Source organism: Trichoplusia ni, chromosome 14 (assembly GCF_003590095.1).
Source record: "Trichoplusia ni isolate ovarian cell line Hi5 chromosome 14, tn1, whole genome shotgun sequence".
NCBI lineage: Eukaryota > Metazoa > Arthropoda > Insecta > Lepidoptera > Noctuidae > Trichoplusia > Trichoplusia ni.
The window spans coordinates 9,132,476-9,254,705 of record NC_039491.1 but is presented as its reverse complement, the minus strand read 5'-3'; the positions used below and the strand labels follow the sequence as shown (position 1 = coordinate 9,254,705).

General features: G+C 34.0%; 3 protein-coding genes across 6 annotated transcripts; 1 reads left to right on the top strand and 2 right to left on the bottom strand.

Moving 5' to 3' along the window:
• Positions 1 to 15,267: 15,267 nt before the first annotated feature.
• LOC113500504 (acid sphingomyelinase-like phosphodiesterase 3a) lies at positions 15,268 to 84,770 on the bottom strand. 3 transcript variants are annotated; one of them, XM_026881328.1, is made up of 10 exons: positions 84,253 to 84,770; positions 51,154 to 51,280; positions 29,017 to 29,085; positions 26,850 to 27,009; positions 26,398 to 26,600; positions 25,305 to 25,462; positions 19,092 to 19,263; positions 16,261 to 16,373; positions 15,809 to 15,990; positions 15,268 to 15,519 (listed from the first exon to the last, which is right to left on the bottom strand). In XM_026881328.1, the coding sequence occupies exons 2-10, from the start codon at positions 51,221 to 51,223 to the stop codon at positions 15,291 to 15,293; spliced, it is 1,356 nt and encodes a 451-aa protein (XP_026737129.1). In that variant the 5' UTR covers positions 51,224 to 51,280; positions 84,253 to 84,770; the 3' UTR covers positions 15,268 to 15,290. The 3 variants fall into 3 exon arrangements, with proteins under 3 accessions (XP_026737129.1, XP_026737130.1, XP_026737131.1); XM_026881329.1 differs by lacking the exon at positions 84,253 to 84,770 and having other exon boundaries at positions 29,013 to 29,085; positions 51,154 to 51,224; XM_026881330.1 differs by lacking the exons at positions 51,154 to 51,280; positions 84,253 to 84,770 and having other exon boundaries at positions 29,013 to 29,109.
• On the bottom strand, positions 68,799 to 73,059 carry LOC113500823. The gene is made up of 2 exons (XM_026881718.1): positions 71,995 to 73,059; positions 68,799 to 68,813 (listed from the first exon to the last, which is right to left on the bottom strand). Exons 1-2 carry the CDS (start codon positions 73,057 to 73,059, stop codon positions 68,799 to 68,801), a joined length of 1,080 nt encoding a protein of 359 aa, XP_026737519.1.
• A 6,300-nt stretch (positions 84,771 to 91,070) lies between the features above and the next one.
• On the top strand, positions 91,071 to 93,916 carry LOC113500903 (lisH domain-containing protein FOPNL-like). Of its 2 annotated transcripts, none has more exons than XM_026881825.1 (3): positions 91,071 to 91,225; positions 93,195 to 93,388; positions 93,681 to 93,916. In XM_026881825.1, exons 1-3 carry the CDS (start codon positions 91,133 to 91,135, stop codon positions 93,814 to 93,816), a joined length of 423 nt encoding a protein of 140 aa, XP_026737626.1. In that variant the 5' UTR covers positions 91,071 to 91,132; the 3' UTR covers positions 93,817 to 93,916. The 2 variants fall into 2 exon arrangements, with proteins under 2 accessions (XP_026737626.1, XP_026737627.1); XM_026881826.1 differs by having other exon boundaries at positions 91,074 to 91,225; positions 93,198 to 93,388.
• The last annotated feature ends 28,314 nt before the right edge of the window (positions 93,917 to 122,230 follow it).

The following is a 122,230-nucleotide window of genomic DNA, read 5'->3' as shown; positions in this document are numbered from 1 at the left end:
ACTATCGTGAGAATGATTCTATATTAAAATAAATGATGTAACGGTTTACTCCCGCGTATTTATCGGGGTAGCCCGACTGGTTTCGGACCCAACCGAAGTTCTTAATCATGGATCGCGAGTCGAACTGAATCATTAATTTGATGAGTGACTATAAAAATTGTGTAGTTTTTGTGTCAAATCCATAACTATTCATTTCATCATTCATCCATAACGTTACTTGTGAGGGGTCTAGTGACTTATATTATTATCCCTGGTCAAAAAGTGGTAGTGGTAGAAAGTAGTTATTTCTTTCTCATTCGAAGTTGTGAGCATAATAACACGGTCTCATATTAATGCAGGCTGCAAACAAAAACATATTATTATTTAAAGTAATTTACTTCACCTCCGCCCGTATAATGAAAGCTGCATGAATAAATAAAACGTGGCGAGATAAATGTGTAAAGATTTTAATTATTTATTTAAACCTCGTTTGTTGTAAGTGGGCGATAACTTTATTTTATTTCGTGATATAAGTACTCCTTTAATAGAATATCAAATGTAAATGACTATTATTGTCTCATTGACTGCAAAGGAAATAATATTTTTTTTTAACAGAAAAACTACAGAGCCACGCTTGATGTAATTCTATAGGACAAATTGACATGTCATATATTTCACGTTAAATTAAAAATAATAATTAACAAAAGCGGTTCATCCAGTCCTAAGAAACAAACATAAAAAGTACAGTGACAACCTCAATCATTTTGGAGTCTTTAAAACATATATTATAAAATTAAAGATTAGATTTGTCAAAAACAAAAGCCATTTTCCAACACATACACTTTAACAATCGCAGTATATCTTTAAAAATAATTGCATAACTTTAACAAAAAAGTATTATGACGTAAAACAGAAAAAGTTTTGACAGTAAGTAGAAAAAATGTAAATAGATTCATAAATCGTCTTGTCAAACACAAACAGTGGATTGGGAAGCAGTCGAGCAGAAGTGCCAGAAAGTTTCGACTAAATATACTGAGAAACGGTAAGACGTCTTACGCACTAGGAATTAAACGCGCGGTGCGGTTGATCGCTCCCCCCTGAAATGTAATTTTAAAAGAGATATTCACTGCTTGGTGTGGAAGCTCGATCAGCTAGGCCATGCGGATAGCGATTTGGTACTTTCCTCAAAAGGCCAGTCCAAAGATATTCTCTGCATTAGTTTAATAATCGCCTTTTGAAATTATCTGGACCGCAAACCCTGAGTTTGTTTCGACATGGCTTATCAGGGTAGTCAGATAGGACATGTCGACTGCAGTGTTCTCAAAAATAAGTAAAGAGTTACGAAATATCCTAATTGCAGAATAAATGATTTAATTCCACTTTATTTGACATTGCACGGCTTAGAGCGGCATAACTCTTCCTCACTATAATATATGGCTTTGAGACAAGGCGTCAGGCCCCCTGTACCACATACGGTAGCGAATTACGCATATTTATAAAAAGCCGCTTGGCGCGTTTACTAACTAGTGCGTAGGAGGTCCAAGAGTTGGACTGGCGCTTTATTTCCTTTGTCCTTTTAAGAGTCTCAGAGTGAAAAAGTAGAACAAAGTTTTGATCTCGGATTAGAGATTGTTTTAATTTTTTCCAGTTAAATGCAAAACGTTTGCATGTCTAAAATGAAAATGTTTTAAGAATCACGTTTTTACGCTGGTTTTACGAAGAACCAATTAAAATTTTTAAATTATAAAATAAATATTAAATTACACCTATTGTTTCAAGTTGAAACACCAATTGACCTTATAAAGCTAGCATAGATTGGACATTTAAGCCAGAACAAACTTGCAAGACAAGCCAAAGCTAGTGATCGCAATCCAAATACAGTCATATTATAAGATCTAGTTTACAAGCTACAAAAAAAGCAAGCAAACATTATATAAAAATAATTACGAATATTTTTTTCTCTTTTCCCATCCACGTTTTGACAATCCTTGACAGCAAACAGTGAAGGGCCCTTGTAGAGTTTACGACAAGGGCTTTTATCTTTAAAAGTTTCAGTAATGATTGTAAATACACATTTTAGTGCAGTTTATACAACTTAAAAGTCTGAAATTAGGGAAATATATTTAATCGGTAATTACTCCCTTTTAGAAAGGCTACAACTGCAGTATTTGATCGATCACAGGTTAACCTACACTTGATACGATCGGTCGGTGATGGGATTTATGTCATAACCAGTTCCTCGGCTGTTATTTGCACATATTTGACAGTAGGGTAGTTAGGGGGTACAAAGTCTGACAACCAGTCTTGCAAAGGGGTATCGCCCAGGTCACTAACTAACAAGCTAACTGGGTTAGATATTCTCATTGTCAAACACAGGTACTAGTTGCATCCGCTTAGACTGGTTTGTCTAAGCTGATGATGACACGTACGTGTTTATTTCCTGAATAAGAAAATTTGGTTCTGATATTGTATTAAATTGTTATAATTGTTTCATAATTTTTCTTCCAAAATATTTATAAGAACTTCTGTCTAACCTTCACCTTGTTACTGTTAACGGTACTAAATACAGACACATCATCAATAATTATTCATTTATCAGCAATCCTAAATTATTTTTAGAAGAATTGGTGGTTGGAATAGATAAGGACAACAGTGAGTAGGTTAATAATAATCTTAGTGATTACGTTATCGTCTATAATCATTTTATTTGATGTTGACCTTGGAAAAAAAATGTTAGAATTAGTTTCTATCATTGTGTTTAGGTTATCATATTTATTGAACTTGAAAACGACTAGGTGTGATCATGATAATACTAAGTTATTTATGTGGTTATGGTGGCCTTGCTAAGGATATTTTATGCAAGAGATGCCAGTCCAATCCTAAAGCAGGCGAAGACCAATGTGACTTTTGCAAAGTTAATATGTATAATATGTACTTAAGTGTCTGAGGTACCACTCGCAAACAGTGAATAAAAACATCGTGAGAAACCTGGATTGCAAATGTAGGAATCTAAAATTGAAAACATGCAGTAAGATTGCGTAGTTAAGAATGCTGAAACTTTCGTTTAAGGTCTCGTATTATTGGATTATTATCTGTTATTATTTCTATTTAAAAAATTGAAATTTATTAGAGACGTTTTTTCTTACTAAATCTAGAGCAAGATAAATAATATAGCAGTAGCGGCAAAAACAAGTAACAGTTAGTTAACCGTTGACAAATATGTTAACGGGCAGTTCGTTATACGCAATAATTTTGTCCCTTGCGGTTTCATTAAAAATCTACACCAACAAATTATGAACTATAATTACTCAAACATTTAAGCCAACCGCGACTCGCATTAACCCCTAATCCACTAAGTCCCACTATCAGAGCGAGGTACTTCAGATAATTCAAACAAGAAACATTGGAACAACGGGATTGTTTGCACCGTTTTAATGGCCAAATATTGATGTTAAGCGCACTACGAACGTGACTGCGGGCGAAGCTTGGCGATACAACTGGGTTATTATAATGGCAGGATTATGGTCGTCCCTCAGTAATCGGATAAATGATTCGAATGCAACGCGTCAGCACATCACTGCTCGGGAGATAACACACAAACGCTGACAGCATGTCAATGCAAGTAGATGCGAGGACCTTAAATTTGTACGGGATTCCCAAGAACTATACTGACATGTAAGCTAATTTGTGTTTGCAGTACCATTATTTGGTATCTTATGAGTATCAAAGTAGAAAACATTTTGAAGGATAACAGAATTGTGCTGGTGTAAGAGAAATTGGATTTGGAAACTTGCAGACTCTACGAATATTCTCTTGAAGTAGACAATGCACTTGGATGCTCAACAAATCGTTCCGATTTATACATCACGCCCCAGTTCTTATTAGATACATTAAAATTTCTACCATAATAACATAAGCTGATGAATGTGCCACTCCTCAAAAAATATAACAAAGAGGCACAGAGAATATAACATGACAGATTTGTAATCGATTTTTCAGAGAATAACAGTCCTTTTAACAGCGAAGGACAGGGATAAGAATAATGAAATGTCCCTACAAGTCAACGTAAAAATATATTCTTTTGAGTCCACTGTCCCAACGAATTAAGATTGATTACCTTGCTTGCTACACTTCTTTTTAAGGCGTGAAATTATTCTATTTTAAGTGGAATAGGCTCTTTCCACGGTGACACTTTAGAACATTTTTAATGAGATTTTTTAACGGAGGATTTTGTCGTATCTTGTTTTTAATCGCCAAAAGGGTAACTGTCAGATTATTATGATAAAGAACCCAAATGTATTTTTTGTTAATTTTTTGCTGCGAAAGTAAATTTTGTTTTTGGTGTGTTCTTTTAACATTTTAAAAATAAACTTCGTTTTTAGTATTGGAGCTTAAAAGCCTATTAGTATACAAACAAAAATAAACCACCAAAAAATAGATGCAGAATATCGTGTACATACCAAAATGAAAATACGATACTAAAAAAAACATTTTTGCAGCGGCCTTTTTGCATAATCGAAAAATGTGTCGCAAAAAACAGCCGTACGTGATTTTAACGTGTCATCAAATACGGCTAAACGTGAATTACGAATGAAATCAGAAAAAAACCCGTACCGTTAACCCTGTGTGTGCTTCGCCGTCGCTAATTGCGTCCGCGCCCATTCGTTTTGTATTTCGCCGTGTTGAATTTAAATAAAATTCGTTATTCGGTGACCTGGCGAGGGTTATGCATGTGTTTATATGTACGTTTGTGGAAAATACATTGTGTTTCGGATGAGAAGTTTAAGCAAATGGACTTTTTTTATGGGATGTACTACTTATACCGATGCTATGTTCGGTTTTTCACTCATAAACAATGTTTTACGGTACCTAACTCTAAAACAGTTTTCAATTTATATTATGCGGTATAACATAACTTAAACCTATCGCTGTGTAACAAGAAAATAATTACATCAGGATACATTTCAGGAGAAAATCGTATATAAAATCAAGGTGCGGGAATTATTTCTTTGCCGGCGCTTAACTTGACCTTTGGGGCACTTTAAGACTCTGAATATTGAAGGTCCCATTTACGTACAGAAGCTTTTTAAATAATGATTTTGTGAGGTGACTGAGCGAGCAGAGTTCAGTAAATTGTATTCATAATAATATGTGAATATCAGAAGTGTGTACTACTGTATTAATGTTGATATAGTTGTAACCTTTTTCCTAAATGAAATACAATGTTAAATTTGTATCGCGGAACATAAAGTATTTACTGATTGTGTGATACATTAACGAGTGTGCCTGAGTTTTTTATAAGCGGCCGTGTTTTTTTAATGATAATAATTATAACGCAAGCTGAACCCTGCGGATTTGGATTGATTGTTATGACATAGAGCCTATAGTTTCTACGAGGATTTCAACGCAAATATGTGCAAATATATATATCCAGATAAGTGTCAGTCGGACATGCGACATGGAAGGTTGCTTACAAAATTAAATAGTCTTAAGAAAAACAAGTCAGGCACAAGTCAAGGCACAAAAAAACAAAGAGAGGGTTCAAACAAAATATCTCTCATCTAAAAAAAATATGACGTGTGATGTTAGACGACATTTATTTAGCTATCACGGATCATGAGATTCAGACTGGTAGTGTACGGACAAACAGACAGCGGTGCCCTAGTTATAAGGTTCCGTTTTTACCTTTGGTTACAAAATCCTAAAAATAGGCATACAAACAAACTCTCCAAACTTACCCTTTAGTATTAATACAAAAATAGCTCCACAAACATCATTGAAATTATTTTTTTCTCCCTCAAAACATCTTGAATTATTTGGAAAGGTACTTGAACTTATTTCGTCGTCACCCGCATCAGAGTTCTTGAGTTATTTGCAGAGAAGCAAACAAACTAACAGGCAGGTCAGTATTTGATATTCTCTGCTACTGAATAAATGAATGTGAAGTAAAAAAATGTGGGCATACTTGTTGTAAATACAGACTAGTTTTCAAATTTACTTACAATTGTTTTCATGAAGTTTGACTTTGGCGACCAAGCCGCTGCATCAGCTCATGATTAAGGTCTCAAGTTGGGTCCTAAACTAGTCGTTCAATCACGATAAACACACGTAAGTAAACCGTTAAAATAAAGAAATGAAGAATTTTAATTTATAAAAGTAGTTACTTCTACCTGAACTAAAACTTATAGTCGGGATCGTGTCAACCAATGTATTATATTATCAGTACAGTAGAACCGTTTCAGTGCGAGAGGCCGTTTATTATCTAACATGGAATTGCAATTTATTTTCTAATATTTCTAAAATTACTCGTTTTCACTCCTAAAATCAGATTATCTACCCATACATCCCATTGTTTATCCTTGGTATATTTGGTAAACAATATAAGCGTGTTAAGTCAATACAGTTTGCCTGGAGCGAGGCCACCAGCGCCTGTCACCCTGTATTCCGCCACACGCTTTATTTACGCTTAAAATAAACGCCAGACAGGGAAATGCAGTAATTTGTCGTAATTCCATTGCAGGGAAAAGGTGAAAGTTATTTTGTATTCAATTAATTTGGTTTGTTTTTAAAAGGTTCATTCATATCTATTTACTTAATATATAAAGCTGAAGAGTTTGTTTGTTTGTTTGTTTGAACGCGCTAATCTCGGGAACCACTGGTTCGATTTGAAAAAATTCTTTTTGTGTTGAATAGACCATTTATCGAGGAAGGCTATAGGCTATATAACATCACGCTGCGACTAATAGGAGCGAAGATACACTGGAAAATGGGGAAAATTCTAACCACGTGGACGAAGTCGCGGGCAACAGCTAGTTATAACATATGCTGCGCTAATTGTGTACAAGTTTATTAGTGAATTCTAATGAGAAAATATTTGGGATAAGCTAACATAAACTTTTCGTACGAAAAAACATTTTGTAAGAGTTTTCATCTTACCATCGCTACATACCTACCAGGACAATTTTTTTTTCAATAAAAACCTTGCCTTTCAAGTATAGTTCAATTTTGTTGTACCTAGGTGACGACATTTTTAATTAAAATATAACTAAGCTAGAGCAATCTTGATATTTCTGTATCTAGGGTGGGTTTGTAATTAGTGTAAGTGTTGCAAAGTTAAGAAATTATAATGCTGGCAACATTCAGAATATTCAAGGGTTGTAGAACTTAAGTTGAAATGAAACAGACAAGGTTGGATCTTTGTTGGAACAACATTAGACATGCATATTATCTAAGAGAATGCTTTCTTTCAGTATATTATTAAGTAAACTTCAAGAATAGTGGAAATAACTGTGTATAAAAGTATGTTTTTCAATCGTCAGATAGTTAGGTAATTAAAAAATACTTTATGAGTATTTTTTAAAGTTAAGGGAAGGGTGTGACGTAACGACTTCGCAAAATTTATACACAGAACTGACGCGTAAGTTCCGTACTTTATAATTTGATAAATTTATATTTGCGGGACAGAAGAGAATTTATGAATCATATTCAAATGAATATTCAAATCATATCAATATTAATATTTATTAAAATGTATGAGTGACATTCAAAACTTTTCATTTTCCTTAATTAGCTATTTCCTAAAGCAATTACTATAACACTTACTTTTTCTACTTTTTATTAAATGATGTTACGGTTTACTCACGCGTATTTATCGGGGGTGCCCGACTAGTTTCGGACCCGACCAAGTCCTTAATCATGAGCTGACGCGGCGGGATCGCGAGTTGAACTGTAAAAATATATAAAAAAAAACTACCAAGAACACTGAAGTCGTCTAAAAAGGCATTTGAGTGACCTCCCAAATCAAAGTTAAAGCACTTAACTATAACTAAATATTTGTTATCCATTTTCCCTTTATTTTTTGTATTTGATTTCGATATCAAGATACCTAAGACCAGGGCCCCGATTCTGCTATTTACAATGGCTGATGAATGAATGACAATTGAATTACATTCGCACTATTCGTATTATTCTAAGTATTTTTCCAACAAAGTAATTGGAAATTCAGTACAGGGCGGAACACTCACCGTCAATACGATGAATTTCCAAATATTGTGTTGGCGAATTGCTTAAAAAAATAGGAATAATTTCAAATTTAATCCATCGGCCGTTGTAAATAGCAGAATCGGGGCCCTGGTCCCAGACTTTCGTTTCGAGATTTGTCTTCAAGTATTTGTTTTATTCAAGTTGATTTTTATTTACTGTTCTAGTATTCAATCTTTATGAGAATCTGTTGATTTAGGACCGACGTACCCTTATCAGTTATCATTCGATTTATTTTCGAAGTTTGAATATCTATTTGGGTACGTTTTCGTTTTTTTTTTTTTTGGCACAAGTGTTTATTTATTTATGATTAAAGGTTCGAGATATTTTTGTCTGATTTTGTATTTAAATAATAGAATATATGAGATTAGATGACGAAGATGTATAGAAAAGGTATAATATAAAGATTACTCATCAATTGTTTTTATTTTGACTTTTTTGTTTTTATCAGTATTTTTATGAAGTTTAAAACTTCTACTACTTAGATTAGACGGCGATTTAAGGATTTTAATTTATGGGATACTTTTCCAGTCAATATAATATGTTTAATATGAAACATAGTTACATTGACTCGCTCTCAAAGCTCCTTAACTTTAATACATCTGCAAAATACCAAAACGTCTGTAGTCGACACAAATTCAGTCGTTACACTAGTTTATAAATACCCTTTATAGGCACTCCTTGGACGACGATATTAAACGAAAAGTCACCTTACCACAAATTAGTAAAGTTAAACTTACTTCGTAGCGCAAGTGAGATGCTTCTATGAGTAATGAAGTTTCCCGTCTCCCTTCCACAAGGACAGCAAGTCTTGTTTTAGAAGTTCATAGTACAGATACAGTTGAAATGTTTGCAGTGACCGCACGAACTTCGTTTGCGAAAATTTCTGTTGGATCTTTAACTTGTATTTAATTTGTGACCTCCAACTTTCTAGTTGTTTGCCGATACATCTTTGGTCCACTGGGCAAGTCCTATAGTCTGTCAATTGTTTTCTGTTTGTTTCGGATTTTATTAGTATGGAATTCGTAACATGTATTTTGGTAATTATTTCAACATATTCATGTTTTTTACAGTACTTAAAAAGGGGGACAATTTTCGTTCCTTATTTCACGCTATTTTATAACACCTATTCTGGCTAAGTTATTAAATATTCATTCAATACGAATTAATTTTCGCATTTTCGGTTTTTATTCCTTTTTCTTGAGTGACTAGCGAGATTTCGATATACAGGCGCGGATTGAAATTAAAAGCAAACAATCACACGAAAACTTTCAAGATATAAAATCTATTTAAAAAAAGCACTAATTTCACCTGAACCACACTTCATTCCTTCAAGGCAACCGCCTCGTCCTCGAACCCACAAGTGGGGCAATCACCGGCATACCGCATTTGTATAACGAAATAATAAATAAACAATGTACAAAATACTAAACATAATTGTGAGTTCGTGAACGCGTTTGTTCACGCGACGTTACCGGGCGACCTTTGATTCTTATCGATCGTAAATGTATAATAACATGGGGTTTCTTCTCTTCGTAATCTTCATCGGTTGGAAAAAAAATTGTTGACGTGAAAGAGAAATGAGGATATTTTAATATTTTTTTCTTTTTATTTTTAGATCATCGTTTGCTGTTTTTGTCTTTAGACTGCTCAATTATTTTTAAAGTCTCCGCAAAAATTTAATCCTTATTCATACATCATTCATAAATAATACGTTTTTCAAAATACTAGCTTGATTTTTTTAGCAACTAGGTATAGAAGATTTAGTTTTTGGTTTAATACAAAATGAGATCTGTTCTGACAAAGGCATGACAAATGAACTTTCCAAGAACATAATATTGTCCAAGTATGACTTTATGAGCAATAAAGTAAAAAATAGAAAACAATTAAAGGCAGTTTATTGGTCGAAAAATTATTAAAAGCATTACTGACCAATGAGTTTAAAATAGAAGCTGCTTTATGTCCTCAATAGTGCCAAATAATAAAACCGTAATGTAAAAATAAATATTACATCGTTAAATAAAACCTCATTTCAGATCCAATAAAATATATAACATCGAAACACGAATTAATCAATTCCGATTACATGTTCAAGCTTTAAAATTCTGTTTTATTTTAATCCCAGGGAATGAATACTTTAGTGCATAATTATCAACACGTTTTTTGGTTACTCAGCTAATAGCTGTCACATTAACTAAAGAGAAATACGGTTGTGATTTCATTATAATTATTCAATACTAATAACTCAATCTCGATCGCGATCTGCGATCGGCGATCACAATACATGTGCTCAAATGCTCTCGAAAAAGATTCACCGTCATCATTGAATTTATAATTCAAGCCTTTTATTATATGTTTGGATCATAAACATGATTTGAATTCTGATCGCGGATCGTGAGTGTGAGTACAGGGTAAGGCACACTGTGCAATTTTAGTATGTTGCAAATTGTCCAAAGAATATTGTCGTCTCATAAATACTGAACGAAGCACTTAACCAATTTAGAAGTTAAAAAATTTAAGGTTGTAAGTACTTGTGCTCGTCTTTATATTTTCTTAACTAAATTATTATACGAACACAAACTGTAAAGACGTCCCGAAAACAAACGTTCTTTAGTCTAATAAAAGACAGTTTACACGGCCTAAAAGTAAATTCATTCAAAACATAAATTACAATTACATTCATTACGTATTTCGAAAATAAACAGAAGGTCTTTCTGGCTGTTAATTAAGCTCTCGTCAGCTGTTACATGGAGGACTTAAAAGTGCTTACAACATTGTGTGAGCTTAAGTGTACATAGGTTATGCGGGAAATGTTTGGCAGATGTTCGCAGAAGGCTGTTGTGGTTACGTCTTGGAAAGTATGGGAAATAATGTTTTGTGAAATTAATTCAGAACTGAATGAAATATGGTGAATTTGATAATGTTAATTATGTCAAATGTCTGAGTAAACAATAAATTTAAAAATATAAATTTAAAATATTCATAAAAAAATATCTTTGACAAATCAAAACTCATAAAAAAAAATGATTTCATTTAAAAGTTTTCAAATAGCATTAGAGAAGACAATTTTATTAATTAATACATAACATCCTGTTGCGCCGACTGTTCACAATAATGCTCAATATGATTTTTTTACAACTGAAAGGACAGCCGAGACCATTGTTAATGCATTTGTAGAATAAAAGTTACAATTAATATTAATAACACCTTTTCCATACATTTTGTGACGTGTCGAAACGAATACATTTTAAAATTCATGCTACGGAGTCAATTGTGATCGAGCCGAATATGAACTTGGTGTTTTTATTAAAAATGCATCTGAAATTATACAATGTATATAGAAACCGCCAGCATGACGTACTGTTGTTTAAAGTACCGAACAATTGCATTCCTTTTTGTTTTAATTCTTTAATTATATACCTTCCTTGTAATCATCCTCTTAATTGACAAGGATTCCTGATTGGCGCAAACAAACTATCTCAAGAGTTTTGTTATTTTAAGTGACTAAATATTAAGTCATTTAAAAAAAAAATCTTCCAGAAATATTACTGCGTCTATCTGTCCATTGTATCTGATCTTATTATACATGGGTCGCAAGATGTGCCCATTTTATCAAGAGACCGCGTATCGACTTTTGCGCTTAGCATAAATTTGCATGTCAAGATACATACACACCACTTCATGGGAAACATGATACATTTTAATATTATGCGAAACGTTAAGTTTATCAGGTTTTCAAGGAGATTGATCTCCGTATTTATGGCTGGTTTTGGAGAAAAAATAAACAGTAAAAACCACCATAACAATGATATTATACCCAGTAAAATTTTTGATGGTTTAAATAAGGTGATAATGATGAACGATTGTCTTAACTCGATGAACTGGTAAATACACCTCTAAACACACCTATGGATATTTAAAAGCTCGGCGTATTTCATATTAGTGCGAGTTGGACTCGTAGTACGACTCTTAGTTCTTCCGTATAGTACCTCGATGTTTATTTTTAGTATTTGTTACTGAAATAGAATTAAATGCAAAAGAGCCTAGCTACCACTGCTCAGAAGAAGCGGCCTGGTGATGGGTAGGGGACGGAGAGAAAGACAGGGGAGATCCTATTTAACCCTGTTTGTAAGGAAACCTAAAAACAACTGCGAAAACCCCCTAAATTCAGCTCGTTGCTGCCGTGGAAACCCTCTTCCACAGCAGCAACAAGCTGAATTTAAGAGAGTGGTACCTACTTTACACGACGGCATTTTTCTCCAACACCTGTAGCCATCTCAAAAACTGTCGGAGCGCCTATAGCAACTCAAAACGATGTCGCAGCACGAACAACAAAAATAAAAAACAAATACCATTTCAACATGTTTTTCACAACATTCAGACAAACATTGCCACACGACTGCAGTTATATTTTTAAGTCTAATTTACTGCATGTATTAATCTGAGCTACGATCAGGCCATTTCAATGGATTTATATCCTTACTGTATTCAAAATATGACGTCAATCCCGCTTATATTACTGTTCCCACAATCCTACGGGTAGAGTTAATCCGAACAGATTTACTACAGTCACGTACCATATCAGGCGTATAAACCAAACATATTGGTACAGCTTCGTTTTACGTACCTTTTATAAATACCTTGATATCTACCATCTTTTGGATTTGAAAAGTCACCCTCACCGCGAAAGTAGTTGTTTGTGTAATTATTTTATGTTTGTTTCTTCTCTATATGAGCAGTCTCTACAGTTGGTAGCTTTGATAGGTAATGCTTTGATTTTTTTCAAGGGGTTAATTTTTCATTTAATAACGGAAAAATTTAATCGATTGATTCGGCTGTCACATTCAAATATTTGAGCTTTTGCATTTGTAAATTTTCTACGTTTATCAGCAAAGCATAGCATTTATTTATTTTTTGTTCAAAGACCATTAAAAGAGTCAAAATTCAAAAATGTCTTGCTGTTTTACCGTAATTTTGTCGTGTATTCTGCTTGTCAGAAAAACCACTGCCGGAATTCCTTCATAGAGCAATATTGACTGATTGAATTTAAAAAAAAAACATATAGATTTTCAATATATTTGGTAAATAAAATTCATAATTTGATTACAATTCTTTATTAAAAATTAATTGAAACATCCAGTCGATACAAATATTGGAACATTAATTATGATTTACAAAGACAACATAAATTTATTCTGCTACAAAAATTTTGCTACAAATCACAATTGAATTCATAAATTTCAACTTGTTAATTTTTTACACTTTCTTTTAATAATTAAATGAACCATACATTTTACATATATATTGGCGAAATTACATAGTTTTTAATGAAATATGTTCTTACTGAATTCAACTGCAATTTTATGATTTTTTAACACCATACACCGATTACAATTGGTCTCCGCAGTTAAACAAATGAATAAGCAATTCAATACTGACTTATTCCCTAGTTGTTCCTCATTTACAATTTGAAAATTAAATTACAATTGTAACTATTTACAGCGTTTTAATGTTAATATTACAATACATTAATGTAAAATCTAACGTTACGAATGTTACAGACGACTCCAGTTTTACATAAATGAATGTACAATCTAAACATACAAAATTACGTACATTAATTCAATTAAAATATCAGATTATGGTAATTGGAAACGACGTGATACCAGATTTTCACATTAATTGAATATTTTTACTGGACCGAATTGAATATGAAAAGCGAGTCACGAGGACTTTTCTCGTATGAATACTGAATTTGATACTTCCATCTCACGCATTCAATTAAACGTTTAGCCTAGCTTATTATAAAATCACATTTTCCTCAACAGAAGCGTCTTGTGAACTATTGAAATACAACTATTATTTTAATTAAAACACTGAAAATCTTTCGATCAAAGGTCGGTAAATATCAAACGAACTTCTAAATTGTATTTGCTTTGACATATAGGGCTAAGTTTCATACCAACTTCTAGGGCCCGAACTTTCGACTTCAATTTTGTTACTAATTAAACCTCCTTGGTTGATTGAACGTACCTTTTAACTTTGAACCGAATTGCTATCGATAATTTATTTACATTACAAGTTTATTATTACATAAAATTTTACATCAAAAGCAAGCGTATTAAAATCAAAAGATTAAATTAAATCAAGAAATTTTCATTTAAAAAATGAATATTCCCTTACCATTTTGATTTCTTTGAATGAAAATTTATTTAATGTTTTGTGACCTATTACAAACACGTGTTAAATTATATATTTTCCAAAAACTTAGTTAAAGTATTTTTGAAAACCAAAAACATTTTGAGAAAAACTAAATGAAACTCTTAAACCCGGTCTCAAGGCGTAACATTCACTTCATTCCTAATTCTATAAAACTTGAGTGTCTAAAGCATTTTTACAATTATTAATTAATAATAAAACTTTACTATTCTAGGTCACTTCACATTATCATCAAGCGATATCACAAATGCCGTCCGAGCTTCCTCGTTAAACTTTGCTCATTGTAAACCTACTTATATAATACCTATGTTAAACTTTTGAAGCACATTAATATTTACAAGTCAAAAGGTAATAAAACACTCAGATCCTGAGTTATTACGCTCTGTTAAATTACATTTGAATAAATAAACGACGGCCTTATTGCTAGATTTAAACAATGTTGAAACAGTTCCGTACAATGACAAAATAATTACATTTAAAATTTTAATTTATGTCAAAGAATGTTAAGAATATATGATGAACTTATATCTTCCACTATAAAATACAATCGATTAGAAAAATTAATTCATAAAGATCTACAACCCAATGAAACTCAGATTAAAGTAATATTTTTTTTAACATCAAGCTTACGAACAGTTTGTGTTTGACTCGCGATCTCCGTCACGTGTCGAACCCATTTTGAAGAAACCTAGTAAATTAGTTTCTACCGCTTGTACTAAAAGAACAATACATATTGTGGAGTGAAGTTGAACTTTAGATCATTAGATGGAACTTCAGCATTTTATAAATGAAACCAAAAAAATATTAAAAAAAATATATATACAACTGACTTCAAACAAAACTACTGAGCCAAACTTGATGAAAATTTAGACTTAATGAAAGCTATTGAACATTAAAACAATCAACAAAATCAGTTCAGCTAGTCCGTAGTTCTGGGGCAACAAACATGTAAAAATAATTGAGAACCTGCTCCTTTTGAAGTCGTTAAAAAAGTAAAAAAAAACATCTCAAAAAAATTTCATCAAGAAAGACATTCCTGTAAATAAATAAAACTAATTAATTACAACAATAATGAATGCAAATAATATTACGATTGTGTTCAGTAGCGGCGTGGTGAGAGGTGCAGAGTCGCCGGCGGCGGCGAGGGCACTGGCAGCCGCCTCCACACACTGCCGATACGCGACGTGCTCTAGACACGTGATCGCGCAGAAGTGCTGGTGTGCGCACGCGCCGTCACACGACTCGGAGCTTTCGTGACGCACGCGGTATGCGCGTAAGTACCTGTTAAGGAGAAATTTGAGTTTCAAAACTTGTGTGTTTTTAACCTAGGCATACCCAATGTATCCGATAAAAAGAAATTCTTAGAAAATTCTTTCAGAAGATCAAAAACCAAAATAAAATCACAAAACAGTGAAACACTACATACATTACTTTTCCAAAAGGATCGTAGGTCCAGTACTATAAAGGATTACAGTAGTTCGCCCCGTTCTACAATCAAGATGCATTGCAGCCTATCGCTTCCTCAATAAGGTAGAATCCGCCTTAACAAACTGTCAACATAGGAACTTACTTGTGGAATATATTGGTCTCATGCGGCGTGCCTATCTGCAGCTTGTCGGCGAGGTTGTGCAGGGAGATGGCGGACACCTCGTGCAGGCCGTAGTACTGCGTGAGGTTGTACTCCGCCGTCCACTCGGCCACGTTCCGGTTGGCGGCCGCCAGGTCTAGGTAGTACTGGGTGTAGTCCAACACCTAGGACATAGAGTTTTATTGAAGTGTTGTCTTGTTTTCATAAAACCTTTGGAAAAGAATCTCGTCGGGATATTCTGGATAAGCCTGTGATTACATAAATATTTCTGAAATCAAATACATAACTGGAGAAATCTTAAGGTTCTGTTTATGCAATAACAGTTACTGATTTTTAAGAAGTTAAAAGTATTTAAATCAATTTTCGAAATCAGTAATAGTGGGACACCGTGGGCTATATAAAAAATAAGCTGTCAAAAGAAGTTGCAAAATTACCTTTCCTGTGTTGGTATCAAACTTGTAAAGCCTGAGCCCGGGGTTGGAGGAGTCGGCGGGATCTCGGTGAGGGCTCACTGATGGAGCCATGAATGTCCACGACACTGGCCGATCTAAGTATAACAAGAAATGATTTTGGGTTAGAAAAGTTTGAGCGTCTGTTTACTCGTATCGATACTATACATACATACTACACACGACACACTTGCCTGTGTTTTTATGTCACAGAGAATAGTAATTTAGTAGACAAAAATAGAGTAAGGAAATTCGCGCTCCTGCTATTGCAGTTTTGGTCAAATCAAAACCTACGTTGGCTAGCTCTTCAAAGTTTTTATTCCTACCTTATTATGAGTATCGATACGAGTAAACATACACTCAAACTTTTCTTAATTACAAAAACCATACAAAAATTATTACGTTCTATACAAGTAGGTATTAGTACAGGTGCTATACATCATACACAGTTTCTTTACCCCCTATTTTTTATGCTAAAACCCTGCTCTATATTCCAACGTCACGATTTCCATACATTGTGCAGGAACGTGGATCTTGTATAATAATTATTAACATAAATGCTGACTACAGCACTTAGTATAGGATTCATCTTCCGTGTAGGCAAGATCCGAGGTCGGAAAATGTATGGCTCTTGAAAAAATGCAGATACTGCCTAAGCTGTTCTACCAATAATATATTAGCGTCATTAAATTAACAATGTATGAGAGAAAAATTCGCTTTGCGTCAAAAAAAAAATCAATTGGAGAATGAAACCTTCAACAACTGTTTTGCAAGTGTGTTTTTCTTTACATCGACATCCTTATCTAACAACTCGATGCGGGTTACAGCGTCCTTTCGCTCGTCATACGTTTTAAATAGCATCCTTCATTATACAAAGGTTAATGTCAGGGTAATAGTTTTCAATTACTTTCACGGAATAATCGCTATTTTAATGCGCGAATAAACGTAACAGCGTTAATTGGACCTGTTAAGTAATGAAACAATTTATACCCGTCCTTCACTAATTTCGCCGGTGAAATTTTCATGATAACTAGCAGACACCGTTCCACAATTTATTGGTACCAAAAAATGTCATCTCGCACCCGATAAACTGGTTTTACGGTAATTATTCGAGCGCCGAGCAAATAAAATGTCATGTCCAACTTGCTGAAATGCAGCGAGTGTTCGATGACAATATTTAATTAAAACCTCCAATATCTATACGTCTATAGTTATTACACTTTTATTAAAAGTGGTAAATGGAAGCGATGAAGTTATTTTTTCAGAGAGGATTTTCATTTTAAGAGGCTTTTATTATAGCTATGCTTTAATAGTGATCATGTTGGTTATATAGTTCTGAAACACTCCGGTAAAATATTATGGAAATTCTATTATTCGGTCTAGCAGTAGAAACGAGATAATCGTCTATAAAATGTTTAGATAATGGATTGGATGGATGGAATGGATTGGATAGATAATGGAACGTGTAGTTTTATGTATCGAATGAAAGTTGAGAGTAAAAAACGCTCAGCAGAATGGACATCATAAAACAAATACCCATTTACTTTAAATATTCAGTACATAAACGACTAACAAAAATAAAATGCACAATAAAACATTAAATACCTAACAGTACCAGTAAAAACCATATGAATTAAACTAATTCTGCATTCGTTTACCGCTGATGTTACTGACACGTGCAAAAATACATTTCCAGCCTTTAAAAATCAAATTTTCAGATTCAACTAAGGAAATTGGATTACGGAAAACTCATGAGAATAGGATCACTCAACTTACGTGGTTGACACAGCCTCTTTGCCTGTTTTCGTTTAATTTTCAACCAAGATATTTTTACATTTTTATATTGACAAGGGTGCTTCGTTTAATATTAATTTTTATCATCATACAGCTAGCCACTTGTTTCCTCTTAATAATAAAAGACTAACGAAAAATAAAATGATGGATCGGACAAGATTTATTAAAGTGGTTTAAGAAATAGCCCATGTTCATGAATGGATATGAATATTGGCTCGTAAACGGCGGACTGATAGACCGATAAAACTTTACTTTTATGTTTGCATTTTATTATACTGTAGTATAAATTTATGCTACATTTCGAAGGAACGGCAAACGACGAGAGATATTCGATCTGTTATTCAAAGTTCAGATTACCTTACAATCATTAAATGCTTTAAATTCGACGCCTTCCTGGAAGGCTTACGTGAAGAACAAACAAAGCCAGAAACTTCGTCGTATTGTTGAGGCATCGACACAAAAGGAGCTATTTATAGGGACCTTGATTAACATTTTGTTCAGATTAGTAGGTCACTGCCAGCAACCCTTCACTTTTGGACGAGATCCAGAGGCATGATGAAACCCTTTGTTGTTGTGACTGCTGAGACAAACAGGTTGCCTGCATAACGTGGCTAATCAAACCCGGTGCGGAATTTTAGAGTTGTTTTGTAATCAAAATCTCTAATTTATCATGGGGTATTTTCTTAAAGCCTGCAAAACATCAGTAACAATCTAAGCTTTGTGTCATTTAGTTTCGTAATATAGACTGTCATGCACGGAACCAAATATTATCCATAATTTTTAACACCTACAAATAGCTTTCTCATATGTTCTATCTTACTTTTTACAATGATAATGAAAAAAAAGAACGTTTACATCACGATACATAGGGCTTGGTAGAACAGTGTAAAAAAATATTTTACGTAAATTAACATAATATGCGCAAGTCAATAGGTGACGGGATTTAATCACGTTAAAAATCGATAATTATGAGAACATCACTTGTCTTCAGTGCGACATGAAAGCAATATAATTTGACTCACCATTATCGTAAATAACTCGGAACGTGTCAGCGTGAAGGTGCCCGAAGAACTGTCCCGCAATAATTTTTGCGTGACGTCGCACTGTGCGAAGGTATTTCGCATTGGAGTCAGATGACATGTCGTAGGGGTGCCGCGAGTCTGACCCGGGGGCCTCGTGCCCCACTATGTAAACCTGTTGAGTAAAATAAAATGTAAATACATTTGTGTAAATATTTTGTTGTGTTTGGCTACTGAGCCAACACAGAGTGATATTTTTTTGGGAGAGTTCTGCCAAAAGATGTTGTATCTGAATTAGAGAAAATTATTATCTTGATGGATTCCATACACCAACTAGCGATTTTATGACCAAATAATCTTAAGTTCTTAATGAATTCAAACAATAAGCAACTAACTGAAGCTATAATTAGCCGTCATAGATATTGAAGACCACATTTGTACTTTTTTTTTTTATACGTCACAACTCACCTATAGATGACACATACAATACATAAAAAATGCACATTTTTAAACTACCAGAATGTCCGATTTTGTAGAGCTATTCAACAGTAAAAACTTCTCGACAAGTCCGTGTCCATCGACACGAACCATCAGAATTGATATTTTGACGTTTGTTTTATGTAAGTAGGTCACTGGGCCAAGTTGAGGGTAGGTTAAGATATTGAAGACTTTGATGTGTCACTTATGTTTCGATCTGAAGTGTTTGTGGATTATGAATGTGTGTTTATTGATAGGAAATATGTTTTGTTTTTCTGTCACTGATGTTTAACTTAAGTTCATTTTTGTTAATATTATTCGAATTCTAAAAACTGATATCGATGAATATTAAGGTTGTATTTCTGTAATAGAGGCATATTAAATTCAGCAAATTCAAAGTAAATGTTTTAGTATCTATGTGCCACAAACATTTAATTTTTCATAGAAAATAATATCAGGCTGAAGTATCAAACAAGGCATGAATTTAAAAAAAAAAATCTTATTTTCGTAAAACACTTTTGTTAGTTTCTGGCAATAATACAACAAACATGTGATTCATTGAATTGAATTTAAGTATCCTTATATTTCTATAAGAATAAACACAGAAACACGTAAATTTATATTGAAACATTGTGCTAATACAAAATGTCGATGGCACAAACTGATGTTACGTAAATTCTTCTATTAGAAGTGAATTTATATGCGAACATAAAATGTTATCACTTACAGGAATCCTGTATAGCAACGGAAGAGCAAATCCGGGAAAATTCATCCCAAAAGAGTTTTTATAGTTTGAAATAGATTTTAGCTCTCTAAGTATTCTGGTACACATTGATTAAAATATAACGTCCTTTTGCGATGTTGTAGTGCAGCAAGTAATTTTGCTTTAATCAGCTGCCTCTTTGAAATTTAAAAGATAAAAAAAAATATTCTTGTCCGCGCTTCTTCAATTTTTTTATAGTTGTGGAAAATCTAGGCTGGTAGCTTTTTTACCTTGAAAAAGAAAATTACTCCCTCATTAAGGCCTTAAATCCTTGTGTCATTTGGATGTACTATGTTTATCAAAATATTCAAATCATATGCACAAATACATCAAGAGGCAGATCATGCTAGTTCTATATGGGGATCGAACCCCCAAAACGACGCGCAAAGCGGCTTTGTTGTGGCGATCGCCACTTGGCAAACTGTGCGGTCGGAAACCAAAATATCTATAAAGCTGTTAATGTTTACTTGATACCTCTTTAGTGGAATATCAAATTCATAAAATTATGTAATTAGATTCTGGTTATTAACAGAATGATAGGAAAAGCAACCACTAAAAGAAAACTACTTGAAATGTTGGAATACTCAAAGCTAATAATCTTAAGTACTGGGAATTTCAGAATCACTGAATGACATCTTGATTTAGAGTAATTCAACATGATCATATTTTTTCATTAAAATAAAAATGAATAACTAAACGCCTATCAATTCCCTAAGGAAAGGGACCAACGGTAACCTACACACAACAAAAATTATATCGTATCAGAAACAAGTAAATCATTTTGCAGCGGAATTTTTGTTCTGAAAATCTAGTGCCAGCCGAGCTATCCGTTAACGGAGTTTTTTTATTAATTGGGCCGAGCTGTAACCTAGTTATTCAATCTGATATCCGAAGTACCCAAAGGGAATCTGAAAGGTTCAACGTTCTAATTTCGACAAACAATTCAATTGGTATTGATTGAGATTATTTTAAACGAAGTTCAAGATTTAATAACAATGTCTAATTCTATTCTAATCTAAGTGATATTTATATAAAAAGTTTCGGTACCTGCCTCGAATAAAAAAAGACCTTCTCTTTTTCTCAAAGTAAAGATGTGACTTAATTATTTGATAAGGCAACAAAATATCCGGCTAAAAAGGAAAACCGAAAAAGAACAACACATTAACATAACACTAACCAAAAATTTTTGATTTCATTCACAGGATATCTTAAAACTCCAACCTCCAAAAACATTATTATTACTAAGCTAGATAACTCTGTAACGTATCTTTAAAATAATTACCGCAATTTATAATCAACCGAGAACGTAATCTATTCAAATCCCGGCGCTCTACCCCGAAGTACAACATGAGTTTCGTTTATTCAGTCCTTTGCCAAACTACCTTCACGAAGAGCCTTTCAAAAGGGTTATTTTACCATCGCATATCGAACAAAGGGAATATACATTTTTATATATAAAATTGACTTTAAATCCTCGGCTCAGTGTGTATTGACAGTATGGGTGGAATAAATTGAATTTGTCGGTACACTGCTGTTTCTGACCTCGGAATCCTTATCTTTGGAGCTACGATGTTTGGTAGAACTTTCTCTCTTTTATAACGTCATTTCAATGGGTGGTGATAAGGTAACGTGTGGAATTGATAGTGTATTGTTTGGTTTAAACAATTGTTATGTGCGAACATTTCATTGAGTTTGTATTATTTTGTATGAAACTGTCAAAAATGTTTTTATTTGTCTTGACTGTGATGCCAATTTATAAAAGTTAATGTTACGAGTGCTTTGTCAATTTTGTTTGGATAAAAAACTCTGTTGTAGAAACTTTCATTTCTGAATATTTGACTAAAACTGTAATCATTTAGTCGGATGAATTTCATAGTTTTAAAAATATCGAATACATATTTTCACTTTTACGTAAACGAATATGAATATGATGCGATGTCACTGTCAGTTTGCGTTTCATGTCCGTATTATTAAAAAAATAAAAAACAAAATATCCAATTTTTCCTAGAAATCTGCCCGACGGACTAATTAGATTTTTGCTGAAATATTCTATTAATATTAGTATAACATTTACAATGTGACCTCAATCAAGTTGTATGGGTAAATTTTTGTCGCGATAAATTGATTTATCAACCTTTTTCACGAGACTATATGCGAAATATTTTGTATTAATAGGTCAATTGTTCTAAGTACGTGGAATTTGCGATTGAGTTCTCACCGCTTTGGGAATACCCGAATGTCAATAAAATTTGTTTGAACTTCTAACATTCTGTGGTACATGCGTCAGGGCTTACTTAACATTGTTCAGCAGTTGTTTCGACGTCAGATTCTCGGTTTCATTTAAGTTTTAATAAGTTCAATGGCATCATTTACTTTGTGAGACATTTATATAAAAAATTGGTTAGTTCTCAGGACGCTCAACAAAAGTAAAAACTTTAGGTAACTTATGTGATTGAGAAGAATCCTGCCTACTACTACCGTAGAGATAGGGCAATCACATACAAGTAAGTGGCACCGGAACGGTCTTCCGTCTCATAGCATATTATCACTTCAAAAACCTTTATTGACTAACATCACTTTGTGTTTCAATAATTGTCGGGCGAATGAGAAAAAAATCATAAATTATATTAACATAAAATAAACTGTGATTTATCGATCACCGTATTTTATGCAACGGGTGACTTGAAATTCGTAGCTACACTGAAATTGACGGAACCGATTACAGCTTAAAGACCACTTACCAAAATATAAATTTATTACAGATTCTGAATATTTGAAAATTCCCGTTATTCACTTAAATTAATTACTGAAAATACAAAAAGCACTTTCATTAACAAAAATTACTTCAAATTGCCGTTATTAAAACTGCAAGAAACGTTTTACTATACAGTCTGTGATTCTTTGAATTAATTTCATAAAGTGATCAAAAGAAAAAGTTTGTTATGTGTTTTAATTACGCAGAAGTTACATAAATACTTAGTAATTACTGCATATAAGTATTACAATAAACTCGCCCCGCATTACTGAGGGTAATAAATAGAGGTATTTTCTCTTTAAAAAGACTTATACAAGTCTTATATTATCCTAGCAGTCTCCCGCGGTTACGTAACGCATATTCATGTTTTAAGTGAAAATAACTTATGGGAAATCTGAGGCTATTATCTATTTTTGCTCGAATTCCCACGTTCTGATTGGTTTTTTGGAATTCAATTTTAGACACTTATCGATCAACTAGCAGGCTGAATTTCAGGGTAGCTTAAAACCCGATGACAATGCAATTTACAACTATAAAAACGCAGTACATTTATGAAATAATTCCTTAAAAAAATTGGGATTTTAGAGTTTTTAATTTTTTTCATTGAAATTCGTTCAGCCGTTTTTGCGCAAAAAGTGATAGACATCTAGAGATCCTCAAAAACTTTCGTGTTTATAATATTAGTAGGATTATCATAATTTTGTCAGTCTGAAAAATAATTTGAATTCTAAAAAACTTTGTGTTCTTTGTGATCGCGTTCAATTTTCTTGGAACGAAGAACTGTTGATTTTTCAGCTTAACTGCGTTTGAAGTTCAGTTGAATGCGGTTTAATATTGATATTGATGTTGTTCGCGGTAACGTTTTTATAAAATTAGCCCTTGGTAATAATAAAAGACTGATATTGTATTCGTAAATATGTTTTAATTATGAAAAAGATTATCTACTATTGTTTTTAAAGTTAGACTTGTTATACATATCGTTCTATTAGTTTACAGCAAAATAGTTTGTTATTACTTGTTTCTAATATTTTTTACATCACTGCATTTTTGTTTTTATTTTAATAAAAGTCACATGCATAGATACAGCCAGACTTCTAATAAGTATTCATGGAACAAACAAACGTTTGTCCTAAACGGGATCAAACCCTCGAAAGTCATTATGCATTTCTACTTGAAAACAAAATTATTGTTTGCAAAAATTTTAATTATAAGACATTCGAAAGGTATAATATATTTTGGGGTAAACAAAGGCCATCTTTTACCCAGTAGTGTTACACATAAAACAAAACAACGACGACATTTCACTCTAAATCTAAAAATATTCAAACAGCAATTTCAAGAGGAGCGATTAGATTAACGATTTTCTAATCTGTAATTTATAACAGGGCAGCGGCCGAGCCGGACTTCCTTAAGTTCCGGTACCGTTCCGGTCGGTACCGGTTCGTACCGGTTCGTAGTTCGACCACTTCTTGTTAAAACACATTTTGGAACTCGCTTACTTTAAGTGCGCATATTTATGAAGCTGTTCGTTAGTGTGTGTTTAATGTAGGTGTAGGAGTAATGCAAGCTCTCTGTGTGCTTGGTAAACTCGTTTGTGACGGAAAGTTGATAGTTTTGTATATCATCAACTAAGTTGATAGGAAGTTGGTGAAATGTTAGGAAAAGGGGATGTCGTATTTCAATATTATTTGAAACTAAAACAAAATATTTTTTTGCAAAATTACTGGAAGTGCAGTTTACAGTCCTATGCTTTAAAATAAACTACCTGTCCTAAAAATCTGTAGAATACAATCAATTGTACTTTCATTCGAGTAATTTAGTTTAGTCGAAATCTGAATCCTGGAAAAGCAATAAAATTTGCTTTTTTTGGATTTTTTTTCTCCTTTTAGAGTCACATTCCATAATCGGCTGGTGGTTTAGAATATATCGCAACCGGCTTAACCTTCATTAATTGAAGTGGCACTTACAGAAGAAGAATAAACTTCATATCAAATTTTTTAAGCTTTAGTAAAAAGTTATCTCAAAATCGCAATCGATCTAAATTTAAATGAGCCTACTTCCACCCCTGAAACTAAAATTGTTGCAGTTATGCAAACATAGAGTTGTCTAAGATTTTCACCTGTATCAATCTTCAGTATTACCCTCAGTTTTTAGTGGCCACCTTTTTACATCAATTTTCTTAATTACTTGTTTAATATTTAGAAAATAAACAGATCCTTACCATCTCCTTGTTTCCCGTGGCCTTATCAAGCACAGCATCGAGCCACTCCCACTGGCGCCTCGCCTGCACGCTGTTCGATTCTCGGACGCTAAACAAGTTTGTGTTCAGCGCCACTATCCGGAGCTTGCTTTGTTTCTGCTCTATTGTGTAGTATCCTCCTGTTTAGATAATTCTCTGGTTAAAATTTTTATCTAGGATATTGAAATTCCTAAACAGTTTCGGGGTTTATGTTAATTCTACCGATTTTTTGTCAATCAAGATCATTGTATTGATGGACACAGATTGCAATTTGGTATAGAAAATAATTTAAATATCGAAACATCGAATTTAAAGTGGAAGAAAGATGAAAAAAAAAATAACAAAAGCCAAACAGAACAAATTCAAACACTTTGAAAATCGAATCACTTTTCTGTATTCGATTTCATCCGGCAGTCCGGAACACACTTCCAAACATGAACCAGAACCAATTTAGGCAAATCGCGAGCAAGAATAATACCCCAGGCGTATACGAGTTTAAGAACGCCGAATACGCAGTCTCGATTCACTGAAGTTCGTGTTTCTTATTTCCTTCAACCCCCGGAAAGTTTAAACTTTTATAAAGCGGACTCAGCACTAACTTAGAACTGATGGCAGGAAAGTTAGGCGTTCTAGTCTAAAGACATCAAAACAATCACCATATTTAAAAGTCTGCAGAGTTTGCGAAGACGGTGCATCTACTGCTGCATTATGCTCTCCGTAGAGTTGATTGCAGGGCGTATTGTTTCGAAGATTTATAATAGACTATTATTATGCATCTGGTTATTATTTTGGAGCTCCCAAATAGTTTCATCACTTTGATGAATAACAAAACTTTGAAACGGAAAATCAAAAAGCAGTATTTCTTATATACTAATTAAAAACTGATTAACAGATTAATGTTTCATGGAAACTATTCGTACTGAACAGTAATGAACATGCCTTATTCATTTTTCAATTAATCAAATGAAGACTTATTTACATAAGTGGATAATTTATGTTGAATGGGGATTATTACGACTGACAGTCATTATTCAATCTGAATAATTAATTCCTCTTATTAAGTGGTTGTGATTACCGTATTTGAAGGTTTGTAGGGCTTCGAGAGGAAGCCAATGCATCCAGAGATTTGTGAGGCTCTCAGATGGTGCGGGATCCAAATGACCCAGCACTGGGAACACGAAGTGTGAGCTGAACGTTCTGCTCAGTAGATCTGTCATGTTTCTGATGGCCTGGTACTTGTCATCTTCGTTGCCTGTGTAGCGAGCAGCTATGATGTCGCTGAAAAAGAAGAAAATGTTACAAAGGTCCAATAATGAAATGCACCGATTTTATTGATCAGGTTTGCAATTTTTTTTTTGCTTCTTCACATACATTGATCCGCACATATTCAAGGTATTTATTGGTTGGTTGACTAGACTTAATGAACGGCTAGATTTATGAATTTTTTAAACGGATATTTGTTATTAGCTAGGTACACGGCCTGAAATTATATTTCAATTGGATTTGGAATTATCTTTGTACACTTACCCGGTCCACAGCACGAACTCGACGTTTTCTGAGTGGCGAGTGCGCATGTACCGCGCTGCGGACTCGATCAGCTCGAGGGAGCTGTCGCAGGAGTAGTCTCCAAAGCGACCCAACGCTCGATGGTGACCCGAACTGCCTCGCTCGTCTGCCCGGCGACAATCTACGCCAAGATGTTTTTTAATTCATAGTTAAGAAAATTGTTGAAAGAAGAGACGGTGTGTGACGGTGTCAGGTTTCTGATGTAGGGAAATAAGATGGACTCTGCTGGTTCTAGTTAATGATGCGCTGAAAGGAGTTTTTGAAAGGAGTTCTTAAGCTTTTTTCATAAGTACTGACATTTTATTGCAAACAGGGGTTATCTTTGATATTTGGTGCATGGATAAAATGTTTAAGTACTAACAGTTTATCAGGACTTCAAACTTAGTTCATGATGGAGACTGCTTTTAAGCTTAACATTTCAGTCTCCACCCACGTTGTAATTCTGTTAACCACTCTTTGTTTTTGTCAACAGCGACCCTGCGATCACCGACATGAGGTATTCACCCTGGCATGTTGGTTTATTCAACGTCAAGTACGTGATGGATTGTTGGTCGTAACAATGCGGTCTGTGGTTTAAAAATATACACAATTCTTCCATAATAGATGCTGCGCTCACGGATGACCTAATTAAACCGACGTTTTGCATACAAATGACAGTTGCGCCAGTGACACAAAAACAAAATTGGGTTCCAACGTTGGAACAATCTGGTACACTTTGTTCGGACAATAGCGGCTATTGGCTCTCCCATCGCAGGGCAAGTGGAGCGAGCTTTAATTCCATTACGCACTGTCGACTGCGACATTCTATGTGTTAATGCATTTTACGATGCCGTTATCCTGTTTTGGGTTAAAGTCTGAATCATTGTGTCCATGATATATCTATTAAGTACGAATTCATATTTTATGGTTTTAGGTGGAAAATAACAGCTATGTTTTGGTAACTGGCTTTGTTTGACGTGTCTTTCCAATTAGTAATAAAAAAAAATACTTTGTTAAAACCTGTTGCAGTATTTAACAATATGAGGCAGCAAATAAATTTTTTTTGATACTCAGTTACCAAAGCCCATACAAAATGTATTCGACTACAAAAATTTAAACATGATTTTCCAGCACCACATTGAATAGACCGCAACAGGGTATTAACGACGCCTAACAAGTCCCAAAAGAATTCATTAATGTTCTTACAAGTTAATTACATTGTACTTCATTAATACAGGCAAACAAGCTTTAACAATATTTTCATTACCTTCGATACTTCTTGTTCATAATGAGAACGAAATTATTTTTTCTGTTGTTATAGCGAAATTGAGAGCTGAGATAATGAGATTTAGTTTTTTTACGAAGTTGATATTAAGGCTATATCTACAGACCGAATTTTGTTACTGAGAATGTAGGAACATGTTTAATTAGCTTTGATCTAGATAATTAATTTTCTTATTTTATTCGTCACCTGAATACATAAAACCTTTTTAGATGAGGTAGTCGACGGAGAAAGTAATACCATTGTTATCAAAATAAATATTTATGCGGTATTGTAATTAGGTACGAGATGACTTTTTTTTTCTTTTTTAATACTTGATTTTTGCACTAAGAGGTTTAATTTTTATATCGCAAGGGCTCTCTCAAACTAAAACAATCTGACTAGAACCAAACATTCATGGTTCTGACAAATTCTAGTCCTACGCAATGATCGAACCCTCACGTTGCGGTTGTCCTGGGGTAATTGACCTGCTGACTTAGGTATCCATGCCACCAACTATCTACAAAGTCTCTGCTTGACCTATAAACTCCAATGTTAAACTATAAAAAGTACTAGGGTTCTTCTCCGGAAAGTCCCAGCTTTCTTCCCGTAAATTCAAATCGGTCACACATCACGCTTCTACTGCTATACATTTCAAATGACGCAATTTAAAAAACCGTATTTTTACTTACATCTTAGCCAATGCTGTTCTCAAGTAAATACTCTCTATCATTATCAATACAAACTAACAGTAATTAAACAATTGAGTGACGTGTCACTAAATAATTCTAAGAAGGAAAACCGAATGTTTCCCCAAACATTCCTTGGTTTATCCCGGTGAATAACTTATGAGGCTGAACTTAGAAATAGTTAACATTTTGTACCTACGTCTTCTAGTGTCGCCTTGTGATGTGTAGAGCGGGTCATAATGGAAGTCCGTTATGTGCCAAAAGTATCCTGAAACAAAGAAAATATTCACGTTATAACAATGCAGGATAAAGAAAGGATTTATTAGCATAATCTATACTAATATATAAAGCTGAAGAGTTTGTTTGTTTGTTTGAACGCGCTAATCTCAGGAACTACTGGTCCAAATTGAAAAAATATTTTGTGTTGAATAGACCATGCATCGAGGAAGGCTATAGGCTATAAACCATCACGCTGCGACTAATAGGAGCGAAGATACAATGGAAAATGTGAAAAAAACAGGGCAGGTATAAATCATAACTTATATCTTCTACCCACGGGGACGAAGTCGCGGGCAACAGCTAGTATGTTATATTTAGAAGTATAAGTATCAATTGTCTAATACTTAAAGTACAAGCTTTGGTTAGTTTGAGGCTAGTTGACGCTGTGTGAAATCGTTGGTTATTTGTTATGCATTTTTTTTTATTGACAGACTTCTGTTTCGTACTCAAATACTAAGAAAGTCATATTGGTACACACAATGCTTGTCTGCGTTGGGATTGAACCTGCACTTCGTGTGTACAAATCTAAATATGGCAGTGTAATAAAATTCATCTATCAATTTAGGCTAATTGATCTAACTAATCATATTTCAATTAAACAGGGCCATCCTAGGTACTTCATTAAAAAATCACAATTAACTTAAGTAACGCACATATTAAAAAAGATTTTTAATTCAGATTTATTACCTAAGCCGGTTCGTTAGGGCTCATAAAATCTATTGTACCAACTAAAATAAATCTTGTCTGGGATAGCATAATAGCAATTATCTCATATTACAAAACCTTTTGATCTGAATAGTCTGGGCTACGCGTAAGAATTTAGGGCTAATAAAGCAAAATTACATTTACTCGCTAATTAATCGACAAAATTGTGTGTTAAATTTTGAATTGAAACTATTCAAAACCATTCAATAAAATAACAAAAAGTTAAAACTAATGTTACAACTGAACACAGGATAACAGTTTTAATTAAATAAATGCGGACAACATCACATACATTGTTCTGAACCCAAAGTAAGTTGCTAAAGCACTTCTGTTATGGAATTCAGATACAACGAAGGTACCACAAACACCCAGACCCGAGACAATGTAGAAATGTAAATTTTTACATTGACCCGACGGGGGATCGAACCCGGGACCTCAGAGCTAGCGACACCTTGAAACCGGAGCGTGCGCCACTCGACCACGGAGGTCGTCAATTGACTGAAATCTATGTCGCTATAATAAAATCATTTGAAAAAATATAAATAAATAATACAGGCTAGTAATTCCCCTCCTCATATAAAAAGAGGTATATATATCAATACGTTTGCTCACTCCATTATTCACTACATTTGATATGTATCTCAATACAAATCGATCACACGCATTGCAATAAGACCAGCGTAACCTAGGTCACCTAGAGGAGTGGATGAAGAATTACCAATCGTGGTACCGATTTGTCAGTTTGGTATTACCGCCTCTCTCCTTCAAGCAGGCAGATATCCAAGGAGACTTCACAACCAAACCAAATAAAAAATTCTAACCGAAAGAGCACTAACCAATTTTAATGCTGATCAATTAGACAAAAACATTCACCTTCAGAAATACTTACAGGATTGCGTAAAAGAAAATCATGTTTTGGTAATTCGTCTGAATTTATCCTACCCCGTAAGAGGGGTAAGACGAGGCAAAAACGTCTGATTAATGATGCCTCGAGTCAATTGATGAACATGTTGCGTATCTAAACATTCAGAACGGAGTTCATTTTACTAGATGTGAACAGTGTTGGTGTTTTGTATTGAATTTTTATTAATTCGTTGAATGAGAACAATAGCACCCTTGTACATCTTATTGTGTAGTGTTGTGTTTTTTACCATTGTGTGTGTTCTTCAATGAGAAAAAATCGATAGCTTTTTGTCCCTGTTTTTGTCTTGTTATAAATTGAGTGTCATTTTGCAAATTTTAGGTATCTCCCGCTTGTACTGTTTCAATAACTGTATTTAATCCTGGTGTTTTGGAACAGGTCACTTGATATTTGGCATTTCCTTTACCGATAGTAAAGATTTTGTCCGAAGACCTAAAATTTTTCACTTTTCTCTTCCTAGTAGCTAGCTAAATACTTAAATAACCCATACTTTTCTAATGAATAGATAAACTCCTGAAAGTGTAACATCAATTTACAATTAATAAATTAATATTCTCTACAATTACGATTTCTCATTGATCCTCGCCCACAAGTAGGCTTTGTTAAGTAGGAAACTTGTGAAGTGCCGATCATCGCTCTCAATGGCTTCGGTACTCCAGAAGTTCATTATAAAGTCTTCCGTGACGAAATTATGATTTACGGCCCGAAGTCGCTCGTAAAATATGAAATAACCGGCAGCGACATGTCTGAACATGTTTGATAGTAAAAGTAATAAAATTGTGTAAGTTTCGTATGTTGGTTATATGATGTGAAGGAAAATATCATAGCGGTAACCAGCTATAGACGGCTTCGTTGGATGCTGGATTAAATAAGAAAATAGTAATTGGTAATATAGTATATGAGGTTGTTTCTATATAGGGACTGGGTGGGAGGGGGGGGGGAAATGTGCTGGTTTACATTTTTTTTTATTTTGATCCAGTTTTGCCACAGGGACTTTAGGAAGCATAAAGACAAAGTTACAGTTGAATTACTTAACTTTCCTTCTTCGTTTTCCTATAACATCTCAATAGCAAAAATTGCTAAGTTTTAGTTTGTACACGAAATTAAAAATAGTCTTAACCACATTATTATAATTATGAATATAAGTATTTAGTATACTGTTTACAAAAATGACACGCAAATTGAAGCCTTCGATACTAAAGTTTATCTCTTTATAAAATTTTCCAAAGACCAAGAGCTTAATGGAAAAGTGGATTAAAATATTCAGTTTACTAGTTTCCACTACCTTACCGATTTTGCTAATTTCCGGCATATAATGATAAAGTTTAGACCCAGACAATAAGGATTAACTAAAAGTTTTTCCTAAACTATTTTTTTAAAGTATATTGTACTCAAAATTGGTTTTGAAATAAATAATAACAAAAATACTTCACCCAGACTATTATTACTTAGAACAATAATTCTTTTTATTTTGCTTAAAATGAATCCTGCATTAATACATTTAATCCTCCAAGACAACAAACAAAAACTGCACAAGTTGATTGACCACAGGTTAAGCTGCGCTTGATACGACCGTACCGTGGATAGATGATCATTTATGTCATAATGAGTTCCTCAATATTTCGAAAAGGCATGTTAAATTTTGGGCCCAATTGTTATTTATACATAAATCTTTGACAGTCGTTACAGGTATTTAGAAGTCTGACACCCGTGTATTGGAATCGTGTAGCCTAGGGAACTGACTGAATTGTGAAGGTAAGATAGGCAGTCGCTTCGTTTAAAGCAATGGTACTTGGTTTGTATTCGGTTATACTGAAAGCCGACCGATAGTTGGAAAAAGGCATGGCTGATAAAAAGGCTAAAACAAAAGATGTGCTACATTCACATGTACATCTATCTTACACATAGTTACGTTATACAATAGAACATGTATGTATATAATTTATATAATTGCCTCACGCACCAGCCCCATATAATTTTCTCTACATCCGTGAAACATCCCGTGAGACGAGAACCGGCAAATCTCGTTGAATTCAACTCGCGAAATAAATTAGACAAGCGATTTGTATTTCTAGCGGATTAAATTGTCTCCATTTATTAGGCGGCCCGGAGGGCTGTGGGTGTCGTTAATTCTTTATAATATAATGTATTTGGTTTCAAGTTTTCTTTCAGTGTAATTATGTTTTATAGTGGCGATAAATTGTTGTTTTTCTTCCGCTTGGTTTCTATGAAGATCTAGAAAGATTTTTTTGATTTTGTATAATCAAATTAGCTTTTTGAGTCTTCATATACGGCGGAATCAAAATGCTGTACTGTCATTAATACTGCGTAAGAGAAAGTTTATGGTTTATTGGTCATTGATGACCTCCGTGATACTCACAGACAAAAGTGTTTGGAGAAAGGATGTATCTATTAAAATTTTAAATATTTTGGAATCTGATATAGCCAGTCTGCGGTGAACTAGCGTGTTGATCGATGCTCTTGTCATAGTAAGTTTCAACCTTCGATCTCCATGAACCTGTATCAAACATTACTTAAGATTAGACCGTCTCTATGTCTACATGATCCCTTTAAATCCCGGCGGAACGAACTAAACTCCCTATCGAACTCGATTACAGAGGATCAAAATTATTTTCTAAGGACACGGATGTACTACGGTATTCAATATTAGTATTATATAGGTAGGTACAAGCAGTCAATCGCGGTTCCACCCGCCACAATGATTTTTATAGCTGTAAAGCTTAATGCAATTTTAAATCTAATTAAAAGTACGCTATATTATTCCAGGCATATAATCTACCTATGTTTCAAATTTCTTAAAACACATTAGTGGCATCTATAAGGTAGGTACTAAAATAATCTCTTTAAGAATTATAATTACAGAAGGTTTCCGAAAGTCGGCACTAAAAACCATACAAATTCTTAATTTTAAAACTTGCTTAATACAAAAACAAAAGATAAACAACATCTTCTAAAGTATTATGTCACTCTATCTCTTAAGATATTTTAGAGCAAAAATATGCTGTAAATAAGGTAAAATATCGCGTCTTCGTACTCGAAGTAATGGTGAGCTCACAAAAATCGTTAGGTTAATAAATCAGGGCTGTGATTAATGTGACTAGGATGTCCCTTCGGATACAAGAGTAATTGTGACGACAAGAAAAAACTGAATGCGGTTCTATGAAATCCGAGCTTACATGAAATATTTTCTTTAGTTTTTCGTGCAAGGGAAAGGAAAATATTTTGTGGAACTTGGATTTGTTGTTAAGGATAAATCGGAATGAGTACATCAATATTATTTTCTACATATCTTTAGAAGGCAATAAAGAACATACGTATGTTAGTGCTACGTGCATAAAAACGGCGATAAAAAACATTATGGCGCAAACAAAAGACACGATTTTATATTTGATACCGTTACTGAAGCCTTCTTAGTGCATAATTTAAAACTCTCCTAATTTAAATACTGACATCAGGTACATAAATCATGAAAAAAATAAATCAAGTGAAAACAAAAGATTTGACTATCTACATTGAACCACACATAAATTCCTTAGTAATGATGAGTTAACAAAAAGTATGGACGTGTAGTAATTAATGTTTATATTGCTTTGCTATACATTGTGTTCATATATACCGCTTAAAAGAAAACAGACTACACTAATTGGTTTAATTCAAAGCACATGAAACGTCCCCAGCCAGCAGAAATATACGTGAGGCGAATTTAGCGAGTTTTTTGTTCGGTGTAACAAAAACCTTTTGCTATCCAAGAAGCAAGGAATATCCTCTTTGAATAAAACTCTGTTTTTTAAGGTTTCCTTTATGTTATTTTCTTTGAGTCGAATTTCTTTTTTCACTAGGATTATGTTTTTCGGTTGTGATATCTTACGATTCTTTTGTTACAAGCAAGTACCTAACAATTCTAGGAAGACATCAGATCAAAAACTATTGCGAAATGACACTGCGGTAATAAGATTGGAGCATGAATAAAACAAGCATGTCCGATATCGTGATGTGGACTCGAGACGGAATCTTTTCAATTGCTTTTATACATTTTCAATCGGACAATAGAACGAAACATGAAGCAAGAAAATAACAAACTTTAGCGAATAATGAGAAAGTAGAGCTGAAAGTATCGTAGCAATAAATGCTCGTCCTATCTCTACATAAGACCATTTCCCAAAAGTAAAATAGTACATTATTGGAGTGAACAGACAGTTGATATTAATTTACTCCAGGGACCAGTTCTAATTAACTATTCAAACAATCTCGACTCTATCTTGCATAACGTGTCCCAGAGCTCATTTTTTAAATCCTTTGTACCAAGCAATCACAGTACAACGTGTGGTGAAAGAACACAAATTTCTTGGTAATTGGGAACTCAATAAATTCAAACATTAATAAATACTAGAATGTGGACTACGGAACACCGCTTTAGCCCTCTCTAGGGATGAAACCAAGCTTGTATCGTGGCCACGCTGAATACGAAAAGAGGAAAAAAACATAAAGGAGCTAGAAAACTTTGTGAATACTTAAAAATTTATGAAAAGTTTTTGTCGTCTTGCCGTTACAAAGGTTGCAGTAGCATAGCCAAAGGATAGTCAAGTTCAGTGCAGGGCGTCGTATTAAAGTGCATATTAGACACTAGCAAAACGAAATGTGAATTGTTATTTATAGACTACAAGTTGCTTCAATTCCAAATGAAGCTTTCAAATGAATAGCTCAATGCGTCCAGATCTGATTCGTAGCGTCAAAGTAATAATTCATTTTTAATGTTATTTTATATTCAGCAATAACATACATCAAATATATTTCGCATTACAATCATAAAATAATCACCGACAGAATTTCTTCATCCGCGAGCGTGCGAAACGTATCGAGAGAGGAAATAATCAACGAAAAAACCCATTCGTCATTGGGAATAAAGATTTAATACAATGCTGCGGGCGTGAGTTGCGTGATCAACCTATTCCGTACTCACCCATCTATGTATACATACAATATAATAACCCCATTTGATTGATGAACGCGTAAGGTAAGTTTTACGGGGAAGATTAGCGAAGCCTCTATTGTAAGTGCGAATTACATTTGGGTTTTACGACTTGCTTTGAATTATATTATTTATGTTATTATAGTTGGAATATTGTGGGAGGTGACGCTTTAGGAAAACATGTTCTCTGTTAGGCCGCGGTTTCAGAGGCATATAAAACAAAACGCCGTACGCGGCGTCACGATACCTTTTCTATAAAACGGCTTCCGCAGAAATGTAATGGTATAATAATATTATTATCCCCCGCCATTCAACGCCACCTAGTCTCAAATTAAGCAGAGCTTGTATTATGAGTAGGTACTACAAAAGTGAATACAGGCATATTTCAGATAAGTCCCACCAAGACAGAGAACTAATTCTACCAAGACAGAGATCATGCTCATAACACAAACATTTGTGCTGGGTAGCAATCGTACCAAACATACTATGCTATTTACAACGACCGATGAATGAATGAAATTTGGCTTAAAATGACAATTTACGTATCCTCTTAAGCATTTTTCTACACAAAAATTGGAAATTCAGCGCAGGACTGTATACTCAAGGTCAATACAATAAACTTTCAATTATTGTAGTGGCAAAATACTTTAGAGAATAGGAATAATTTCAAATTTAATCCAATTGCCATCCATTCATCGGCCATTGTTAAATAGCAGAATCGGGGCCCAAACACAGTGTCGTGCATGTTATTGTAGAATACTGTGACGCTGTTCACAGCGTGACGTTGTATGCGATCTGTGGCATTCACACACAGCCTCGCCTTATACCAGAAGGCATCGTTGACAACAAAACAAATGATATGCGAATAGGGTCGGGGCATGAATAACATTCCGAATCGTATTAGATTCGCGACGTACTGGGAATAAGTAGGGATATAATGTGGAGATTACTGAGAAATATTGTAGTAAATATGTTGGATATGGTACTGATCTCAATAGGGCTTGAGTAACCATAGTGACTCGGGATCAATATCGATCATTGATCCTGAATCACCATGGTTATTTTTACCTGTATCTATGAGATTATTTTATTTGGTATTTTTTTACATATACATAGGTTCCTTTTTTGATAGTAGGTTTAAGAAAATAATTCGATTTCCGCCGGAGACGTTTGAATGACGTTTTAATAAGAGTTCACGCATAAAAAAAGTTGACTTAATTTCAACACATTTCAATGCCTCGTTCACCGCTACGCTTATAATAGTACAAGGAATTTAATCGTCATGACCTAGTTATATAAAGACATGAATTGTGAAACTAATAATCGAATACCTACCAATAAACAAAATAAGTGGAGTAAGAAGGAAATACAAGTATGAAACAATACTTTGTACAAGTTTATTAGAAGTATAATTGTTTTTATGTAAGGGAAAGCAATAAATTAACGAAGTTGTCGGCACAAATAAATATTACGCTGGCGTTATTTATCGGTCTACGCCTGAAGCAAAAAATAACTATATTTTATTAAACAACATAACATTTATCGTGTGTCTGTATGAAATATTATAGGGAGACCTAATAAGGATGTTTTGTACTTTATTTCAACTCCTAGTATAGTTTAGGGGAAGAAGAAGGAGAATGTCTTAGAAAAATCTATCTAAATTGAAATTTTGTTTTAAACAATCATTTTAGCTAGCTTATTTTATTTGGGACAGTATTATATTCAATACGTCATGTCGAACAATTCCCAACTTAATGAGGTTTTGTCGCTTCGTAGTAGATTTTACAGTCATCTTCAAGCACCAGTATTAGATTTCTTTTATCTCATCATACTATCACATTATCAAGTAATAGACATAAAATGCAGGTCTGTGTTATAACCGATTTGCTTTAAATTAATCTCGCAAGATTTGCTTTCAAACAAAAAGACAGGTGATGCGAGGTAGTATTAGAAAACATTACTCTTAAACATTTGAAAAAAAAGCACATAATATATTTTGCACTGCCTATATTTATTTTTATTATGACTTATTTTTATTATTGACTTATTTGCCTATAGGAAAAAAAAATTGTTAAATTCCAGAAGCTTATCTAATAAATAAATACAGAACTCAAATTAACGACTTCAACCTTTATCAAAAACAAATTAGAATGGTTTATTATAGATTCTCATAAATTATAAATAATGTGGAGCAATTAGACATCAAAGCAACGCCGCGACGTCAATACTTTTGTCGAAAGAAGCCCGCTCTGGTCACGCAAACTTCTCACTAATGACTACGAAGCCCTTCGAATGAAAGACTTGATTACTAACGTTATTAAATTTAGTGTTAAATTAAATTAAATACAATAAGAAACAAAAACATTAGTACATAAGTTCGTCAGCCAATAGTTTGAATTCAAAAGACCTTCCAATTATAAAAATAATTCGTTAATATTTTTTTTGTTTTGTAAATTAGTTATGTTTGTATCACTGTATGGTTATAGATAAGAGTTATACACATACAATGAAAAAGTGTATGAAATAAAAACAAAGTATTAAATAAAATATCTAGTCAATGAGTTTTCCTCAAAGTATTTCTACAAAACGGGTTTTATTCTTATTTTGAAGACAATCTGCTTTAAAAGTATTAAACTGAGATCTAACTACCTCAAAACGTAATAAGATCAAATGTTTTTCACGAAAAAAAAAACTGTTACATGAATCCTCAAAATACACTTCACGAAAACTTTATAAAACCAACTCCAATCCCACCTAATTCGCAGGCTTGACCAACCGGCAATAAAACGAATACGACATTCAATAAAAAGGTTTTATATTTCCACAAGAGCTAACAAAAAGAGTCGTATATTTATTTCATTGTTGCGAGAAAGATTAGTATTCTGTAGCCATCAGTCACGGGGCTGGAATAAAAAAAAAAATAGGCGTACCGCGTACCTAATACTTTATCCTTAATACAATGTCGGCTGTCAGTGTTGTATGAGACGTGGTTCCTACGTCTTGTATTAAGCTGATAAGGCAAATACGAATGAATGTCGTTGTAGCGAGAAATGTATTTTTCATTGTTTTGTCACCTATGACGTAATGTCAAGGCGAATGTTGCTTACTATTTGGTTTAGAAACCTGGTAAATAAATTTTCTTTTTTCTTTTATTTCGAATGAAGGCTTTAATTTGAGCACAAAACAGTATTACTTTAACAATTACTAAAATAGGATTTGAACATGAAGTGTTTTAATTAATTTAAATAAATAATGTGTGTAATTCACGTGTTTTTGTGAGGCCTCGTTGCAGGCCGAGAAAAAGATAATATATAACAAGTATAATTATAACTATTTACCGAAAACAACATACTCATAAAACACAACATCCTTACAACACCAAAACCAAACTAACTAGATACAAATGCAATACATAAGCTCATCAACAAAATAAACCTTCACAAAAATTGATCGTGAAACTTCGATACATCCCTACCTCGTACGCTGGTGTGTTGTTCGAAGATTAACCCAACATCAGGGAAGTCAGATCATCAATCAAGCCAGACCCTCAACAAAGAGACCGGCACCCTGTGATTAGCGTGTCTAAATTATCTACCATCTGACCGTGTGTACCGTAAACTGGATAATACTTTTATATTAATTGATGTTGTTCTAGCTTTAGGGTTTTCGGTAAATATTGTTTAGGCTATATCATGTTCATTGCTCTAAGGTTTATTATTTTACTAAATATTAAAAAAAAAAAACATCTCATTATAAACAGATAGTCCAATAGTCTTTGCATTAAACATAAAATCCAACGCTTAGCTGTCATCCTACACGCTTAAAACAACAAATCCATTATTTATTTCAAGTGAAGTCTTTATTTAGAAAGGCAGTGCTCGACAAAAATCAAGGCTATTACTTAAGGCGCCACATTAATTTAACCGCAGTACCGCAGTTCTGACTAATTCAAACTACGATTTCATACAGATTTCTAATAAAACCTAAATTGACAGGCAGAATAGTCTTCGATTATCAGAACTGGGATTGGAACTCGGAAATAGGTTGTATAAGGCCCTTTGTTCAGGATCCCATTGTCCAAGCCCCAATCAACGCTCTGCCATAGATTTGATAGTGACGATCGGATTTGTTCTCTGGCAATCAAATTGGTATGATTTTTGTTTGTACCTCGAAAATACGAGTCGGAAATCACCTATTGTTAGATGACCTCTGAACAGTTCAACATATTTTCAGCATACAACCTTGACTCTACACGATGAAACACAAGTTTTTGATACACGACGACTTTTTGTCTACACAAAACCTTACAGACTCGCAGATTTTCGCACGCGTTGTGAGAAAATAGAGCGCAAGACTTTATTTGTCAGTCCGTCGTTACCACATGTACAAAAACCTTAAACCTTCGCATTAATATGTAAAAGTCATATTGAAACCGTGTTCCTTTCAACGTTTCGTTAAGGCGCTTACATTTTTCGTCCCACTAAGTCTTGGTAATACATAATATTCATTTCAACGCACTCGTTACACTGACCTACTTAAGGGGGAGCGTATTAAATTATTGTAATGATGAATTTACAAAAGGGGAACTTGGTAACGAATTGAACTGACGCGAGCTATATTTTATAACATTATTAACCTGACAGTCATAGATCTTATCTCTTGGTATGTAGGTTGTAAATTATGACCGAAAGAGATATGCAAAAACGGAATGGAATGGAATATTAACAAAAGATACTAGAAAGATATGTAATTTTAGATTTATCGTTCAGGTGTAGGTATAAAGAGTAGAGTGAAATATATGAGTTTCATGACCAGACTGCCTTCGTAACGAAGTGTTATGTATTATTCATAATATTAAATAAATATACGCTTTTATCTATAGTGCAGTGAGTACTGTTCTATTGGACCCTTGACTAGACTGTTTTATTCAAGGCAATAAACTCATGCTGTATAGCATGTTCTATTCAATTTAGTGATTGTGTTGTGTAATACTCTGTATGATACTTAATTTAAATTTTAGAAATTATAGATGAAAAATGGATATCCTGTACATTGGCATTGTAAACGCAGGAATGATAAATTCTAGGACTAACAGATTTAGTTTTCAATTTTTTTTCTGTAAATTGACAATTTCTGTTGTTCTTCGACTCTTAAGAACCAAAACATTTTACACTATAGTATTTGTTTAAAATATAAATGCTGATTGTTTAGTACAGATAGGTAAAAGACATTTAAGGGTTGACAAGAATATTTGTCGATGGGTACATTTTTTTTTGTCACCATGAGATATAGCCTGTTGACAGATGAACTGACAGACGGCAGTGCCTCATTTAGATTTTGCCGTTTTAATCCTTTTGGTGAGAAACCATAAAAATTGAGAATAATATACACACATAGTAAAAACAAAAAAGAAGTACTATAGAAAAGGTCAATTACATCATTATAATTAACAACGATGACATATCTACCTGAAGGTTATCTTACAAATAATCGAGTCGGAAAAAGCCTGAAAGAATTTCTACTGAAAACCAATGTTAATCTTTGACCTGCGTACCAATTTTCAGGTCACGCAAACCATCGATCATGTATTTAAATTAATTTTGGGATCCTACAACCAGCCTTAAAGGTATATTAGTCCGTGTGAAAGAGAGATGGCACTATACACCGTGTAGTGTTCTATCTCGCTTCCACAGCTAAAATATTATTACGTGACAAATTCAACCGACTGTTTAATTGTTTTATTCATTCTTCTATAGGAAGAGTTACTAGGTATAATCTAGAAACAGTCTAGATACAGATATTATGCTTTAAATGGCCTAAATTTAAAATTTAATTACAGTACTGTTGAACTTAATGTATTTTATCAATTGTTCCTAATCTGACTAAAACTTTAACAAGTAAAGTACTTTTCTATAGTCAGGACAAAATTTCATAGCTTTTTTTTGGATTTTAGCGTCTTGTATTTTTTGTTAGCTTATGATAAAGGACTCTGATTGGGTCCTATAGTCTACTAGTTCAGTGATCCCGATAAAAAATGAGTAAATCAATATCTGGGGCCAATTTCAACAAATCCTATATTAACAAGCGCATATTAGATTGAAATCCAGTACTGACTTGTAACTCAATAAGTAAGTAGCTTATAGCCTATATGATCATGAATCAACTATTAACAACATGTTACTAATATTTCAGTCATGACAAAAGGTTTCACTCCATTAGCCGGACGCTAAAAGCCTATTAGTGATAGCTCGAACTATAGTTAACATAAAACATCAATGTTTTTAAAGTTAATGCCTAGCTTTTGACGATTTATGACTGTAGTATTAAATTTTTGCTAACATGAAATAATAGGGGAATAACATGTTTGGTTTTTATTGTAGTTTATTGAATAAGTATTTTTTTATGTGTATGGATAGTTTATAAGATAAAAAATAGTATTATGTAGTCTAACGAAATTAAACTACTTTTACGGATTTTATCGCGGTTTAATTTTAGATTTTAGTTCCCGACGTTTCGAAACCTTTGCAGGTATCATGGTAACGGGCAGACATGGTGACCATGTCTGCCTAAAATTAAACCGCGATAAAATCCGTAAAAGTAGTTTCATTTCAATGACTAACATTCGCGTAAACCTAAGAAACCACTAGTGTAATGAATTCGTGTTTCCGTATGAGGCAGTATCCGAAATCTATATCTATTGCACCTATTTTGTTAATTTATTTCATAGTATAATATATTTAAACACAAAATACTAAAAAAAACAATCTTAGTCCAAATGAAATCTTCACCAACAGCCCCGCGAATAGGAGAAGAGAATGATATTAGCACTCAACACTTCAAGTGGCAAAATGCTTTATAATTTACCGCAACTCAAGATACATTTGATATACAGTTATTCAACAGCGTATATGCTTCCAAAACTGACTCTCACAAAAAACCAAACAAAAACGAATTTTCTCACAAAGAATCAAAGTCGTTTTTACAATAAACTATTTATATTCAAATCCTTCGTCAGTCGAAATTCCCTCCCAAACATGGGAATTTAGAAACATACAACGTACTAGCAGCAACACAAGTGGGTTAATACTTTCAAAAGTTGGAGGGATCTTGGGGGGCCTTTACCGAGCAGTGGGATCTGCCAAAGGCCTCTTTTAAAATACTATTCTGTAGGAAAACAACAAAAGACAAGTATTTTACTATTATTATTACTATCCTGGAATGTCCAGCTCTTATGAGCGGCGAATGACCAATTTTGTAATAACCCTTTGTAGGAACCCTGGTCATCTCGCCATCTCCGACTGGATATGCCTCGACGCGTCGGTATTGTGTCAGGGACTATTCAGTGGTAATTTTTGTCCCTTGTTTAGTTAGCATATGGCAAAAGTATTTTTAAATCAGACCCAACATGAATTCCTACAAGTAATTATTGAACAACAGATATTTACAAAAATACTGATAGATTGTAAAAACATGTGACCACTTTTGCTGTTGACTGTACTGCGTAGAGCGTCGAACGTAAGTCAATAGGGTTGGTTGTACTAAAAATTCACGGCCGAAACCGGCTTTGCATTTTAAGGGTCGGCAACCGCAGCTATCAAGGTGGATAGGTAAACCCATGCCCTTCGCACTCACAGTCCCGTGAAATTATACCAACACCCCAATATTGGATACTTGTATACCTACATTATTGGGAGATTGATCTGATGTTTCTATAAAGTGGGTTATGGTTGGTTATTTTTGAGCTGTGTCTTTTTTTAGACTTCAATTTAAAGTTTTTAATGTTGCCTTGAATTTATTATGTCTGTGGAAATTTATATGTTTTTTGTTTGCTATAAATAAAATCAATCATATTTTTTTGGTTCTTTGAGCCACATGGGGTCAGCTAGATATAAAAACTTATGTTCGTTTTAGGTCATGACTTAATCTTCAAGCTTAACATAGCTGCACCCAAAAACCGAAGTCTAAAATTATACAACAGTTCTAAAAATATGTTTATTTTTTTTTCAATTTAACTGTATTTTAGTGCTCTATTATCAATACATGAGCATCGCCGAAAGTCCCAAAAATACTCTAACATAGTTTCCCTGCCTGCATAAGTACATAATGTTGTGTTATCTCCAAACCAATAGACGCAGTTTTAAAACATCAATGTATAGTGCTATTTACGAACCCACTTGTGACAGGGATAGATAGATGTGCTAGACAAAGATGGATATAAAATAAGAAGGTTTGCGTTAGTATTTAGTTTTAGTCAGTGAGTTAATCATTGAAATCGCTGAAGTAATATATTTTTTATTGAAATTTACCACAGGACAATAATAACTCTTTAAAATCTAGAAAAACTATAACTAAATTTGTCCCTATTAACATTATTAATGTGAATGCAAGTTTGTTTCTTACGCTTTCACGCCAAAAATACTTATTTAGTAACATAAGTGTTAATTAACTTAAAAACAACAGGGTTATGCTCTACAGCTATATACAACGCGGGCAAAGCTGCGGGCAACCGCGAGTTTTCATATAATTTGCGTCAGTATTCATCCTAAGCTGTATACTATAAATAATAATACGAAAAAAAACCGCCACATTTATGACATTTTCAATAATATACAACGCACATAATTTTTATTTCTTTTTAGTTCATAAAACACAGCGTTTTACGATCAATGACGCACAGGGCATACAGTTACATTTATGATGTTTACTATCAGAATAATAAAAATATTGTGGAAAGTTATTTGGCATTTTAAAAAACTATAAATAAATAAACAGCTATTAAAAATACAAATGTGAAAATGCATAATAAATAAGTAACTGAAATGTAGTCTAGCGAAATATAAAATTCGTGAATGGCATGACTTTTAACTCATTTTGGTCGTATTGGTCATACTAGCCCACGAAAAACACATATCATAACAAAACAAAAGGCTGAAAGAATGAAATCAAGTGAAGCTGACTCTTGACTGAAAAAGACATGTTAAAAAAAAATGGCACCCCTTAAATTTACATTCACCCATCTTTTCTGTAAGCCCTATGTTTATTTTATTAATTGCTGTTAAGCAGCTACTTACTCTATATCTATCATAAGGTTCATACGACCCTGGTTTCAGTCAAACTGACATACAGCGGAACCTAAGTAATTGGTTTCCGTTTTTACCTTTTTTAGATAACGAACCCAAAAAAATTATAAAAGTATTTCAACATTCACATTTTCTCACTAAAATTAGCAACTACGGAAATCGTAAACAAGAATAACATCCCAATAAAAATAACGTAGCAAGCTACGAAGCCTACGAAAATAGTAGTTCCTTTAGAATAAAGTTATCGTAAATATTGAATATCCGACGATGAAAATAAAAGCCGAGCGATTATTGTAATGGTGGCCATAAAACAAGGTGTGTGTACGAAAGGGCCTGTGCGTATAAAAATACAAGCTTTTCTTCGTGGCTTCGCCTGCGTTCATGTCGATGTTTCTACTTCTTCTTGTTTTCAAATCAATGTCAATTTTTAGAGCGTATGACATTGGATGGTAGGTACTCTCATAGCCCGATGAACGGCAATCCGACATGACCAGAAGAAGATCAAGTTCAGGACAAACATTTCTATTTACCTATAGTATGTTCTACAGGTGCTAGAAAATTGTGTATGTGTGTGTGATTGTGTGTACCCACAGTTTTCTTTCTCTTTTCTCATAAAATATTGTATCAGGTATACAATATTTTATCAAAATTATAACTCTACTGTTTTACCTTAGGACCCTAGGTTCAAGTTATTAAAATGGTTGTCCAGTTTAGCCGTGAAACAGACAGACAGATAAACTGTCACATTTTTACATCAAATAGTTTCCCATTACTGTAAATTATCTTGACCTTAACTTGGTTCGCGTGAACTCTTACAATCTGTTTTTCAGTGTTCTAGTAGTATTCTATCTTAGCAGTTACCAGCTTGTAAATCTTGGAACTTTTACTGAAAAACTTTCCTCAGGGTTGAAAGTTATCGCGTACGTAAAAAATGTTGTACTCAGACGATACTAAATCTTAAGAATAAACTTCATTCAAAAAGAAGTAAGTATTTAAAGTAAAAAAAACTGTTTTATCTGTTTAGTGGTTCAGGTGACCGGATTCGATCGAACTAATTCCGGCTACCATAAACATGTAAGGTTATGAGACCCTCTTCTCCACTTTTAGGTACAAACGATATTAGGCCTGCAAGACAGACAAATACGTTGCACAATGACTATTTTTCAACGCCATTGGTAGAGTAGTACGTCACTCAATCATTGAAAAACTTAAGGTTTGAAATAGGATAAAAAAATCACGCTCAAAAAGGCAAGCTTATCGATCTATCTTATTTGTTCGTGTCTTTTGCTACGTGACAACAGTCCTTTTAGCCAAGTAACATTTCTGCAATGTTTAACGTCCATAGAAAACGGTCGAATGTATTAAGATGACAGGTCAAGGTCACGTGACTTATCGAATCGAAATGTCATCTCATTATATTTGAGAGTTATTTATTAGCATTAACGATTGTAAAAATGTTACTTGGCTACTGGGGCAAGTATTTTCCCACCTTTTGACTTTCTTGTTTGTTTGTCTTACCGATTGGATTATTTTTGCAACTCAATTTTGAGGCATCTCCCGATAAGCTATCAGGCTGAAGTTTTTAGGGTTGTGCTAATGTTTTAAATCTACTAATTTAGTACGTTCGGACTTTTGTATGCCAGAATTACATCCTAAATCGCAATTCTTTTTAAATATATTAAACGCCATCACCCAGCCATTAATCTAGCTTCTGAATTTATATGCCTATATCCGTCTAATATTATTCAATAGCCAAATTATTATGCAGTTCTAAGCCGGCTATATCGAGCGCCATGCATAAATAATAGCAGGCTTTGTGCATGAGTCCTGTCTACCAGAATCAATACGTTATTTAGTTAACCGTGCCTCAATTTGATAGTATACCGAAGTATGAAATAGTGTTTTGGCTCTTTGTGTGAAGGGGGTCTGTAGAAGCATTCAGAATTGAGATTCACAATCAATTTATACGATATACAATGTAGAGATAAAATTTGTTTATATTGAAATTGACAAACTCCTGTAGAAATTCATGTATTAAATCTATCTGTCATATTAAGAAAGTTAATCCCTTTGCCGCGGTGGATTTCAAAAACATTCAAACTACATGCACAAAGGACAAGAACAAGCGTTCGTGGAGCACACAAATGCTTGTTATACACCGTTTGGGCGAAGTGACGTTTAATGGTAACGTTCGAAATAATATGAGCTAAATCTTGGAGCTTCTTGTATGCCTAGGTTTGTGTAGTCTAAGTTTCCAGTATAATAACATGCTAGATCAATCCATTTACTGTATGAAACAAGCCGATGGCTCACTAAACTATGCCCTTTCCCGAAACTAAATTCAAATTCATATCAATCCACACATACTTCCTGTAACTGAGTAAAATCCTCTAAATCCACTTAAAATTAAGCTTTAACATAAATTAACCAAAAGCAAGAAATCATTTTGATTTAAGCTCTACTATCAAGTGAATTTGTAATGGTTTATTTGAATAGGTTCCACTATTTCGTTAACAAATTCTGTACGGGCTTGGATTTTCGTTGGTTGTGTCATTTACATAGAAACCCCAGATTACATTGTCGTGTTTATTCGCGTTTATAAAGGAAGTATAATGAGAATAGATAATTCTGGATTAGATTTCTACTAAACTGTTTGTAATGTTGCTTGGATTATCAGTGGCGGTCAAGTTGTGAAGTGGCTTTACTTTTTTGGGATGGGTTTGAATAATAGTTGCGTAAAGTATTTTTATTTATTTTACCTCACGACATATATTATGACAGGCAACACTAACAGTGGTCATTATTTCCATTCGAAATCTTTTCATTTCTGCTACTTCGATTAATAAAAAAATGTTTTGTTAAACTAGTACTGAATCACGTGGTAACTAAACTGAAAAAACCCAAGCCCAAAACACTACCACTTCCAAAAATCCCAGTGCTAATACACATTAAATGGGATGGAGCCGACATTCATCGGCCATCTTAACACATAATACCTCACTCAATAACCCAACACCATTCACTTAAATACAATTCAGGACAAAGGGATCCCTTGAACAAATTGCTCATAACTCAATAACCGATCCTAGTATCATACATCGTATCAATTCCATAACACAAGCAACATTAATTTAAACCTACCCAAAGGGAAATTGACAAACCCTTGCCTTCAACCCTTCTAACATGGTCACCAATGCATTTAACGCCGATTCCCATCACGTCAAATTCTCAATTAAAGTTGCCTTCTCGATTTCATATCGATACTCGATAATTGAATGTCTGATCTGAAAATGATAGGTGACAAATTGAGCCCTGTGATCTCCAAACTGATAAATATGTCTGTCAAACAAAATAAATTTCCTGAAAAATTAAAAGAGGCAATAATACGTCCTATTTTTAAAAAGGGTAAGCGTAATATATATTCTAATTACCGGCCAATAGCAATATTATCGAGTATGGATAAAATAATTGAAAAATGTATTATCAACCAACTATCAGATTACTTACAAATAAACAACATATTAAATAAATCACAACATGGCTTTCAGAAAGGGAAAAGTACGAACACACTATTGTCTAAATTTACGGATGAAATCAACAATTACTTGAATGATAAAAAATTTGTAGTCGCTGTATTTTTTGATTATAAAAAAGCTTTTGACACTTTAGAAACCAATACTTTGCTGAATGCAATAGAAGAGTGTGGAGTGGGGCATCCCTTGAATGGCTGGTTTCAAAGTTATCTCAATTCACGTTCTTACCGGGTGAGGGTTGGAGACACATATAGCCTTGAGAAATCAGTTAAGTGCGGAGTACCGCAGGGCTCAGGATGTGGTCCGGTTTGCTACCTGATGCATGTAAATAGTCTGTGTGGGGTGCTACAGCATTGCTCAGCATATATGTTCGCGGACGACTTATGCGCGCTACGCGCCGGTACCGACCTGCGCGACACGTGCCGCGCCGTGCAGGAGGACGTCGACGCCGTCGTCAGGTGGTCACATGTCACTAAAAAAACTAAAAGCAGCTGTAAAGGAGATTATAGAAAATTATTCAAAATATGCAAAATACTACCGATCACGTTCAAACATAAGTACCTGATTTTAGTTAACCACCATAGTAACCAAAAGCATAACTTAATTCATGTCTACAATAACCATAATACACGATCTATGGCTGCTGGTAGATTCAATGTACCAAGAGTTACCAACTACTTTGGTGACAGAACGCTAAATAAGAGAATACCGTATCTATTGAACAATCTGCCAGCAGACATAAGGAATGAAACAAATACAAATAGATTTAAACGTAAATTAAAGTTATATTATTTAGAAATATTATGAGTCGTACATATGTGTACTGTATGTTTATGTGTGTATATATATGCGTGTGCATATGCGTATGCGTGTATGTATGTGTATGTGTATGTACACGCATGTATTTATACGTATGTATGTATGTGTCTATATTTTGTGTGTATCTATGTGTATGTGGTGCACATGTGTGTGACTCATTTATGTTTTTATTATATATATTTAGTAATAAGTACATTTAAGTAAGATAGTAACTATGTCTAGAGACTCATCGACCCCACAGTCAAACCATTGCAACGGTTTTGTGGGGCTTAGTTAATAAGTTACCTACCTATTTGTTTAAAGATAAATAAATAAAATAATAAAATAATAACGGCATAGTTTTGAACGCAGACAAAACCAGATTATTAATAATACATTCTCCCTATTTACCCTTAAAACAAATACCCTGTCCAATAGTTACTCATAGTTTCGAATGTTTACACAATAACCTCGTTAATTGTCAATGCAAACCAATACAAAGAGAAAAAAGCGTCACCTACTTAGGTATGAAAGTGGATGAGCACCTCTGTTGGTCTGAACACATTAATCTCATAATTAATAGACTTAGAATAATACTAAGCAAGTTTTGTCAACTCAGCTACCGTGTCCCCAGGGGTACACTTAAAGTCCTATATAACGCATTAGTTGAACCCATCTTGGACTATGCTCTTGATTGCTATGGTCTTACATTTAAATCACATATAGGAAAACTAGAAAATATACAAATTAGATTTATTAAATTGATTGTAGACAAGAAAATAAGACATAAATACAGAGACGACTACTATAAACTATTTAAAATATGTAAATTATTACCAGTAAAACTAAAACACACTTATCTAATTGCAACAAACAACCATAGCAATCAAAAGCATACATCACTTCTGACGGTAAACAATAATTATAATACGAGAGCGATGACCTCGGGTAAATTTGTTGTCCCTAGAGTTACCAATGTCTATGGAGACAGGACGCTAAGGAAACGTATTCCATATATCCTCAACAGTTTACCTGCGGACATCAGAGATGAACAAAATAAAAATAAATTTAAGTCTAAATTAAAAAAATATTTAATAAATACTCTGCCATAATAACACTCCTTTATAAAATTAATATTAAGTAACACCTTGTTAAGTTTATATAATAATATGTATAATTTAAGTTTATTTATAAGTTTATATACTTTTGATCTCGCAGACAAACAGTGTGTACTGTTTTGTGAGACACTGTACTATGTCATAAGAATAACGTGTACCTGTAATAACTGAATAAATAAATAAATAAATTCTAATCGAGTACATCTTCTTTCTGATTATAATCGCTCAATTTAGATTGATGTTCATTTCTTTCAGTCATCGGTCGACATTGATTGGCACTATGAACGATTTATCAGAAGCCAGCTGTATGAGTGATGGTTTGATGTCTTTATCGAAGCTTGTTAACTTAATCACGCAGTGTATTAACAGAAAAATAAATGGATCTATAAATGTGTGTACTAAGTGATCTATTGTGCTTCGTTCAATGGTCAAGCGTTTATTGAGTTATTTATTTGGGTCGCTGTACTGGTCGGGATTCACTATGAAATTTGAGTAAGTACTGGCCTTAATTTTGACTGCTAGAAATAGTTCCGAAACTACAATGATTTAATACTGATAGCTTATCATATGACCGTTGGTTTGGATTACCATTGGCCGTCATTGCCGGATTGAAGCAAAAATTCGCAGGTTTGAATCGCAACAATGTATTTAAAAAGATATTGAGGAAACCATCTTACCAGTTTTTTTAGCAGTGTAGCAACAAAGCCATACCAGAGTCCTGCATATAAGTCAGAGGCTAACGGGCTTACGCCGACGGCTTTAAAACCAACACCAAGTTATTAATACATCAACCAATACGAAAATAAAGAAGATAATTAAATATCAACTGACTAAAAGGCAAGCTTCGTTCCCAAAGCACGTATTGATTGTATATTAATCATAATAAAAACTCCATATAAAGTTTTTCTTACCTGTCTTGGCGTGCGTGCAGGTTAGAGAAATGACACAAATGAGCGTCAACACCAAGTTGGAGGTCTTCATTTTGAACACTACACTTAAGTCACTCGCATTTTCACTGTTCACCACTGCTTTATTTATCTGAAAAGAAGATAACATCAATTTAATAAAAAAGTACCTGTTTTTGGGAAAAATACTATTGAAAAATTGTGTTGACTAAAAATAACATTTCAGATTTTATGGAATAAAGTGTCTGAGGATTGAGAATGAAAAATATTCCATCATTAGATACCTAATCTAAAAACGCTTTAGGCTAGATTTTATAAAGAATTCATTTCAAGCTAATTTGGCTTTCATTTACATATTAAATAAAACTAAAACGAAATGATATATTGCAGATGATAAAGGAGTGTTGACATGATGAGTAGCAGTCATAAATGTAAAAAAAATACGCATTGCGTCGACAGTGGACCCCAAGTCCCCAAATAACATGTTAAGCAGTTGTAAAAAAGTAAAAAACATCTTTACATATACTCGTACATCAAACAGTTTAACAGTACTAGTTAAATTCACTAACGTTGACGATTTAACAGGGTAGAGTCCGTCATTGCTCTGCCGCGGTAGGGGAGGACCGTCACTCAACTGTGAAGGGAATTAAATGTCTCCGTGTCGCATTTCATGTTGGAATTTATTGTGTAACAGTATATAAGACCCTCGGAAGCTCAAACGTAACTGAATATTATTTTATGCGAGGAAAAGTGAATATATGTACATATAAAATTATAGAGTTAAAGTTGCTCTGATGGAAAATATGAGCTCAATTGTCAATGTTTTGGGTCATTAAGTACATTAAAAATATAATATTATTATGTCTATTCCTAAGTGCTTTAATGGTGGAGTTTACGTTATATAAACATCATAACATTTTCCGCCTAATTGCCTGCAACCGCATTCTTTCATTAGACTCACGATTCTATGGTAACGTTCAACAAATAAAGTATATTAATAAATCCGGTCAAGTGCGAGTTGGATTCCAGATGCAAAGATAACTTAAAAAAAGTGATTGTAAAATTGGTCATCCATCACATTTATAACCGTATTAACGATTGCTTAGCCTTGATTTCTTATTCTTAATTGCTGTAGCGTCAGCAGAAATACATCATATTAGAGGATTTGTTTTCTGAGATACATCCTAGAGACAGACGCGCAGATATCAAAGCCTAAAAAAATGGGTTACGTATTAACCCTCTGGGTATGAAACCCTGAACAGGTATGCTTACTTTGAACCAACTCGAATGTTATCACAATCTTGCCTCACCGACAAAAAAAACACAAAAATATAGCCTTTGTCGGATTCGTATATAAACAGTACGAGTGCCAGCGACCAGTTATTACGTATTGCTCACGCATCCACCGCTACAGAGCTTTGTTAGACACGACCTCCTTTCATCATCCCCTTTTTGTATCGAACGGCTTTTGTTTGACATAGTGAACCACACAGCGATTTAGCAATTTTCTGGTGCCAAATATACGTGCTATTAGTTCTCCTATTATACCCAACACTTATTTTTACTAATGTCATATTATTACACCAAACCGTACGCTCAACAAATTGAATTTCGTGAATGTGAAAAAAGGGTTAAATTTATGTTGCGCTCTCGGATATTGGATGTTTTGTGTTTGTTGCGATTGGTTTCGTGATTTTTATTTGGCGTGGCGTGTTGGGAGTAGGGTAGGTGGACGCACCAGGAAAATACGTCCGATTGACCTTTTTTTATTTATTATTTATTTAGCACTTTATACCACACGTGTGTTTCGAAAGGACTAGGAACGTTAAATATATATTTCGCCTTTTACGGTCGCCCCTGTAAATGGAGCCGCCTTGAGCTTATTGCTATTAAAATTTGTCAGTCTCAATTTTCTACTCGCTGTTGCTAATGAGAATTTCCTTATTTAACACCCCAGAATTCATTAGCATACTTATATAATTAGCAGCAGAGACTTTTTATTCCGCAGAGACTCGACGCAAGACAAATGAAGACGTATTTAATATAGCATCTTTTTATTTTAGTTTCATAAACTAAATGATTCAATTCGAATAATCAAAGACTTTGTAGAAATTGAAAAGTGTTCAATAAGTAATAAGTGATTATTTTAATTCTTTTGAAATCTATCAGACATTGTAGACATTATACGATTAAAATAAATTGAAATTTTATCGAAGTCCTAATACAAAATGTTTCTGAAGAATTTCATTATAAGAGAAAGAAATTCTGTCTACATTACAATTAGTTTTTTTTTAACAATTAAATTTTATAACTAGATTCGAACAATCGTTCTAAGCTCTTTTATAATAGGGATTCGGTTAATTTCTTTTACTGAAACGTAGAATCACAATGCTCATTTTAAAATAGTATTATTCTTTTTAGAAAGCAGAAAAGTCACATTGAGTTATTGGCGAGGTGAATTTAAATTCTCTTTGTTATTTCTTCTTTATATGAAATGATACAAATTGATGAATTGAATCTTCACTGTAACTTGTATGGCTATTAGATTAGTAAGATTCAATTGAGTTTTAACTATCTATTCATACCATAACACAAATCAGAAGGTCAATTTCTGTTTGTCTGTAACACTTTTCCTTCTAAACCAATCAACCGATTTTAATAAGTAACGACACAGAGTAAGCGTGATTAGGAAAGGTTTATTTTTACTATAGAACCATTGTATGCTAAATAAGTTACAATTTATGCTATAAAAAGATTAAATACCAAAATCCAACCAAGTTTGAATAACATCGACACTGTGCACGCTCATTACTGAACCGGTAATGATGTGCCCAAAAACATTCCATTTCACACAAAATCGGGTGTGTCATTATTAATAAAGTTGCATAATGTGACAACCGAAGAATAGGGGAGCACCACGGAAATGAAGCGAGGTAATGATGACAGATACATGGCAATTGACAACAGACGGTAATGACGAGTTTAATAACATTCTTGATTCTTGAATTTAACGTTTTAATAATGCTTTCCTTTCATGGACTTTTTATAGTCGGAGCCGTTAGGTTGAGTTATTGAATATTGCATTTTATATGGCGTTTTTTTGTAATGATATAATTTTGTTTCGTTTAATGGGATTTACCGAAATGTATTAGTATTTATTGATGTATTTATGGAATAGTCATTATTTTTAAGACTTCGTTATCGGTTTAATACGTTTGACCTTAAAATATTGAAATAAAGCAATTCATAAAAAAATAATATGATTTAATAATAATACCTATATGCACACTTTGAAAACATCGGTAGTTAAACAAAAAGTTCAAAATCTGATTGCTTTCCTTACAAAACTTATCACAAACATTTTAAATCCGTATTTTAACTTAAATTTACGAGCTCGCAAGCGCAGAGATTACGTCAAAATTTCAACGGGAAAGTGTATTTGGGATTGTCGTTCGCGATACGCTAGCCCTTACCTCGGGCCGAGTTGGGTGCCACCTTGACATTCCGCTTAAGTTCCGCTTGAAATAAAACTACAAAAACCTGAGGTTACCCATTTGATGCGGGTGTAAGTGAGAAATTGTCAGCACGGTTTCTGAATGGCTTTTTTAATGTTTTTATTCCATTTTTTTTGTAGCTTTGTAACTGAGATGACTTTTGTTTTAGTGTAAGATAATTTTTTGAGATGGGTTAATCTTTTTTGTAGATTTTCTCTAAAAATCTAAGCTTAACATAAAATTATCACATTGATCAATCATCTGGCTTATGCGAAGAATAACCACGTTGCACTCGATGTAGTGAAAATTGTTCAATTTACCATGCAGTCAAAAGTCGATCCCAAATTCAAGCCTTCATAAACACAACGTTTCGTGTTTGAGCTTTCGTTAGTGCGGAGATATTTCTTCAATTCCACTTCAAAATGAATCAGTATTCCAAACAGGCAAAAAATGTATCGATTATTTTTATTACACAAAAGTATTTCCAACCAAAACTCAACCCCACAATCCCGCAAAAGCAGAACAAAAAATTATCTCCTAAAATGCCTATTTTAAACCGTAGGTGAAAAGAATAACAGCGTTGCAAACGAAACGGTTTTGAGCTTAAAATTGCTAGAAAACTGCGAACTATCCCGGCATTACGGTTGGAATCTCGCCATAATAGTCCGCAGGTTACCTTGCGGTCCTAGTGTTATTGTGGTATTATTACTAGACACTAGCATTTCAGGGTTACGTAATGGTAAGAAATATTTTTTTATTTTATTTTATCTGGCGTCGTGAGTGTGACTAGTAGAGTAAAAGTAAGTTTGCATAAACACGAGATTAAGATCGACAAGTCGAGGTATGTTTTTTAGACTCATAGTTTATTTATGTAACGTTATTTAAACATACTACGCCAGTGTTATGCTACACGCTGTTTCGCTACGCCGTGTCTACGCTGTGCTACGTAGTAAATCAGAATGTGCTACGAAGCCTACGCCGTCGCTGCTACTATTTCTTAGCTATTGTTTTTCTTACAACCTTTTATAATAATATACAGTTGTTACTTCAAAATTTTAACATTTTATTTATTTAACAAATATGTAATAAAAAATATTGCTCACACATTTTTATTTAATCTAAATGAATCAAAATCACTTACAATCAATTGTTACACCCATTTCATACGTCATAAAACATAATAGCACTATAATTTAGTGACTAATGTTACTCATTCTGTTTACCGCATACTTTCGTAACATCACTTTTATTACCATCTCCGAACATTAAGGGTTAGGGAATGCTAAGAAATATTTTTATAACGCGTCACGTGCGGCTTAAGGACGCGTGACGCACGTGTTACGGGATTTTGATCGGTAATGCGACTATGTATGTGTATATAAAGGATATATTGCTATGACGACAATGATCGTTTCGGAGGATATATTGACGTTTCTGTCAATATCTACAGATGTTTTAGTATGTTTGAACGTGATGACGTAAGTTTGCTGATGATTTTGCTGACACGTGTTTTCGAGAAGCAAGCTGAATCTTTTAGGTTTAGTTGCTTAGGAGCTAAATTTTTGCGTATTCGAGAGTCGTTTCACTTTTTTGTAGAGCAAGGAGAATATTACATATTTTTAAACGAATAAAGTCATCTTAATTCCTTTAAATTGGCTTACATTACTATATACTTACAACATTTTTCCATCTTATGCACAATGTAAATATTTTTTTTTTATTAACTCAATCCGTTCTTTATTGAAAACTTAAATCTACAGAAGTAACAAACGACAAATTGAATACAGTTGCAAAGCAATTTAAAATCACAACCGATGATTGAGGCAATTAAACACCAATAAAAACTATGACTGAAAAAACTGTAATAGGAAAGTTCTAGAAACAGCGTAATGACGTGTAAAGATCGGTTCGCATGTACGGAGCACAATTACATTTCTATTCATTAAGGCTTCCCTTGTGGTACATATTTCGTGCTGTAAATTAAATTTCCCAGATTCATCGCGCTATGTATGTTGTGTGAGGACCGGCGCATACACGGTAGCCGCAAAATAAGAGTGTTAATTTTTATAATTATTTATTAAATAATGGTTTTCTTACGTGCTTTTATCGGGATAGCCTTGTTTCGGGCCAGGTCGAACTCTCCGAGATCTGGATCTGTTTGGGTCCACAATTTATTGGGTTATCCCGAAAAATACGAGTGAGTAAACTGTCACTAAAGTATAAATGCGCTTTAAGAAATGTATTATAATATTGTTTTTTAAATATCACAATTACATTTGACAAACATAAGTACGTTCCTTCTCCATAACCAGAAATCTTAAGAATTGGTGTATAATATGGGTATGTGAAACAGGGCCTTGTCAGGGTTTATTTTGACGTTCATAATAAGCTACTTAGGCGTCTATTTAACTAATGGTTTTAATTGTGTTCGATTTCCAAAGTCTGATATATTTCGTTTTGCTATATGTGCGCCGACCTCAATGCCTAGGTTGGATTCAAGCACCGTGCGGCACCCACCGCCGCGGTGACACTCATTTGTTTTTAATTTGATTTGCTCCGCGATAAAACGACGTTTAAATTGAAAATTATTGCTTGAAGATGTATGAATGGTCGTAATGTAAGGAAAACTATATAAACAGTTGAACGCAAACACGTAGATTTTAATTAATTATTTGAAATGTTTGAGACAAACTGAAAAATACAACAAACACATTTTGTTGTATTTTGCTTTGTTAATAATTTTTAATATCCATATTTAGGTATAGTTATTTGATTCGAACGACGGGGTCGACGCAGAATGTTTTTTTATATATATTTTTTTCTATAGCGTTCATCGGTTCGAAAGAAAGAAAGAAAATACGTTTATTCACGCACGCGTGTGACACAGCCTTATAAACAATAAACATAAATAATAAAAAAAAAATATGCAATGTTTTCCTTTATTCGTCTTATGCCACAGTCAAATTAAATATTGTTTTTTAAATATAAAAGTGCAAAGAAATCCAAAACAAACTTGTAAATACTGTATGTTATTTACGTCACATCCACTTAACAGCTTCAGTAAATAGCAGCGATGACATGAAACGCTATTTTTAAAGCCCATGTTTCGTGTTATTACAAAAGCTAAAGCCTCTAATTGAACGCAATATCGCGTTGCACGTAAAACCTACGTATTTTACGGGAAGTAGGCTTTTTAATCACTTTTAAAACGATACCCACGTTAAAACGCAGTACTTATTTACGTGACGATAAAAGTTATCAAGATTACTTTTGAACATGACTTTATACTTATTGACCGTTATAATATACTAACTTTATTTTTTTTAATGTAGTTAAGTAGCTCTGTTTAAAATATTACCCGTCGTATCATGGTATGCAAGTTCACCATTCACAAGACTTTTTTTGTTTTGTTGCATATATATGTATATCTCAAATTATTATCCGAGCCCACTCTGATACATGTTATTAAACATTTTTCCTGTTTACATTTTTAGTCTTAAAACCTAAAAAACCTTAAAACCAAGTGAATCCCACCTCCTTTCTCCATTTACGCTGCAAAATTTTATGTTACTTGGTTTCTTAAAACAGTCGTTTTCTTTCGCTGCCTTTATTAAAAAAGGAACTTACACCGTTATGTATGCTAGCACTTAAGACGTTTACTTTAAGGCTGTCAATTCACGGTCATTTTAACATTTTACACCACAACAAGCTTTTAGCAAACCCAAGTTTATTACTTAAAAAAAAACTCTAAGACTCAACAAAGACGCACCACCCGCTACTTACCAAACTTACGTAAGGAAAAAAAACTCAACACTTTTATCTCATAAAAAACATTTCATAAAGGAGGAGAAAAAGTACAAAGGAAAAACAGATTTCCTTGTGAGCGTACCGTACGACGTAGAATTCAATTTCCTGTGAATAAAAAAACTAGAAACGACGGAAATAAATCGAGTAAGCCGCGTATTGACCAAGCGTTTTACATGAGATTAGTGGTTCGAGGGACAGGGACTGCATTAGAGTTTCGATTAAGCTGATTAATTTTGGCGTAAGATTTCTGTATTTTCAAGAGTGATCAGAGAATGATACACATATGTTTAGAACTATAGTTTGTAAAAAAGAAGTCTTGGTAGTAGGAAATTGTGTTAAATTTTTTCTTAATTATTTTATCTGGTCTATATGAGAGAGTGAAATCGTAGGAAGATTTTATCTCAGCAAAATTGTGTGATTTTCAACTGTAGCTGCAACGCTTTCTGAGATACGGAATGATGACAGACTTGCAATCGGCATAGCTATAGTAATGGGGTGCTCTTCTAACCCTTTAGGTACGTAAACTTAAAACCAACAAACATTCCCGATAATCTAACAGGAAAAATTCGCCGAAACAAAAGCCGATCATCGGCGAACACTAAGAAATCTCAGGAATCTATACAAAACCGGATTGGTTACCGTCACATAAGATTATTAGTAATCCCCAGGCTCTTGGAAGAGTCCTCTAAGGAGTATTCTTAGAAAAATATACCTTACTCCGACGAGATTAAGTGTATCGGATATCGATGATTTAACAAAATAGAAACGATACAATTTTATGTTCAGAAGTAGTATGATTTACAAATTTAGTTGTGTTGGTCTATCAAAAATGTTAAGGCTAAAGAGAAATATTGATCAAAGGAAATAAATAACATTCTTATACATAATAAAATCTTCCTTCAAAATAACTTACACTCATAGAGACGTCGCGACGACGTTAAAAAGTTTTTAGTTAGCTATCAGACATCAATGTTCTAAAAAAAAATTTGCTCAAAAATCAGAATTATTTATTTGTAGATACCTATATATGGATACAATGAAAAAAGTCTTTTACTTACCACAAGCCGAAAAAAAGCAAAAACGCAGCATTAACTTAAAAAAAACCAATCCTTCTGTTATTCAAGAACCTAATTCAATCTACAAAGTATACCACCTCCCTGATCACTCAATCTCATCACACGCTTTGAAACTCCAATCAATTTTAAGACAACATTATCTTTTGATCACGTGTATTAATCTTCACTCGATAATGCAAGCCACGGGTGTCACAATAACACGTTGGCAATGAGGCGTGAGGTAAGCACACCGATTTTATAAAAGACAATGTAATCTCGAGAATGTTTAAAGGTGTTGTCGGTAAAGTACAGACAGCAATAAAAGTCATTGAACGTTGACTGATTTAATATGCCTGAATTATGACGAAAACAATAACTTACATCGTTATAACAATAACAACATTTTTTGTAGTAACTATCGTGAGACTGATTCATTATTAAATGATACAATGGTTATTCACGCCTATTTATCGCGAGTCGAACTCGCGACCCCGCCGCGTCAGCTCATGATTAAGGACTCCGGTTAGGTCCGAAACTAGTCGGGCATTAAAAAATACGCGTGAGTTAACCGTTGCGTCATATAAACATATATTGCAAGCTCACCATATATAGTACAATAGATTAGGTTGTATAATCCTACGTCGGCTTGTATGCAAATTGTTATTTCATATTTACCAAATAATAAAAAAAATAAACATTGTTTTTACAGAATATAGTTGGAACAAAGAGAACCATAGTTTTAAAAACACAAATAAAACCAAATAATACCAATTCCTAGTATTTCATAAATTTGTTTCAACATGATCATTTAATAATATCTGAAACTGTAAAACTTTGTAGCTGTATTCATTCAGCGATGCAATTTAATACTTTATTTCAGGATTTTTTGTAAGTCGACATTACTATGATTACTGTCTTATGCTATGTTTCGAGGTATATAAGGTTCTTAACTGGTAGACAACTAATCACAATAGAACCTGATATCTCAAAAAAAATAATTGAACTATAAGTTTGTGTCTCACATCGGTATTCAGCTATAACCGGTTATATTAAAAAGCGGCTGAGAATAAGGAAAAAAACATTTTTTGTGTGACTATAAAATAAAAATTGCAGACGTTTATTTAAATGAGTCAAGAGTCACCATAGAACGGTCCTTAAAAGACACACGTCCTCATAAATGCTCAAAAATAGGGCCGGAAACCATAATTAAATTATTATCATCGTTTTGAATACTTTCTCCTTATTAAATGTATTGAAAAATGTTACATTTGACTATTCAATCTGACTTCAAAGTTAGTCGAGTTACCGACACCAATATCCATAATTTCAAACCAGACAAGAAACAATTCCCTTCACCTTTTACTGGTATTGCAAGTCCTACATACAAGTTTTAAAATCCTTCAGTTTGAGATTAACACAACACGGAATATTCCATCAAAAACTTTCCTGATTGAATTGCACGATGCGGGCGGATTTCATTACCGACCTGTATATAGGGGAAGGTGGGGTAAGACGGGGACCTTAAGGTATTTCATAAATAAAACCCATCTTTTTTAATTGCACAACGTAGGAACTTTTATTAATTAAATAATCAGTCTTTCTTCTTTTAATAACAATCAGTCAAAACAAAAAAAATAAGTTCTTCTCATAAAAATATAAACTTTTAAAAAATAACTGAATCACCCCATCTTACCCCACCTATAGGGTAAGATGGGGTATACCCCTGGGGTAAGATGGGGTATAGACTATTTAAGCGCCGTCATCTTCACAAACCGGGCAGATATGTTCAGCTTCGTCATCGCTGTCTTCCACTCCTGCACAGACACAATGCGCTCACTTGCCTCAAGTACGATAAGTGATACAAGTATGATAATCGGAATACAAGCCGCGACAGTATAGACATTCTGTATCTTCTTCTTCTGTGCCTTTTCGCTTTTTCGGTTTTTCAAGTTCTCTTTATTGTTATTTTTGTCATTTACTTTTTGTTTGTTACATGTGGTTTTAGTTTCTACCTATTTTAGTTTTCCTCTCATTCTTTTTTATATAGAAAAGCAGTAATAATAGCTGCTTTTCCCCTACTTGTCTTGGTCTTTTTTCGGCGAATCGCGAATAAGGCATTAACTTTTTCGGGCTAACCAGATGGAATGCATCATTATCTATATAATCATTTACTGTTGCCTGCTTGAGACATGAGGTTGAAGCAGTTGGTGGAGGTGGAGAGTTTGCTAAATGATTTACGGCGGTGTAGCCATTTAAGCATCAGGAAATGACAACATTACTGTTTTTGGATCTGTACTATAAAAAAATAGTTAATGTTGAATGCAATCTCAATACAAACTGAATAACAACTCAGCGGATAAGATCGGGTACCTACCCCGTCTTGCCCCACATAAGTGTCCCATCTTTCCCAAACTGGACTTAAAAGTTGTATTGAATTTTTAGAGGTTATAAATCAAAAGAAACCGGCATGAATTAATGAGTTTACAATAGTAAAATAAATACAAATTAACAAAAAAAATATGTCACACATTATGTTTATCATACATTATAACAGTCATGCACTTTATATGCTTCAATAATTAGATAAAACCACTTCAAATTTTAAAAATGTACTTACCATGAAGAATCGTGCGCTCCTTCGAACAAACTTTTTGCGACTCTAACAAGTACTGATAAATACGACTAGATGGCGTCAAAATAACTTTTCAATTAATACTGTATTATATATTTTTGGAGGGTCCCCATCTTACCTCGCTACCCCGTCTTACCCCACCTTCCCATACACACTATTAGATAATGCGTCGGTGTGGTGTCCTGATAAACGGCAGTGCATTACTCGAACATCAAAGTTTTACGAGCCCGCCATAATAAGGGTTATGGTAACGACCCGCCATTATACACCTTATTGCGTTGATGGATGTTGTCTTAAACTGTTCCGTAATATTCGTCAGTTTTTTTTTTGTTGGTTTTAGATGAGTTGTGTTATATGAATAGGGTTGAGGAAAAGATGAGTCGTTGTCTTTATAAAATTCTTTTACTATAAAATAGTAGAATATATCCCAGTTGTCGAAGAAAAATAAGAACAAGTGGATTACACAAATTCTTGTCCCAAAGTTGATCAATCCTGTCTCAGATAAGGCCTGTATAAACCAAAAGTGTGTAAATCCCTGTCCTTGCGATCCACTGGCGATCCTTTCACAAGATGTGAAAGGATCGCCAATTATCCAAAACCAGGTAAACATATTTTTATGTCACATCAAAAAATAAATAACAAGATTGTGTCTGACGACCTCCTATTAACTTATTATTGTATTTCAGTATCCCAGCCGGTCCAAGACGAGTTCAGGGATCCATGCCTACCATCACCGTGCGGTGCCTTTGCGATATGTCGTAATTTTAGAGACCGTAGATCCTTGACCTATTCCTTATTTTATTATGTTACATTTACTGTAACACTGACATTCATAGCGCAAAACAATTTTAAATAATGAACATTCGGTAAAGGAGAAACCCGATTCTGGGCCTAGCCGTTACACAAATGAAATATGTACCAAAAAATTCTACTATTTTTCTTTGTTTACCCATTTAAATATTAGCCTCAATTACAATGGCCAAGTCTAAAAAAAAGTACATTTCTATTTTTCTATTTAAAACAACCTTTGTAAACCGTTAAAGTATTTATTTTATTGTACATAACTTCATTTGCAAACACTAGCATTAAACAATAGAGTGTACCTAGGATATAATCGATTTAGCGGATATTATATTTTTAAAACTATATCAATATAAAATGAAAAATATACATTATTTACAAAGCGTCAAAAAAGACATCTTCATCATTTCTAAAATCGGGAAACTTACCCAGAAGAATAAGAATTAGTATTGCCAGTGTTGTATGGCAATACTAATTCTTTGGGCAAAATATAGATCAGCCTTAGCGTTTATTTTAGTGTAATTCCTTTTTTTTATATTCAAATAATTGTAAAATAAAAAATCTGGTGTCTAATAACTTGTTTATGTAAGCACGATTAAAAAATCATTAAAGGAAATAAATAATTGAAAAAATCGATTTTAACGCATCGATTCATTTATTTCACATGGATTACACTAGCAAATGTCAAATGCCAATGTCAACGTCTGATAATTGTCATCGTGCTTTCATAAGTGACATTCGCTTTTCGTATCTTCGAGCGCGTGAATATGTTTTTCAAATTCTCGAGATTTATTACAATATTAAACCTCTGCTCGAATACTGGACTCCGAAACTGATTGCCTTCTGACTGACCCTTGCTTGCATATTGGATGCCTGCATTCCTGCTGACCTTTGCTGGAAAACCGGATCTGGATATTGCTCTTCTGACGATTGGTGGATACTATTAATGGTGGAATAGCAACAGACCGCTGCAACACAATAGAAAGGCGAAGATTGGTTGGGTGCTGTGCCCACACCATGGACCAATTTTACTCCTGCACAATTCCTGTATTATTATATTACGATAATCCTAACGAAGGTGGTTAATAAAGAACGATCTTAATAATACAGTTTTTATTTTAATAAACCTATTGTTGCAATCTCAGTTTACTGTAATTTCAGATAGCATCAAAAAATCCCCTGATAGTAAATACAATGTTTAAATATGTCATTATTGATGTAAGTAGGCCTTATCTAGTAAACATAGTTTTCTGCTGAAGTTTTCACGAATATTAATCTGAATTAATCACTTTTTAAGTAAGTAGGTAGGTACCTAAACCTCATCATGGTAGATTGCAAGCGCTACAGTTGAATAAATACAACGCAGGAGACGGCCATATGTTCCAGCGATGCCACCTGACAGCAGAGAGTGTGAGAGAGAGACATGAGAGAGAGCGTTGCTAAGCGCGCTCCGTCCTTTATAGCGCACCGCTTGTCAGGTCCCAGGTTTTGAAGGAGGTTTCACTAAGGATCTTGAGAAGGAGGTTTCACTTTAAAAAGGAGGTTTCGCTAAGACTAACAATCAGTGTAAACATTGTCTGATTTTACCAATTTGGCCATTGTTGAGTGACGTGAAAATTGGACTCGTGAAATCTTTCTAAGTTCTCTAATTTATGGCAAAATTCCAGCTCTGTAACGCCAGGCCCAAGTTTCTATGGAGTTTGGTTTTCTCCTTTATAATAAACAACATTATCTCGTAAATATACATTGAGAAACAAAAATCATTTATTCATTAGCACATTCAGAACATTCGTGCACCCAAAAATATTATTCCTAGAGCAAACAAGGCTCAAAAACAAGCAAAACAGTTGATAATTTTACGAAACCACAAAAAACTACTGTCAACAGTGGTCTTAAAGTACCAGTACTTGTTACTTGCTACAAATGCAAAAAATCTGTTGACGTTAAAAAGGCTGCGTTATGTGCGGTTTGTAATAACAGATTTGAATTTGACTGCGATGGTTACCCAGAACCAACCTACCGAATGATGAGCCTAGAGTCAAAAAATAAGTGGCGTTGCAAGACATGCATTATAAAGAAAGCAACAAATTGCGCAGCTACATCTAATATTACCAGGAGAAATAAATGTTCAACCAAACTATCGCCCTCAGCGACTAAGATACAAAGGCAGCAGCGGTCTAAGCCAAAAGAAGACTCTCACATATTAAGCGATTGCGATACATCATACGAAAATGACACATCGCCGACTAAAATAACTGAAAACGTAGAAAATTCCACATGTGTCGTACTATCAATCTCAGAAATGCAAGATACTATAACTCACCTATCTAAAAGATTAGAAAATACAGAGAATGAGTTGAAGAATTCAGAACGAAATAATAAAGAGTTAAATACGCAAGTAAACAATATGCTTAAAGAAATTAATACGCTGAAGTCCCTACACTTGTCTTCTAAAATTAATGTCAATAGCCCTACAACAGATAACAACAAAAACGAAACTGGCTCCTGTTGGAAAATTAACACTAACGAGTCATATCTACAGCTGAAACAGAATATTACTTACCTACAAAATGAACTTCAAGACGCAAAAAGCCAAATAAAATCTCTAAATATACAAGTACAACTTCTCGAAAAATTACTGAAAAAAACTACAATAACAAATAACCTACTTTCAAACGATGGCTACAAAACAGAACCCAGCTTCGCAGATCTACGCAATCGAAAATTCAGAAAAAGAATAATGATCTTTGGCGCACAACAACTCGTTGGTTTGGCTGCTACCCTCATAAATTCAAGAAAGACTACGCAGTACGAAACATATGAGATCCAGGCCAAAACTATGCCAAACGCGTACAGCGACAGAATAGTTAGTAGCCTCACTAACACTAACATCGACATACAAGCAGATGACAAAATTGTAATATGTCTGGGTGAGAATGATCATAACATTCGACTTGTAATATCTCAACTAAAAAAATTACTTAATAGATTTACAGATAATACTTTTATCATATTAAATGTCTTGAACAATGACCGCTTAGATGTTGCTAAACTAAATAATAGCATCAAAAATACTTGTAAATACTATAAAAACTGTCATCTTGCTTATAATAGATACAACAGACTGTATGAATTTTGTAAAAAAATTAACTACATAATAGACTGTGAAGATTATAGTAAAAAATACTTAAACCCATCTGTAATAAAAAAATATATCGCGAATAACAAACCAAGCTCTTTAACAAAAGTTACGACTACTGAACCCAAAAAAGGCACCATCCCCTTCTATTTTAATAATAAGTACTCTGAAACCATGCGTGATAAAAATGCTAATAATAGAGTCATGCCCTCGGAAAAATATGTTAAGGGTACTATACCATACTATTTCCCAATTATAACAAAAAATAAAACGTTTTTTCGCGCCAAAAAATGTACAACCTAATCCACATAATTTTAGAATACTTCACCAAAACATCGCGAGTATTTTATCTAAAAAAGAAATTTTAGAATTAACATTACAGGAAATGAGCGATTTACACAATGATCCACATGTTATCTGTCTCTCAGAAACATTCATTAAAAAAGGACACGAAAACTATATTAAGTTATTCAATTATAAAATGGCTACCAATTTCTGTAGAGATACAAATCGAGGCGGTACTTGCATACTAGTAAAAAAAGGACTAAGTTTTAAAGAATTATCGTTTTTAAAAGCATATGCTTCAGTAAATACTTTTGAAGTGTGCGGGATTCAAGTTGCAAATAATAAACTTGTGATCATTTGTTTATATAGGACGCCTCAATCCGACCCCGTTCAATTTTTAACTAAATTAGATTGTATTTTAACTGACTTACAAAAAAAATACAATTCTAAAACACGCATCGTTTTAGCAGGTGATTTCAATATAAATACCTTAAAAAAAGGTAAAGTTACACAAGATTTGCAGGACCTAGCATATAACCATAATATTAATATCCACATCAACGTACCTACTCGGAAAACTTCGTGCATAGACCATATACTTAGTAATATTCCACAAGCGATCGCGACAGTTCTTCCACTTCATCTCTCTGATCATGAGACAGCACAAATGCTTTGTTTTCCTTTAAAATGTCCATCAGAGGACACAGGAATATATTATATTTATAAAAGAGATTACAATCTTTCAAATATACATAAATTTAAAGAATGCTTACAATGTTTGTCTTGGACGAACGTATATATGGAAAACGATGCAAATACAGCATTCATTAATTTCCATGAACTAATATGTCTATTTTATAATCTCTGTTTTCCGAAACTAAAAATTAAAATGAACTCAAAAAAAGGAATAGGCAAATATGGATAAGCAAGGGTCTTAAGCAGAGTTGTAAAACTAAGCGCCACTTACGATTTCAATATTATAAAAGTAAAAGTACATGCAACAAGTATAAATATATTGCATATTCTAATATTTTGCAAAAATGCATTTATAGCGCTAAACGTAATGCTAATATTAAATTTATAAATAATAATAATAACAAATGTAAGGCTACTTGGACAGTTATTAAAAATGAAGTAACTGAAAATCAAACCAAAAGCAATGTAGACTACATAAAAATCAACGACACCATTATATCAAAACCTGTAGAAATAGCCTCTAGCTTTAACGATTATTATATAGATTTACTGCCTACGCCAACTCACATAAAAACATATAAAAATAATAAGCAAATTGCAAACTCAATGTTTCTTATACCTATGTCCGAGAATGAAGTCAAACAGCAGATACTATCGTTAAATAATACCAACTCAGAAGGCTACGATGAACTTAACACAAAAATACTTAAGATATGTGTTGAAGAAATATATATGGTGTTGACATATTTAATAAATCAATCCTTCTCACAAGGAGTATTTCCTACAGCATTAAAAAAGTCCATTGTTATACCGCTACATAAAAAAGGTGAAAAAACTGAGATGAATAATTATCGCCCTATAACGTTAATACCCATATTGTCTAAAATATATGAAAAATGCATGTATGTAAGATTAACCAAATACTGTTCAAAATTTAATATAATAAATATAGAACAATTTGGATTTCAAAAACAAAAATCCACGACCTTAGCCATCTATTATCTTATGAAAGAAATACTTACCAAAATCAACAACAATCAGCTCACGACAGGGTTATTTTTTGATTTATCTAAAGCGTTCGATTTGGTTTCCCACGAAATACTACTTCACAAATTAGAATCTATCGGGATTAGAGGGCTGGCTCTCCAGTGGTTATTATCGTACCTAACTGAACGTCAACAAAGTGTTAATATCACCAAACTTGATAAAAATAAAAATATTACATCATACTCCTCAGAATATAAAATCATTAAACGCGGTGTGCCTCAGGGCAGCATATTAGGGCCCATCTTATTTCTTCTTTATATAAATGACGTAGTCAATGTGACCAATCATCAATGTTGTCTCTATGCTGATGACATTTCTATTATTGTAACTACTGATAAAAAAGGTAACTCTGTTATTGATCACGAAAAAGACATAAATAATACTATAGAGAATTTAATTACCTGGTTAAATAATAATAATTTATCTATCAATCTAAACAAGTCCGTATACATACAATTTAATAAATGCTACAATAATAATCACAATTTCAAATTAAATATACAGAAAATTACACAAGTGAAACAATGTAAATTTTTAGGAGTGACAATAGATGAATATTTGGATTGGAAAGCACATATTGATAATTTATGCACAAAAATAAACAAATTTGTATATGCTTTAAGGCAAATTAAAAACATTACTAACATAAAAACGGCTGTTATGACGTATCGCGCCTACGTTGAGTCATCACTGCGTTATGGTCTTATTGTCTGGGGAAATAGTACGAATAAACAAAAAGCATTCATAGCACAAAAAAAATGTATACGTGCCATATATGGTATTCCATCAGATGTATCTTGTGTACCCGTTTTTAAAGAACTTGGTCTGCTACCGCTACCCTCATTATACATTTATGAAGTGTGCATGTTTGTACAAAAACACAAGCACCTTTTCAATACGGTAGAGGAAATAAGTCTAAACACTCGCAGTCGGCGAGACAAAAACCAACTTGTCATAAGTGATTTCCCAAGGCTAACTAAATATAATAAAAGTTGTTTGGCTATGTGCATACGCCTCTATAACAAATTGCCTTATACGCTAAAATCCCTAAATTGTAAACTTTTTAAAGTAAAATTGTACCAATGGCTTATCAAAAACAACTTTTATTCCATTGAAGAATTCATGGAACGTAGTTTTAAATATTAACCGTGTTAGCGTAGTTAATTTTGCATGCTTTAGTGTTAAGCAAAACATGTATGATCTCAACCTATTGTAACATCTTTATATACCATGTTTTATGCAAATAAATATATTATTATTTCCTTTATTTCAAAATACATATAAATTACATTTTTAAATATATATAAAAACAACATACATTTAAAAATATAAAAAATAGTGTCCAACCGGCAACGGGAACAGGGCCCAAGCTGCCGGTGGTCAGGGCTCCAGAGAGAGGAACCTCCTCACGATGCGCGCCGTGTCCAGAAGTACCGCTTTCTGAATCAAACCCTTGACCCAGACGCCCAACGAGAGCCTCCGAAGATGTTGATCGAGGCTCTTGGCTATTAAGCCATTGGCACTTACGACTATCGGGACAATGATTGCCGAGTCCACCTCCCACAAGTCGACAACCTCGTGAGCTAAATCCAAATATTTCAATTGTTTTTCTTTTTCTGCTTTCACGAGGTTCTCGTCATGGGGGATGGTGATATCAACAATCATTGTCCGACGCTCTGATCGGTCGATCACCACTATATCAGGCTTATTGGCAACAATAGTCCTGTCAGTGATGATAGACCGATCCCAGTACAGTGTGATATGACCACTTTCGAGAACTGGGTCGGGCACATACTTATAGTACGGCACCTCAGATTCCACAAGTTTGTACTTCAGAGCAAGCTGCTGATGGATAATCCTGGCCACTTGGTTATGTCTGTGCAAGTATTCACCGTTAGCAAGACGAGAACATCCCGAAACTATATGTCTCAAGGATTCACCGGAGGAGTGACATGCCCGACAGATGTCAACTGTACCATCCTTAATTATATATTTTCGGTAGTTATTCGTCATGATAACTTCATCCATAATTGCACATACAAACCCTTCGGTTTCTCCAAAGAGATCTCCGAAGCGTAGCCAGGCCACGGACGCTAAGAAATCTACATCGGCCCCGTGAAGGGTCCGATAATAGCGTCCGTGTAGCTCCTTGCTTTGCCATACATCTTTGCGGTCTTTGACGCTCATTACGACAGGTTTGTGCCAGTTCTCTTTACCTAGAGAGAGCGGAGTGAAGGCCTTATCCACTGCCACCACATCTCGGTGCATCCGCACGTTCACTCGGAGGAAATACTCCCTGAGGTTACATACCTCGCGATTATGGAGGGTCTTGGCATTTAGGAAGCCACGACCCCCACACTTTCGCGGGATATATAACCTCATTACCGATGATCGCGGGTGGTGCATTCGATTTGCGGTGAGCAGTGTGCGGACTCTTCTATCCAAGGCGTCCAGTTCGGTCTGTGTCCACTTGAGTATGCCAAAGGAGTACATTATCACTGGCATGACCCAACCATTAAAGGCACGCACCTTGTTACCGCCCGACAATGAACTTTTTAGTACCTTATTCAGGCGGCCAAAGAAACGTGTCTGTAACGATTGTTTCATGTCAGCAACATTAATGCCTAACGCCTCTGACATACCCAAGTATTTGTAGGTTTCCGTTGAGGAGAGGGACCTCAGGTTTATAGAATCCGAGAGCTGTATGCCCTGGGATTCTACAATCCCACCTCGTTTTACATGCATGACTGCACATTTGTCAACACCAAATTCCATTCTGATGGAATTACTGAAGCTTTCAGTAATCTTCAGTAACTTCATCAGTTGCAACTTGTTGGAAGCAAACAATTTCAGGTCATCCATGTACAACAAGTGGGAGATTACCTGGCTTCCTCTCCGCAACGAGTAGCCCAGCCTTGAATTCTCAAGCAGAGTGCTAAGAGGATTCAAGGCTAAACAGAACCACAGGGGACTCAAACTGTCACCTTGAAATATTCCCCGCTCAATCCTAATAAGTTGACCGCTCTTTTGGATATCCCGACATCCTGGATAGTGAAGCACCGTAGTCCATTGCCCCATACATGACTTCAAAAAAGTGCGTAGAGTTGTATTGATTTTATACAACTCTAGCACCCTCATGAGCCATGCATGTGGCACCGAATCATAGGCCTTCTTATAATCTATCCAACATGTCGACACACCCTTTTTGGAGCGGCGAACTTGTTGGCAAATAGTCATATCAATAAGGAGTAGCTCCTTAGTACCACGTGACCCATTCCTACATCCATTCTGAGAGGCAGACATGATAGAAAACCGTTCAATATGGTCATTAATCTTTTCTCTCAGAATGGATGTAAGCAGTTTGTAGATGGTGGGTAAACATGTAATGGGTCTATAATTTTTGGGGTCCGTGGTACTACCTGTTTTGTGGAGCAGATGGGTGGAACCAGTAGTGAAGAACTGTGGGAGCACGCCCGAGTCTACGGCAGATTGGAATTGGGATGCTAAGCAACCATGTGAACTTGGTAGCCATTTCAACCAGAAGTTATGCAGTCCATCCGGGCCCGGGGCTTTCCAATTGGCCAACGGACGGACTGCATTGGCTACGTCTTGGGGACTAATATCAATAGCCCCCATTTCTTCTATTCGTTCACACGATTGCTCAACATCACGTATCCAATCCCCCTCAGAGTGGGTTACAGGCGCCGACCAGATGCTGCGCCAAAACAAATTTGTAGCGACATCATCCGGCAGGCGTCCGGCACCCTCCTCCGACGCAGGTTGCTCCCAAGATCTGTACACCCATCTTTGGTCTCTTTGGAACATACGGTTCTGGTGAAATCGGTCCACCCGAGTCTTGTACCGTCGAATACGGCTTGCCCAGGCACACACCTTTTGCTTAAAAAAGTCAATGCGTTCTGTAACTCGGGCGGTGTATTCGCTGGGGCTAATATTAGTCCCAGCAAACGCCCGCTTTACAAAACGCATGACCCTAGGGCGAGTGTTTCCGCCCCGAAACGCAACAAGTTTGGCTATGAGTGTCCTGGCCTCAGCAACACGCTTCTCAATCCTGCACTGCCAGGCTGGTGCCGCTTGCTTAGGCCGTGCAGCTGTGTTATCTCGAAAGGTAACACCAGCTACACGACACGCCGCAACAGCCGCACAGTACAGAAGCGAGTGCGTGTCACCGAGGTCTTCGCTGTTCCCAAAATAACTGGATAGCAGCGAATCCAGGACACCCATTAGCGCCTTGTTTCGGTTGTGCATGGGCAAGCGAGGTAGTCGCGGTCTCTGGTCCCGGGGTGTTGACCGATACTCCAGAACCGCCTGTTCCAATGTACTCCTTATATGATCACTGCACTGGGTACTTACAGTTATAGCACCGTCATCATCTCCCCCGTCAGCAGGGTTGGCAGGCAGCGCGCTTGCAGCTGGCGCTTCCGCTATTGACGGGGTAACGACGACAGGGCTAGTCTGCACTTCAGAGCGCAATCGATCAAGCGTCGCGTCATCCAACCTGTGATTACGTTGGATAACTCGCACTTGATCCGACAAACGTTGTGCCGATACGTCGACGTCCGGTTCAAGGGTCCGAAACAGAGAGAGCATTTTGGCACGGTACGCAGTGAGGTTAGTTCCTCCCCCTGTCGCCCCATAGTAGGCGCGCATGACATTCTCGTTCATGGGTCGAGTCCACTTCATGCGCTGCACTACACCACCGGGAGCGGGAGCCCTGTTCGAGGCCGGTTGGCCTGAGGGCGCCAAGCTACTCGGCGGCCGGCGCCTCCCCGGCCGACGTACAGGTGTTGGCGACGTCGGCGGGGAGTAGTACTCGTCGCTGGAGCTCGACGCGACTGCAACTGCCGGCGCTGGACCTCGGCCCGGCGGCAGCTGCGAGGCGGAGCTCGGCGACGAGCCCGGGGATGGAAGGCGTGCTGCTCTTCTTCGTGTCAACATTTATCTATTCTTGTTTTCTGAGTCGTAAATTACATATTTTATAGTGATGACATATGTCATCGTACATCGGATTTTCATTTTTATTTACTTTTTTATTTTAATATGGTTTCTTGAGTTTTATATGTGCACTTTTACTATATACTATTATAAAAATATTGTTTATTGTATAATTATCGTAAAGAAGTTCGAAAATAAAAATATTCAGAAAAAATAGATGATTGACGGTTGACACGAAGTTTTTTTTTTTATTATTATTATTTATCGGGAGTGTTTTCTTTTCTCAGCCCTTGGCTGGTTTAAACCACATTTACGGGTCAAGACCAAGTAAATGCGGCGTGTGGTGTTAAATGATAAGTTATTAACTATCGTCTAATGATAGGAACTTTCTCACTATGCGGCAGGTATTTAAAATAGCAGCTTTCTGTAGGGTAATATATAACGACTTTCTTAAATCTATTATTTTTAGGCTATTGTGGAGATGGTTTGGAATGACACCAGTACTGGAGAGCACTATAGGAACGACAAAGACTTTTTCTTGTCTCCATATTCGGGCGACCTCTTCTTTAAGCTCTGCGTACTTACTAATCTTTTCAGCTATTGTCTTCTGTAGGTTGTGAGTGTTGGGGACGGCTATATCTATAAGGTAGGTGGTTTTATTTACTTTATCCTGTAAAGTTATATCCGGTCTATTGTAGTGAATAGTTCTATCGGTAAGTATTGCTCTATCATAATAGAGCTTGTGTGTATTATTTTCCAGGACAGTTTGGGGTGTGTATTTATAATAAGGTAAGTTACTATTTTCTATTAATTTATATTTCAGAGCAAGTTATTATTATTATTATTATTATTATTATTAAAAAAACTTTCAAACCCACCGGATCATTTCGAAACATTCTATCAATGATAACATCAAAATTCTACGAACAAAAACCCCTGCTTTTGTTTGCCAAAGTATTTATATACCGAAATTAACATAATCGCAATATATGCGCAAAATAAGCTAATTAATTCCCCTGTACAGACTATTCATTAAAATATCTTAACTTTTGCGGACCCGTTCAGTGTTTATAATTAAAATTGTTTATTTTAAGCGTTTCAACTTGTGGTCAGGTCGTAACGAAGGGAAGGCTGTATGTAGGTTGTACTTGTTAGAAATATGACCGTTGACGTGATTGGAGTTACAGTTTTGTTTGAAGTATGTTATTAAAGTATTTCAAGGTGAAAAGTGGTCAAATTGTCGATGTTATACTCGTAATTACAAGGTTATTTTGGTGGTCAACTATGTACCAAACAGTAGACAATGTCTATTTATATCTGATCCAGTTTCGATATTAAATTTTATGTAGTGCCTTTATTCAGCCATTTTATTTTTGTAAATTATTACTTATACCGAGTATTTAATTACCCAAGCTGTTTCGTCTATAATGTAGTAACATATAACAAATGATCTATTAACAGTGACGGAAAAAATTAACACAACCTTAAACTCTACACAATCTTTTCGCCATATTCAAAAGCATAACCATCCAGACTACATCAATGTAACAAAACTTGAAACAGAAATCCTAAGAAATCCTTACTTCATTGTTGAAGCTTCATAAACTCGATTTTCATTTTTCTTGATATTCTCTTGTTTGCAGTAAAATACACTCAACTCAATCCGCCATAATTTTGAGCGAAACGGCTTAGATCCATTAGAAACGTTTCATAATTTCATCTGTCACGGCACTTTCCGTCATTTCTGCACCAACTTTGGACATTCCCTCGAAAAGTTTTGAACGAAAAAAGTAGGTATTTCGTAAAAAGTTCTTGATACGTCCCACGCGGTCCAATGAGGAAGTTTCAATCGATTTACATTCATCATAAAGTTGATTGTTGTCGGTTCCCTCAGCGCAACTTTTTGTGACTTGTAACGAGATGTACAATGTAGCTATGACGATCCGGAAAATATTTACGGTAAACGATTTGAGCGATGTAAGTTAACCTTTGAAAAATTGTCTATACTGTTGGATGAGAGAGGTTTAAATCGAAAAAGTACTTTTACGGCTTTCTATTATTTTATTACGTATATACATGGTTGTTTTATTGACCGCTGGGCAATGGACCACACAATAGGAGCCAGCGGATGGACGACGCCGGCTGCCGCCGTGAGGGGCCTAGATAGCGATGACGGGGCGATCTAAACGCATATCGCGTGGGCTGGTGATCAGAAGAAAGAAATGTGGGAAAATTGGGGGTGGCCTTTGCTTAGCAGTAGGACAAAGTGGGATAGATGCATTAAGCAACAACAGTTTACAGAAATCATTTTTAAAAATACTAAAGTATAAGGTGCTTTTGTAAAGTAGCCAAAATAAACCTTATTTCATTATTTTCTAATGAGGATTCCTCGTTTGAGTATAATAAATGCTATACAACACCTGTTCACATAAATATTTCTTTGTTCATACTTCAGAAAACATCAATCAATACGTATTGTGACATCGAATATAATTTGTGGAGCGGCATTGAGTGATGGCCTCCTTAAACAGTTGGGGGGAAAAGTAACATTCTACGTTCAAAATGAACATCATATTCTCATTGTTTCAATGTAAATCTATGTCAAGTCTTTTGACAACTTTTGACTTATATTTATTTTTATAATTTCTCTATTCATCCTTTCTTCACTGTGGAACTCTCATTTTAGTGTTCTTAATTTTTTTTCATGACCTTACAATGGTGACCATATTTGCGCCTTTTAAAGGCAAATTCTGGTGTAAAAGTATAATATGAATAATACAGCCTATCCAACTGCTTCCATGGTTTAGCATTGATGCTCACACTATCGCACTGTGGGTTGGCGATTTCAGATTCCAATATTTTTCGTCCAGGTTTCTACACGATATTTTCCTTTGCCGTTTGTCAGAGATGCCTTGGAATAATTAAGAAATTGCATATAACTTAAAAAAGTCATATTGGTTCTTTGTCTGAGTTGGGATCGAACCTACACAACGCAAATGTAAGCATAGAACCGCAAGTCCACTACTGCTGATCTGTTATACTTTTTCTATTCATCGCAAGCCTACTGTTCTAGAGGTTTGCCAACTAGACTTCAGGCTCTATTTAATTCGGGCATACTGCCCAGATTTTTCTGTTAAGAAACTCTTTGTAGGAAATACAAAACAATTTGTTCTCTCAAAATGTTTCCAAACGGCGAGTTTATATTTGTTGCTCTTCGTGACTTGCTGGTATTATTCCAATTATTGAAATTAATAGTAGATTGTAAAAAGAGTCATTGCACAACGTATTGCTACCTCAATGCAATGCATTAAAAATTAATTGAATGGTATTTAAAAACAAAACGTATATTTATTAACAAATTTTTATTTATCAAAAAAACTAGATTTTTATTTATGTATTATTATTTTTTAATTTTATTAAGGTATTTCATTTTATATTGATATAGTAATTTATGAATATTTTTGTATATAATACGTTTGTAAGTTGAAAAACTAGATTATTTATTTAACAGTCCACTTCAAATCATATTTAGTTCATAATTTAGAAATAATCGAAATAAAGTAATGCAACGCGATGCTTATTAAGAATGTAAAAGTAATGTTTTACCCACGTATAATATAGTTGCTATGAGAGTAAAAACAGAAAAAAAGGAATACTAATTAAAAAGCTCTTTAGCATCCTGCTCATTTTACCCTTTCTGTATCAACCAACTCATTGTAATTTATGTAGCGTCGGCAAGTTAAGTTCGCAAAGAAATTGTTTCCCACAAAAACATAGCTCTATAGAAAATTTCTTATTTTTACGAGAAAACTCTTCGCTTAAGATTTATCCCGGTTTGCCGACACTTTACTTGTATAAAACATTTTTAAAGGATAAATATAATCAGGCTAATCGGGCTTCGAACCGATGATAACTCGCCTTCAAGAAAGATTAAATGGTAAAAGAATAATAAAGGATGAAATCGGTTTTGAATACAGGGTGGGCGTTTTAAGCTAGGGTTTGAAAGATAACAGTTTTTGGGAAATAAGTTTTATTTATTATTAGTTAAGATAAAGTTGTTTTTTCTTGATGTTCAAACTGTTACCCTGAAAGAATATGAATAAATAAAACATATTACCACTAAATGTTTTGTTAAAAATTAAGGAAATTAATAATAATTAAGTCATCCAGTTTTGTTAATGAAATACAGAAGTTACATTTCTCGCACACTATAATTATGTATGCGGAAAATTAACAGCTTTTTCCAAGGATTGCGAGATGACTGCATGATTTGATACTAGACCGGTTTTATATAATAAATGCATAGGTAGGTGCATGTGTAGGTAGGAGCGCGGGGCTGGTTTTAACGGAGGTAGGTATTAACAAGCTTATTACCGCCAAACGCGTAGTGTCAAAAATATGAGACTCGGTTTAGAATACCCTTTATACACAGCCGAACGTGTCCTGACTTGTCAGTTTTCGACGGGTCGTCGCTAATGATAGTTGTGCACAGGACCCTCGTATTTACAGGTAAACGAACTTTTCGTACTTCGTAATAAATTGATTTAAGATTTATTTATTCGCTAAATTGAATCAAAATTTATCCTAAATGAATCTCTATTCTATTCACTTTAAAGCTATTATAATTGTTTTTAATTATTTCTACTAGATTATTTTCTGTAATTGATGAAGTATAAAAAGTGACCTCGGGGCTAAAATTAACAGATTGAGCGGGGTAAGTATTAACATGTTAATACTTACCCCATATGTAGACGGAGAAAAAAATATTCTCAGATTATTAAGCATATTCTTCAGGATGACAGTGAAGAAGATACCTGCTGTTTAGTTTGCGGCGAGTCTTATAATGACATTACATCTCGACTTGACTGGATACAATATATTTTATGCAAAGGATGGGCTCACATCACATGTATTAAGGGTGATATCAGAAAATACATATGCCTCAACTGTTTCTCAGATGATCAGTATTCTGATTAATTTTTGACAAAAACAAACTAGACAGGTACATATTTCCTGTCTACTTTTAAGTACAAATTAGATGAAGATCATTCAAACTAGTATAACTTAAAGACTGTCCGATAGTAAAAAATATTAATGAACGCTGTGAGAATTGTTGATAAATGTAGATTTAAATACTTTTTTGTATAAGGTAACTCATTGAGATTCTTTAAAGCTGTTGATACCAAAAACTTTATGTGACTGATTACGTAATACTTAATTGTTAAGTTTAAACTATTTTAACAAATGTTTGAAGGCTTAAAAGCTCTAATACTTAGTAGATATGGTGGTTAATTCGTATTGATTTATAAAAACTTTAAAGATTGTTGATTATGAAAAGTTTAGTAACTTTAAAACGTGCAGTTTAAATTGTGTGTTAACTTGTTTAGGATTAAAATACATATATGTATAACTATATATCTATAATTAAACATTTTTATTTGTGTAAATGATGTTTTATTAAAGAATTTCATAAAAATTTGGTCTCTGTTAATAATTGCCCCTTACGTTAATACGTACCCCAGCTCCGTTAATATTTGCCCCAAATGCGGGGCATGTATTAACAAATGACTTTTTTGGTTTTCACAGCTCTTTTTCTGAAAGCACTTACATACCGGATGTATTTTGGTACTAATATCATAGCTGAATAACCAAAGCATGTTTTCAATAAAAAATTAAAGTAAAAAGTTCATTATCAAAGAAAATATAAACTATAATACAAAATTTGTTAGTACCAGCCCCGCTCTCCCTACACATCAACTTTTTTTCCTAATTAATACATTACTGTGCATATAATATATAAAATAAGATTAATCTACATTTTATTTCGATTCAATAAGATGAAAACAGTAAGATTTTTGAAAAACAACATTTTTATTTCAATAATGAATAAACAGGTAATTAAGGTATATTATCGCGTGCACATTGACGGACATTGAAGTGAAGCATGTTGACTGCTGTTAACATTGTAATTTAAATGAGAATCTAGGCTTTATTTTTATACTTTACCAGTACATTGTCATGACGGCTATTATGTGTCGTAAATATAATGTATTTAGTACACACATCGTTGACTGGGTTGTTATAAAAAGGTTATTAACATTTCATTACCCAGTTTGTTTAATTCTATTGAGAGGAGCTCGTGGCTAAGCTATAACTGCATAAGTGAATCGATCGCAGGTTATCCTACGCTTGACGCGGTTGGTCCGTAGATGGGTGGCCATCTTTGTCATAACGAGTTGCTCCATGTTTCGGAAGGCACGTTAAATTGTGGGTCCCGGCTGTTATTCCTACATCTTTGACAGTCGTTACAGGTAGTCAGAAGCTTGAAAAGTCTGACAACCAGTCTAACCAAGGGGTATTGTGTTGCCCTGGTAACTGGGTTGAGGAGGTCAGATAGGCAGTCGCTCCTTGTAAAATACTGGTACTTAGCTGAAACCGGTTAGACTAGAAGCCGGCCCCAACATAGTTGGGCAAAGGCTAGGTCGATGATGATACCTAGTTTGTTTAACAGGACTTATAAATTCGTTTTTTAGTCTAACTATTAATGTATGTCGAATTCTCTATTGATGTCGTCTACAGTAAATCATACTCTATTCTGTACCTCAACTATATCAGAAAATAGGATTACTTACGAAAACAAGTCGTGTAAACGTATAATTACTTTCGCAAACAAATACAGATAGACACGATACATTGTTGAAATTCTATCAAAACTTCGAACAAAGGGATATCGATAATTGCCTGCTAAGTAATAACAGTACAATAATTGTCTCAACTTCCTCTCAGAATGACTAAAGTTATGAGCGATAGCTATTTTTGTATGTAAGAGAAAATGTTTGTCTATTTGCGTTGTTTTCTAGTTCCCTTTTTGTATTGTTAATTACAACTATAGCTGTTAGCAGCGTAAAAGTTTTTTTTCTTTGGCTTATAATTATAATAATGAACACTATTAGTTTTCGTATCATAATTATAATTTCGTTCGGACAGACTGATTGTGAATCTAAATTTGGCTACCAAAATGCACATAAAATCATTGAAATCAGCGTTAAAGAAGGGTTCATTGGCTACGCATTAAATAAAAATTCTCACTATTAAATACACAAAAGGTCCTCTCACTGACTTCTTAATCACATAAAAGCGGTTCATTCTAATTCGGGATAAGTTTTACATTTATATAAAACTTTGTCGAATTTTTAAATAAGTTGGATAATCTATAAAAATAAATGTTATTACACTTATATGAGGTAGCTTGTAGAAAACGCTTTCCAAGACATTCATTAAGGTATTCTCCATTATGTGGACACCACTGACGTCTGCTGAATTCAGTCTAGCAACTACACATGGGACTCAAGGCGGTCAAAGTTTTAGAATTAGCCACTTAGTTATAAATCCAAACTGTTGGAAGCTTCTCAGCAAACACGTCTAGCAAGTACAGGTAAAATTGTATAATGGGTATGACATAGGTGTAATCGTATAATTGTAGTTTGTTTTTTTTTTTCTAACAAATAATGTGAATTGAGATCCATTTGATCAGTGAACATTTTCTTCATAAATTTGTTTTTTTGTCTATTTGTAAAGAACCTTCGTCATTCAAATTCTAAGCGCTGGATCCAAATAATGGAGGCAGATCATACACGCCAAATGTTGCCCTGATGCTGACCACGATCCTTAGACATGAGGGACCGATATGAAGAGAGAGAGAAAAAACCCTAAGCTTCATGTCTGCGACTCATACATAACCGGCTTTTCGTTAAACATAACCGAGAACACTTATAATATGCGTAGCAGCTTACAAAACATACTATCTAGTGTTACTTTTATACAAGGGCTTATGTTCGTGGCTAACCGTTCCTAAGCCTTACCTACGCGGTTCCATATTCATTCTGTTAAAACCAAGACTACATAAAGCCAGATCTTCGCAAGAGGAAGAATATGATCAAACTAATTGCCCAAACTTCTCCATAATGATTCAACTTCGTAATTGATTGTAATTCTCGTGCGTGAGACTTGAGAAATATTCCCTTTTCTTGTTCCTTATGATTTACAACGAGCCGTTACCATTTTGTAAAATAGTCTGTAACTTTACTAAATGTTTTCTAACTCAGTTTTGGTTATTTTGTTTGTAACTTTGGTCTCTTGTGTCTTGTATTTTGTGTTTCGAAGTTATTAACATGAGATAGAAATGTCTAAGATTAGGCTTTTGAATCGTTCCCTAGAGTCGAGATTAGGACGGATCAATTGATGAATGTGTTTTGTGTGGGACAAAGCGATGTTTTTGGTTCATAGGAATGGTTTGGTCATAAGATATCAAGTGATCAAAAAAGTATAAAATTATTTTGTTATTTAAAATCTATCGCTTGACTACTATTAACTAGTACTTAAAAGTTCTCAATGTAAATATTCATTTAAATAAAATAAAAAAAATATTTTATTTTTCAATAGTAAGTCCTGAGACTTTTGACTTTGTGCATGAGTCTTGATTATTCAGGAGTCATTAAAAACGATGAAGTCCATGATGTCCACGATGAAAACCAAATTGAAATAATTATTCAGAAATTCAAAATTTCACTAAACAGAGTAACCTGCGATGATAAAATTCACAATAATTGCAAATTTTGAAAAATCGGGTCAACCCTTCAGAACAATCCAAGTACAAATTCAAATTATCCCTAATTATTGTCACTTAAACAACAGTTCCAATTCTAATCAAAAGTCGTCTTAAAAATGGTTTGATATTACCTTACTTGACGAATAATTAGAAATGTTTCGCTTTAAGTAACATTATACAGATTACTAATGAGATAAATGACTTCTCATTATTGTCCACGTTTTGTTTTCACTCCTCAGGTACTAATGTTAATTAAAACCTGTGATATGCGTAGGATTTTATCAATACGAGCAGGTTCATTCATCCGATAGCGTATTATTTTACTTATTTTTTATAAAGCCTGCTTTTGATCCCACAGCTGGGCAACGGCCTCGCCCTTTCTCTTCCACACCTCTCTATTTTGTGCAAGTTCGCCGTGGCCCGTATGACAATCGTACCACCTTCGTCGCGAGCGACCTCAAATTATTTTTATACTTGTGTATACCTTTTAATAATTTCCAATATATCTTACATCGGGTATTATACAAAATGTAATCAAATTAGTATTTATATAGTTTTTACGGTAAGTTGGAATCTCACATGACGTCACTTATCAGTATTTTTACCGACAACTAGCGATCCTAGCCCACACCTATCAAAGCCTTTGATGATTTTTTAATTGTATGAATGTTTTAAAAGAAAACAGTATTTTTTATATCAAATCTTTTTTAGTAGGATACCGTCTTATAATTATCGGATAATATTCACGTATAATATTCTTCATTTACGAGTAGTTTATCTACGAAGTTGATGAAATCTTAAACATTGTAAAAATAATTGCTCGCTCATTACATTACAGTACCGATATCTCAGCGGAAATTACTTTATTGCAAGAGCCAATCGCAAACTGCTCAGATAAAATCAAATCTCTCAAATTCAATCCAAATATTTTTCATCACTTTAAAACTCATTTCCTAACTTAGACAGGCGAACCCGCTCACAAGTATATCTTCCGTTTAACCGAAAGATATTTCACGATAAAGAACCGAAAAATTGTAACATTATTTCTTGAAAAAACTTTCGTGGACCGCAAAAACGCGAAGGGGTTTTCCAATAAAACGATATGGAATATCAAACGTCGATACAAACGTATTTTGTCGGATAGCCTGAATAAATAGGTATTTGTTCAATATTTTTGTAAGTTCGTATGTTTGGGCTTGGCGTTCTTCAGATTCTACAATGCAACGTGTTTAAAAAGTCCAGCCATATTAAAACCCATTCACATGTGTTAAACTGACAAATTTTAACAAAAAAGACGGTATTATATAATAATTAATGTTGGCACCATACATACATAGTGATACACACATATGGAATAATGTTTCTTTATGTTAGATAAATATTTCTGTATGATATATTTATCACAAAACTTTATTCAAAGAAATACGAGGAACTGCTTTATCAAATAAAATAACTGAAATAGGACAAAATATTTAATGTAACTAAAAAAAAATACTCGTGTAGATCTTTATAAGAGCAAATTACTTGAACGAGTTATTTCTTTTTATTTGTTTGACTGTAACATCCTTCTTTAGCTTTGCGTCTAATTCTGAGAAATACTTATAGATAAGCCAACCGGCAAGTTCCGTTTAGTACCGAACAGAAATATATTTTAATTCCATTTCTAGGAAAGAAACTCTGTTCTATTTGATCGCAGTTATCAAAAGGTAGAGAATGAGATACAAATTATTTATGTTTATTTATTTGGATTATAAGAAGGATAAAACTATTTTTATTAGAAATGACAAAAAAGGCTCTTTATATGTTTCCTTTTGCTTATGTCTTGAAACAAGACATTCGCAAGTAATCCATTATGATATAAAAAATCTATCGTAAGTATTAAAAAATAAACTTGTTTCATTCTTTGCTAATTGTTTCACAATTTACCCGAAACAACTTGGCTGTTGAGACTCTGAAATCTAACAGATATATCCCTTATAATTATACGTTCAAACTATCCAAGTTCATAATAAATCACTGCGATAGATTCCAATATACTAAAATTCAATATGACGAAGTAATACCTACTTCATGTATAATGTATTTTACATTCTGAAATTTAATTATAACAAAAGACCCCAAAGTCTACATTGAACTAAATTTCTCAAACTCACACTATGAATAAATAAACCCCACTATAACCGCTTGAGTCTCAATTAATTGTTAGTAATATCTTACTATTTGATGAAGATTCTCAATTCCCTGTAGAAAATAAAATTAAACTACAATTACATCGTAGCGCTCTCGTAGCGCCTCGTAGCACAACGTAGCGCGGTGGAGCTCCTACGAGATATTCTTCAAACATACATTTAATTGCTTTTGCGGAAACCACCAACTTAATTTAATTTGTGGAATGAGTTTTGAGATATTGTTCTTGATTAATGTATGGATGAAACCTGAATGTTTTAGGGTGAAATGTAGGTCGTCCAATAACCAGAAATAATATAAGACAAATTTCCGGTTTGATTTCATTTTTATCGTGCTTTAAATTTTTTACATTAATATCCTTGACAAAAAAGTAATAAAAAAATAACAAAAACAAAACTTACCTTACTACGTCCAAATATCTTCGAAACTACACACTCATGTCCACAAAATGTCAATCACAACAAAATTCAAACACTCGTTCATCACTACACCAAACGTATGACCGAAGAGATATTCAGCCGACAAACGCGTCCGCACAATACAAAGGTCGGCGGCAAACTGCGCTTCTACTTCGGTTAGCATTTCAAGTTTGGAAACCGCCGTTCGGAAACCTTCGGCTACCTTCGGCAACGTTCGGAACTGCAACATGATTATTCAGTATTTTCTGTACGGTCTCACCACATGCCATATTTGTTATCTATGCACTAAAGTCTGGAGTTATCGGGATATGTATCTGTCAAATAACATTACAGGTATATCTTAAAAGTTCTTTAAGACTTTACTGGTACCTCGTAATATAATGTTTCTCCAATTTTATTTGAAGTTTTTCTATTCTAAAGTGACTGGTTTTAAATCAGTTGCGTTACAATGTTACCAAAAAATAAAATGTATAAATTACCTTAAATGCAAGTGTTGTCATTTTAATGTTATAAAAATGTCTGCGCGTCAGCTCATGATTATGCTCCGGTTGAGTCCGAAACTAGTCGAGCGGTCCCGATAAATACGCGTTGGTAAACCTTTAACCGTTATTTAATAAATATTTGTGATTGAATAATAGATTATATTCTATTTTTTACAACACTTTAAAATTATTATTTTGTGATTTCTATACTTACCTCAAACAATAAAGTCTTGAATTTATGACTTCTATTAAGCAAGTCATGAATCAACCGCAGCTTAATAGACCATGAGTGTTTTGTTTATTTAAATAAAGCGTCAAACGCGTTGATTACTTCATTATAAAAATATTTATTCATTACTTGAAAACATATAGCAATTTCTGGTTCATAAAAATACATTTTTTCATCATGCGACATGTCGTTCATTCAAAATGATATTCATGACATTATTACAATCTTTTACATTTGCATTGTTAAATATAGATTGAGAAGTAGGTATAAATAATTTATCTTGAAGTTCAATAATTCACAATAAAATTTTATAATCATTTTGATGTCGTTCTTATGCATTTAAACTATAACTAAACTATAAGATAAAAATTCATATTATCCTTTCACAAAATACTAAATACAAATAAAAAAATATGAATGTAACAATAATATAAATATCTAAATATTAAAAAATATATTTCTTCAAAAAAAAAAAAAAGAATCTATGATACGTTTTATATCAACAATTCTAGTAGTAAAAATATTATGTACTGCGTATAATCGCCGGGTCTGTTCATCTTTTTTACACAAAGAGAAATGAGTTGAGCAACAAATGTGACGTGTGTTGAACTGAAAACAGGTAAGGCACAAAATGTTCTAAAATACAAAATATTAATTCCATTGTGCAAGCGCTAATGCCAATAATTCAATCAAACGTATTGAACTGACAAGTCAAACGAATGTCATTTTCATACACTTAAGCGGTACAACTCATTTATGTATAGGCATTGTGTCTGTAAGTTTTGTTTCCGAGTGGCCGTGGATAAAAACATTGTTCAACTTTTTTGTAAGGTCTGATGGCTAACAAACCAATTAAATTAAATGACTTACAGTGGAATGTCCAAAGTATCAGGCCAAAATTGCGGGCAGGCCACTAGTTAGATTATTATATTATGTAAGTGTTAATTTTTAAAATATCTGTATCATTCATCGGGATGACATCTTCTACTTAGGAAAAATCCCGTAAATAAAAAGAAAAAAAATGTATAGGCAGCCTTGTTTTTATCCAGACTTGTAAATAAGTATATCTATGAAGATCACACTACTATAGTATCTGACTTGTTACTGCGTCACCTTAATAATCGTAATCACTGTCATTTGAACTTCGTACCCCATTACTAGGCACGGTAGTGTGGGCGAGATTGATTACTATAAGAGCGTCAAACTATATACCGTGTCTATACAATTTGTTTAACTATAGTTAGTCATATTTCCAGTACTACTGCACTTTCCTGGTGAGGCTAATTATAAAGCTTAAGGATTAAGGCTTACAATTGATCGTTTGTACAATAAGTTTCTGATAGTTCACGCCTCTAAGATCAAACTCAACGCTTACTAAACTTGAGTGCTGTAAAACAAAGCCACGTTTCATTGCTTTCAAAGCACTTACTACAAACTTATCACGAAGGGTTGTTGTAGTTTTAGAAGTGAGATGCCGCTACACAGAAAAATAGTTCTATCTCTTTTTCACGAGACCAACAACGCCGCTTAATGAACGTAGTACACGCAGAGAAACAAAAAAGTATCTCAGCGGTTTAACAGACGGTGCAACGGACAAAAGCTAGTTTTTGATTAATGTTACAGTCCTGCAAAGAGAACAATCTTTTATATTCGAGTGGGTGCGTTCAAAGGTTTTCAGGTGAATGATGCTTTTATGAAAAAGACAGTTCTTTTGAATTTTTTTGTGAGGAATAAAGTTCGGTTACGTAGTCCGGTTTTTGTTCATCGTTTCGTTATTCGTACGAATGTTCCGTTTGGTATTGAGTGTTCGATGCTAGAGTAGGTGTTGGGTATAATTGAATTTCTGGAAAAAATCGATGTGTTTTATGAGTAGATGTCAAATTGTTTGATAATTAAGTGTATCTTACAAAGTTTGTTTAAGCCCCGTCGCAATAAGATCCGATACACTCTCTCTGTGTGTCAAAATATTTTAGTTGGTGGTTTTTACAAAAGTTTATTCTACAAAACTTATGCCAAAGTAAGTTTTGTAGAATAAACTTGAAATTATATAAACTAGACTAAAACCACTTAATTTGTAGGCATGGCATTGGCCACAATAGATATTTATTAAATACAATATGCATTGATGATCATGAGATCAGATTTCTGATCGCACATTGATTTAATGACCTCAAAATCGAGATTAGCAATTAAGTGGTTAATAGCAATTAGCTTATTAATAATGCGGTAAGGCGAATGTTATATTATCTGATCACTTTGACAAGACAACCGCATTTGTATTGGATATCAGTGCATTACTCAGATATATCATAACATAAAGGTTGTGAAGGGATCAATTGAATCTAATAGTTTCAGCTTGCCTTTTATTTTAAATCTTGTTTCGAGTACCTAGAAAAAAAGGCTATCTAGAAGATGATACTATCATACAGAACATAATTTCACTGGTACTACTGTCACTGTAGTGCAAGTTAAAATACCAAGACGTAGGGATGGTTATTGTTAAACACCAGCCGTTTATGCTTCTATAAATGTTATTTACCTTAATTTAGAATGTTTTACATAAGTTAAACATTATATTTTATCAATTATGCAAAATTATGGAATTTATGGCAAAATGGTATTAACTGCACATATTCTTGTGATTTTAACGAAGTTAATATGGTCAATTCTACTTGGTATAGTTGTTTTGAGCGGTTTTCAGAAAATAAATTGTTTTATATTCGAACAAGCACCGTTTAATTTCAAAGATAAAGCCTAGATCCTTTAGCACACGCTAAAGAATTTAAATATTCTATTTTACTCTAGAACAACTACATAATTATTCAGATGAAATCAGTTACATAACTTGCAATAAAATCACATCTCCCATTTAGTTCTAAGACAAGCAATTCTAAATTGGCGCACGAAAAATCCTTTGGAATTAAACTTTTTTCTACGAGTTAGGTAACCTTGGCATAAAATTCGAATAAGCGAGCTCTGGAGAGGCTTTAACTGATTCAATTCCAGTAATAGGAGGCTAAATTTAGGTACAGTTTTATATTTGAGACAAAAAGACGCGTGACGTGTCGCGTGTGAACATTCAGAATTTAAACGAGAAATAAAGAAACAAATTATTTTGTGTTATATATGACAGTTTTTTTATTGTGCAGTGAGTCTTTTCAAATAAATTAGACTTGAATATAGTAGGCATTTTAAACAGTACTATAATATTGTTCTAACAACAAAAATATACAAACAACTTCAAATAAAAAAACAACTCGGACAAACTTGATATTTTCTGTTGATCGAATCTGAATTTCCGAAGTAACAAAAAAAAACAGGCAAATTGAGAACCTCCTCGATTGAAAATCATATACATAAAATAATACAAGATCTTGTCAATCTATTCATTTAAGTTAAATTGTTTTGTTAGTTAAAAATACTAGAAGCCAGGAATTCAATTAAAATTTCCGGAATTTTATGTCTTTTTATGTCTTTGACTTTTTAAACCCATATTTAACTTTCTCAGTAAAACTAAAACATATATTCAGGGAACGAGGTTTATTTCCCGTCACAGATCACCAAACCTACATTTGTTCGGTAACTACCTAACATAAACAAACAAACTAGCATTCATCGTAAGCTCATGAACATCGAACTCGATATAAAAACACCATTAAAGTGATTCATTCAACACTACGTTTGGAAATGGTCGAAATGTTATGTTGCATTGTGTAACATGATACCAGTTGGTGTAGTTAGTGCTTTGTCACTAAAAACCTATTTGCCATAGAAACACGTGGAAATTTACATGCAACCAGTGATTTTTACTTCTCAAATTTTCATGGCCTTGTTAGATCTAGGAGACATTGGGGCTGAGGTTGACTCCGCAAGAGATGGAAGAATTACTTAGAAGTTTGCATGCGTGATAAACCTTCTTCGAAAGACGAATTTTGCTTAGTCATATAAAATTGTAATACAAAAACAAAACCGGTCAAATATGGATCGGAATGACGAAACTGAGTATTAGGTATGTTCAAATAAGCTAAGCGAAAACCATTTTTTATTAAAGAATGATTACGATTCAAATTCATGACTTTACACTCGATTTTGTTTAGATGAAGATTAGAAAGCAAATACGGCCATGTCACCTTCTATTATAGTTGTTTGAAAGCAAAAGCTAAAACATACTACGTCGCAAGCGTAACAAAAGACCTAAAAGATAGGTCAAACAGTAAAATAAAAACCAACTCCTTCGTATTTTTTCTTTAACAGACTTTGATAAACAGCATAACGACTTGTGGCCAACAGCAAGTGCATTCTTCTTGCAGTCGGAATAGCTGCAGCCCTAACAAATGCCCCTCGCATTAACTTGAAGTGAAACTGTTTCGGTACGTCGGTGGATAAATAACAGTTTGCGGACAGCCCTATATCTCATGTGCATCGATTGCCGGCTTGTGAAGAGGTGCTGCTTACTTACCGGTCTTATTTGACTCGTTCGGTAATGATTCCAGTGGATTGATTGGCGGTCATTTATACTTCTTATGCGTGAACGATTTACAATAGTGGAGTTAATTCCTTCGCCACTATCCATAGGATGATACAAACATAAAATGAAGTAGGTACGTAAATATAACGAGTGGTTGGCTAATAATATTATGTAAAAAAGACAGATTAAGGGAAAACGAATTGTTAGGAAGATCCAATATTAATAATAAATAATAAGTATATTTGGACGCATTGAAATTATAATACATTTTTTGTAAGAGCCAAATTACTGTTTAAGTCGTTTTTTTTTGCTGACTTAAAGCGCCACTATTTACACTAACATGACGCCATAAAACGAAGTCAAAAATCCAAGTTCTTAACTGAAATTAACTGGTTCGAAATCGCAGATTGAGACGAATATAAAGTGTTTATATTCTATAAATAACTTCCTTTTAACTTTCTCCAAACTGACAAAAGTTAACCCGCATTTCAGCAAATTAAGCAACTTCGATAAGTCAACAGGAAAAAAACCTTTCGAATTACAACGAATACGTTCGAAAAGTTCTATTTAATTCGCCGATAATGCCAAGTGGCATTTCAACAATCATTAACGTCACTAAATAAAACACAAATGAAAATGACACTTCGTTTTGAAAGGTCACGTGACTTTTCTTGAGATTCTCGATATACATTCGAGAGTTTTCTTCACTTGGCCAGAGAGACAGGTACACTTACAAGTTATCCCATAATTCTTTTTTATCACTTAGACATAAAACAAACACACACTTACTGGGGTATAAATAATTCAGTACACATTATAAATCAAGTGTTTTTTATTCAGTTGGGAAAGAAACAAGTGAAACGCGGTGAGACTATCAATCTTTTCTGGCGGTTATAATTGCCATCGCATGTGAAAGACCGTGGTGATGACAGATAGCGAATTCCAGTGGGAGTAGTCAGTGGTTCACATTTTACATATACATTTTTCTTTGCCGTAATTAAAAGCCAATAGCTCGGTATTTTCTTTAGGGTTTGCAAATAGTATGTTTTCTGTATTTGAAGATAATTCCTTATTTCCATGCAGTGTTTTAATTTTTTTTAATGATCTGTTCGTTTTCATTCTGAATGTTTTGGTTTCAATGTACTTTACCCATTCCAGTTGTGTCCAAACATACGTCCATATGTCCACAAGACTCCTTATGAAAATTGTAAAATACAGGGTGGAAGGGACGTCACAACGATCCCGTGGTCCACCCTGTATATTTAATGTCTACATTTATTATAAGCAGTTGAACTGTTTCAAAAGTTATCATTGACTGAAGACTAGTTGATTCAAAAGATTCCATTAGTCGCTTGTGCAGTCAATGCACCTAGACTGGTCTGATCCATATATTAACTTCAGCATCAGTAGTAACATAGGCTTTACCTATCACAGACGCAAAACTCTATCTGATACCTAACTAACTATTATATAATTGTGTGATGATGAGAAACTAAACAATGAAAACAAAATTATAGGAGTGAAGAAATAAATCAAAATAGGTTGGTAACCAAAACTTTACAAGGAACAAATTGAAACATGAAAGGAGGTTATAACTTAAAAAAAACTAGACGCCATTATGATAACGTCATTTTGACATTTAACATTGTCACGTTTTAAAGAAAACATTTTGTACAAAATAAAATGAACGAAAAACCAATTTCAGAGAAAGAATTGTTGGTTGCAATCAAGGATTTGCTTAAGAAAAATGGATATTTAAGCAAAATAAATGCTGAGGTAAGTTGATATCATTCCATAACTGAGTTCATACAACAAGTCTAAAAAGCCCGTGTAAGTAATGGACTAAGGCGGTGACAGAATGGTGGCCAAGACAAGGCAAAAGAAGCGTCGGTCGTCCGGGAGCAAGATGGGTCGATGACATTATAAAGGTCTCGGGTCGAGTCTGGATGAGGTTAGCACAGGACCGTAGAAATTGGCACGAAAAAGGGGAGGCCTATGCCCAGCAGTGGGAGGATAAAGGCTGTGGATGATGATGATGATGATGAAATAATGTTCTCTTTCATTATTTTTATTTGGCTACTCTGCGTGGATAGCCCAGTGGTAGCTGTAGTCTTTGCGCCAAACCCACTAGGCCTCCAACATGTTTGTGAGACCTCCCGCTACGCAACAATAATTGCGTAACTAGGGCCTATGGCCATGGCTAGGGGCCATTTTTAAAATATTCCTATTTTTTTGTCTTACCTTTAGAGACAAACCATAACATCCATTAAATAACTTAACCAAGTCACAATCCATAATAAGACACGGTCAGTACGTATACTAAATTCATAATCAAGTACGTAAATATTTTAACGTAAAGGATATGCTTCGCTATCACCATCATAGCCCCAAAAACAATGGGACAGAAAAAAATAAATTTAAAGGCGGTTTGTCCCTGCCTCACCACACTATTTGCAACCAACAGAGGTGGTTACAGCAATATGTGGTGCACAATACTACGCATCATTAATGTGCTGGACTGAATTAAAACCCGGCATTAAAATAAATGGAAACTACTGATCATTTTTATTTAATTTTAAAACGGTACGTGCGTTTTCTGACGAATGCAGCTCCAGAATTTCGGATTTATTGCACGTTGCCGTAATTAAGGGAATTTCATTGGTTTTAATGACAATACGGGTAGAATTTATCCCAGGGCATTCTATTAAAAGTGCTGTGGATGTAGATAGTTAAAAAGGCTTATTGGTTTAAAAAAAACGGGAAATGTCATCAAGCATATATTATTTTGTTAATTTTGAGACATCGATTACTCGAACTATTTCGTGACTCAGCTTCAAAGAAACATTTAAATTACAGTTTCATACAAATACAAGAAAATCGTGCCAAACGTGAAATTTCCTTTCTAGCATTATAACAATTGCCATTATTAAAATTCCTCGCGTAAATGTTCGTACCCAAAACTTGTTACTAATAGTTATAATTAAAACTAGACAATGAAGACGACCTTTTTACTTAGAAATAAAACAGAATTGAGTGGTTGCTTCGTTGCTTTGCGCGCTTACTATAATGAGCACTGCAAACATTACTGCTAGCTCTGTGCAAGCGGGATAGAGCACTACACTGGACGTAATTTCGTCTCGTTCCTACAACAGCACTAGTGTCGTAGTACAAGCCTTGAACCTAGCTAATGGCTACAATCATTTACAGCTCTTACGACATTTTAAGCTGCTTCTAGCTTTCTGCAATTTGATAGATATGGGTAATAAACTTTGTAGATACTGAGTGGTTTGTCTATAAATAACTCATTATCTTCCTGTTCAAGTAAAAATCTTCCTTTGGTTAGCTTTTTTCTTAAGTGTTTTGTTACCATGTCAACCAATAGTTTGTGCCGTTTCGTATGTAATTTGAGACGATAAACTCTAGATCAATAGCACTTGGGACTAACTCGACCTACAAAGAATAAGATATGAATACGGGGAAAAGCGGATTGATTCGTTACCAACAAAAATCGATGATATAGCAATAGGCGCTTTAGGTTTGATCGCAAAACTTATTTAATATTATATCGTGAATCATTACAGTTGTATTCTATTTATAGGACTACAATCATACTAATCTGATTGCTCAAAAATGTCTTCGAAATAGGTAACATAATATTTCATCCAATCACGTTCATTCATCGATACCTAAAGTCTAAAGATATACTTTATTTAGGTAAGCTTACAATTAAGACCTTTTTGCTTAGCAGGTGCGAGCTCAAGTGACGGAACTCCTCCAAGACCGGCAGACGGCTGGAGCCATTTCAACGCCACCAGCTCCTACTGAAGACGTGCTCCTGGTCAACGAGCTGGTGAGGGAGTACCTCGAGTGGAACGGATACTTGTATACCGCGTCAGTGATGATGTCTGAAGCTGCTATGCCGAAGGAAAAGAGATCCAGGTATTTAAGAGCTATTTAGGTTATTATAGAGCCTTTTACATTTTAGGACAATAGAAACATAGTCTTTGTGGACTTGTGACAATTCGAATAGCTGATTTGGGTCTTTGAGCAAATAGATTTTCTACAAGGTGTCGATTAAACAATCACCTTGACTATCTTAATTTAACTCTTTAAATGAAAAAGCAAAATATGTTCAAAATTACACAGCTTTTTTTCGAAAAAGGCTTTTTTCAGATACTTTTAATGAACTAAGTAAAATACAGAAAATATTAATAAAATTCTTGAATTCTAGGCCAGATTTGTGTGCAGAAGTGGGAGTAAGGGATGACGAGAAATCATCAGCTCTACCTCTGCTCTCCAACATAGTAGCGGCTTATACGGAAAGGATTAAGAGGAAGATCAATAAAAGCAAAAAAGATGTTTGTTAATAAATCATAATAAATGAACTGATCGAGTCTGAAGTGTTTGTTTTAGGGTTGGAAATGTTTGCTGAAAATTCTTGAAAAATTATATGCTTGAAAAATTATATTTCGATTACTTCTCATGATCTCATTTTTCAAGGCCCTGGATTACTCACTTTAGACAGAGACATATCCTTTAAGTAGGTTAAGGAAGTAGTAAGTAGTTAAGTAGATTGATTGGTAGTTAAAAGAGTTAATTGATATATGAGAGTTTAAAAATAAAGCCTAAAATATTAATGCATCTGTAGTCTCCTTACAACGTTGTTTTAACTAACTCGGAGGCTGAGAAAAACATGCTCCTACAAGGCAACGCAGTTTCAACCTGAAGTTAGACATCAGCTGTTACAACAAGCCTAATTTATTGCCTCGAGGCTACGCGGGTCTCGGGGAGTCTTTATTATGTGAAGAAGTCTGAGTTTTGAGGCACAGTGAAATATCCACTGACTGTATGTGTTGATTGCATCCAAAGTTACTGTCTCTATTTTGTTTGCGGTTTCCTAGACCATGTCGCAAGAAGTTTCTATTGTAAGAATATTGAAATTAGAATTGTAGTTTTTAGGAATCAATGTGTTCGGCTAGATTTTTTTCCTTGATACCTTGTAAGTTTGTTTGGCGTGGCTAAATAAAATTTATCGTTATTATTGAATAACCATATTTGAAACTGATTAATTTAATGATTCTGAGAATATCTGTAATTGCCTTTTATAGTATTTAATTACTCGTGTCAATTACAAGATACTCAAATAAGATATAAAGCTAATTTTACCCTCCATGTTTAATATTTGTTCCACGTTCGATAACCCATCTAAGACAGGACTAATTATGTATTGTGTGATTGGACATCGACCGCATTCGCCTGTAATTACTAGTCAGTGTTGCGGTTTAGGACTAACTTTGTTATCCGATAGGAGAGCAAGATGAGATAATATTACAAGATCAAATCATCAGAATATTCACGGAATGATACTGGTCAGTTTCGTGTTGAAATCAGATCCTGTACCGAGAGATGCACGTGGCACGTTGAATCACAGAAAAATACGAGTCGAAGTTCAATTTTTTCTTGGTTAATGTTTATTTTAATTTTGAATCAAATACTTGTCCTAATGTAGAGTCTCACTAATACTTTATAAGTAAAGTATGAAACGAAGGAAAATGATTGGTTTGGCTCTTAAAATAAGAACTTTCTATTAAAGGATTTTTTTGAGAAATATTGAAAGTTTTAATGATTTAAAAAGCCTCCATGGCAAGTGGTGACTATATCAATCAATCTATTCTAAGGGCAGAAATAGTATCACCATTATCATTGACTGGTGATGCTGTGTATAAACTCTACCAAAACGGTCATCGATTGCTCATATGAGGGGCAAACTCATCGTTGAATGAATAATAAGTTATAAGTAGAATAGTAGTACAGCTATGTTATTTTAATATTTGATAGCCTATTCATTAGGTATTCAATTTGATAATACGAAGATAATGTTTGACTGGATTAGTATATTGAACGGCTCTAATTTGAAGGATTGTGTTCAATGAATAAACTCGATATGCCTATTATAGCTAAATACACCTATATCTATTTTACATATATAATTCTAATTTAGCTGAATTGTGACTGTACTGTATTTAATCAAAAAAAATGGAGTAAAAAAAATCTATTACATACCTAAACCTCCTTATCATATTCCTAATTCGAAATTCGGATCAACTTTTTAAACAAAGGATTAATAAATTCAACCAACATTAAAATAATTATACCCTTCTACACGTGTATTTAAAGCCAAACAAAATTGCTCCTACATAATTGATTGATAAGCTATAAAATTAATGACTGACGTAGACTATGGAAGGTCAACAGAAACACTTGTAGTTCTCGTTACTAATACGGTTAATTCATCTTCGCAACTGTTGAAACTTCAACATGTATGTGGCCGATCAGTCTTGTGGAGTGCGTTACGTGTTTCCCGAAAATAATAATGTATTGGTTCGTACAGGATGTTGTTAATAAACAGTTGAATTAATTTTGGTTTTGTAAATAAATGTGCTCCGGTTTTTGTGCTTGAGATGAAATGATTTTAACACGAATGAAGTTATAAAACCGGTCTCGCGACAATACTGGTAAAATTGGTATAAAAAAAACAAATATTTTCAGTTTTCCCACATTGTTACTCACACAATTTATTAATTGAGAACGAATTTAGTTTCTTTTACATCGTTAACCATATTAATTTAAATGAAACAGTTTTGAAGCCTTTTAAAGATATTTTTCGGTCAGCTGTCATCCTCACCGGAATCGCAAGATTACTTACCATTCGAATCAATAAACAATTATAATTTATTCATTCAAAATACTTACAAACCCATATCAATTTTCTTTCTCCTGACAAATAAAATAAATTATTCCCATCTTCAATCATTAAGTCATCGTACTGTATACGAATGCCGATTGTAGCTATAATAAATGATCACTGCCTTTATGCCTCGTAATGGTGTGAGGTGAACGGAGTCGAGTGATTAAGGCGTTGTTTGACGCCTCTGATTGGTCCGTCAATTACCTGGACCCCATGAAGGCCCGATGTGGCCTTTCTGAGGTTACGGTTTTGGATGTCTAGTGCGAGAATTTTCGGAATTGTTTTGTTTATTCCTTTGTTTTGTTGGTAACCGTTTTGATTTTGATTCAATTTGAAATTGCTTAATAGAAGGTATTGTACTATAGAAATCAGAACACAGAATATTTTCCAAGAAATATTTCGGCCAGAAAGTAAAAAATAAAGACTATAAATGATACAGCCATATGTTATTAATACAGCCTAAAAAAAGTCAATCGGTTCATTGATTATTAATGATTGAGACAAAAAGCGAACTGATTGAACTTGAATCAAACCATGACTCAAATTCTGTATTTTATTATATTATAAAAAAAAAATATTTATAAAAAAATAAAAAAATAATTTTAGTGCGAGCATCCTTTATCACTTAGGGGTATGAAAAATAGATGTTAGCCTATTCTCAGACCTATTGAATACGCATATAAAATTGGTAAAAATCGGTTAAGCCGTTTCGGAGGAGTACGGTAACTAACATCGTGACACGGGAATTTTATATATTAGAAGATATGACTCGTACAATAATAAGTGTCACAAAAATACGTCACTTGTAACATAAATCCAGCCACCTACTTACGGTATATTTCTAGCACAGTAACCTCTCACGTAACCTGAACAATGTAACACCTACTTACAAAAGAATCTACGTATATTTGCCAAAGAAGGACGATTCGAGCCAAGTTTATACGTCATACGGTTTTAATGTCACCTAGATTAGACGATATACGAACATGTACCATCTCTCAGGGAAAATTGAATAGAGTAACCCTTGAATTGGGCGTCAGGATATTCAGAAATCGCTCTCACTCCGAGGTACCGGTGCTAGTGACATACGGGCCGGTTGAATGCTAACTAAATGTTTAAACTCATAGAACATGTTACCTTAAAGAACAGAAACTACGAAAGAAATGCTGCTCCTGTACATATATGTGAAGAAGTTTCTTTAGATGACTAGACAATTAATTCAAATCAAAAATGAGCTTTCCGTACAAAATTGTCGTCAACTGATTCTTGATTTATACTTTAATTCCAAACACATATTAAATCGTAGGAAAAAAGAAAAAAAAAACGCAAAGATAATTTACTTTTCTCTTTTCAACCTTAGACTTTGTCTAAAATTACATAATATTACAAGTAATTCTGGAGTTTTCTAGTTTACAAACATTAGTTTCAGTTTTCTTACGTACAAGATGTAGGATTTTCAGTCCAGTTCAACCCAAAGCAATCATCGACACAAAATTTAACACCCTCACTGTACATTCTAAGCACCCGTGTAGCACCCCTAGCCAAGCACGATGAACATCCCATTGTGTGATATTCTCACATCTATTACCTGTTGTAATCAGTTAAGGCACAATGCCTTGAAACTCAATGGGAGAGATTTCGCGAGATAAATTCGCCACCGTCGCCGTTCGTCTCATTGTAGGTGGACAATCGGCTATCGAGTGGCCATTTCAAAAATGGCTTCTTAGTACCATAGTACGGTATTAGCTGATTTGGCTTTTGCCATCTACGGAAATTGGCTGAAGCGTTCGGTGTAGGTGGGATAATGATTGGTGCTCGAACTGATGCTACCAATCAAAACTGGTTTAGTTATTGATTTCTGAAGTAGCTTTGGTCTCGTTTGGTTGGTGTTGAAATTGAATATTGAATTTGGAGTTCAGTTTATGTAATGGTTGCTATAAATATTTGTCTTGTTTTATTTTGATGGTTGTGGCTTCTATAATATAAAGGGATTCTGAAATATTATTATCAACTTTTAATGATGTAGGTTTGTTAGAAGAATATCTCAATAAGGCATATGGCATATTAATAAAATCTTGTATTCACACTATTCTATTTATTTAACATTCATTGATTCTAAATTGTGCCTTCAGGCAGGTAGCTTTCAAAGGTTACCAATCTAAAATATTGTAGAGTTAGCTACTTCAATACAGTCTTAGACAGAGCAAAAAAATGGTTCACAAATCAAAATTGTTAAAAGTCACCTAATATCATAGCTCGAAATTCAAAATTTTAATGTCAGAAACCGTTACAGAACACGAATGTCGGAACTCGGTTGAAAATGGAACGTCTCACGCCTAGCGACTGCTCGCTTAAAAATATTTTGACATGGCTTGCTTATGTGGACGTCATTTTATTTCGTGAATTTTTATCTGCAATTCGAAAATTTCATGTTTAATAAAATTTATTTTTAGGTGAAAACGTTCTTTACTTAATTAAATTAAAAACTAAATACTTTATTTTAATAATTCAGGTATAGTTAAATACGCAACTGTTAATCTTAGCGTCTATATCACAATCACCGATTAGCCGATATCTAGTAGATAAATTGAAAGAAATTACATTTTTTGTAAAAAATCGTTACCTGGTGTTGGTGAAACAGGCCCTTAGACTAATAAATATAATATCTGTTTATGACACTTTTATATGTAATGAACTATAACATATTTCATCTCTTAGAAATATAATACTTAAGACACTATAAACAAATAAACGACAATTTATTCGATCGATAACTTTCAATAAAACTTTCATACAAAATAAAACAAGGAAAGAATCATAGGGCAAAAGATCGTTTATCGAGAAAACAAGCACATTATAATTCTGCTCACACACGTTTCCCTGCCTACCCTCTGTCCTTCTATTAAGTGACCCATGTTAAGTGTCACTCACGAAATGACATCACATTATTTATAAATATTTAAAATGCCACTTTGTACAGCCGGTAATTGGGTCAACCTGTACTCATTTTATACTTGAACAACGTATCCATAGATAAAATATTTTTGGACTAAAAATAGGGTTTTTTTTGTAGAAGATTTTTCGTGGTACTAAAAAGGGATGTGTTTCTGACAGGAATAAAAACAATGAAATTTATGGAGTGTAAAGGGAATGCTTGTATAGAGATTGTTAATAAAAAACTTTTTTTAAATCTAATATACAAAAACAAACAGTATAGACATGTTTTGGAATGTTCGTTTGAAGTTCTGTTTATTTTTAGTTTTGTTTCCACTCTGTACTTTGTGTTTCCTGCCAATAAAGGTCATACACTTTTTGTTCTACCAAGGCATGACTACTTGATCGTCTAAATCGAACAAATCTTTACAGTACATTCTATGATTACACTCCGCCATGCACGTCCGAACACAGGGCGGTATTATTATTAATAATTAAAAGCAAAAGACACGGAAAACAAGCTTAACTAGAAGCCAACTTTCCATTTCCTCATTCACAACTGCAAACAGAACCACAGCTTCCTTGTATGTTAAATTATGAGTCAAAAGTCATACATGATGCTCTTAGCCGACGTCGTCGTTTTTGCCCATACTTGGCAAAAAGTTGCTTCACAGAGATTTTTGCGGACACAACCTTTAAGATGCAGACACGTGTTTCATAACTCAACCTGCAGATATTCGATTATAGACCTTATTGCTTTAACATTTTTATAGTTATGGACAAAGTAATGCAATAGGGATGATGACTGGCTATGAAAAGTAATTTGATTTATGTTGTTATGTACAATTATTTGATCATGGGACATAAGAAAAAGTACCTACGTATCCATTGCTATTTATATAAAAAAATATTAGGGACATTCAAAATATGTCGTGATCTCTAAAATGACAATAAGACTATTAGTTCATGATTTACTACTAGAACGCTCAAAGATAGTAAAAATTACATATGCAAGAAAAAAGTTTAAGCTCTCTATAAATATTTTGGACAGGTCTATATCCAGCGGTGGACAGCTATAGGCTGAGGTGGTGATGACGATGATGATAAATATTTTCACTTACACTATATTTTCAAGCGTATCCCTACTAAACATTCACAGCAAACTGACTTGTAACATTCTAAAAAAACAAAGGGTTAATAAGTCCCTACGGAGCGACAATTACGCTGACAATCAAAATTCCGTGTCCATATACTCGGTCAACTAAGTATAGTTGCTTTGTTCTTGGCGTGTAGGGGGTAATTAATAGAATTTCCTTCACGTGCGTTGGGTCACCAATTTTCTTATTTATCGGGAACAATTCCTACCCATTAGGCCGACGGCTAGCTTATTAAGCCTGTTCCCGACACAGACAAATGGATTGTATTTAAATCTTGCAATGTAGTTATTAGTGAGAATTATTGGTTCGTGCTAATTATTGTAGAGACTTTGTGCTGGATAAAAATGAGAGTAAGTAGATGCTTGTATATATGTACCTATGTGACTTAATTAATACGTTGTGATAGTTTAATTACTGTCAGTGCTAGATGAATAATGCCTTCTAAATTTTAAGAAGGACTATGTATAAAAGTGAATCGCTTCCAAAGTCGTTTTCAAGTAATAAATAGAAAGGCAAGGATACTCAAAAAGTAAAAACGAAGCCCTTCCAAGACTATGCTGTGTGTGTGTCTGTCTTTCGGTCAGTCACCAAGCTGTTTCTCATGAATGATGTATTTTTGCTGTTGTTTGAGCCTTTTTGTGCGCACCCTCAGTGACTCGCACTTGGCCGTTCAGAAAAGAAATTTTCGATTTAAGAAGAGCTTCAATAAAAAAAATATACATAAATCAATTCAGTACAAACAATAACATTTGTCATTACAAGCTCAACTCAAGCAATCTACACAAGACTTACCGGATTCGTATCCAATATTTGTCCAACGTATTCCAAAATCAAATGGCTGTCATCTGAAAACAGTAACACAATCGCTACACAATCCGTTCAACCGAACAGTACGTGCCAGTTGCCCACGCACCGAAAACCAATCACACAAATGCGTACAAGCCAAACATGGGCCAATAAACACACACTCAACAAAATGAACAAGCAAAAGTCGCCAATCAATACGAATAGTTAACATTCTGATGGTTGATTAAGTAATACGCAACGGATCGTACATGTGGATAATTAATTAGGGCCCGGGACATTGGGACGAAACACGCAGCCCGCCGGCCCGGCCGGTTACCGCAAATTGCCTAATTTATCGGCCCAGTTGCTCGACGTTTAACGTTGCTTGCGAAACTCTCGAGAATTTACGAAAAATATTTTGTGACGCGAATTACTAGTGTTTTGAGGTATTCAAGTATAATAAATAGATTTATTTTCACGACTGAAGGGTTTTTGCACTATATTTGTATCTGTCTGGTAATAGTAGTAAGGAGTTTAAACCGTTGCTTAAATGTGGCGACGATTCTTAGACATGTTTGTTCTAATTAGTAGTCAGATACAAGAAAGTTAAATTAAAGATAAAGACTGTAAACCGACCTAGAATTTTAAGGGTCTCGAATAATTTTTCGAATACATTAAGTACTTTCAGTACAGTGATCAGCTAGATACTCACCACTCACCTTTAAAAACTAACATAGCAAAATGAGTATTTATTTCTATCCCAAACATAATATAGGTATAAGAAACCTTGTACTAAAAATTATGTCTGAACATCAAAAAAAGTTCAATACAAAGAAATTACGAAAAAAAATCTAGTTCAATATCAAAATACTGGGTCTCACGCTACTCCTCAATATTTCTACTATATTTTTAAGCGAAAACCTTGGTACACGAATCAGATATAAAGAAAATAAATAACAGTAAAACAGATACAAACAAACTAATGGCTTTTACGGGTAATCGAATACGTTATTTTTATATTAAGACGTCGACAAATGTATTTGTTTATGTTTCTGTAACATACAATACGGACTAAAATCGAGAAACCATGCCAAGTACGTTTAGGTATCGATAGCTGATATTCTGTACCTACGCGATATAGATTATCACACAAAGTATGTATGAACTGCGGAAAAAGTCGGAAAGTTCTTAACGACGCCTAAAAACGAATATAAAAAACACTTGAAAACAAAACTGTATTTGTATGCGCTTGTCTGTCAACGTGTCTGTCTTCTTATTATGAAATATCTTATACCATAACTAATTATTTGTATATTATACTAGCTGTTGCCCGCGACTTTGTCCCCGTGGGTAGAAGATATAAGTTATGATTTATACCTGCCCTGTTTTTTTCGCGTTTTCCATTGTATCTTCGCTCTTATTAGTCGCAGCGTGATGGTTTATAGCCTAAAGCCTTCCTCGATAAATGGTATATTCAAAACAAAAATAATTTTTCAATTGGGACCAGTAGTTCCTGAGATTAGCGCGTTCAAACAAACAAACAAACTCTTCAGCTTTATATATTAGTATAGATTAAAATCTTTTTACAAACTACTTAGAACAATACCATAATAACTGTGTATTATCGCTTCATCGTTTTTGGTCTATCTTCAAATTCTCATTTCTAAACATAATAATTATAATTATTAATAATGCTTGCTTGTAATTTCATAGATGATTTTTTGATAATACAAAGATGTTTTTTTTTACAATTTATATAATTATATTTTTTGGCACTACATTTTATTGTAAATACATACATTTGATAAAAACAGGTGTTAAAATAAATTAACCTAAGCGAAAAAAGCCAATAAATTAAAACTGGGTCATCAGACTTATTTTCGGAGAGAGGATCATCGAGTTATATCTTCGACTCTTAAAGGTCAACGTCCTTTGACCTTTAGTAAAGGTCTATTAAAATTATATTTATACAGGGTTATCTTTTAATACACACATTGAGGCGTATTTATATAGGCTAAAATGTGGGAGGTAATGTCTAGATTTGAAGAGGTATAAATATAATAGTGATTAAAAATTATTATTTAATAAGTTTGATATCTTATCTTTTTTATGTAGAATTAAGTCATTTTATAATCTAGTAATTTACGATTGTGGTAACTATTATTTGATCGCTTATTGTATTGATTTTTTTGAAAGTAAGACACTGACAAAATTCAAAGAAGATTCTATCCAAACACCCAGCGAAACATAACATACTGTTTATTGCGATTTCCAGTTAATATGTTTATAACAACTTAGAGAGTCAATGAAATTGATTTTATAGTAAACTCTACAATCTATCAGATTTTTCGGGTGCTTCGTAGCCCAATTGATTTAGACTTGCTTGGTTCTACTGTTTTCCATTACACAGGTAGGCAGCTATATGTATGTTTAACGAGTATAATCAAGACTATCAACAAATGTCACCTTAACAGATTCCAAGTCAAAAGCCTTTACACAAGGTCGAGCAAATAATTAACTCTAACCACTAATAAAGTTAAGATCATCAATCTTCTGCTTTCGAAATCTTAATAAATGGTTGAGTAAAAGCCCCAATATTCGAAGTCATATCAACTGCGATGAATCAATCGTAAGAGAAAGCAGAAAGTAATGGATCACGTCTGTTGACAAATTATTTATTAACTCTCGGTACAGACGGAGAAGGAAAATGGCGTTAATAATCGCAAAAACTTACGGGAAAATATTTGTTACAAACATGCAGTCTCATCATAATTATGAGCTGTTATGTTCAGGATTTTCTATAAATCATGGTTTTCTTGTGTGTTTATTATGGGTGTACGGTTTTGTGTGGTCTCATCCACTAAAAAATGTCATGGAAACAATTATTGATAATATCTTTTTATGATCGTTGTATTAAAATCAAATCAAATATGTGAAATAAAAAAGCCTTGTCTTTCAGTTAGCGAAAAATTGGGTTATATATCGCAAGTTTACATAATTTGACAATGTACCGTACATAATTACAAGATCATTTATATTTCTGTAAGTTACATTAATCCTGTGAGGTATAAAAATCAATACTCATAAAGTCAAGTTAAAAACCCAACACATTTAACCGTATCTCTATTAAGTGAGCTAAATCCTTGAACCAACCTCGCTCCGGCATGTAATCGAGTCAATCCCAGTCGGCGCTATAACAAAAGTGCTGAAATTGGCCCGCACCGCAGCATAACAGGTTTGCCGTTGTCAAACATGGCTCATACAGCCACACGTAATATAGGCTCTACGGATTTACGACTATAATATCTCGTAGTTCTGTTTATATGTGTGTGAAATATGGTTCCTAAGGAGTTTGCTAATATCGTAGCTGCGTAGCATTTGAATCAGCTAGGTTTGGCTACGAATTTACTACGATCGTAGCAATGCGAATGGGTATTTTGTAAGTAGTTACGTATTCAAAATTGTCCGATAAATTAAGTCGATATTTTCTATAAATAAAGTAGTATTTTATTACATAAGTTTATTTATTTCTGCACGCAAAAATGGTACAATTTCTTTTAATTGTTTAAAAATACTAAAGTTAAAACAGACATCAAAAAATTATTTAAGCACAGAATTTCAATTCAATTGTTTCATGATATGGTTGTATTGAAAATACATTACATACGTGTTCCCTTTAAGATCGGGATATAAAACAAAAGGAAACTTTGAAATTCAGGTAGTATCCAGTTGGTTAAGTTTATTGTTTTGTTGGCAGTCCGCTCAAGTAACGCGGCGGCCACTTAGAACTGTGTTCCACCACAGATAGTTTCTTGCCACTACTCTTAGTATTGAGTATAGCCTTACTTTGTTGTCGATACTCACAACGAACATTTTACATAATGGCATTATTTGATGTCGTTTCTTCGTCTACATTCCACATTACTAGAAAAGAGACAGCATCATATTGACTGCACTAATAGCTGAGTGGCTGATTTTGTTAAAATTAACTAATGTGTGCGACGCGCCGCGGGTTTGATCCTCGCATAGGACAAGCGTTTGTGTGATCCACGAAGCCTATGACTGTGTCTACGAACATGTGACTTGAATTTTTGTAAAACTCTTCGACTTAAATGATTTAGAGAAGAAATATTTTTTATTAATATATAAGTATACACATTCGACGACCTCCGTGGTCGAGTGGCGTACGCACCGGTTTCAAGGTGTCGCTAGCTCTGAGGTCCCGGGTTCGATCCCCGGTCGGGTCAATGTAAAAATTCACATTTTCTGCATTGTATCGGGTCTGGGTGTTTGTGGTACCTTCGTTGTATCTGAACTCCATAACACAAGTGCTTCAGCAACTTACTTTGGGTTCAGAACAATGTATGTGATGTTGTCCGCATTTATTTATTTATTTATATTTGTTTCAGACATGACCACAAAAACCATTTTTCCTCGGTTTCCTTAACCCACTATAAATCCAAACATATATATAAGAGGAACTAGTCAAACAGACCATTGATCAAACTATCATTTTAAGTTTCAACTAGGACGTAGTAATAGCTTATGAATCTCATGAATTTCAATATCTTTGTAACTTGTGTAAGTATTCCTAAGACGGGCAGTAGTTTACTGAGTGATTAGGGTCTCTTATTGTTGCGATAGTTCTGCATTGATTTGGGCTTTGTGTTTGTACTAAATTATATTGTAAATGCGAGGCTAAGTTGATTTGTATATTAAGCCCTCACTGCTACGAAGCTAACTCGAAAATAACATAATTTGTTAAAAAAAAAGCTTAGGGACAATATCGATGCAAAAACTAGAACCTATATTTAAATTTTCTGAATATTGTTTAAAAACAATTTTACAAGAATAAAATTTCAGACTATCTCATAGTCACTACTAGGTCTTAAAGTATTTTTCTAGACTACGTTTGTCATTGAAGGCATCACTCACTGTCTTTTGTAACTAAATTAAATTGACGTAGATAATTTTAAACTATAATTTTAAATTATAATACTAAGCATATTTGATTGCCCGTCAAAGTAACAAGCTTTTAAGGTAATCACTCTCAGGCAAGTTTAAATTTAATTTTGTGCATGATTTATTAATCTAGCTTGACGTTTTAAAACAAGAATTTATTTTAATTATTTAATACTCTAAAAATATACGAGCTTTGATAGTAGAACTATACTATCAAAGCTCGTATATTTCTTGAGTTCATATCATCTTTAGTTCATTATTGTTGAGACTCACTGAAACCAAGAATCATTATCTAGATGATCATTTCAATCCAATGTTAGACCCTTTGGTAGAATAAGGTCTCAATACTTACAACTAAATACAGCAATTCACATAATATTTATTTAGCTAACCATCAAAAATGATTTACAGCTAGAAAAATAGCTAAAAGACAGTAAATTACACTAACAGCCAATAACAACGCCTTACTTATTAATTACAAAGTAAGAAACAATACTATGGACACTAAGTACGCAGATCAGAACAAACAAATTTCAAATAACTAGTAAACTACAGAAGCAATAATAACATAATAGATAGAAATAATTTGTTGATCACGGACAAAACACGATGTCTGCTTTATACTTTTTTGTTTAATTATTGGTTGTTTTATTCTGATTAAACGAATAATCTACTCAAACAAATTAATCTTCTATAAATTGCAAGGAATAAAAAAATCAAAGTACCATGTCTCATTCAATTCTTTCTGTAGAGCGAGTGGATTAGAATTATTCTGAGAAAAGCTCGACAATTGGACGCAAAGTAAAAATATATAATTCAACAACGTCTACAATTGTTCAGAAGAAACTTTATGTCAGACATACTGGGGACCTACCATTACCTCTTAAAGTGGGACCGATGCCGGTGTGGGAGTAAGACAGCACGTCACAAAGTGTAGAGCAATGTCTTGCTCTCACATTTGCAAGAGTCTCACTTGTGAAGTGGTGATAGTAGGTCCCTGTATGTAGCGTAATTTAATTGAGTTCAAACGAGAGATTCCGTTTTCTTTATCCGTTGGAGAGCTCTCGGGTTATTTATATAGAACTTTGTTTGTTGATTTGAAAATAAGAAAGTATCGAAAACTGTCCTGACTTAATTTATAGGAAATTAAGTCTTTAATTGATCGATTGCTTTAGATAAATTATAAATATTATGTACTAGCTTTTGCCCGCGACTTCGAACGCGTGGACTTCAGGACACATTAGAAACCTCAAAAATTGTAGCCTATGTGTTATTCTGATGTATAAGCTATATTGTGGTAAAGTTTCATTCAAATCCATTCTGTAGTTTTTACGTGAAAGAGTAACAAACATCCATACATCCATACTTACAAACTTTCGCCTTAATAGTAGTAGGATATAATATATTGCTATATTATTAAAAATAGCAATGCTTAAAGTTATTTTCTTTACATTGAATAAGTTTTTCTTGGTGTTCAGAGTTATTGATTTTCGACTTAAATTGAAGTATAACTCATATTTGATCATTACGAAGAAAGCTATTTTTTATGATATAGCAACATTCCACATTTTTTTCGATAATTTAATTAAACATCTTTACAGAAGACAAAGATACAGAAAATCTAATTCCTTAAACCAAGCTTCAAATTACGATCCATACAATGTTACTCAAAACATTTGTTAATGCCTCAGTAAACAAACAAGAGATCCAACAAAGAAAGTCACAACAAAATTAATTGTAAAACACTTTAAAGGAATTAACGAGGGTGGAGTAAAAAAAGAAAAACCGTCTTGAAGCTTTGATTCGTAGAACAATTTGATTGTGGCCTTGGACGTTTTTCTTAGGTATAAATAAAGGGAATTCCTATCTGGTATATTAGATTTTGTAGCAGTATCCACCTGTCGGGCTTATTTAATTAAGAAATGTTTTCGTAGGGAGGGCTTGGGACAATGTTGACGCTCAAATATTGCAATTGTGTATAATAACGTCGGCGCTAATCTTGCCTTTGTTCAGTGCAAATATTTTCCATCTGCATTCGTGAAATGTATTAGATTTTTGTAGCTGGGAATTAAAGAATGATATTATGATGGTTTTTCTGCATCTCGGTTGACCTTTACCGGATAATTATAATTCAAGATATCAATTCAATAATATGTCAATAATTATTTACTTACTGAATCAAGTAGGTACAGTAGAAATTTACTTGCTACCAGCCATCACATCACTTCCATTTAAAATCAAAATTTTACAGATCACAAGCAAACAAATTAAGTTCCAAGAAAACGTCTTTTTATTTTGATGTTCTATAATTCAATAATTATTTTCAAGTAGGCGTCAAAAAGCCGTAAAACGAAGACCTAAATTAAATAATAAATATTTCTATGAAATTCAGTTACAAAGGAATTACTTATTTATAATGAGTTGGAACAAATTAAGTGGACTAAGCCTGTTGGCTTATTAATCGGAGAGCTCGACATTAATTAATTTTGTATCTATTAATAATCTAGTTCCTTGAGTGAGGCTTTGAGACAATGTTTGTACTAAGAGGTATGCAGGACTGGCGCATTAGAAAGAGAAAGACGCAGCTATAGGCACTGTGGTTGGCGTTGTCTTGCTTCCACAATTCATACTTATACCTATAAATCTACAATTGTTGAATGATTTCTTCACTCAAGCATATTCTTGTAACTCATTTATCTCTTTCATTTACAAAAAATAAACATACTTCATCCACATTGTCCCTTTTTACGACAGCTACTAAAATTCATCACCAACGCTCCAACTATCTCAAATAAACAGAGGATGTATTTGTGACATGCACATATACTAGTATACATGTTACTGCATCACGTTCGAATATCTCCAAACTGTATCGTGAGTAGGACTCGTAACGAAATGCATGGGACATGTCTGAATATGTTGTATAATGTAAGAAGGATGCCTCCACGGTATGATCTGGGTTTAGTTTTGACTGAAGTTAATATTTTAGCACTGTCTTCATTTAAGTTACTTGAAGACTATCCATCAATTTTGGGACAGTTTGGTTATACTTTCGGGTAAAATACTGACGATTGATACTCTAAGGCAAGATTAACATAAGACTCGTTAATTTCTTAGGTAATGTCAAAGTAGAGGCAACTCTACATTTTAAATTTTTCGTTTAGGATGCTATGCCATACCAACACATCACGCTCTTATAAAGAGTTAAAAGAAAGATTTATAGTTTGTGGTATCGTCATCTTACAAATCACTTTAGTATACTGCTCTGGAATTCAATACTATAGTTGAATATTCCACTAAACAATTGCTACGGTTTATTTGACATACACAACAAGAGGACAGTGGCCGCTTCAAGCCTATAATCTAATGGATTACTTGTGTACCGACATCTGTCGAAGGGCCAAATGTCGTGTCTGCCCGTCATCGCAAACAAATGTCCTTACGTAGTAAGGTATTTATAGTATGTTACATCACAAAGTAAAGGTAAACATGAAGAATTGTTTCTTGTTTGTTTCTGGTGATGAAGTTTGTAATAAAGAGAGAAGCGTAAATACTTTCGAATGGAGAAACCTCCTTCGTTTGAAGTTTTTAAAAATAATGATAATTAAAATTTCAAATATAGGACTATCTAAATATTCTTAGAAACCAGAAGTGAGGACAGGTTTTTAAAAAGCAAGCACGGTTACGTCACAAACAATTAAACCCAATCATTACAAAGATAACTTAAAGTTAATACATCAAACTCTGATTACTGCAAAGGAATATGAATGAATGGCAATTATCAAAATAACAATATGGCTGCTATGCTGAATAAATACAACGAAGGTCACGGAGATGTTCCAGCGAAGCCCGCTGACACCGGAGAGAGAGCGTTGCTAAGCGCGCTCTGTCTTTTATAGCAGACTGCTTGTCAAATCCCAGGTTCGAAAGAGGTTTCACTAAGGATCTTGAAGGAGGTTTCACTTTGAAAAGGAAGTTTCGTTAACAATATATTATTAAAATTCTAATCGAATTTAGTCTAATTAATTTACCAAATAATAGTCTAGTCGTATAACCAATCTCGTAGGCCTATGCGAAAAAGACTCATTATACTGTATCAGATTACCTAATACACCATGGCTTGTAAAATATGTCTACGAGTATATATCATTATTTTAAGTTTTCGGGTATAACTACATATTTCATATTTAATAAACAACTTTGAATCAAAGTAAAGTTAAAACTGTTCGAACTTTTCCAATAAAATTTTCAAACTACAAACATTTGTTTACTATTGCTTTGATCTAAATTGTAACCAAATTTTGTTGAGCAACATGTTGTCTGAACTCTACCTTTACCTACCTTCCAAGAAGAGCCTTTGCTCAGTCAGCCATAATTGATATTAGGACATTAATTTGCTTTCTTCTCCATCATATTATTGTAAATCGACACAGGGAACAAGAACACATATCATAATCCCAATAAATTCGCACGATTTAATCCTTACTCAGCCAGCAAAAATGTTTTGTCGTTCGCAAGGAGGGGACTGCATAGAGATTTGTATCTCTGCCAATGAATTCACTAACTTCATAGACACACCGCCCCATTTACTTTGGCAGGGTTCCAACTCAAGACACTGATTGCATGTATTGACTCAAATATTGCAACTATATTTCTTATCATATTAAGTTTGGGTGACATAAATGAGACAGGTATAAGTATAACATATGTCGTATTTATTTGCTCTCTAGATATTTTTTTGCGAGATTAGTTTGACATTTTTAATAATATGATGAGATTGGATTTTTTTGGTTGAAATGAATACTTTAGCTCCAGATTTCGATTAAGTTTTGCTGAAAATGTATTAGGCGTTCAATTTCAATGAATTGCAGACGATATAAGGCTGAAGATGTTATATTGCTTATTAAAGAATGTTTCAATTTGGAAAAAGATATGGAAAATAAAGTGTGAACGTTGAGATGACGCATAGGTAGTAGAGTTGAATTGAAGTAGAATACGCATTGCGACGACCCAAAATAAAGAACAGGTCAAGATAATTAACGACTTTACGAGCGTACTGAGTTAAGAGCTCTTGTTTTCTAACTTAATGTTTAAACCAATTCATAAATCTTTTAAAGAAGACAATCTTAATAAAACCAGTTTCAATTTCTTTTCGAAATCAAAAACCTAGAGCATCAAACAAAACGAAAAGTACTAGAACATCGTTCAGAACGGTATCAATAATATCTAGGTTACTAGAAGCACGTATCTTTGCAGTAAAGAATAAAACGTGACTGAAACACAAACGCAAAGAATTAATAGACTCTCGTAACCTTAAGATCGGAGACTGTCGTACAAGTGGCAACCAACACATCTTAAAGTTTTATCTCCGCAGTTGTGCGAGGGTGACAGCGCTCTACAAAACGAATAGAGGCATCTCTCTTCCACACTGCTATAGTTTTATTTCTAGACCGTCTAGCCGTATCTGAAGACTGGCAATATTTATTTCGTTTCTTGTTTTTTCCTTTCATTAGTAAAGTAAATACGCTTAATCAATAAAAAATATAAATGACTTTCCTAATGTGTTTTGTTCGATGATCTCAAAGACACTTGTTCACAATTTAATATTTGTTTAGGTAGGCATATGAGACAAACACACTCCAATCGGGTAAGAAACTACAATTATAATAAATAGTATTTTTTTTAATGAAAATAATATATCTTCGTCAATAAATCTTAATTAAATATCTCATGAAACTCAATATGAAGTAACAGCGAGATCTAAATACCGACATCACAAGAGAATTGAATAATTGGTAAATGAAATGAAATAATGTAATTCCATTATAATTTCAGCTTAATTAGGAATACTTAACGATTGCTTAATTATTCCGATCACTAGCGCCAAGAACTAATCACTTTCTATAATTTCAACCTCGTAATACTGTAAAAGCACCTCTGAAAGTCAATTGCTCTTATTAAAGCGAGACAGCTCTATGTCGTGTTATGCTCCATCACGCTTCCACGCGGCAGACATAGTCTATTTAATCCTATCCAATTTAGAAATGAAATAGGAGGTATTATTACAATTACTCAGAAGTCGCGAATCATAAGTTCACTTAACAAAATGTTTACGAACTATCAATTACTAACATGCGACACGAACTTTGTCATCAATTTGGATTCAGTCCAAGGCAATAAAACACCTAGTTCATAAACAATTTTCGGATTATTTTGGAGTACCTTATTCATCAAAACAACTCTTCCTAATAAAAAAGAATGAAATAAAGTGATTTAAATTCTGCACCAGTAAGGCTAATTATAGTTGTTTGTCGACACCGATTAGTTAAGAATTTCCCTTTTCTAAATCAATACATGACTAAAATGTGCAACACATAAACGTATGAGCGTCCTCGTAAAAAAACAAAATTTATTCAATCAAGTATTATTATTCGATTCGTATCAACATAGTTTACAGCCTAACCAATAATCTCGCATAACAAACGATCGCTACACCATTTGGCATCAGAGGCCAAATATCCGAACCACCACAAACTGTTCAAGATAAAGACCTCTTACATTTTTCTTCATTTTATCCGTCTATCGTAATTACCTCTAAGAGGAATCCAAGATTTCGACTTCAGTTACGATAGGATAATAAAGTACGTATAGAAAGTAGCTGGGCCGATTGCCAAACGTAGGATATGAGACATACTTGGGAGATGTCCATCCCCTTATAACGCAATCGCCGTTTAGAAAGATACGACCTTTACGAGAAATTGGAAATGGAAAATAGTGCTCTTGGTGGGAAGTGGTTCGAGTCAATTATCTATCGTGTTATAGATATAAAATAACTGCGAATTTGGGTGTTAGATTTGATATTTTTGGGCCTTTGGGAATTTAAGATATTCTCTGATCCAGTAGAAACTAAAATCGTTTTACGTTAACTTGATGTGAATTATCGATTCACACCAAAATACTACATGATACTCTTCTCCATATAATTTCAGGTATATAATTAAGTTGTGAGAACATTTTTAACAACACATCACCTTAGTACTACATAAACTTAAAGTAAACCGGTACTACCGGTATACTTTTACCCTTAAAAGTATCCCACATTTCCTTCATTACCGCTAACCTACTCTACATACAATAAAAATAGAAAATATCAAATGGAAAAATTTTCAACTAACTCGAATGACAGCGTAGCGTTGGTACTAAAAAACTCAAATGAAAGCGCGTCAACTGTGAGCAGAGAGAGTGTGGAAGTTTTTAGAACAATGGTACTAGTCCCAGTTGTTAAAAATTTAAATACAACTAACGGTTCATTTACATAACTTTTTGACTGCATCTGACTGTATGACAGGAATGTTGCGAAACTGAATTATATTTGTAAAATGGCACTGACTTTTACTATCTACTTTTGGTGGAGTTTTACAATGTTTTATGTTACCTCTGCAGTATTTTTGCAAGAACTGTGAACTGTTTACTTACTCTTTGAAATTTTCTTAAACAAGAGAAACCAGGAGACCATTTTCATTTCTAAGGCCATGAAATCCCATATCAGGCGTAGTATTTACAAGGATGTATACTAGGTAAGGTATTACAGAACACGTATATTTGCAATACCTACTAATATATTTAGGTGTAACTTCAACACACTAACAAGAAACTAGCCTGTTCCTGCTTCCCATTGATTTAGTGTAGCATTTCTAACAGTCTTGCTACCAAAGGCTCCTAAGCCGATTTTCAAGCCCCACTATAGAGCGTGTTCAGTTTCTATTGCTTTGTTAACATAATTTCTATGTAGGGAGCCCCTTGGAAATACGCTCTTTAATAATCTTACCAGATTATTCTACAATACTGAGTAAACTGAACATACAGTCTTGAATAAACACATTTTCTGAATACAGAATCATATTGCATAAATTGGAACCTGAAATAATCAAACAACTTTGAGTCACGTGCAGTGCAATGTGACAGTTACTCCCATTTTTAGTATTGTCTTTCATCATAGCATTATCTTTCATCAACACTATTTGTGAACAAACTTGTTGATAATTCCAGTATACAATACAAACTTAGTTCTTAATAGCACCTAGATACCTAATTCGTTAATAAACAAAAGCAAAACGTGCTCACAAGAGGGATAGCTCGAAGCATCCTACTCCTTAACTTGAGAATTTATATTGCAACTTACCTCGAGTACGATACAAAACTTGGTATCGTTATAACCGGTTAAACAGCAATTCTTGAAAAGTAACATATGTAAAACCGTTAATCATAAACCAGTTAGCTTGTGTTCCGTTTGTGCATAAATCAAAACTTCACTAGATCGCTTTCTGAATTGTTTCTTGTGGAACGATGCTTTGGGTGCCTTAAATGAGGCAATATGGTATCAAACATTTTGTTTATCTTCCTACAATGCTTCTAATGGTCAGTGAGAGGGTCTACCACTACGTAATATTTTGTTTCTTGTGGAAAACGGCCAGCGCATTGCACCGCTTAGAGTGGCATCTCTTTTCCACACCCCAAATAATAAGAAATGGCAGTAGGAAGGTCAAGACAGATTTTTAAGTTTCAGGCCATTTTTTCATACCCACATTCATCAAAAAGATTTGAAACTTCGACAAAACGAATAAGATTCTATTAAAAGACGTGATTGTTTAGCTTTTTATTCGTTTTGTTATCGCGGGATATTTCTAAGGATTGAATCTCGATTCGATCGCCGAGACCGAAGCTTAACATTTCATCTGATCTCAGATCTACAACATTCGACGTGCCATCATCGTCGCTTTGAAGAAGCTTGTTATTTTTTATTTGTAGCTCAAGATTGCGTTTTGTTCGGAAATAGCTGAAAGAAAACACGATGAAGACATCAAATCAACTTTAATTGAACGAATGAAAAGATCTATGAATATTTTGTATTCAATGTAGGTTGAATTCAAAATGTTACCGGAAAAATGACGAAAACATTGAATATAAAAGTTCTTTACTAATAACTCTTGACGACGGTATGCAGGTGTGTAAGTTTAGTACAAATTTTCACTAACGTTCACTAGACTATAAAAAAAGATTGTGTTGTGTATTGGTTTTAAAAGCAGCGAAGCGTGGAGACGATAATATTTTAGGTAGTGGCTTGCGCGGGTAATATTGCCACACTACTAGATACTTTATATGGCTTATGTTACGTGTCACTGCACTCGATAACAATTATTTTGTTGTTGTATCAAATAAATGAGTTTAGGTATTTTGTGATGGAAAATACGTGTTACGTTTTAGGGAAAAATTCTTTCCGTTCACATTGTTGTCATTAGAAAAAGATTTTTGATAAATCCTGTAGATAGACTGTGATGTTGTAACCTAAAAAAATATCGGCTGACGATACTTCATTGGCTTTTTGCCGACTATGGCAACATGTGGAATAGTGCAACGTAAACACATTTGAAGCTCATACTCTACAACAAAACTATAAAGTTGTAACGACATTTACTGAATTCACTTCATCCACATGCCCAAAGAGTGACCCTTTTCATCCAACAAACCAAGTCTCGACAATGCCGACAAAAGTTACAAAAGTCATTGCAATCTGCAAGCGGACGGTTCATATTGCACCGCACACAACAATGGGAGAGCAAGTTTCACAATTTGTGGTTGGGACGTAAGAAAATCGATGAACGCCAACTTCCCAACTATTGGTCGGGGACAATTTATTGGCAAGAAGAACTTGGACAATGGCTTAGTTATACCGTGTCGATCTTGATTTGAGTGTTTCAAGGATATCGAGTTTTAACTTTAGATGCTCATTGCCCTCTCCGTAATATCTGTTTGGTGTTCAGCGTAAATGGAAACTGATGCTTTATTGAAAACTTTCGAGTTTGTTTCCGAAGTTCTCAATAGCGATTTGACGATTAATTTGATCAAGAACATTACCGAAATTTGTCTTCCAAGTATCTTTAGTTAATCGGCCTGATTTCAACATCAGATTGTTTCTTAATTCTTGCTCTTTATTTACCGATTGCACTGACGTAATTTTAATTCAAAATAACTTTGTTTTCCATTATTCACTTTATGACGACCTAACATCCGTTTTGGAGAAGATGTCCTTAAAATTAATACGGGCTGTCAGGCAATGTTTACCAAGCATTCAGACCAAACACAACAGGCTCCAGTCGTTATTGCATACTGGGATCAAACATGACTGAACTTCACTCAAACGTGGTTTATTGGGAAACTACTGAATGCCAATTTGCATTACTTTGTGTACTAAAAGTAAGTGATTGGTCGGGTTGTTAGCACATAAGTAGAGGGAAAACACTTTCGCATTACTTGCATAATTCATCAATTGGATTTTATGACTGGCTGAGAGCAATTGCACTTTATTCGAGAACGCAGAATAAATAAATTAGTAAATAGGGTGTGTAAACCTTTTACCACATAACTTTAACTTTTTAGAATTTGGGTACTTAATTTTTTCGAGATAAAATGCGAGATCTAAGAATAGACAGAAAAATACCACATTATGCAGTACTATTATAATTATCTTTGTACATAATACATTTTACTATCTACAGAACTGGGAAACATTTTTGAAAACAGGCTTCAAGCACAACAACCCAAAAAACTAACACTAAAAATGAAAATACCAACATCCCTTCGAACGAATAAACTCCACATATTATTCCCATAACCGCAGTCCAACTTTTTTTGTCCAGTAGTGACCGTGTCCAGTTTGAAGCAGTCTATTGTAGTTCTCGGGTGTGTAAAACATTTTACGATCTTCATATGTTTTTTTCCGATTTCGGTTATCGCAGAACTTGTTCCCTATTGTTTCGTACAGTGCAATATGAGACCGATTTCAAATAACACCAGCTTTTGTTAGTTTAATCTAAATCGACGATAGTCGCTGAATACAGGCACCACTTTTTGAATTTGGCCTTTAGATATCGAAATATTTTATGTATGGTATGTATAGTAGGTATATTAAGCTAAAGGTTCCCCTTGAGAGATTGAAAAAAGGAAGAAGTACGGATCCTTCGGGGTCACGAGGCTACTTGTACTTGACCGGTTTTATTTCATGAGTCAATCTAGTACGTTAGCTAGAAAGCCCTAATCACGTCTGAAAATAAGTAGTTCCAATAACTATCTACGGCCATATTTCATGGGTAACGCTCTTACAAAATATGAGTGCACACTTATGGCGCAAACGCTCCAAATTAATCCTTTAAACTGGCGTAATTTGAATTTTGCTTCGGAAGCGAGGATGTTTTATGTGCACATGTTCACTATAATGTGATGGTTTGTTCGAGATCGCTGATATTCCACTAAAAATAGGTTTTAATCAGTCCTTTCTCTACCACAGTATTGATTTATAGAATGCAATTATTTTTTAGTACCTATCAGTACCTATGAACAATTGAAACTGTTCAGGCACTGTTGAAATTGTGGTAGGAAGGCAAGGCGAAAAAAGTCTCGTTTTAACTATGACACCATTCAGACAAGAGCGCTAATTCAAATCCCAAATGTTTGCGAATTATTTAGAACAACAAAAGGCCGAATTTTTTGTTGGTTGCCTATCAGATTTCAGATCTATTTCGTTAACTCCACAATAAAAATATAAATGATTTACTTACTATCTCTTTGTGGAAGACAAACAATTTCATTGTCTTCGTTTGTACAATATAACGTCTATCAAAACATCAAAAAGCTTTCTACGAATGTTTCACTCCGATTCCCCAATATCAAGCGTTAACGAAACTCGGTCGTAGTGCATCAAAGTGCTATCTAACTAAGCTTAGACTTATTACAAAGTACTTCGTACTCCACATACCAGCTGACTCGGAAACTAAGTACAGATTGTATGGACCTTACGCTAAATAGACTAATGAAAGTTAGGTAAACTATTAAGTGGGTTTACGAAATGTATTTTGATGACAGATGCTGTTTTTGAAAGGGGTAATTATGAAATAAGTCGTTTGGACTCCTTGTACACGAATAAGTAAGACTTAAACATGATTTACTGTAATGTTGTAATAGTTATAGTGATGATTGATACTTGAGCATTTTTGTTGTAGCAAAACAAAAGCTGCCCACCTAAAGTTCTAGTATCACTTTTCACAAATCAAACGATTCGTCGAGCTAGCACACTAGCGCTTTAAGGGAAACGCTAAGATTGATATTTAAAAAAATGGAAAGGTACAGATTTTATTCGGTGTGAGAAGTTCGCCAAAACGAAGCGCCGAAAATTTACACAAAGTAATAAAATACAAATGTGGAAAAAAAACTTCTAATCTTGGATCTAAGTATGATGACGAATCTATAATATTGTCTTGAAACGCCTATCACTCGTCTGGATCAACTATTCAACACAAAACGCGTTATATAAGACAAATGAGAAAAACAATTTCATTTTCTTTAAAACCCGCATTCAAATTCTAACCCAAGAACTTGAATTCAACGTTAACCAAATTATGAATAAATAATTTCTTCAATCATAACGAAGACAAATCTCTCGAGTAAATATTAGTACGAATTTCTATCTTGCTAAGTAGGGATAGGTATTGAAGAGTGGAACAATGAGTATTCCGAAGACAATGTTCCTTTCTATCGATTCAGGTCAAAGAGCTTCGTCGGCTCGAACTGAAAGAGCATTTTAATTAACAGAACATGAGAAAAAGAATGTTTTATTGAAATTAGTTTCTGTACCTCGCGTAATGATGTAATGTTTCTTAATTAGGATTCGATTTTTAGCAGATTAATTAGGGAACTGTAGCTTTTGGGATATTTATTTTTGTACTTTTCAATATGCTCTATTATTTCTTGGGATGAAATGAGGTTTTAAAACTTGGTAGAATGGTAAGATAGGACACAAACACATCCAAATTAAACCAAACGTGAACGTGACTAATCGTTAACCCGCCCAGTTCTGGACGCGTCATTAAAATAATATTTCCATTACTCACATTATGCCACATAAAGGAAGATTTAAAGCGGTTCTATTATTTTAGAAATGAAACTAAAGAACTAGAGCTAGCTTTTAATAACCTCGTTTTTGTCATATATCCTAGGGAGTAGTGGTAACAATTTCTGCTGGTTTACGCGCTATAACTAATTCGCACGTCTCCACCACATATTACAGTTCGCAACTAAGGAGCAAGCGCCAAAGCCGGTCTCAATTTACTTAGCAAATACACCAAGCCAAGCCAACTGCGCCCGACGCTAGATAGCTCACAAAAGCGGACATTAGTTCCCAAACTATTGGCTAGAGACACAATTTATGCTTACTCTACAACTTCGTCAATAGTTCGTGAAGATTGCGGGGTCGCCTAAGACTGTAGGAAATTGGAACCTATTGTTTATGTGTTTCGGATATATTATAGCAGAGGATTTGATTGGTTATAAGGTGCAGAACTGACTGCGAATAAGATTGCAGTTCGATTTTCAATAAAGTGTGAATCGGAGCTCGATGAAGTTGTCGAGAAATGAAATGTGGTGTCGCTGGCTAGTAAGTTGTGTAGACCAGTGCGGACTAGTCGATTTAAAGTAACTTAGTTATATCCATAACTTTTTCTTGGAAAGTTTTCAAAAAGATTTTATTTTTGCATGCCTCTACCCAACTTCTCAACCAAAACTTGATGATTTTGCGCATGTAAGTAATTAATAAAAAAAAGAGTCACATTTTCAACAGCTCCAAAATTTCAAAAAAAAAATATATTTACAAAACACGAATAATCCAGCCTATTTCAAAACGATTGGTGACAGAGATATTATGGGAAACACTGTAACCAAGTTACGTCAGCGAAGCGCACGCGGCACAGAATAACTTGATCCCCGTCAAACCCCAACAAAATCAGTCGGACATTACCGAAAATGTAAACTGGAACAAAAGGAATAAATCAAAATTTGATTGGAGATCGTCCCGGAACGTAACAATCGCATCACGTCCGTGGCGCGCTTTGAATAAACAATCCCGGGACAACTTCAGTGATCTGAGCGCTACCACAAGCCATAGTCACTTTGAGATGGGAGAAAGAATGTCACTGAATTTTTAAGAATCCAACTAATATTATAAACGCGAAAGTTTGTATGTATGGATGTTTGTTCCTCTTTCACACAAAATCGGTCAAACTATCTCAGATAGAAGACGAAACATGGTATATAGGATAGTTCATATCCCGACTTTATATTCCCGTGGGATCACTTTCTGAAATAAAGCCATAATGTTTTTAAAAGTAATTATGCGGACTTAACTTATTCCTAACTGGGTAAGCATCAATTTATTCTCAAAACCAAGCTGCTCTTGGGGATCCTAATCTGAAAAATGAATCCCAAAAATAACGAACTCTCTCCAGCTAATGCAAGCCTAACCAACCTTGAATGTCACTTCAAAAACGACACAAAATTATATTCTAGTTTAGAACTCATAGTACCAGCGTCACTCGTTCTCAATTTACATCTAGCATGTCGACCAGTACTGAGCGCAGCGTGTAACGACACAACCGCCGGTGTTTGCCCGCTAAAGATTTGGGGTTCGATCCCCAGTCAAGTTTATTTGCATCGGTTTCCGATACACGGACTCCGTGGCTGAGATAAAGCATTTGGATTTGAGCTCAGGATTTGAACGCACTTTGATTGGTGTTGGGACTATGTTCTCGAAGTTTCGAATGTTGAAGTTTCAAAGTGATCAAACTGTAAATTCGTGATGGTAGGTATTGACCAAGAAAATTTGATTATTGTGGCAATTAAAGACAATTTAAATAAAGTAGCTACACCGTTGGAAAAGGTTCCCAGTCCTAAGTAACTCAGTGGTAGAGATAACTCGAAGTCTAATTCTTTATTGCACGCAAATCATACCTATTAATAATAAAATTACATAGAATCTATATATGAATCTATACAATATAGATACATTATATTTTGAAGTCTTAAACAAAATCACTTTACGTACCCAGAAGCTAGTATAAAGGTTTAAACAATAAAAAAACTATACATGTTAATTAAACGAAATAAAAACTTCAAACATAAAAAAATCGATCAGCTGCTTCAATAGAAAATAAGGAAATTGTACCAATAAACTGTACAAAGACTACTCCAGCCGGAGTACGTTCAGAATATCAGATAGCAGAACAAAATAACGACTTCCTCGCCATTGCGATGGTGAGGAAACTTATTACCTGCTGTTTAATAGTTTAGCGGTAAAACTTTTAAAATGTTTCATCATTTTTTGCATTTCATTTGTACGAGTTATTGTGTCGTATGTTTGCAACCAGTGAAACTTTACATGTGTATAATTAAAGTACGAAAATGGCTAAATTATGTCTGCTGAATTAAAGGAAATTCAGGAAACAATTTATTTCAGCAAATAATAATAATTTGTTATATATAATAACAAATAACAAATTATTATTATTTGCTGAAATAAATTGTTTCCTGAATTTCCTTTAATCTAGACATGAGTCTATATTATGTATAACATAACAAACCACACACTAAAATGTCTTATCATTATAGAAGGCTAAGTTATTGATGTAAAAATAAGTAATTTAATCATTAATTATAATCTTCAATATGATACTGTTTGTAATTATTACAAACCGTTGAAGAAATCACAGGAACCGAGGTGTAAACAAGCTATTAAACCATTAAGGCATTCAACATCTAAACACATTATTCAAATTAACGACACAACAGATAACAAAAACAAAACTCGACAAACTTCCATTCGCATCAAATTTACATTTCTATGAACAAATCGAATGAACGGAGAAAACTGAACAAAAACTCTCAGTCAGTCTACGTTCAAAATATCAGATATCAAAACGAAATTACAAAAGTCCCTCCATCGGACAGCCGGCAAACTTATTACCAACTAACTTGTAATAGAATCTACAGTGTTTAAACTTACTAAATGTCAATGTCCACGGACGGAAAGTTACATGGATTCCGTTATAAAACTTATGACACCTCCTTGGGAAGGCGTAAACTTGAGTTTCTTATAAGTTCGAGAGCCAAGAAAAATGTTTCACAATTCACGTCCCAACTTCTGAATATTTATTGGAGAATATTGTATTTTATAGAAACTTGTGGCGAGTTGTCGTTGCTGACGTTTTATGGATATTGGTAGCAAATTGGATAGGCTTGCAGTGTGTATAAAAGATTTTATGACATATGTTTTCGAAGTAAGATTTGTGTGCGGAATAACTTTGCATGTGA

Bases quoted from the DNA above. Each gene is read 5' to 3' on its own strand.
- LOC113500504 (XM_026881328.1), bottom strand. From the start codon at position 51,223: ATGAAGACCTCCAACTTGGTGTTGACGCTCATTTGTGTCATTTCTCTA. The intron at 26,601-26,849 runs GTAAGTGTACAA...CTTCTTTTTCAG, and splicing joins GAGTTCGTGCTGTGGACCGG to CGACATCATAGCTGCTCGCT. The intron at 25,463-26,397 runs GTAATCACAACC...TTATCTAAACAG, and splicing joins CCTACAAACCTTCAAATACG to GAGGATACTACACAATAGAG.
- LOC113500823 (XM_026881718.1), bottom strand. From the start codon at position 73,059: ATGTTGACACGAAGAAGAGCAGCACGCCTTCCATCCCCGGGCTCGTCG.
- LOC113500903 (XM_026881825.1), top strand. From the start codon at position 91,133: ATGAACGAAAAACCAATTTCAGAGAAAGAATTGTTGGTTGCAATCAAG. The intron at 91,226-93,194 runs GTAAGTTGATAT...CTTTTTGCTTAG, and splicing joins TAAGCAAAATAAATGCTGAG to CAGGTGCGAGCTCAAGTGAC. The intron at 93,389-93,680 runs GTATTTAAGAGC...CTTGAATTCTAG, and splicing joins CCGAAGGAAAAGAGATCCAG to GCCAGATTTGTGTGCAGAAG.